Source organism: Misgurnus anguillicaudatus, chromosome 24 (assembly GCF_027580225.2).
Source record: "Misgurnus anguillicaudatus chromosome 24, ASM2758022v2, whole genome shotgun sequence".
In the NCBI taxonomy this organism is placed as follows: Eukaryota; Metazoa; Chordata; class Actinopteri; order Cypriniformes; family Cobitidae; genus Misgurnus; species Misgurnus anguillicaudatus.
The window spans coordinates 918,119-1,022,426 of NC_073360.2; the positions used below are offsets into that span (position 1 = coordinate 918,119).

Consider the following 104,308-nt stretch of genomic DNA (forward strand, 5'->3'; position numbering starts at 1 on the left):
GAAATTATACAAAGTAGTGCTGTTGGGCAGTAGCCTTTTTTTCTAAGATGTAATTACACAGAATTATGATAAAATAATGTATTTTAAAATGTCATAAAACTTGGGTCCCCAGTTTGAGAACCATGGGTTAAGAAGATTTATTATGACATAGGGGTGGTTTCCCGGATAGGGATTCCCTTATGAAAATTAACCATGGTTTTACTACAGTTAAAACCAAAAAAACATGGTTACTCTAGTAAAACCATGGTAACCACAAAATAACCATAGTTTTGGCAATCATGGTTTTCCAAAAGCATAGTTTGCCCAGTAAAACCATGGTTTTGCTGATAGTAATCAATACACCAAAAAACCATGGTTAACTATAGGAGTTATTCGATCTACGTCATCAATGTTCGCGGCGGCCAATGGCCATATTGTCTGTCAATTGACAAGCGAGGCAGCGTAGGTATTATCGATGTAATTTTTTTAAACAGCGCGATGGTGTGTGGTGTAATACGCGGCTGTTCTAACAACAGCAAAAAGAACCCCGGAATTAGTTTTTATGCGATACCTACTGTCAGAAAACATGAAAGGAAGGAGACAGAGGAGTTGAGCCAGCGAAAGAGAGACTCCCCACAGCAAAGTCTGTCCCCATCATTTTACCCCAGGTAACGTTAGGGATATATGCCTCACAGCATCTGTCCCCATAATTTGATCACATATAAGGGCTTTTCACACTGCGCTTAACCCTGGGTTATCTTCATTCTAAACCCCACTTTTAACCCTGGGTTAAGGAGCGTTTCACACCTGTAATTTGAAAGCGGTGTTAGCACCGCTTTTTACCCAGGGTGAAAACGAAGCATGCAGTGTGAAACGAAGCAGGGTTAGAATGTTATGACCCTAATTAAACACAGCTGAAGTAGCTAATCAAGGCTTGATAATTACAGACAGGTGTGTTGAAACTGGGTTGGAGACTCCTGACCCAGGGTTAAGGAATGCACAGTGTGAAACGTCAAATTATGAATACCCAGGGTTATCTCTTAACCCCTGGTTAAGTTTGAACAGTGTGAAACATGAAAAAAATAACCCAGGATTCCGTTAACCCTGGTTTTAGAATAACCCAGGGTTAACAATTTCAGGTGTGAAAAGCCCTATAGTTAACGTTAGCTGTAAGCAGTGGCTGAAACTGCTCTTTCAAATAAGCTGCTATAAATTGAGACCGTTATTAAATTAGTATTAATAACTATATGTAGTGATGGCAAAATGAGGCTTCCTGAACCACTGACGCTTCACAGCCCCAAAGGTTCATTACCCGAAGCTTCATTCAACATTGCTCCCTAGTGACATCTACCAACTGTTAAAAGACAAAGCAGATGAATAAAAAACATTTTATGCACTGACCAAGCAGAAATGCGTTTATGGTATGGTTATAAAATTAAAAAAAAAATAAAAAAAATTCTGTGTCAATTTTTTTAGATGCCATACCACATTTAAGTATTAATTTAATTGTTTGAAGAATGACAGTATGACCTATTCAAGTACGACTTTGTTTAGTACAGTAGACTGGGGTGGGAAAAATTTAAAAATAAAATGTGTGTGTGTGTGTGTGTGTGTGTGTGTGTGTGTGTGTGTGTGTGTGTGTGTGTAAAGTGGAACCATGAGTAGTTTCAGTGCTGTGTGGTGCTTATGGGACTGAGGGTACCATGAACAAAATTGCAACACATCATTTTGGGATTTATTATTGCTTTTTATTGAGAAACAAACAATTTTGAAGTGTGTTTGGATTAAGACGATTCCTCTTTTTGGATAAAACCTCTCCAGCTTTGGAAAATGTCCTTTCACATGGAACGGAGGATGCAGGGCAACATAAAAATGCCAGTGTCAGCTGTGGAGACTGATGCTTATGTTGAGCCTAATATAGTACTGGGTCCTCGACTCACTTCAGATAAATGTAAGAAATAAGATTATATATTACTTTGACTAGTCTGTGGATTGTAAGTAGTATGTGCATGCTTATGCAGTGCTCAATAATGCCTGAGCATGGAAGAGGTATTATGCCTGTATGTCAACTTCTTATGGCATTTCACATTGAAACATGAAATAATGGACATGAAAGACTATACTGCCATAAAGTGTGTCTTATAATAATATTAACACACTAAAATATAACAATTACGCATACTTTATTGTGAGCAACAATTTAAAAATACTCCCAGACAGGGGAGGATTTCCTCTTTCTTGCTGGCTCCATTACAAAGACCAAATAACAAGTCACAAAATGCAAACAAATCCAATAGGGCATTCTAAATCAACAACCAGTCCAGTCCAAATCCAGAAATCTAAAGCAATCCCACTAATCTTATCTAACTAATACAAAATAATAATAATATATAATCCACTAATAATAATTAACTCTTCTACACTCTGCTTCTACCACTCCTGACACCTTTCCAACACTGAAACGCCACAACAGCCATAAGGAGGCGCGAGTTTTGAATCCGGAATCGATACTCAGACCAAACCAATGACGTGTCCACACAAACCGAGGCCTCGTTTGTCATTGGTCAAGTGATTTCTATGTTAACAACACAAGCCTCGAAGCAAGGCTTCATTTGGCACGCCCATTTATTCTCGATACGCGCTCCGAAGCCTCGCTTCAAATAACCCATCACTAACTATATGAACATAATAGGTCGGGCATTGATACTAGGTTGGGAATTAAATGCCGTTCACATTATAACGATAACTATAAAAAAAACTTAAAATGATAGTGAAGCTCATTGCTGAGGTCTATAATAGCATAAAATTACCTGCAGTTGCTGTGAAAAGTGACTACGTAATGCTTTTTATTCTATTAACTAACTCCAAAAGGTAAGAGATTACATATTAGATTCACTGTTTAGAGTTACGCGAAACGCAGCGTGTTGAGGACATCTGCAAAAGTTTTTATTATAAGCTAAGGCAAGTGATTTGCGCGAGTGCCGTGAGCGAATTAGCATAAACGTATCGTTTATCGGTGATGTGGACGCTAATATAGTTAACTTTATAGTTATATTGTTATAATGTGAACGGCTCTTTAGTGCTAAATTGTATGATGTTTGCGGTACTGTGTGAACGATATAGTTATAAATATCCGGATAAGTTACGCCTGGCAATAAGGACGGATCTTTACTTAAGGTTATTGGGTCTATTTGATTTGGGTCCACACCAAGCAAGCTTATCTTCTCTTGATACCGACGAGATGAAGCCATTAGGCTACTGCTTCCCTCAACTCAAATCTACGTGCTGCTATGGGCAGGACCATAGACAGTCAAATAAATGGACACAGCGACCCCATTGGATTCAACGGAGACAAGTGAAGTCGATTAGAAGCACGCACTTCCTGGGTGTCGAGCGTACTGCGCAGACTCAAACTGAGCTTAATGACGTAGATGTCATGTGAGCAACCTGTCTGACAATTGTAAGTCTTCTAATAGCCGTGCCACGGGAAATCTGAATCACCCACCGAATCTTGCAGAGAAGGCGAGCGTGAACAGGAGCAAATTTTGGTTAGTATTTTGATTAATAATCTCCCTTGACCTTATCCCTTCACGTCCACCCGATTGCCTCATAGTCAGTAAAAGATTGCCTGTGAACTTCGCTCCCAGTCCATACGGTAATTTCTCTACTGTGCGACAGAAAGTCGCAGGTTATGACGCAATCGTTAGCCTATTTTTACAAAAACTGCTTCTACTGGGCCATAACGTAAGATACTTAAGCAATATCGCTCGAGTATTAGTGTGATATAGCTCTATATCATCACGGCTGTGATTAGGCCAGAGGCACGAGGCCTACGGCCTCATGCCGGAGGCAATCACAGCCGTGATGATATAGAGCTATATCACACGACTCCGAGAGCGATATTGCTTTTATACAACAGTTCGACGGCACACGTTTGAAAAACGAAAACTAGAAAACAACAACGGAGTTATTTTAAAAGCCTCTTTGTTTGAGAACTACTTCTTCCGCCACGGCCTACGGCCTCGTGCCTCTGGCCTAATCACAGCCGTGATGATATAGAGCTATATCACACGACTCCGTGAGCGATATTGCTTTTATACAACAGTTCGACGGCACACGTTTGAAAAACGAAAACTAGAAAACAACAACGGAGTAATTTTAAAAGCCTCTTTGTTTGAGAACTACTTCTTCCGCCACGGATTTGAGGGCGGCCAGAATGACAGGTAACACTTTCGGCTGCTTTGAATCTCATAACAACTCAATGGACGGAAAAGCCGTTTCTTTATATTACCGTTTCTTGGTCACAAAGTGTAGTTTTAAGATTAGTTCAGTCGAGAATGTATATGCATTATATTTAAATCTGCAGTCGATTAGTAAAGATAGCGCCTGTTTGAACGTTTGCTTAGTGAGATTCGGTACGAATGAGAACCAAAGCATGAGCGGACATCAGTGTTCACTCGCCCGGCTGACCACCGCCCTCTCTGGGCTACATCTCTGACAGGGATTCCCTGGCTCTCATGTTGGCCTTGTTTGTTTATGATCGTCAAAATGAGATCAAATCAGCAGTATTTGGTGTCATGATCAAACTATTACTTGTTTTTTATTCATATTTAGTGTCTTTTGTGTTGTTACTTGTATAACGTTACTATTGCTTTCTCATTTATTCTTAACGCGATACGAGCACTGGATTATTATTATTAAACTTTGTTCTTGTCAGTACTATATAAAACGTTTTTTTAAAAGTGTCAGAGAGATGTTTTTGCATGCTGCTTATAAATATACCAGTGGCGATATCTCATAACATGTTTTAATAGTCACGTCACGATAAAGTAAATGATCAATGTCCACATTTAAAAGCTGCGGTGCTTACCTGCAGTTCCACGGTGTTTTCGCGTTCTGATAAGAGATAATAGGTCCTGAAAAAAACGAGTGTTTATATTCCTCTTTCCAAGGGTTAATCGTCCACACGATGTGACAAGACATTTCTCCCATTAACTTTAACGTAACATCCAAGAGCGCTGATCTTTGACGGAATAATAACTTCCGATTGGGGATTCACAGACTGATTTATGAGCTAGTAAAATAATGAGACACATGGAGAGTGATTCAAAACAGGGCGTCTGCTTCTTCTTCTTCTTTTCGTTTAATGGCTGCTCACTCCTTGGGAGTATTACTGCCACCTACTGTATACCTTGCGCATATGTGTAATGGATCAGGGCGTCTGTTTTTTTCCATTCAGAGATGAGCCTGCTTAGGACCTCCATTTACTAGGTGGCGGAATGATACGAAAGGTGAAGCGGTTACAGTGCCGTTATCAGCACAATATCGCATAGCTCTTAGCCAATCAGATTCGAGAACCAGAAAGAACTGTTGTATAAATGGTAATGTATGTGTTTCTTTAGAAATAATTAATGGACAAATGGAGTCTTTAAACGCCTCAGATGTAAAGTTATTCACTGTCAAAGTGACGCCAAAATGAATGGGAGTCAATGGGATGCTAACAGCAGATGGGTGTTCGCTAAGCAATGGCGGCGTCCAGGGAAGCTTCAATAGATATGTGCACTAGATGTCGCCTTGGCTACGGCAGTTCATTGGACCGAATGCGTAAACAAAGCCGCCATCTTGAAACAGGAGAATCCCGCATCAGCGTCATTGTAGGCAATGGTGGAACAGAAATAAAATCACCATAAATCGTCGTGAACGCGATTTTCTTCGTTTTCTTTTGGTTCGTTTCAACAGTCAGACATGTATTTAGCATTTAGTCCAGGAAAAAATAAAAGTTTTGATTTTATGAAAATTAACTTTTTCTAACTGTAATGCATAGTGTTAGTAGCCCTAACATCCATAGGCAGCACAAAAGTCCGGCATCGTCCATGAATTCGAAGTACAGGCGGAGATAGCAGCTTTACCTAGATACTTCCTATGACAAGACCCCTGTTCTAGGATGGCGGCGGTTTTGACGCATGCTCAGAGCCCCAAGGCGACATCTAGTGTATATATCTATGGGAAGCTTCAATAAAATATGAAACCCTGCCCCCCTGGGCAGGACAGATGTCATGTCAACAATATGGCCGCGGTTAGCTACTTCCGGTGTTTGCGAATAAGCCCTATACTTTTATCACAATAAAACCATGGTTAATTTTCATAAGGCTAGGCGGTAGTTTAATCAGGAAATATAACTTGTTTTAACAAACATGCCTTACTATAAACATTACTTTTGTGCATTCTGAGGCAAAACAAAGGGCACTGATGTATGTCAGTGCAAGTTGTTTTCAGTTTGGACAGCTCTTATATTTATTTTAGTCTAGAACTAGTCTAATCCCTGTCTGGGAAACCACCCAAAACATTCTTTGGGGGTCCTCAAAGAAATGCAGTTTAAAAGCATGCTGTAATAGTTTTTTTAACTGCAGTCTACCATGGGCTGACGACTTGAACAATGAGTTGAAAATTCCTGCTGAAGAACAAACAGAAAACTGTTTATGTGTCAAAGTGGTTGTGCTAAACCAGCATAGACCAGCATGGGAATTATAATAAAATATTAGTTTGGAGTTATATCTGGCTAATTATGTAAGCATACATGCACACAATGACTACAAATCAATTCCTTTTAATTTTGGCAGAACAGACTCCTTTACCTGCCTAAATTACATAATGCAATAATCCATTGACATTTAATGACAGGAATCAGGGTTTCTTACATTTATATTTGCCTTATTTTAAATGCTATAGGGTAATGCATAAAGCAAAGCCTGAAAACACGAACAACCCTTAATGACTAGATCTAAATGGGGAAGTTCTAAAAAGAAGTTAAAGCACTAAGCATTTTCTGTTTTTTACAAAGCAGTATTTAAAGAGCCCCTATTGTCAGATTCATGGTTTTAAATTTCCTTTGGCTTGTACATGTTAGCGATATGCAAAAGGTACAAACCCCAAAGTAAATGATGGCGCAAGTTATTGTCTTAAACGTAAACCTCTTTTCTTGGACTACAACAAACACACAGATTGTAGTCAAGAGTTTACTTCCTAGGATAGGTGATGTAGACAAGACCGACATTATCATAATATCGGACTCACAGCCTGTAAGTTAACTCCTGTTAGCAACCAAATCTTTCAAACATGGTAAGGAGCGTCACATTTCCTGCTGACATCAGAGTTATTCCAATCACAACGTACAGATTAGCTGGCCAATCAGGGACAAAGAGCTTTTCAAATCCGTGTGTTTAAGAAGGGAAGAGAATGAAATCTGGAGCTGCATACGTTATATAAGTGTTTTTTAACCATAAACCATGCAAACACATTGTATTATACCAAATACACAAAATAACATTGTTTTTAGCAATGAAATAGGTGCTCTTTAAGTTATAAATCAATTGTATGGGGTAAGCACTCTTAAAAAACTACACAAGACGCATGATGCAGTAACAAACATTTCTTTTACTGAACTGGTCAGGTGGTTTCTTAACCAACTATATAGTGCATTCAACCACAAGGGGGCAGCCCTAAACATACAATTCCTCCCCTCTTAGATTAAACATACTACACTCTTTAAAACAAATGTTTAAACTCATTAAAACAAGTGTATTAAAAGTAACACATCTTGTGTCTAATTAAGGACAACACATCTACAGTAATGTGCTGTCCTTAACTTAACACATCTTTGTGTTATTTTTGAAACAACACACTTTGTGTTGTTTTAACACATCTTGTGTTGTCCCTTTTATTTATTTGAACATAAAATCAACACCTTCTTGGAGTGTAAGAACATGTAACGCACAAGTATCCCTGCTGAAAAAACAGCATAATTCCCATGCTGGTTTAGCTGGTGGTCATCAGAATCTGCATCCACTGTTATTAGAAACCTGGAGTCTTGAATGGCCTGGCAAAATCAATGTGTACTCTTTGCCATGGTGTTGAAGGTCATTCCCATGGATGAAGTGGAGCTAGCGCTGGCGAGTTTTAAACCTTTTGACATCCAGGGCAAGCCTTTGTCAAATCCTCAATCTGTTTGTCAATCGCAGGCCACCACATATAACTCCGTGCCAGATTTTTCCTTTTAACAGTGCCCAAATGTCCCACATGCAGAGTGTCCATCATCTTGCAGCACAGTTTGAATCACAACTCGTAACCCACACATCAAATGTCCTTGGCACACAGACTGTTGGTATCTCCTCGATTAAAAAAGTCTGGATAAAGTGAGTTTCCATGTGTTGTCCATCCTCTGACAGTGGTTTCATAGATCCTGGACAGTGTTGGGTCATTGTAGGTCTCTTTCTGAATCTGTGCATTTGCTAAAGGTAACTGGCTTGGGAAGAAATACATCAGCTGGATCCACAGTGTCTGATCCCTGTGTCATTTTTAGTGGTAGGCGTGATGAGCCATCAGCATTACTGTGTAGTTTGGTGCTTTTGTACTCAATGTCATATTGGTGAGCACCTAAGAAAAGTGACCATCGCTATAGCTGTGCTGATGTCATCACTGAAACACCCATCCTAGAGTTGAAGATTGACTCCAGGGGTTGATTGTCTGGGACCAGTGTAAATATTTGACCATAAAGGTCAAGTGTTTCTCTGTCTATTTGTGCATAATTACATTCTGCTACTGTTAATGATTTGGATGCGAAGGCTGTAGGTTTTTCTGTCCCATCTGGTAACTTATGTGTCAGCACAGCACCATTTCCATAATTATGGTGATGCATCACATGCAAGTTTGATAGATGCATCGATGGGTTGAAGTGTGCAAGCACTACATCAGAGGTTTTGAGTCTTTTAAAGCTTCAGCGCAACTTTCTTAGACACATTCTGCGGCCGTGGTGCTTTTAACACAGATTCAATTTTATCCTGTGATTTGTGGAGACCATCTTTGTCAATCACATAGCCGGAGTAAGAGATCTATTACTATTAAAAGCAAAGAGCCAATAAAATGTTATGTTTGGATATGTTTATTTTTTACACTTTAAAATGACACATTTGTCATTGGCATTTCTACCACAATCTCACAAACTGCCGGCAGTTTAATCACAAACCCTTAACAGTTCCAGCTGGCTGGGAAACCCTGGGCTACAGTGTCAGGCAGTACATCCAGTGTTATACAAGCAGAATAAGAGCGCTCCATCCACAGGGAGCAGATGTTGGGTGATATAGGTTGGTGAGTTTTACATGCAGAACATTGATGTTGTTGTTTTTTACAACAAACAATTGAGACTTTATGTAAATTTTTTTTTTAAACAAAACCAACATTTTCCCCAAAGTTTCTCCCAATGTTATGTTTGGCATATAGTAAAGACCAGTCAACCCAAGATCTGCATTAGGAAGAAACACAATTTTTGTATAAATTCCATTATATTATACAGTTCCTAAGCATTTAGCTGACATCATAAAACATTTCGCATTTGTGCAATTATGGAAAAAAATCATCAAAGGCATTATTTGAAGCCTTCAAAAGGAACAACAAAGTAAGGCTGAATGAAAATTACCTTTAATTGTATTTCTATGAAATGGGCAAGACAGAGCAAAGCCTGTATTAAAAGTTTGTAAAAACAAAAGATCAGCAGTGTAACATACAGCAGCATGGGCACACGCATTTAATGGGTCTACAGTTGTACATTTACATTTTGTTTATTGCACTATTATCAAAACATCCCCTCAATAACATAAAGACATTCAGATATATCTATATTTAGGATAAAATCTCACTTATATTATAGACGCATATCTTTCTCTTATATTCACTCAAGGACAATAAATGTCAATAATTCTCTCAATGTTGGTATTAAAATATTTTCTTTCCTTTCAATAATCTCATTGTGTCACAGTACAAACATTCGCTCCCAGCACAAGCAGCACTGAAGACAAATCATATTATCAGCAGATTTTATTACCGTCTTGTGTTTTAAAAAAAGCATAAATCCGTGACCCATCAGTACACTGAAGTTTTTTAACCTCCCTTTATGTCTTCTCTGTATTTTGTATACTGAAATTGTTAGTTTTGATATGCAGTAAAAAAAATAACCCATCTAAATGTCAAATGCAATCTCAAAAATGTGAACACCTGAATCAGGTACCTAAAATCTATGCTGACATTTATCTGGGGGCTACACAGAGACAAAAAAAGAGGAGGTACAGGGGAAGACATTTTACCCAAACAGTGTTTTAGTTAAAAATACCTCCAGTGAAAAATGTGTGCTTGCCTCAACAATCTATTACAGCAATTTCCACTACACCAGAGGTGGGCTTTGCTGGTTCCGGAGGGCACCTATCCTGCAAAGTTTAGCTCCAACCCAAATCAAACACATATTTCCAAGTCATCCTGCAGCCTTTGATGTGTTTAATAAGGGTTGGAGCCAAACTTTGCAGGACCCTCCAGGACCAGGAATGTCCACCCCTGCACTATACTATAAATAGCACAATAGTGCTGAGGAACAGTGCTTAAAAGGCTTAAAACCCATAAGTCGGTATAATCTATTACATTATTCCAGTGTTTTGAAAACTTTTAGCATGATAAAGTAGTCTGGCACATACAGTTTTTCAAAAAAACAAAAACAATTACAGACAAAACATTTCTTGTGCAGTGAGGCACACGTTTAGTATTGGATTGGTAGGATAAGATGCACTTCTTCTACGTTTGTGCTCTGATTGGTCCGTTTCCAAACGCCTGTGAGTCCCGGTGCATTAAAACGTCTGTATGTGTTAAGTCTGAAGGCAAAACCTGTGTTGTCCAATCACTGCCACAAACTGGATCACATGGTTCAGAAACTCCCGTTTCTTACAATAAGGAGTTATTGATTTTGTCTTTTGTTCCCTTCTTTAAGACTATTACATCCGATATCAAGTCAGGGTTGATATCCAACAGGACAATAAGCTGTAGAAAGTGGTTTAGTACTACAGATCTCTACACCACAGAATGTTTCAGATCATTATGTTCCACGTGGCCATATATTAAGACTATAAATAAACTGTATTTGTTTTGAACAGTTTTACATTTCCTGTTAACCCTGACTTCAGTTTGGAGTCTGATGTGTGTTAACTGGGTTACGAAGGGTGAGCCACGTTGTGAGCCATCCAGTTGACTTTGGTGGTCCAACTTTCTCTCAGAGCTTCATCAAACTTCTGACGAAACTGTTTAAGGGCTTCCTCGTCTGTTTTACCCAACGCCAGAGAGTCCTATAAAACACACATTCCATTACATTCCTAACTTTAAATGCAGGGGTAATTGAGTTTAGAAGGTGGGGTATTTTCAGGTTATCAGCACTCTTGGATCACCCCTCACATCACAAAAACACTGCAGTACATCAAGTGCCCGTTATAAGTAGTCAAATTGGTACATACATTTTTTGAAAGCGTTTGCCTAAGTGAATTCTGGAATTTGTACGTGTCAGATTACCTTTAAATACTGGATATCTTTGACAGATGTGAGCTCTGGCAGGCCTGCTGTGAGCATTAACGCAAAGAGTGTGATGAACAAATTTCCATTTCTCCTCAAAATCAGATACGCCTCTTCACAGTACTGCCTAAAACTACACAAGTGTTTTGTTAGATTAGTGATCATACTGATGTTAAGGGAGCAAGAAAATAAACAATACTTTTAAGAATTCTGTTTGTCACGAACTTTCCAAATTTCTCTGTGTTGCCAGTTTTTCCCTGCTGAATCACATGGATGAAGTCATGTGTGAGGATGAAAGGAACGCGCTCACGCTTGATTCCAAACTTAGATTTAAAGTTCCCCAGGATGTGTCCAAAGTCTATGTGAAAGAGCTGAAGTGCATACAGAAAAACACAACAGGTTACAATAAAATATTTAAAGGCAGACTTCAAATATTACGAATTGGTATAGTATAGGAAATAGGGCTGTCACGATTGTGAAATTTGGCTGACAATTATTTGTCTAATAAATTGTGACGATTAATTGCCTGTTTAGGGCTTTTTTACGATTATGAAGATATCATAAAAGCTTTGACATTTAATTCTCTTTTTTGTTCATGAAATAATTTTTACACATTGTTGTGATTATTTAAATTAAATCTTTTGCAAGGCAGTAAATATTAATACATAACACATGTTTAAAAAGTAATTATTTAATAAATATATCTTTCAAAACTGAAAATTCTTTTTTAAGAAATAAACTAAATAAATTGTCTGAAAAATAAATGACAATAAAAATGCAATCAAACTGACTTAAATAGTAGCCAATCCTACGAAGGTCATATTAGTATTGGACCACATGTCTGTAGTGGCTGCAAACAAATCAACTCCTTACAGATCCTTAAGAATATCCTTCTTTTCCCAAAATTTGGAATTGCTGTTTTGGAAATGTATGTTTTCCTGGCAGTTCATACTGCTTGTCAAAGTTTTGCAGCATTGGCTTTTCAATTTATCACTTTACACTGTCAGCTAAGGAGCGCCATATGATACTCTCTCGGTTATACAGGCTGCAGCTCCCCCTTGTGTTTTTAGAGAGATGTGCAATCATTGCGGTGATCTGATATCATCGCGATAAGGTCAATCAATCACGATGAGACGATTATTTAATCATTATGACAGACCTAATAGGAAAACTGTTCCAGTACCTGCCCTGTACTGCGAACCATGATGTTGTCGCTATGGCGATCTCCAATGCCCAAGACGTAGGTGGCAACGCAATAACCAGCACAGGACAGAGTGAACTCTTCAATGGCTTTCTCCAAAGCATCACTATTTGAACAATTAGGAAAGGTCAAAGGTCTTTTACAAAAAAACAATACTTTTTTACAATAATATTGTATAATCTAATTTACTAAACGGGTACAATTCATATAAACAAATGATTTAATATTGTACAGAACATAAAAACATTTAAGATACAATATTTACTTATATTTAATCTATCTATCTATCTATCTATCTATCTATCTATCTATCTATCTATCTATCTATCTATCTATCTATCTATCTATCTATCTATCTATCTATCTATCTATCTATCTATCTATCTATCTATCTATCTATCGTAAAGGTTGTAAGGACATTTTGGATCTTGGATCCCTAAATAAAGAATAATTCAGCCAAAAATTCAAACTCTTTAGGTGAAAAGATTCCAAAATGTTGATGCCCCAAAAGCACATGAGCTATAATAAAAGTAACCCATACAACTAAAGTAGATTTATATATGTCTTTAAAAGTGAAACAATAAGTGTAAGATAAAGATTTATATTTTAAACTTAGCAAAATGTTAACTTCAAGCACAAATTGACCACTCAAATCAGACATAAAATCAAATCAAATTCAAAAAAGAAAGTGTCTCGTGCTTGGAAATGACATGCACAGGACTATGAGAATTGCACATCACATTTCATAGACCTACAGAGAAGACCTATTAAATAAAAAAACTTTAGCTGTAGAAAGAAATCGATTTATGCATTACACAGTTGCATGAAAGACAACTGGCCCGACATCACATATTAATGTAAAGTCACGGCTTTGAAATGATAATATCTGTAGAATCAAAGCCCATTATATAGAAACATTCAGGCCTACCATAACTCACCCAGAGTTCTTGTCTTTCAGCCAATTCAGTAGAGCATCTTTATTGAAGGCAGCTGCCGCAGCCATGTTGCTGCTTGTTTTTTGGATGTTGGCGATAGTATCCGCTGAAGACACAACTTCAATTAGACCAGAGTGATCACCTGTTGCCAAGCAACCATAAGGCACAATTCTACAAAAGATAACAGGAGACATAAATCATCATCATCTGAAAAGTGATTACTGACACATCAAACACTAGAGGGAGCCATTTGTTACGTTTTCAGTGCTTCTTTATTCCTTATAGGATATATGCCTAATTCTCAAAGTCTCTACTTGGCAGTTTTTGGAGTTTGGATTGTAACATTCAGTTAATTAAACGTATTTAGAAAACTTTTTGGCACTCTAATGTTGATTGGGAGGCACTACGATCATAGACAGCTATCATATACACATTATAGTGTAGTATTTCGATTTGAATATTCATTTAAAAAGTTGCGAGTTGTGGAAAATTCAGGAGAGGAAAACAAAGTTACATAAATTCTCAAAATAATCATCCAAATAACAGAGCGCATGGGGAGCTGGGTTACTTCAAAACAACAATATCATTAATATAACTTTTTCATAAATATAATAATTTATTGGTTGTTATTTCAATTGTTTCTCTTTATAGAATGCAAGCATTTTGTATATTCCCATTCATCTAGAAGTTATGATAAGAGCACATTTAAACTAAATGGTATGTGCTTTTACTAGATACATTTTTTTAATGAGAATTTGGCCCAACATTGTTTTTTTCTTGAAATTTGGTGATTTTGGTTTTCCTACAAATACCATGGTTAAACTACGGTTTCTATATATATTTTTAAGGATCCACACATACAGCGTTTAAAAAGAAAGGTAAAGTACTGCAAACATGGGAAACAGAAAGCTTTACTCTGTCTAGTACAAGCAAACTTTCTTTCATGACATGGGAAATGTCCAACTGTTGTGTTGACAATCTCTCAAACGAACAAACTTTGGATTATTTGTACTAGTGACTGCTGCTCAGGGAAGATAAAATATAGGCCTTTTCAGATCTGATTTGAGGACAATGATTGGCTAAATTTTTATTTCATGTCATGATTATGAAGCCAATAAACAGTTAATATAATTTGTTTACATCAGTGTTGTGGCTGGTCAACAGAGGGCGATGGCATGTCTGCTGTGATCGTTTATCATAATTACTGGAAATTAGCACTTTTAAATGTGGTTAAGGGTGGAACTGTTATAAAATGTCAGATACTCATGTTCACCCTTCACACTGAGCACAGTTTCTGTATAATGTGTGAGAAGCCTGGTTGATTATTTGAATACACTGCTGAACACAAGCCTGTCAAAGCCAATAACTAGTAAATATCACTTGTTCACATCAGTGTAGTGGCTGGTCAACAGAGGGCGATAGGTTGACGCCCTTATTGAGTTTCTGCACGAGAGCGCCTCCTGGCTTATGGATTTAGCGTCATTTCACCGTAATTAATTGAGAAGCATAGCAAGCATCATCAGCCAATTTATAGGTGCACCCCTAATTTTGGTCAGTGTCTCTGCCTACCAGCCACACTTTTTTTTGGCCATGGTTTATGCATCTGATGGAGAACAAACTATGCCATTTCTCGAATTAGGTTGCTCTGTATTTTGCCCCTGGTTACTTTTGGCATATTTCTTGTGTTTATGTTTTAAAAAAAATGTTTTACTTTAAATGCAAAATACACTTATGTTTTTCCCAAACTGTTGTGTTGATTTGTTTTATAAACAAATGATTTACATAAAGTTTTTCCGGACCTATGAAAATGATGAGATTTGGACCTTTGAATGTAAACTTTGAGAACCCTTGCCATAAACTAACAAAAGGGGCATTGCTACTTTTTTGTTAAATTCACAGAAAGAACCTACAAAGTACAAATGGATTTCTTATACAAATGATTACTCTACCAGGCTCTAAGGGTTGCACTGTTTCACATCATTTACAGGACATTTAAAAGATGAAAAAGCAGTGGTCATCTGATAAATAAACTGTGCTGCTGCTTTTCTCACTTGAACTATGATGACTATTGCCACCCACAGTCCGCTTGATTCAGCGCTGGGTTATTTGCGTTTGGACAATTATATCATTATTTAGATTTCATATCATAATTTAATGTTATTCCCGTTGCTTTGATGCCGTGCCTATAATGCCCATTGGATAATCAGACCATGGCAGTAGAGACCCACTGTAATATGTGGCTTAACGTCATTCAGCACACAACTGTCACAACAACTCCTATTTATTCCCACCTCTGGATGTGTCTGTGGGTTTTATTTTACTGTAGTAATGATAAGAGAAATGTAAGTTAAAGATCAGATAAAACAGAGCAACTGCACTCCTATCCAACAACTGTTCACGAACAGCTTCACAAAACCAAAAAAAAACCCCAAAGCAGCAACCATATACCACCCTGAGACAAATGGAAGAGAAAATACAAGTCAGCATATCACACAAACTCTCTACCTTAAATCCAAGTTGGCCTCTTTCCACAGTAGATCCATTAATCTCAATATTTGAAGAGTCAACATGTCCTGTCTCAGGTCTGAGAAAGTGAGGTTATTAAAAAGTTAATATTTCAATGTTATCCGGTGACATTTATGTGTCATCCAAATAGTGTTTCTCTTACCATCTCCATTTTTAAAGATGATGCCCAGCGTGTCTCCAGTCAACAGCTTGTTATTGTACACAATCCACAGTGGTTTCATCTTTGAATCCATGTACCTGCACTTCTCCACACTGTTAAAAAAACGACAACTATTAAACAAAGCTTTTGTTTGCAAATAAGTTCAGCATACATTTATTATGATAATGGTAACAATTTACAATAAGGTTGTATTAGTAGTAAATGCATTCAATAACCTGAACAAACAATGAACAATATCGTTTTTCAGAATTAGTATTAATTTTTGTTAATGTGTTAGTGTTAGTTATTATGGATTTATTCTTTATTACTGCAAACAATTCACCAGGTGTTGCTCCCATTCCTTTTGGCTGACATCGAGTTTTTCTTTCTACTTTACCCCAAATGAATACCCAAAACCATCCTGTACCGTATGTTTTCATGTTCAACAGTGATAATCAGGTTTTAGAGCCAGAATATCAAGCACTGCGCGAAACAACTGAAATGCACACACACAAATCTCTTACTTGACTCCAGCGAGTAGTATGCTGGGATTGAGTGGAGACTGCAGGTCAGAAAGTGTCTCGATGAAGCCTGTCTGTCTAAGGCACGTCATCATTGCCTCTTTAAGATGGGCATCTTTCGTTTTGTTCTTGGTTTTTATGGTGCCCAGCTTAATCAGCTCATTAACTGCTTTCAGCTTATTAAGAGCTTCAACCTAAAAAAAAAAACAATTATTGAAAAACATCATTCACTGTTTTAAGAATTAGGGATCAAATATTAGGCCAAGTCACTTTGAATAAAAAATGTGGTAAATGCCTAAATGTAACAATGCAAATGTGCTATAGACCATTTCAGCAGCAACAGCTAAACCGTTTTTGTGGTCCAAACATAACCACCGGTAGGGGTGGGCAATATAGCCTCAAAATTATATCATGATATTTTAAGAATTTTGCGGTAATGATATTTATGACGGTATAAAAAATTATGGAAATGAAGGGCATTTTCCATCCCATGAGCTGTCATTAATGACAGACTACCTAATTCAAAGTGTAAATCCATTGTCAGAAATAGCATTAAAGTGCAAAAGTCACACAATCACACAGAATGAGTCAAATTTAAACATGGTACAAACTAGAGATTAAATGGTATGAAAATTTTACATCACTATGACACTACCATAGATTTTCAGTAATCTTCACAGATCCCAGTAAATTAAGTCATTAGCTAACTATTTAAAATTTTGATTTCAAAATAATTTTACATGTAAGTGCACTTTTGTCCGAATAGACATAAAATAAATAACATTAACATTAATCATGGCACCTTTGGGATTGTGAGATAAATGCTCATGTAATTCAGATAAAAATCAAGTGAATAAATCAGATTTCATATGAGAAATCAGCAAGGCATCTGTCTATTGTGAGAAATTTTGTGTACTTTAGGACCCAGGAGAGTAAAACGGAGCTTTAAACTTACTCATCAGATCGCATAATTTAATGGAAAATGAATAGAAAAGATGGATCTGTCTAATTAAATATTAAGTAAACGTGCGTCAGTACAACTAGTGTGTAAACATTTGTGAACATTTTTTGGATTTAAATTCAGTCATTAAAATAAGTTCCTGTCATCACAGTGGTACGAGTTGGCAGTGTTTTCCCTATATAACGCAACTCCTTAACACTTTAGTTTAACAGCGACTAAAGTAATTTGCACAGCGATGCTCGGTTGAGTCATTAGTTTCTTTTTTGGCCGCACATCACCCGCTGCTGCCTACTAGTATCTCCTCCTCGTGTACCCTTTACAGCTTGGTTGTACTCGCGTTGCTGACATGCTGCTCTTGCTCTCAGGTGTTGTTGCTGTGCGCGTTAGGGGACGTAAATGCACCATACGTCATCACATCGCTATATTATGGATATCATGATATGACCTTTTTATATCATGTAAAAAATTATACCGGTATTATCGTGAACGGTATGATATGGCACACCCCTAACCACCGGTAGACGATAAACATCTATAAATCATCTATTTTAAAAGGCACCTATATCTCCTAAACACAATGTCCTAAAGAATTAGTCCACCCAAAAATGCAGATGAACAGAAGATTTTAATAAAATATTTTGACACAATGTCTTTATGTGGGACCCCCCACAATAAAAAATCAAGTACATCTATCACCCATCTGTCGCACCTGTTTTTTGAGGACTTCTATGTGTGGGATACTGCCTCTGCAATACGCTTCCAAAATCAGAGCAAAATGAACGGATACAGCTGAAATGTGCATCTCAGACCTGGAGCAGAAACATCAGTAAATTACATGCATTTAGCTGGTTCAGTGGGCTAACGTATTAAAATACTTTGTTTCACATGCACACACTTGCCTGAGATGCCAGAAGAGGAAATGGCCGATTTTACGGCTGGTCTGAGCGCGGTCCAGAAGGAAACGGCTGAGGGCACAGTCATAGTACGGCTCATAACGCAATACCTGCACCAATTGCAGCAAATACTGCAACAGCTCATCATCACTAACAAAGAAAAACAAAAACGTCAGCATTATAATGGAGATGGATTTGTGGATCCAAACCACTAACTTGCTTTTAAGTTTTGAGTAATTTATATAAAAAAAATGTTTACATATACTTTCTCATTTGTAACTCACTTTGGATAAAAGCATCTGCTTAATGAATAAATGTGAATGTCAACTTATTAATGCAGTGAACTGCTTTAAAAGTGTTTGTTTTCCATTTAGCACTGTCAATACAAAACAATTAATGACTAGCAATGATGATAGTAAGGATATCAAATTAATATTTCATTCATATAATGACAATAAAATGACTCTCTTTAACCCCATATTTCCATTTAAAAATATTTTGGTTGTTCCTGAGATAAATGATACTTGTCTAAGTGGGTTGTGAAATGAAAGTTTGGGATCCCCTTATCCAATGTGCATGGTCGAGTGTAGTGTGCACAGCACTTCTCACCTCATATCTTTAAGGCAGTTGACAGCAAATTCTCGGACATACTGGTCAGGGTAGTTAAAGTCCAGGAGCTCTAGAGCATCTCGAGGGCTTAGCTTGGGCCAAATCTGCAACAGTGCTTGCAGCTGTAGCACGAGAGAGAAAGAGAGAAAGGGGTTGCATTTGTCTCCACATGTATGCTGGTGCATAAGTGTGGAAACCGTGTAAGCTTACCTGAGCCATATCTTCGTGTTTGCTCCATTTGACAGACAGCAGCAGTTTAGGGAGAGACTGAGGGAAGTTTTCTCTGCAGTCATAACGCAGTGTCCATATCAGATCCTTCTCATTCTCACACAACTGAGAGAGCGGATCTCTCTCCATGATCTCCTTTAGCTCGATATAAAACTTCTTACCTCCACGACCCTACACACACGCAAACACACACACACGCGCGCGCAAACACACACGCCTCTTTGTAAGCATGTCAGATGTTAAGATTCACATGTGTATCTCATTGTACTTTATAAATGTGTATGTGTGTTAAGCCTGGATGTTTTCTTTACTAATATAGTTTTACTTGTTTTTAAATGCTGACACAAAAATTCATATTTACTCATACTGCCTGTTCATGTACAAATGGCAAATAAAACTTTCATTATTTATTTTTTTACTTTTTAATAATAGTACAATTAATATTTTTTAATGGATCTGCACAGGACAAGTTGCTTAAACTTGATGATTATGTATATTTATAGATACTACATTATACCATTGTCATGGATTCACTGGCTCCAACAATGTCGGCAGCTTTTTCCAGTATCTATAAATCAAGAACAAAAATCATGCGTCATGTGTACACGTGTATAAATGCAAGTCATGTGTACATGCGTATGCATACCTTGTCAAATGGAGGAAATACAACAGGTTGTGTTGAGTATACAGGAAAGCTTATGTGTAGTTCGGTGGCATTCTCAGTGTATGGATTGGTCTGAATCGTCCCAATGGGGTTCAACATTTCTTCCAGTTCATCTGCATGCAACCAATTTTTTGAAAAAATAAAATTAGTAGCACCTCAGAGCATATTTCCTTCGTTTAGAGGACATCAGTGCACACAAAAAAGCCATTAGAAACTAAGGATGTAAATCGGACCGTTCATTACATTTATAAAAATTAATATATAAAAATAAAGCTGCTAAACTTAAGCATTTGATCTGTCACACAACTTCAGATCAAACAGTCAAACAAATGCTGCAGTGGTCTCTTTTGAGAAAGTTTTCTTAAAAAAAAAATCAACAGATCAACATGTTTAGGAGAGAGGACTGCATTTTGTATGGACAACATCACCTGCGGTGTTAAACACGCGCTCGTCTTCTGTCTCTTTCGCTGTGTTTTCACTGCTACAACCGCTTTTTTGCTGCATTGCATTCATTTACTGACTAGCAGACAAAAATAAACGAAAATGCACTCTTTGGCGAAAATGCGTAGATGGACGTTACATCAAGGAATGAGCGTGCGGAGAGTGTCAAAATAAAGATACCTCATATCAATATTTTATGTGTGGCATTAATGCATCATATCATTCGAAATATAATTGAAAAGCAGATGAACTGATAACTCACAGTGCTGACCTAAATCCAGACACACCCTATGACACATCTATCCAATAGTTTACACAACCGTATAGTCAAACTCACACCCCAGGAATATGAGAATGAGCGTGTGTGTGTGTGTGTGTGTGTGTGTTCATTCTCTCACCAGGAAATGAGGACCAGCAATGCAGGATCATGTCTCCAGTCTTTAGCTGTCCTCTGTAGTCAAACACCATTGTGTTCACCCATGCAATTGGGTAGTGCTAAACAAAGAAACAGAAATAAAATGTTTCACTTTCAATACAGATTCACTGAGAGCATTTGTAGTATAATGATTATTACTAATCGATTGTATGTGACTACAGCACCACAGTTACAGTAACACATACAGTAAACAAGGCAGGCCACTTGAGGGTGTACATTTTTGCATTTAAATTTGCACCTTTAAATGCAAATGAGGTGTTGTACTCCCTTACCGACAGACAGCGAGTACTTTCGGTTAAAAATAGATCTGATTCCTGGGAATACAGTCAATGACAATATTATCTTTAGCCAAATTAGTGCTACAGTGTGCAAACAAACACATTTAGGAAAGCTTTTGGATGAAATTAACCAGCCAGTCAGTGGTCGTGGATGGGATTTTATCAGTTTAACAGCACATTAAACTGGTTGCTTAATGAACTTCTGTTTTTCACAGTGTTTTGTTACAATGTTTGATTCTCCGAAAAGGATTAGTTTTACATAGAGAGGTTGGTTAAGCAATTTTTATCAGAGCTTTTAAATGCTCCATGTCAGTAATCATTACGGACAACGTCAGTGAAGATTACAGCAACTATTACCTTCTGTATAAAGGCCTTAAGAAATTACCTCATGTAATACTAATCCTGTGCGAATAGACCAGATGTAAATATACATATTTTATAATTTCCTGTAATTTTGCACGTTTTTTTTTTTAAATATGGAAGTGCTTGAAGAAGCATTTACTTGCATTCTGGGTGGTGAGTGGCAAGTCAGTTCCTGCATATGACAACAAAGACTTCACTTCTCAGAGGCAAGGAACTGTTTCTGAAACTGACGTTCTCCCCAAACTGGAATTAAACACTGTGTTTCTTCCCTAGTCCAATTTTGAGTTTTCTCGTCTGCGTCATGCGGCGTAATCCAGATACCCCTTCCACTTCTGAATGTTTTACGGAGATTTGTAATACCATGCAAATTGGTCATTTATATTACAGACGTCCTTTTGGTAAAGTTACATTACTCCACCTATCCACGTAAAATTAATCCTGTCCGAATAGGGCTACGGTACTGAAGTAAACTTGTGTTCAACTTACCACTTTCCCTGCTTTGCGGATGGTTTGGTATTTGTTTAGGTGTGTGTTCTTGGTGGATTTCTGTTTCTTCACTTTGTCCATGACCGCGTAAATAGCAAAACAGAGGCGCGCCATCCGCGGCAGGTCACAAACAGCAATTTCAAACTCCAGTGTTGTGTTCCACTCGTGCTCAGATCGACTGCTGCTTTCACTGCTGACTGCTGTCTTACACAAGAGCTCTGTACCGTGAAACAGCCCTGCCCGAACCTGGATCTGCTCATACACAAATTACAACAACAAAACATAAATGCAACATAAAAATATTCAGTATTGGTAGGGATGTTTTTGGAAATGTAAGAGAGCAACACATTAAGTGTACGTTGCACTTTTCAAAACTTCACGTTTATGTCAATTATCACAAACATTTTGTTCAGTAGGAATAACTCAAATTTTTTTTGTAAATCCTGATTTTAATTTTTTGTCATCATTTAAACATCTTTATTTTACTTTACAAATTAAAGCAGTAATCGGTAATGTAAAAACAGTCCCATTCCCTGACAAGTCATTTTTCAATTCACATTTATTGTGTCAAATCACTTGTATTTGGTGAAAGGTTGTTAAAGATTAGTGTAAAGGGGGTCGCACACCGGATGCGCAGCTCAACACCGCGCTAACGTATATTTTGCATATTGAAGTAGACGCTATCTGACTAAGCATGCGCTATTTAATGTGCACTTTCGGTTTACAATACCTCAGAGTTGTCATAGAAGCGTCTCGACGTGGCGCTAAGCTGCGCGTCCGGTGTGCGACCCCCTTAAGAAAAATTAATGTGGATTCAGGGGTGCTGATTATATTTACCTTAGCACTATCTTCAGCGTTGACTTTAATCCCCTTCACAAGATTAATTCGAAACAAAGATTGAACCTTCCAAACACACGTATGCAACAGCTGGATAGGGGGAGAGCAAAGAGAAAAAGAAAGAGAGAGAGAATAGAACAGTTTATTATAACAAAATTACAGTACTTTTAATTACTTTATGTCGACAATTAAGCTATACAAACATAATTCCTGTCATTAGATGAGTTATCAAATAAACTCATTTTTTTAAAACGCCAACACAAGCAAACCTTTTGGAAAGAAAAAAAATCAACGTTTATTAGGCTCATTTAGACATAGTCATGTTGACAAACATGGAAAATGTTTGTAGTTAACAGATTAACCAAAAATGAGGTTCATCACATTATGACCTTTGGCAGTTTTCTCATATAAACAGGAAAATGCGCCTCTTAGCAACTGGATGATGTAGTCAATTCCCTGCAGTTCTTTTTTTTATATTTGCATGGTTAGAGACATACGAAACAGCATTTGCCATACACTGAGACCATTTTATCTAATTAATGGATTATTTAAAAATTACATAAATGGATCCATTGAGAAACCATTGTAAAATAAAACATATTAGAAAACTGAAAAAAATTGCTTGCATTGCAGTAACAATGCAAAACAGTACACACATTTGTGAAAATTACAAATTTGTTAATGTTTCATAAATCTGGCAATTATAAGGTAAAGCAGAACATGCAGAACAAATCTATATTAATGTGGCTCTAAGATACGTTCACACTGTCAGTTCAAATCCGCATATCTGATTTGAATAAGGCTGGCATGAGCGGTTTTATTCAATGCAGCCATCTTCACTCGCTCATCTACAATAACAAAACAACCTTACTTTTCACGCAACGTCTGACGTGATGTTTTACATGGTGTGAGAATGTGAAATAAGTAAAAAGCTATGCCAAATGCGATCAGAAATTAAAACGGATATCCAGAAATGTGGTTTGAATATAGGATTTGAAACCACAAATAAATCGAAGTAGAAATGGATTTGTAAAAATCAGATTTCATGGTTTTTTTTTGCCATTTCACAAAATATGATCAGATTTCAATGTAGAAAAATTGGATTTGGCCTGACAATTTGAACAAGGTCCAATTTGCTTGGCAACAGTGAAATGTCCATATTTAATTTAACAAGCTGTATTACTTGGCAGAAAAATGGCTTGTTTTCATAATTATTAATAATAAATATTACTGTTAATTGAAAGTTAATGACATATTTTACTGTCAACGATGATACATCATAGAAAAATAATTAAATCGGTCATATCACTTAAAATTCTAAACAACATGACATAAACAAAAACCATATAGACCAACTTGCTATAGACTTGCTAAACTACTATATAAATGTTTTTTACTAAACCACTTTAATTACTTTTGTGCAAAAAAATAATGACATTGACTGAAGACGGTTTCAGTACCGAACATGTCCTCAGATGCAGTGCCAGCCAGTGACTTCTCTTCAGAGAGGTGCGAATCCAAAATGTGTTCAGAGTGTCATGTGTGTTGCCCGTCATGTCAAAATACGTGTTTGTTGAGTCATGTGAACGATTTGCATCATGCGTCTTGTCAAAATACGTGCCTGTTGCATATGCATCGAAAGGGATTATGATAGAAGAAATGCTCATGTTCACAAAAACCTAGCAAAACACTAACTTAACATTAAACTCTGATTACACATGAGATTAAGTGATATCTGGCAAACGTGAGCGTAAATCCCTTCGAAAGTGTCTGCAGCAGGCATGTATTTTGACATGACATTTGATGCACATATTTTGAAATGACGAGCCACACACATGACAGCACAGCAAACAGAGGATTTTTGCCTGTATTGTCCCAATACTTATGGACTTAAGGCACTGTTGTAGTTTTCTCATGTTGTGATTCTCATGTCACCCGTGTGTGTTGTAAAAAGCACATACCTACAGTAGCCTACAGCAGTGGTTTTTAAACTAGGGGCCGGGGCCTCCAGGGGGGCCGCGAGATGGTGCCAGGGGGGCCCCAGTTTTATGACATTTTATAAAATACATTAATTTATCATGAATTCTGTGTAATTAAACCTTAAAAATAATAAGCCAACTAACCAACAGCACTACTAGGTATAATTTTATATATTTGTTTAATTAAAATATTACATTTTAAAACTGTTTTTGTCATAAATTTTCTTTCGACGAGACTGCAATTTTAAAATACAATACATTTTTCGTAACAGAATTAAAATGAATGTATCCAAGTAAATGTAGTGCATTCCTACCCACCTCTGTTCAGTGGACATGGGCTGGGCTTTATCAATGTGACATCACATTGCAACACTCTTAGAACAGAAGTGTTCAAAACAACATAATCTCTGCTAGTTTAGGGACAATACATAATGAGTTTCGATTGTGTAGTTTGTTTAGTGTGTTGCGATTCGATAGCAGCTTAGCTTGCCGTTAGCTTAGCTGACAACTGACGCATTCCTGTGGGCGGAGTTTAGTCAAAAAACTGTTCTAGTGATGTCATTAAAGCAGGAAGTAGAGGACTGTAGTCCAAACCGGCTGTTCACTGTAGGCTTTGAAAGGCGAATTCTGTTAAAGAAAATATATCGCCTGGCAGTGAACTTTCAGCTTTAGCATTGTAACAGTATTATTTATGCTATTATAGCAACATTACACACTAACTAGGGTTTAAAAAATGGGATCAGAAAGAACGTGACCTTTAAGTAGCATAGCACAAAAAATGTGTAAAAAATTAACACATCCTTTCTTTTTTTTGTAAGAAAAAAAACTGAAAAGTATTTCCATCTTCCTCTTTGTTATTAAAAGTGTGTCATTATTTGATGTTCAATGAGTAGTTCAACTAAAATGTAAAATATGTATTTATTACTGTTAAAGTGGCTTCTCTGTAATGACTTAGTGGGCAGTCGTGGGATAATCGTTAGAGATTTGGATCTGTATCTTTGAATCTGCTTTTTCTCCAGTTGAAAGGACTGCCCCCTAAAATACTTATAAATGAAATGTATATCCATCCACTTTAGACTCAATGCAGTGTGAAGCAGTTATTTATGATTATAATGTTTAAAGAAACTGTTAAAAGAAATCATTGCCTCCTGGTGTTTATTCAAAAAAAGTTTGGTTTATAAAAGGGATAGTTAAGCCAAACATGAATATTACCCTATGATTTACCCACCTCTCTGGGAGACAAGCTCTGGTTCGGACTAAAACCTTGACTTTGGTGATACCCACCATTAAATTTAAATAATACGCTGAAAACACACTTGTGAACGTGCATTAGCCAGTTATTTTAGTTTGTAAAGTTTTAAATATTGATTTTTTTTACAAAATGCCTGGCATTAATTTACTAAGCTGTGTGGATTACTTCTGTTCAGAATGGATGGACTTTGTTGGGCTTCAAATCAGAGGCCCCATTTACTACCATTATAAAGCTTGGAACAGCCAGGACATTCTGATATAAACATCACCAGATACATATGGTGCACTTACAGTTGGAGCTCTCTTCTTCGGGGGCAGCGGAAGAGGAGGGTTTGACATCTTGCGCGCCAGCACTGATCCGATAGTACTGACTTCCTTCTCAAACAAGTCCTTTATGAAACTGCAGTGAACCATCGTCAGATGAGGACTCTCATTAGCCAACAAACAAGTCCTGATGTACTACACACACAAACATGTTTAGATGTTATCAACACTCCATATACTGCCCTTTACAAACAGTATTGCAGTACCAAGATAGTATCACGAATAAATGCCACTGAATTTAAATATATTAGTAGTTCAGTACAATAGTATTTACATGGAAAGCTACTCTCCAAGCTACAAAGAGACATCACATCATCACCATGATTAGAAAAGAAGTATTGTATGTATAAACTAAATGGCATGGTTTCAAGGGCTTCTCTTAAGCTTAGATGTTTAAGGATCGTTTACAAACATTGCTGGTGTGTATCTTAAAATATTTTAAGATCTGTCAGTGCTATTTTTAGTTGAGACAGCTCAAACTAGGGGTATGACCACAAATCCATTTCACAGAATGAGTCATTTCATTTTACATTAATGATATATTTCATGGTATATATGTTTTTAAGCTTTATGTTTGTATTATTTTTGGAATACACAAACTTGCAGAAATTTGCCACTCACTAATTAGCTATTAACAAAATACCCACCAAGGTTTTAAAAATATAATAAGTTAAAGTTTGTGTTCAAGTGACAATGCACTAAAGATAGCAAATAGATTAACTCTCGATAGACAGAATGTTGTTTTTAAATCAGTTATTTATTTTGTAGGCTATTGAATATATAAGATGAATTGTATTTTGGATTTATGCATGCAGTAGCCTACATTTAAAATAGGTAATATATAAAACAAACAAGTATGAATATATGCACAAACCTACAGACAGGAAAAATACTTATATGAGATCTTTAGATATGGGGATTATAAATATGACTATGAGGTGATGATCATGGAGTCTGATCTGAGGTGGTCTTGTCGTTCTTTCCTTTCTTCCACCTTAACCAGTGCATGTCTCTCATTTAATCCAAGATGTTTGTACCAGCCTATGAGAAAACGCCGTGACAAACTACTGCACAGCACAAGCGTCACAGATTATATAAACGTGAGTTTCGTCTTAGCTTCCTTAAAGTTCAGAAAACTTTACATCTATTAACATTACATTTATTAGCATTACATATTATTATTATGTGCGGGAAGTGCATCCTTTATTTGGTGGCGCAGCTCGAGATAAGAGACCTCTGCACGAGCTGAGAGAGAGAGAGAGATAGCGAGCGAGTGCGAGACCTGCAGTGGATTTACTGGCGCTTATGAAATTACAGAAATGACTCGTTCATTTATTATGAGTGTATTATTTCCTATTTGTCTGTCACACCACCCAGTCCTAGCTCAAACATGTGTTCTAGTCTAGGACTAGCCTTAAGCCTCGTCTGTCAAACCAGGGAATGTGTTTCAAGTGGTTATGCATCTGCTTGGCTCAAGATTTATTTATTGTCTTCCTGGAACAACACGACTATTGAAATCCTTACAAGCCACACACGTGTTTACTGGACTGAAGCTGTTCTCACCTGACAGGTTTTTTGCGGAAGAAACAATTGTGTTTACTAAAAACGCACAAAACATGAAACAAATGCACATACTTCTTTCTTTAATCTTTAAACATGACTTACCCTTCAGAACTATGACTGGTATTGTTTTTTTTTTTTAGGGGGGGGGGGGTGACGTCTCATTCCTTTTCAACACATTTAAAGGGCTCCTATTATGGCCTTTTTACAAGATGTAATATAAGTCTCAGATGTGTCTAGATCGTTTCGGCTTAAAATACCCCACATATCACTTATTATAGCATGTCCAAAATGACCCTATTTGGGTGGGAGCAAAAACGTGCTGTTTTAATGCCTGTACCTTTAAATGCAAATGAGATACAGCTCCTCACTTCCTTACAAACAGACAGTGGCTATGTTTACATGCACAAATTTTGTCAATCCGACTGAATTTATTAAGATTGAAAGTTACGACAGTACAGTTTACATGCACCCTAAACATTGCAATCTGATTTAAATGTTAGTTTACATGTACATTATATAGAATTCGAACCGAACGTCTGTGCAAGCGCACAGCCAGGGTTGCCAGATTTGTGTATCAAAACCATCCGAATGGACGTTCAAAACTAGCCCAAAAGCATTCCAATGAATATTCACAGCCCAAATACCAATAACTAATGAACAAAATAATTTAATCTTTAACCCACAGAAAAAAACAACTGATGGAAACTGTTTAAACAGTATCCTAAATCTAAACTCGAAAAAAGGACTTGGCAACGCTACGTTGCGGACAGCATCTCTCGTCGAGTTCATGCTTTATCTCTGGATAAAAATCAAAACTGAGTCGGAGAAAGTTGTTCTTAAGAAGTTTTCAGATATAGGTGATAAAAACACACTTTTCAAAAGGTACAACGCTATTTTATTACTTTAAGTAGCCTAATGTTTTAAAACTTAAATAAACACTGCACAATTTAGTACATTGTGTGCACAGTGCGTGACCCCAGTAACCTTACCTTATTAATGCTTGATGCTATTGCCTTGCTAGTGCGTGTTTCTGTGATGAGAATCATGTGATATAAGAGGTTAATATAAAACGTGAACTTTGTGCACATGCGCTGTACATTTGTGCTCTATGCATTTTTGCATCTGATTGACAAAATACTACGATTCACACGTTTACATGCGTACTTTTCTCTTGCCTCTTCGGACCACAGATCGGAGTAAACCACCCCCTTCAATACGATCCAAATTTGCATCGGATCGTCCTCAATCGTATTGATTAAGGTGTTTACATGAAGACTTTTCAATACGACTGAGCCATCAATACGATTGCAAACGAATTATTTTGTTGCATGTAGATGTACCTAGTGAGTGCTTTCAGTTCAAATAGATCTGATTAATACACAATAGTATCTAGTGGACAGAATACAACTCGCTGAGGGTGGAAACTATGGTAATGCAATGGGGATTAAAAAACATGAAAAACGGGTTTCACACACTGCCAACACACATTATGTCCAAACATCTTGTAAAAGTGGATTTTGCATAATAGGTGCTCTTTAAAATGTACTACACTGGAACTCATTGTGGTAAACTGACAAGACAATCTGATATATATTGAATGTATAACGTAGAAATACATGGACATTAAGAGTAATAATAAAAACACATCTGGTCAAGGGTGTGGATTTGGTTTGAACATTGGGGGGCTGAAGTGTCAACTGTATATACGTTTTCTTTAATTAATAACTAACATAACAACAAATAATATAAATATTAGGTGGGGAAGTTTTTGCTACTATTATTTATTAAGTATTATTGATTAGCTGTACTTCCATTCCTTTACCACGCTTTCACTATAGTATTTTTTCTTACAGCCACAGCAATGTTTGACATTGTTTCTATTTTTGCAATATTAGCAATAAAAAACCTCAGAAAATACAGTTTGAACTTTGCAACACCTTTCTGGCATTGTGTCTTACTTTGTATTGACTGAGAGGGTGATCTTCAAATAGGAACTCCAGTTTGTCGCTGACACGTAACACATACTCTCTTCGGGTGGTCTGCAATTTCTTAAGAGCCTGATCCATAAGTTCAGTTACTGTACAGTTCAAGGACACATTCAAACTGGTTGTGTCCTACAGAGACAGAGACAAAAAGAGGGTAAAACTGGTGGCCTTATTTTGAATATTTCTGTTACAGTAACTTTTCCTAAGTAACTCAATATTAGACAGGTTACAGAACTGTTATTCAAGCAATATTACATTTGCAAATGCTTAAAAAAATGGTCCACTCATCCATTCTTGTTGATATATTAGGAAAAGCAAGATTGCAAAATAAACCAGGCATAAGGGACAATTGAGATGTTCATTTAACATTTAGGTCAGAAAACACAGCACTTATTAAATTGACATTTAAATAAATAGACAAATTGTATATAGGTCACCATTTACCCGTGTTTGTATTTACACACCTGTGACTGGTCATGATGCATGGTGATTTTGATCCCGCCTTCATGCTTGTCAATCAAATTCTCCACAGACCCCGTCTCCAGCTGTGGCGAATAACAGCTCCGGAGCCAGTCCTCCCAGGACATCAGGTGCATGTGCTGCATCCTCTCCTCGCTAATTCGTTTCATTTTGGAACGGAAGTCCTTCACTTCCTGGTCTTGCAGGGCATCTAGTTCGTGAAGACCTGTGTCATGTGCCATAGTGGTCTTTTACTGTGCAATCTTAAAACATCAACAATATCCAGCATTCACAAATGACCCGACATGACATAATGTGCAAACGTGTTATATCTAGAACCACGATTACATTTTCAACACATACATAAACAGCATTCCAAAAACATTTTGCGTAAGAAGCTTCAAATCTTTTATCCCAGTAAACACACACTTATTCAAAAAAAAAAAAAAAAAATGCATACCTCTAATGCATGACACATCGCTTTGGATAAAAGCATCTACCACCTTTTCTGTAGTAATTAATCAACTTTAAATGAATTATGGACACGAAAACCAATGTGCGATAAGTTAATGCGTCTCTGTTTTTGTTGGATGATGACGCAGACATGTTTTGATGTGAGACAGGTCTGCGCTCTAAAGGGAAAGGTTCAAATGCCTTTCCTGATAACACACATGATGACATTTCAAATGCATTAAATATTCATCTGATCCTCTCCACTGAAAGAGAAGTGCTGGTATCTCATTTGTCTGAAGCAGTGAATAACTTTTGAGAAGTGTGCAAGCACAAAATGTGCAATTAAGATGTAAGATTTATATCCAACTCACAGCAAAGATTTTACTGATATGGAATATTATTCATTTTGCTGTTGGTCTTATGTTGGTCAGAGGGCTGTTTCAAGTCTAAGTTTGGCGGCTGTTGATTACACCCCATTATAAGAGTGTGCATGTGAAGATAAGCTTTACCTTTGCCGATCAGCACTCCGATTTTCGAGTCTAAAAGGCGCTCTGCACGTCCACAGTTGCGTGTAATAAGTTTTAGGACGGGCAGGAAGGGGCGCACGTCGCACAGTCGCCTGCTTTCATCCTCCAGTTCCTCGTGCACTGCTGCTTGATTCACACACTCAAACATGTGACCCTCCATCTCCCCCAGCAGGGAGAAGAGAGGGTACGTCTGTGCCTCCTTCCATAACAGCTGCGGACAAACAGAACATTGGGAAAGTGTTGGTAATAGAAGAGGGTTCCTTTAATTACTGAAAAAAGAAATTGTGTCCTCATCTACTCTTTGCAAGTGCGTATGACTTTCTTTTTTGTAACGAAATCTAAAGGAGATGTTTTGGAGAATGTCCTGTTTGTTCTATTCTGTGTAATGTAATATAATTGAGACACTGTTGCAATCAAAGTCCAAAAAAGACAATAAAAAAAAAAATGAGGAAAACATTAGTAAAACTAGTCAATGTGCCATATGCTTTTTGTATAATCATTCTTTAAAAAACTTCACGCATTATTAAAAATTACATCTGTCTGCCTCCTTCAAATATACCATCTTTATACCACGTCCGACATTAAATGTAAATGCTTGTTTGTGACAGTCATTAACGTCAAACCTGATGCAATCTAAAGGCGCTGTATTTTAAAGTGCCTGTAAAGTCAGACAATAAATGTGTTTTTGACACCATAACAAATGTGTTATTAACCACCCAGCCAAATTTGAATAATAAAAACGCTGCTCTTAAACACTGGGGGCGTGTCCACTGTCGACGCTGAAACCACAGCCACTCGCAGGAAAGCTGCCATCTATCTCAACCTTTAAATACCACTACATCCTGAATGGATGCTTTGGATTGTGATAGGGGCGGGGGTCATGCTCGGAGGCTCAAGTGCGTCATCGAGCCACCGTTTTAGGCCCTGAAATACTGAAATGGTCTTTGTGGCATGTTTGTGGCTGAACAGCAATACATTTCCAACATTTAGAATGTGTTTGGAAATTATTGTCATGATTGACTTTACAGGGAAAAAAATGTGCTCTTAAATAGTTTAAAGCTGCAGTTTTTTAGTTGTTAATAACTTTGATGTCACAAAGAAATGTAATCCTTTTCATCACACAAAGCAACCGAAACTTTAGTAGCACCTGTCCACTTCCACTTTCATTATAAAACAATAGTCATGACATGCTTCATTTCTTCTTCCATGGAGTCCTATTGCTGTATTTGTGAATATGATCTTTCCCAGTGTCTCTTTAATTCGGGTTGCAATGGTAAAAGCAACCCTCAAAATTGGGCTTTGTAACATTATTTAGGATGTGACCACTGACCAGAATAAAAAACCGAATAAAGGAATCTGAAAGGAGTCCGTTTGTACACACACTCAGCAGTTTGATGTGTTGGATGGTGCTCTCCCGAGGAACCTCCATCTGAATGTAGACTCCTGTGGGCAACAGGAAGTCCACTATTACCTGGTCATCTTCATCCAGCCCCGACTCCGCCCACTGATCCAGCTGATCTGTCTTGGCGGGAGGCATGGCAGATAGCACACCGGAGCCAAACCATGGGAACCTCAAGATAATAAAAACACAAATTAACACAAAACAAACAAATGGTACAAAACAATACACGCATAGAAATGCTAGGATATTTTCAACCCACTCTTGGGTCAAAAAGGGAAGAACACAGTCCCATTGGGTTATAATTTAACCTTTGCTGGGTTAAATATTTTCTGGGTTAATTTAACCCAATGACCAGGTTTGTCCCATTTTGACACAAAGTTTCAGTGGAGCAGTTTTCCAGACAGGGTTTAGATTAATCCAGGACTAGACCTCAATTACATTCGTACAGTTTTCACAAACATAGCTTACAAAAAACAATACTGGTGTGCATACTTTGATTTAAAACAATGGCATTGATATATATGTCAGTCCAAGGTGTTTTTAAATTAATTATGCATTTTTGTCTGAGACAAGGAAGGAATAAGCCCTGTCCGGGAAACTGCCAAGCATGTTTTAAACTGCAAGTAAAAAAAGACTTTTTGATTTTCTGAAGAGGGCCTATTTTGGGAAATACATTCTGGAAAACTTGACTGTCTTAAGTCCACACAAGTCACCTCCTGATGCATCCTCAATAAAGGGGTGGATCAAGAACACATCCAGGGATTGTATGTTTACTTTGCTAGATGCTATCTTTGAATTGGAACAGTATTTAGGGTGCTACCGATGATGTTTCACAAGTCCACAAGAATGCATATTGAGAAACGGCTCAAGTGGATGAGTTAAATAAGGTGTTTTAAATAAGGAGACATCTAAAATATTCTGGAAGGGGGTACTTGAGAACCAGGATTGGGAACCCAATGGTTGAGTTTTCCCTATCTGATCCAACGCTGGGTTGAACATACCCCAGTATTTTTTTTTTTTTGTGTATATTCAAAGCTGTAGTCTGAGAGGCTGGTTACACCTGGTATTAAGATGCGTCTTGGTCGATTGGATCACAAGTGGACAAGAGAGACAGACACCCATTCACACCTGGGCTCTTCTGTCCACTTTTGATCGCTTCTGTAGTGATTACTTCGAAGGGATGGTCTATGGGCGAGTCATTAAAACAGGAGTGGGAGAAATGATGGGTTTAAGTTGAGGTGCATTAAATATTATGTCAGTTTACCGCTGCTTCTGTTGTTAGTAAACAAGCTGCACAAAGTTTTGTACATTTAAGGGCTTTCTTGGATATTTCAGAGCAATTTATGAAATAAGTTTGCAACTTTCAGACGCACGCAAAATGAAAAATGAAGGCACACATTCATTTGATCCATAATTGCCTCAGGTTTGGGTTAGATGTCAGGATAGAAAGAAAAACATTGTGCTTGATACATTACACATTAGATCAACAGGCTGAGAGTAGGCTGCTTGAACGCATTCGAGCACATGAATATCTACACCACAAAAGCAATCCGATCAAATGCGTTTTCGAATATGGTTGAAAGTGGACAAGCTGAAAACACCCCATTTTACACCCCTTTCACAACTGTATTTTAGCATTGTACACTAGTGATCCGATCGACCAAAGTGCATCTAAATACCAGGTGTAAACTGGGCTTGATGGGTAAAACTCTGGCTAATAAATTTAATAGCCTGTCTTTAACAAACATGCAGACAACTTATGGATGTGTTAAATAAATTGTTTACTCAAAATTTACCACTTAAAATTGTTCAATTAAAAAAGTGCTGGTGTCTGTTTGATACAGAAGTTGCTGAACCCTGAACCACTTAAAGGTTTTCGAGAAACATAGACAATGCTGTGCAACAGATAAAATAAAATCTCCAACAGGGGGCATTAATTTTGTCACTATGTAGGCTAATGTTCAAATTCCTTTGCTCGCCTTTCAAACCTTCCTCTTACCAACTGAACACAGGCGCTGCTATACATTTGACTTCCCCCAAAACGCAGAACAATGAGTCATTAAACCTACTGACACTTACTGTATCTCTGAGCTCACAAACAAACTCAAATCCACATATGCATTACATCATCAAAGAGTGACCAAACAGGTGCGGAGACTCAGTCACACAATGTCATTGTTTTAAACAGGAGGAGGGTGTGCGAAGACAGCTCGCTTCCACACTCGCACAAACAAACAGGACAGAAACGGCAAGTCAGACAAAGAAATATACCCACACATTAGGGACAGAGGATGTGGTTATGCATTTTGTAACCTAGATTGTCACACACAAACACGCTATTGTTTAGAGAGATGCACAAACCCACATGGACAGGAAAGAGTTATTCAATGTCGTTGTAAGTGCACTTTTCCTGCTTTTAGTGGGGCCACAGCGTGGCACATCCATTACAGCTCATATCCAGAGCTAATGACCCTCCTCTGTGAAGTACTTCAGGAAATCCAACCTCCACATCCACCACAGCTCACTATCACTGACGTGGTCAAACCTCTGACCTCTCTCTGCTGATGGAAATCTTTGTTAAGAGCTACTGTATGTAGGCTTTAGCTTTGCAAGTACTACACTTATAAGAACGTTCTGTGTAAGCCATCCATGTGAAATCTACAGTACCACAGGACAGTGTATCCCAAATACAGTCCTCACGTACCCCCACAGCAAATTTCTTCTTACATAAAACACCCGATTCAACTCATCAACCTCCTTCAAGAATGTTTGAAATCCGTGTATTTGACTTCATGTGGTGCCACGCAGACTAATAGGTGGATGACATTGAAGTAAAGCGAGAGCGATTCGAATGCAGACTCCTGTATGATTTCTCAAATCACGCTCACGAAAAATGATGTCATCCAGCCGCAAGAACTGACAGGCGATTACCCCTGATACTTGGAGTTCATTTCTTTTGATCCGGACCAAAAAATAAAAAAGCCCTGGTTTGTTTAGCGCTCACTGGCATTTTATCAGCAAACCTAAAGATAACAAACATTTATGTGTAAGTATAAAGTCACCACCCGATTGGTTGGCTTTGATGACAAATTTTATGCAACAGAACTTTCACAACAACGCTACATGCTGAAGTAAACATGTTCATTTTATGCGCATTTATACGGTAGTATTATTACCAGTTCAGATCTCATGAAGATTAATTTACTATCACTAAACATTTTAAAAACGTTTGTGCATATGTTACCAAATGTTATTGAGGACCTTTACCTCTTCGTTGCTCCACATTTTCCCTATGCTCTTTTTGCTTTTGCATACACCACCAAGGCCGTTTTAAGCCATTTGACGCCCTAGGCGAAACGCCTATTGGCACCCCCCCAAACAAGATCATACAATTTGACATGCAATATTACAAAAACAAATCATTTGATCATGTAACACTCAAAACTTAAATGCATAAAATTCAATGATATTGCTCACTTTTTCACATATGTGCGCCGACAGTCAAATCCATTCCAGTAGAGGAATACCCTAATAAATTAAACTTGACTTACACACTGATGCTTTCTCAGATCCATTCACCTTAAATCATTTAGAGTCCATTTAAATTAAACATTTCGTGTTTTCACTACTTTTGCCAACTGTACTCCCGCAACACAACAAGGTAAACAAAGCTTTTGGTTATAAAAGCAATGTTTTAATTCAAAGGCACCAGAAGACAAGAAAATGGCGCCCACTCCAATAAATGCTTTGGACCCACCCACATTTTTTTTGCTTCCGACACCCACGTGTTGAGTGCTGAATATTCAAACCTCCATGCAAAGGGACCCTCTGTGTATGTAGATAAGAACGACTCGGGTAATAAAAACATAACAGTCAATTATGTAAGGTCTTTATACATAACTATATTATCAGTGGTGTATATCATATTGCATTTATGTCAAGAGATTATTCAAAAAGTTACACATTGCACCTTTAACTGGCAGAATCATGGATAAAAAGTACCCAGCCGGATATAAAATTATGCAAATAAATTTATCTGCATGTATTTTTGTTTGAGGTTTTACTAATATTAACGTCCGATTGGCCTTGACGACAAACTAACAGTTCCCGCTGTTTTTTCTCTGGTAATGCAGCATCTAGTCCATCGGACCAGTGTTAGGCAAATATTTTTGACTCAAGAGCCACATTAGATTTTGAAATGCATTTAAGGAGGCAAGCAGAAGTTATCCAAAATAATGCTTAAAGTGCACCACTCCCACTTGCCACTAATTTAAATAAGCACACACGCATAAGCGGCATTAATGGCGTTTCACTTCCACAATCTAGTACAACTGCATTCATATTAGCAGCAAACTGTACTGGAGTCCACAGTCAGGTGCGGTTTGTGGGTGAACATCTGAATGCCAAAAACAGTGTTCATCGAAACAAACTGAACTTTGGCGTCAGTCAAACCAAAGGGCTGACCGATAAGTGCTAGTCTGAAACCCCCTTAAAAATGTAAGAAGGAAATGGCTTATTTAAACGGCTCTTCAAATGCCTTTCAAAACCTGATTTGGCGGTCAAAAAATATTTGCCCAGTACCCCTGGTCAAACGCGGGTTGCACAACCTGAGCACAGGCAGCTTAAATTGCTACCCCCAAAATTCCCCTAGCACACATTAGGCTGCAGTAATATGTGAACGACAACTTCAGCTTTATTTATTCAAAATCAACACTCAATTATTACTGTACTTTAGTTATACATGGACATTTATGTTTACCCTGCTTTTAAGAACACAATATCATATTTTGGAAAAAAGTAAATCATGTTTACAGTTCTAAAGTAGACATAACAATCAAAGAAATATATTTAGCATTTCATATCCATTGTGAGCAACATTTCATGAGAGATCACGATGAGGAAAACTAACCATGGCTTTACTTCTTCAGTAACCATGATTTAGCAGATTAATCACCATAGTTGTACTATCATAGTTTTAGTACAAATAAAATATCATTGTTATTATTGTAAGAATCATGCTTTATTTTCTTAAGGGCAAATCATCACAAGTGCATTGCTTGATAATTATAACATATTAATTATCATGAAAAAATAAGTTTTAAATACGAAGACAAGCAGGTTGTGGTCCTGAAAAACTGCAATACTTGTTGGGCAAATTACACATACCACCTACTGTCTGTCTGATGCTGGTGAAATATTTCACTGTCCATTCTGTGTTAAACACGCAATATTCAGAGTTTATCTTTATTTCTTGCAATGCCTACTCATGTTTTCACTCAATCAAGACTGTGAAGCAGCAGTCAAAATGTCTGCGACCAACAGGCGACCATCTAGTTTGCATATTACTATAAACAGCCCTTTACACCGCTCATCCCGCTGCAAAACATGTTTATATCAGGATTGTGTCTTGGGATATCACATGCTGATTTTGGTTCTTGCGATGTCTCTGATCCAAGTGGGTTCACCTAAGTCGAATATCAGTTTTTAAGTGGTTCGGGTGGCAGCATTCACATTTATTCAAATGAACCGCACCAACTGAGCAACCAAATATGACACATGTGAACACGCTCTTAATGTCTCCATTTTTAAACAATTTGAAAAATTGAGTTCTAGACATCTAAAAAGGTACATGATCACATAAATGCCAAAAGGACATATCCCTACATGATGGGTGTCAAAAAATGCCAGATCCCCAGGCCAAATTAAAAGGTGCTCTAAGCGAATTCACGCGTTTTAGACCATAAAACATTTTTTGTTACATACAGCAAACATCTCCTCACTATCTGCTTGCTGCCTGTCCGCTGATCAAACTGTAAAAAAAACCCAGCTGTAAACAGCCTAGGCTCCACAAACTGCAATAACAACAAAGTGGCCAAACCTACCATCAGAAACGATAACAAAGTGTTCCAGCCAATAAACGACAGGAAGGATTTGGGGGTTAGGCGTGTTTATGAAAGCACGGAAGGGAGGGGGAATAGTTAGCTATGGTCCGTTTGTTTGAAAACAGTTCAAACATCAACAAAAAGTAACGTCACACAGATTCGCTTAAAGCGCCTTTAAATCAAAAATGTCTTATTAGAAAGATGACTGAATTGACAATTACAGATGTACACATCTCTCTATGGTGATCTAGTGCCAAGAAATAGCATCCTTGCCTGCTTGCTTGTTTAGTTATCCAAAATTATTTGCTTAAAAAGCCACACAATGTCAGGTATCATTCATGACAGTAACATAAACTGTGCAAATTGAGTTACACACTAAAGTTCATGTATAAACAAATTCACAAACAGCATCATCAGCTACAAGCAATATAGTAATGACTTTTTCAAACATAACTAATAACAAAGGGAAACAGGATTCAAACAAACCAAAGGACAAGCTTTCTGTCTGTCTGATTGATTGATTGATCTATCCATTGATCAGATTTCATTGTATAATACACGTGTCTGAGTAACAGAGTTACAGAGCGCGCGAGAAAGAAATGAGATCACATGGAAACTCTGGCATGAAGGTTTAGCCACTGATAAATCAGGTAATCTCTCCTAAAGCATACACAACACATGACTATGTGCTTCTGTCTCAAAACTAACATGAGTAATGAATGACCTCATGACTTGACCATATTCAAACTTTAAAAACTGACTGGTGCGGTAAGCTAAAACACTTGATCAAAATCTACCCCCACACCTAACATCACACCCCCATATCCTAAAATACTGATGAATGTGCAAAAACGTGGGTCAGAGTTATAAACACAACCTAAACAATGGGACCAAATGTCCTGCAAACATTCTCAAATAGCCCTGACTCAACATTCCCGGGAAAAGATGAGGGCAGTGCTGAACCCAGGCATTTATTTCCAGATAGTAAAGCTGCCTCTTATGTATCAGTTCCGCCAATTAATCTGGTTTGGACAGATAAAAAAATGCCTGTAATATCCTCTATGCTCTCAATGTTTCTCCGAGAAGCACCCTTTAGACTAATTTAAAAACATTAAAAAAAAAATACTTTTCACCTTTCACCTACTTCTATTTCTATTCAGCTTTTTCCCATCGAATGGCTTTGTGAAACAATTTTTGTAGACGCTACATGTAAAACAGCTTGAAGTCTCTCATGCAATTGAATAATATAGTAATGTGTCTGTAATAATCAATTATGAATGGCCGAACATCGCACGTGGCGATTTGTTAGGTATTTGGGTATACTATACACCAGCAATATCGCTCGTGTAGAAGTGTGATATAGCTCGATCATCACGGCTGTAAGCGATATTGCTTTTATACAACAGTTTGTCCGCACAAGTTTAAAAAAGAAAACTAGAAACAACAACAGAGTGATTTTAAAAGCCTCTTTGGTGAGGAACTACTTTCATTCTGGCCTTCAAATCCTTGGAAGACATGTAACCCTTTTGGACGTTTGTTTTGAATGTCATAACGCAATAGATGTAATAGCTGTATCTCAAAATTACCGTTTCTTGGTTTTAAGATTAGTTCAGGCGAGAATATATAATATTCAAATCTGCAGTCGATTAGTAAAGATTTGAACTTTTGCTTAGAAAGATTCAGACGTGAGATCCAAACGCAGCCAGCGCCGTGAGTTCGTTTACCCCACTGACCGCAGCCTGATCTTCACACTTATAATCTCCCACTGGCTCTGATGTTTGTTGGTCAAAAATTGGTCAAAGTACACCAGTTTTCTTACAACATACGCAGACAGGTGACTTGCTGGTTCGTCCTGAGAATCTGATTTACGCACCTGTGTTTATCTGAACTAGATGAACGTTCATCTCACGACCCCAAATGTGCCATTACTGTTAATGTAATTTATTTGATGTTTTTGCTAACAAAAGGTACACTTGCATGTAAAATCAATTTTAAATTTGGTTTGCTTCAGCACTATAAACATGATATCAAATTTTATATTTACTGTTTATTTTCTATAATCTAGCTTTAAGCATTGTGACGTATACGTTTATCGTAGACCTACAAATAGCTTGTGATGCTTTCTTGTTTTTAAGTTGTTTTGGATGAAAGCCTCTGATAAATGAAAAAATGTTAAAGGACCGCATAATAGTAAAACGTGTTGTGATGGCATTGCTCAGACCTCGCACGCAAACAATGCCATCTGTCTCTTTACTACATGTTTACAAACTGACATTCTCTTTATTAAATGTCTGCAATAAAAAAAATGTCCTGAAAGTAAGCAGTAAGGAGAAAGTAAGCAACAAGCAAGTTTCAATGTTGCTCTGTTGTAATTGCTATTTCACCATGTCAAGAGCTGGAAATCCAACAGAACATCAGTTATGTGTCATTTCCTCTTTAGATTTCAGAGACAGTGTGATGGGGAACATAAAAAACTGCTATATTGTGAAACTAAAAATGAATTGCTTATTATAGAGAAAGAAAGGGTTGGATAGGGAGAGAGAGGGAGATAGAGAGAGAGAGGTTTCCATTATGAGACAAAAGACCTTTGTACCAAAATAGCTTGGTGGTCACACACACACACACACACACAAAAGTGATGGGTTCAACAGAGGTCATAGACAGATTTTCTGTGGCACACTCATATTAACAACTGAAAATACATGAACTAAACACACACTCTCTCTCTTTAGGCAAACAGGGGAAAACCACATGCAAATTTCCCTGTCTGATTCTACGAAGCATGACTGGTTAAAAATAATATTCCAATGCCGTCCTTCCTAACCTAAGCCTTACTTGATGCCAATTTGTGCATTGCCTTGCCGTGCACACCCCTCTAAAATTCAAACAGAGTGGGAAACAGTCAGAGTCGCATTACTCCAAAGACATGTGTCAGAGAGTACAAGCAAAGCAAATCTACAACAAACACGCAAATATCAGCATGTACCGCTACCAAGGAGATCAGAATAGATTTAACAAATGGGATCTGTCAATGTAGAAACAATTACCATAAGACTTCTTGCATTTAATATATTATTTATAAATGAATTGAAACCATATACATAACACAAAGTAAATGTATTGCGCTCGTACACGTAAAAACATTTTTATTTCTGAACAATAAGCATTAAGCATCTGCGTCTATATGATGGAAAGTAACACATGTAGTAGTGTTCAGGATACCCATTTGGGACACTTCACCTTTAGGTTACATATAAACTAAACGATATATGGGAGGAGGGATATGACCCTTCGAGCTTATCAGTGTATCATCATTCTGGGAAACATCAGCGCTGTGTTCCACTGAACTGTTGCTCAGCATTGAGGAAATCTGAGTGAAAGTGCAGCGCCAGAACAGATTCTGTGAAAGTAAATAGGAGAAAGCAGCCATAAATGCTGGATATGTAGCTGTGAGGTAGCACTCTTAAAAAATGCATATTTTCACATGAGATGAAGATGACCCAGCAGAAAATTTGTTAGTTAAGGTGGCTGGGTTGGAGGGGGGGGGGGGGCCACGGCATGGCAATCAAAGTGGCGGGGCGTACGCGTCATGATGAAAATGAAAATATTTTTATTAAAAACACTCAAATAAAACTTAATTTTGAAGAAACTATGACAGAAAATGAACACATACTAGATTATTGTTGAATTAAACGTTTTTAACAGATACCTCTAATGGGAATAGCTGTGTGATGAACTGAAACTAACGTTAAAGGGTTAATAAACACAAACGGAAGCAGATGTTGTAGAACGTCTGGTCAACTATGATAGATAGCGCAAAGATTGTAAAAACTGATTATTTCTCACTATTAATTATATAATCTTAAAGCAGTGTAACTACTGTAGCATGTAAATAATGCCATAAATAAAGTGAGCAAGAGCGCTCAACAATTCAATCGAATCAACAGGCACGTGCATCCTAGCTAGCAGGTTGCACAAACAACAAAATAACCAGCTAACTTACTTTAAATTTGCAAGAACTATAGACTAATACAGTAACAGGCTTAAATAAACCCAAAACATAAATCTACAGTTTCTCACGGACACGCGTTTTATTAACTGGCTATCCTCCAGACATGGCGGACCACGTCTTTCTCTCATTTCGGCCGTGTGGCGCGCGTGCCCGCTCGCTTTGTGAAGCACGTCCGCGCTATTCTCCGAGATGCACATGACGACCTTTTTTGGAAGACCTAGATAAGGTGGTAGGGTTTCCTAGCTTAGGCGGGCCGCCCGAACTGCAAAGTGCTGCGGGAAACCCTGATGACAGTACCAAAATTCCAGAAGGTAATTCAGAATTTTGGGGGTCACACAGGGGCAAAAGGTGGGTTACAAAGTCATTTGGCTCTTGCAATGAAATTGAATAAAAACAAGTGATTAATGAGTGATGATGAGTTTTGTTTGCGTGACAGAGAGAGCAGAGCCGCGCGGGTGCGCTTTCTGTCTTTAAACTGTCTCCGTGCTTTTATTACTCAAAACAAAACTGACTCGATGGCGAAAGGTCGGAAGACCAAATCATATCCACAGAGGAAATGTTTTTCGTGTTGTTACAGTAACACTTTGTTTACAGTTTTGCGCTGCTCAGCCTGGATTAGAACAGTGTCCGATTTGCGAACTGACTCCTTTGAACGGATTCGTTTGAATGAATGGTTGAAACAACAGATCTGTCCCAACACTAAACTCACAAGACGTCACTGTCAGCACAATCAGTCACTTATAGCGTCTCAGAAATGAGAATGTAAATGTGTTTAGAAAGATTTGCCCCAAATAACAGTCTCAACTAAAAAAACAGACATTTACTATGTTAGCTTTATGGTGAATAAATAATTTATCAGGTCTACCAAATAAGGATTTTATCCTACAAAGCAATAAAAGCCATGGTAAAAAACTGATCAAAGATGATGACAGCAGAGTGTCAGGTAATATCTGTGTCTGATAAATGCATGGTGCAGAGGAGGTTGTAAAACTCTTCAGAAAGACCAGTCATAATTTTTTTAAATACTTTAACTTAAATAGTGACATTTTACATTTAAAATATCTGCTAATGATGAGAACATTTAGATTATTATGTACATATAGAAAATCGGCCAAACATATGGGCCATCGGCTGCCCTGATTTCTAAATATCGGCATCGGCCAGAGAAAAAGCCATATCGGTCGACCTCTAAAACAAATCACAATTTTTTCAAAAAGTACTAAGATCGAGCGATTGAGTTATATGAGGAACAGATGTATAATAAGCGATCACCATTTACTGTAAATCTCAGATACAATGTACGCTTAAAAAATGACTGCTAGCAGAAGCGATTCACCATCGTTGGTTGTGAAATAGCATTTGCATGTGTCTCATGACCTGTGGCATCATTAGGTCAGCTTTAAATGTGAAATGGTATTGGCTCTTATGACCGACTGCATCATGCTAATAAAGATCTCATATAAACTTTTTGTATGGCTTCAGTTGGAACTTTCTGAATTAGTGACAAACACAACCAAAACTAACACTGCAGAAGCTTAAAAATGGTTTTCTTTTTTAAATATCAGCACAGAAACCAGCCCTCAGATGAGTCTGACTGGACTACATTTAAACACACATCTTAGTAATCTTAGTACTAGAGCAATATGCAGAGAGATAATTTTTACCCCCAAAAATGTAAGCAATCAGGCACAAAAAAGACAGGGATCATTAGGGTTAAAACTGCTTTAAAATCTACTGAAAGACTGCATTACACAAGCAAAATAAACCCACTAGATATTTTCAGATAACAAAAAATGCTGGAACATACTGTAATGCAGTAGCGAACCGTCAGAGGCCTCTAGGCCAGTCAGGGCCGGCCCGAGGCATAAGCAAACTAAGCAGCTGCCCCAATCGTTTTTTTTTTACAATTAAATAACTTAAACAAGTAATATAAATGAATGAACGAATCCGAATGAATAAATGAATAATTCAAGACATTGACAATTCACGCCGGCGTGCAAGTGCACGTTACTGTAATAAATTAATTATAAGACATGTCACAAAAAAGTAGGCTATGTATCACTCTGGTGCCGAAAAGAGAAAAAGGACAGAGGAGGAGAAAAAAAGAGAAAGATAAACGTATGTTTGCATGATTATTTACAGTATGTTTAAGTTGTGCACCAGCAGCTAGTGGTTACAGATCGCAGTTGATCCGTGATCAACCCACAGTTCGGCTCGCATGCGATTTGCAGATAAATACGCAAATTTAAATAGTGAAAGTTTATCATTGCACATGTTTCAAACTTGCAAATGTTAACATTTCGAGTGATTTTAAACCATTTAACCCGTAAACGTTATGCCCTTCAGAGATCAGAACACTTAATTTTGAGGAATAGAGCATTGAAAATCAACGTAACGTTTTTATGCTGCACCGTTTGTAATTCGTCCTCCGTCTGTGTGTGCACGCGTGCGTTTAAGTGCCCTTAATAGTGCACACACGAGAGAGACGCATTTCAGAAAGCAAGCAAACATAAAATCTTTCTGTTCTTGACAGGGCACATACAAACAAAATGATCTCCACAGAATTCTTTTTCCAATAAAAACTTTGTTTATTTTGGGGAAAAAAAACAGGTCCGTGCTTCTAAAAAAAGAGACAGTAACCTCATTTAACCCATTTAAGTCTGTGTCATTAAAGGTGCAATTTGTAAGATATTTGCAGTAAAATGTCCAAAAACCACTAGGCCAGTGTTATATATTTTGTCCAGCTGATTACTATCAATATCTGTAATGTTTTCAACTACTTGTAAATCGTGAGAAAATTTCCATTCAAAACATTGTTACGGGGCAGTGCAGTCTCCTGTCAATGACGTTAATATCCATGTGACCCTTTTGTCACCGCCTTTACTGACGTAAACCACATGACAACAGTGGTTGAGATCGAAAAAATAAAATGGCGGCCAAGGAAGCGACCGGAGCACAAATTTAGTGTAAATAAACGTATATTTTCACTTTTTACACATTTTAATTGCATTTCTAGCGAGAAATTTGTATTGTAGTTTTCAAATATGTGATTAGTTATCACAAAGGTGCTCTCTGTTTATATTTAAAACACGCTGCCTTTGAATGCGTCCAAAAGCCTTTCTCTGAGCTGCCTTCAGGCATCCGAGTCCGAAGTCATTTTCTCATGAGGCAGCGAGGCAACAAGTCCTCACTGCCTTGAGTTTTCGGACGCAGCCAGTGTCGAGGACAAATGCGGAACTATGCGTTAGCGCCTGTCGGGCTACGCGGCGTGCTTGCTTATGAACTTATGGATAACTCTTTACCGTCTGCCGCTTGTTGTGTCAGCTCCTGTAAGCGTAAGGGCCAGCCAAACGACCCAAGAAGAGTTTGGAACAAAACGAGAGAGGATCAATTTGTTGTTGCATTATCTGGATGGAGAGAGCTTCACGACAACATTTAACTAGACCGAGATTCTGATCCTGCTTGTGTTTTACGCAATGGGTGAGTTGTTTTGATTCGTAACCCTTCAAAAAACATATGCTATTATATTGATCACAACATTAGTGTGTAGATTGTAATCAGCGCGTCTTCCCGCAAACGATATGCACATCAAAAGGTATTGTACAGCAATATAAATGGTCATTTTAAGACACTTCACAATAAGATTTGTACTGTCAATACATTATGTGAAAAATCATTGTAGATTGTAAGTTGAAAACTTAATTCTGTGCTGTGTTTACCATCGAATTTGGACTAATACTGTAATATATATGACTAAGTATTTCGTTTTGAACATCACATATAAACTTACATAATGAAATAAACGATGTCATGAAACGCAACATTTATAGACTTGATTACCTTATCCATCAACGAGATTTCTCGTTCTCGTCTGATTGATGGCCATCAGCGGTTGAGTTAAAGACTACAAATCCCATAATTCCACGCTGCTTCAGAGCGTCATTAAACAACGCCATTGTTATTGTTTGATCTGGCGCCATCTAGCGGCCGGATAAATACAAACATCTTTAATGTTAAAGGCGGAGTCCACGATGTTTGAAAAACGCTCTGGAAAAGAAGACGGGCCGACTACCAAAACACACTTATAGCCAATCAGCAGTAAGGAGCGTGTCTACTAACCGACATCCTTGCCGGGTTGCGTATGTGTGGGGCGGGTCTATCAACAGAAGGTCCAGATTCTATTGGGGTAGGGGCGTGTTTGTTTAGGTGATTTCAAATATCAACATTGGCTTTCAAACATCGTGGACTCCGCCTTTAATCAAACAATCCAAGATAAAGAGAAAATCACTTCTGTAGCTCTAAAAAATGAGTATATTTAATTCATACAATAAAGTCAGTGTTATGATTCATTTGATTTGATTTCTGCACCTAATGCTAATTTTAGCCCTTACCTAATGTGCAACTTTGTTCTTTTTATAAATGTTTGTAATTTCTTTATTTTTTAATTAAAAATTTGATGAGAGGGGGGCCCCCCAAACAAATTCTGCTTAGGGCCCCTAAGAGGCTCGGGCCGGCACTGAGGCCAGTGGTTCTCAAACTTTTTCGGCGTAGTCTGGGATAGACGGCATAGGTTCAAGAGCCTTGCTACGGCTGGAGCAGTTTGCAACTGGTGTAAATGTACCATAATGATTTTGATTTGTCTGGACTCAATAGTGATGTGACAGGAAAATAATAAACAAAGTGTAAATCCAGTTAGAAAAGCACAGCCAAACATCTGGTTAACAAACATCTTAAGAGACTACGGTTTATTTTATACCAGAGGTTACTATGCATATACTTTACTGCAGATTCAAAGGTCAAATCCATTTTACATCACACAATTGAAAAATATTTAGGCACTTTCCATAAACAAGTCCTAAACAAAACTTTGTTTTTAACAAAGTGTCATTGAATGAATTTCTTTGACCTTCAGGAGGTGTTAAGTGTTTCAGGAACACATATGGTTGACCCTATACTGAGAGACTAATAATATTCATTACATTCAATTTATTTATGTCACTACAACCACACATATTTTTACCTGTTTTTGTTTGTTGAAATTAAATAAATCCATTATTTTAGTTAAACATGGGGTTGTGATATGGAACTGTAATGCAGTTGACAGATCTGGAACTACTTCATTGGTTTCGTGCTTCTAACCAATCAGAACGAAGCTCTTAATAGACTGGTGGTATAAGCTAAATTAAATTGTCCCTCAGTAGAGGGGTTATTTAAGGAAATGTAAGACAACCATGACATTATCATACGGTTTTGTTTGTAAAAATCAACAATAAAGCCAGTTACGGCACAGGCCAAAAATCTTTTATTTCCCTACTATGACATTTATTTATTTAAAAATAATTATGCAAGCATATCATATTCATTCTAAATACATTATCACAATCATTTTTATCTAGACGTTTCATTCAAACAAATAATTTTTAGCATTTTGGATCAGAAAGTACTTGCTGCAGATATGTCATGTGAAAGGTCTGCGAACACTCACCTGTTTTCCTAAAAGTCTATTATTTTGCAGTCGCCTCCATGATGGCTGGAAGAGGATGCTGCATCTGACAGAGAAAAACAGATAAGAATATGTGTAATGATGAAGACAATCTGAACGGAAGGACAGTGTTGGTCTCCATGTAAGCTGAGATAACATGAAGCTATTGTTTCATAGTATAATATTACTTCTGGCAAATCTAGTTCATCTAAACATTAACATTTGCTACACACAGCTCATTAAACACACACAGTTGACAGACTTCATTTTCTCAGAGATCCGAATTTGTTCGTAACAGTGAGGTCAAGCGATCCACACAGTGTAGTAATATGAACAAGTGGGAAGCTCAGATGCAAAAGCCGCTAAACGCCACCTCCGTCAAGGGTGAGATAAGGGTATTAAAGGTGTTAAAAAATGCATTGAAATAATGTTAAATTGTTCTCTGATATATACATAAAAGGTTTGTAATTTTTTTAAGTGCGAAAATGATCCAGAGTCAGTTTTACATGTCCATTTACAACCCTAGGATTTGACTTTATAATGAAATGGTCTATTATTACCTAATTTGGAAGGGTCATGAATAATAATGTTGAGCTCTGCTCTGATTGGCTGTTTCTCAGAGCAGCTCCTTCAGTAGCTCTGTGTGTGTAAACAGATCTTATGTTTAAGTCTGTAGCAGATGAACATGCAGATTTTGAGGAATAGTCAATTGTTTGCAGATTGTAAATGGACATTTCTTAGTGGTAAGTTTCAGGATGGACCTGCAAATCGTAACTGTAACGTCAATAATGAAACTTTAGCTTAAACGTTAGCATATAGCATTGACTAGCATATAACGCTAACTTAGCAGTAACTTCTTTGTTTTTAGCATTGTAACAACACTGTAACTAGGGCTGCCACTAACGACTATTGAAGTTACATGATATAAACTGGTACATTGTTATACTACTTAAATCACGCAGATAAGTTGGTTATGTCAGCAGCCAAAACAATACCACTTTCACAGGCTTGTTAACTGACCTGAAAGTGATGCACGTGATTCATTTTGGACTTTTCTTTTTCATTTGACAGAATGCGGTGTCGTCCAGAGAATAGCGGTCCATCAATTGTGACGTGTTATTGTGCAAACGGATGGCTTACGACACGCATCACCTATCCTGGTCCTGAAGGGCCGGTCTCTCTGCAGAGTTTAGCTCCAACCCTAATCAAACACACCTGAAGCACCTTAATTAGCTGCTTGAAGTGTGTTTGATTGGAGCTAAACTCTGCAGAGATGTCGGCCCTCCAGGACCAGGATTGTGGACCCCTGGCTTACGATATCAAAGCCTTGCAAGAGAGCAGCAGATGCCTATACATTATAAAACACAGGCACAGATCAGTCCTCGTGACCATTTTTTTTTAAAGAACAGCAGATTTTAATAGTCCTGCCCAAACAAATAAATTTTTGTTAATTCACAAAAAATTACAGTAGCTTTGCATTTTTCCTGCATCGAGCTGGTATTGCTGTGATATGCCAACCAAACCTTACAGAGTTTACAGAGTCCAGCCTTTTATTACCAGGTAATCTGAAGAACTCCCATTTTTTTGACCCATTCGGCCTTTGATAACTTTTCCTAACTAACTTATTTGACATTGCACTCGACGCCGCTTTATTCTTTGGAAACTGTTGCTACTGAGCCCATTCAGCCCACTGGTGGAGACAGCGATAGACATAAGGTTCACGCCTCCTAGTGGTATGGAGGAAACGGTTGTTATTTTAGCGTGAGAAGAACAAAATTTAAATGGTAAAATAATAGAATCGACTATGAATATTAATGTCGGCTAATTATCAGCGTTGACGCAGTTGATTGTGTTGACCAATCGCGAAAGCTTTAACTGTAACGTCACAGTTGGTGTTATGTTAAGATTGGTCTGTTTTCCAGCTGTCTTTTGCATGAGGTTTACATAAGAAGGAGGAAACAATCGGGTTTGAGGCTCACACTATGTCATTACCATGCACAGAACTCTTATTATTCATCTATGGCTGCTTAAATACAGTTTTAGATTCTACAGCACTTTTAACCAATGCTCTTGGCATGTAGGCCTACTACACATTCATCAAATACTTTAGCTTCAAATTCATGTATTACCGGCCTCAGGCAAAAAAAAAACTGTTTGTTGGCAGAATCTATCAAGTCAGTACAGTATGTGTTGATACAGTACAGTATGTTTCTGACATTTAAAACTTACTGTAATGACTCTGTAGATGTATTCAGTAATATCAGAACTAAACTAAAGTTTTAACACATTATTGACAACACATTACCATGTTCTCTTAACAAGTTAGGGCTGGGCCGGTTTGGATTTTTTCTTACCGCGGTCGGTAATTAACAAATTCCCGCGGTTTTGCGGTTTATTGGCAAGACAACGAGTTAAATGACATGCATGACTTATTTATGTTCAATAAACAACGTGTGCAAATTACTTAAGGAACATGTAAAGTGAATATTATTTCCTTCCACATTTCTTCAATTTCAACATTCAACAACTTGAACAATTAATATTATCAGTTAAAAAAAATGTTAATGCATTGTACGTGTCCACACGTACGTGCCTACAGACATTTCTCCACTTTTCTATCCTTAATTTATGAATGGCCTGTAAATGACGCAAATTATTGCTGTCCTGATGGTCTGGTAAAATAACCATTTGTATGAGAAATCACTTGTAGCCTACTGCATATGTGTCCGTGCTTGAGTATAGATTGGAAGCTGCACGGAGACGCGTGTGTGTGCGCAAATGACACGGTCTGTCTCGCACGCGCCCGGGCTGTCCGCGTCTGTCTCGCGTTCGCGGGACCGCTTCTGTTCTAGACACTTACCATAAACATCTGTCTTTTTCCACAAACGGAGAAAGAAGAAGCAAAAGCAAAACTTTTTGAAATGTGTACTGCTGTAGAAATGGCCACTGTTGTAGGCTAGATGAAAAAGAGACAATCTAACCTCTTTGGATATTAATCCTCGGACTGATCGCGTGCTCTTTATGTTGCGTGACAATTTAATAATGTATGAAACCTGATTCTGTTGTTGATCTGTTGCAGCTGTTTGCACGTTCAAATTAAATAAAATGTTTGTATTGCTTTTACCGAGTCACAGACAACGTATTTCTACTCAATGACAATTTAATATTAAAATCATATCAGTTAACATTTAATGTTCATAACAAGCTGCAGTTGTTTAAAAGCTGCGTGTATAACATCCCCACATATACACACAAGTGCAGGCCAATGTTTCAAGGTTTTTTTTTTATGACGGTGAGGAGCTCAGACCCGCGGCATGGGTCACGTGACCGCGGTATGGCGGTAATCCGGTTACCGCCCCAGGCCTACAAGAAGTACCAAGGTGTTACATGGTAAAACCATGCTTTGTACCATCATAATACCACATCAGCCTTTGAAGCACTTTGGAGTACCGTGGAAAAGCATTTGACTATGAAAATAATTCATACCACAACTTACCAAAATACACTGTTATCTTCATCTAACCCATCAAGATAAGCAAATATCATTTTTTATTTCCAAATAAATGAGGAGTATCATCTAATACTGACAACACAAATTGTTTTATTGTTTTTGATGTATATGAATATTTTATATATAGGCTATACTACCAGTGTTCGATTTGTGGAAAAAAATTGAAATGTTTTTCAAATAGGGGTGCACCGATAAATCGATCGATGATGCTTGAATTACGGTATAATGCTGCTACATCCAAAAGCCAGAGGGCGTTCTCATGCAGAAAGTCAATATGGGCTGCAGAAGAAGAACCATTACACACGCAGCTCCAGGAAATGGCTTAAACTAGCATATATTTATATTGCTGTTCTTCAAACCTTTTCATGCATTTCCATGATAATAAATAATATTTATAATGAATATGTTTGACGAGTGTTGCCTTTTCAAATGCATGTTATAAACGACTCAAACGAACAGTGATTTCAGATGGATAAGGACTTACTGATCAAAAGCAGTAGTACATGAAATAGCTGTGCATAATATCGGCTGTGAGATTCAGAATATTATATCTGCATTTATCATAGCATCCCTATTTTCAAATATTTTTATTTATGAAATAAATTATGACCCACGGGCTTATATGATTATTCAGGGTATTAAGCTATTTTTCGTAACTGTTGAAATAAAACATGGATAGCGGATAGCCACATTCGACACGTACGCAATACAAATGATTTCTTATTCAGTAGCATATCCACCATTGCAAACAAAGTTTAGAACAAATAACAAGAACAGGAATAAAACATTATGGTGAGGAAAATGCTCCACAGCTTTCTGTTCATGGAAAAAGTTAAAATAAAAGAAGAAAAGATGATGGTGTGTTTGTGTGTGTGAACGCTGTCTATTGCCTTTTGTGTTTTGTTTATAGTTGAGTGTCCTGTCTCAATATTTTCACGCACGTGCGCTGTCGTACGCGGACAACTGCGGACCCTCCTGATGATGAAAATTACGTCATGCAGACGGCTCGCTTACGCGGACGGCCCTAGTACACCTTCGGCTTTAGTCCGGCATGAGAGTCAGATTCTCTTTCACTGCTCTCCATTACAGAAACTTAATTTTTAATTTTAATTGTTTAATTTTAAACTTAACAAAACCTGAACTGTACATGCAAGAATCCATTCCTTCTTTATGGTTCGCTCCAGACATGCAAAAACACTCGTTTATAATCATAATATTTAATGCAAGGCACAAAGTACTCTCAATAAAACAATAAATAGGCTATATGCCTACTAGGCAAGACACCAGACTTAGAAAATAGTCTGTTTGTTGACAGACTTTTGACCTCTTTTTTGGTTTCCTGTGTCATCCTGGGACTTCCCCTCCATTCTAATGACGGTAGGTTCTGCGGTCTCATTCTCAATGGTCAGTTTTTCTTGAAGTTGTTTTGTGACAGTCCTAAAATACAATAACATGCTGCTTGAAATCGTTTTCATTTATTATTTACCTGTTTTCAAGCTGAAATAGACTCTTGGTGGTGTGCGGCATTTTGAAAATCTGGGCATTGATTAAAAAAAGATCATAACATAACCTAGATGCGCTGTCACCTATTGTCACCGGAGCGGAAGTGCTGACAATAACTCTCAATTCCTTATTTTACTGTTGTTTGCACTATTGCGTATCAGCTTTTTTACTTATATTAAAGGTCACCAATTATCCGATATATGATTTTACATTTATTACATGTATTATCACATGTAAACGATATGCAAAAGGTACAAATCCCAAAGTAAAAAATGACGCGAATTATCATCTCCAACGTAAATCTCTTTTCTTGGACTACTACAAACACACGGATTGTAGGCAACAGTTTACTTCCTGGGCCTGTTGACATGGACATGACGGTCATTATCATAAATCCTCCTGCTTCTGACTCAAAGCCTGTAAGTAGTAAAGTTCTTATATTTAAAGAGTTTACTACAGACTAAACCATGATTCAAACACAAGTTTTGTGCAGTGCAGAGTAGCGCTTGTTGTTGGTCGTTTCTACAATCACAAATGCAGACATGGTTTTAGTACCCTTATCTTACCAATCTGTTACGTTCTGCTCAAGCCGCACTGGCAAAGTTGACCGATCAGCTTGGTCATCTGCATTTTCTGGATCAGATTTGGCTCGTAGACTATATTAACTCCTGTCAGTGTTGCATTGGGAGCTAATCTTCAAAACAAGGTAAAGAGCGTCAGATTTCTGGCTGATGTCAGAGGTATTCAGGCCAATCACAACGTACAGATTAGCTGACCAATCAGGGACACGGCGCTTTTCAGGTCGGTGTGCTTTGTAACAAATCAAAGCGTTTGAGGAAGGCAGGGATATCTGGATCAAAAAAAATGTACGGTATGTGGAAAATAATGTGTTTAATAATGTGTGGGATAATCCCCGCCATCCCCCCAGCAAATCACACCTTGAATACTAAGATGTCTTATTAATTATTTTTTCGAGTAATAATACGAAAAGTGAAGCTATGTAGACTAGTGTTTGTTTGGGTTGTTCACAGTTGCTAACATGTTCATGTTCTCACTCTCATTGGCTCCAAGAAAACAATGCTAGCAAGCAAGACGCAATACACAATGCCCCAGAACTGACGTATATACACTTTACAGACAAACAAACTCACACAAATGAGAGCACAACCATTATTCATACACCACATACATGCAAAACACACACCAAGCACTGCATCCTCATCACACAGCAAACAAAACAAAACAAAAAAACGCAAAAGGAAATGCAACCATTACAACCCTCCCTATCAGAGAAATTTTGTTCTTTTCCTCATCAGCTCAGGTCCGCCTCCTGCTCTCACACTGGAATGTCAGGAATCTAGAATCTGCAGGGAAGCATAATATCAAACACTCACTGACTCACACAACACATGCACACTAACTAAACACTGATTTAATCATAGTTTATCAAACCTCCCATACGACAATTTTCTTGAACTTTATGAACCCTACAATTATTGTAATTGTAACTGCTAAGGCTTCAACATACGCACCTTCTGTTATGATTGATTGCATTACTATTTTATTTAGTTTTTAACTGCCGCTTCATTCAAACACTTGCAACAGATTCACCAGATAACATTTAATAAAATGTTTTACTCAATCTGCTAAAATCAGACTGAACTGACCAAGGACTATACAAAAACTTTAGCCACTCCTTTATAGCTGGTTTCCTTCGAATGGCTATTACAGTGGCAGGTGCTACTACGGTGTACACAGGCAAGCTTATAATAAAAACAAATTTGATAAGTTAAATATGAGTATATTCAAGTGTTTAGGTACCCTATCCTATTCCTTCATTCAATTACTGTTAGAAAAACATTACTGCCACTGGGGCAGAAGCCTTAAAAAGGTCCTTATATGTACCATTAGGTATGATATGTATGCAATTGGTACCAATATGTACCTTACCTTACATACTAATATTTATCTCGTAGGTGCTAACAAGTGCTCCTTTGATGAGCAACTAAACAAGTTCAGCTTCAATATGGTCACATTGGAAAGAACTTCTTCAGTTTTTTAGGTTCTATTTACATGAAACTTCAAAGTTCTTTTTCATCAAATGTAAGGAAACCTTGACTTTTTGTTAAATGACCTCTTAATAAATGACTAGCATGTTTTTTACAGGACGTAACATTGACGTCATTGTAACAAGGTATTTGAAATACATTTCACTAATGAATGATTACTGAATGACAAAATAACATTGCAGATAAACATGATATGCGTATGATTATTTATGGTTTAAAATTAATAAATGATGATGACGTTGATCACTGGACCAGATTACTTATGAAAAGGCAAATACTAGGAACAATCATGAACGACTTACATTGTTTATTTAACTATTTAACTAAGTTCAGGAGAAGCATGGTCAGGGCTCAACAGAAAAAATGTTTTATACTGGCCCAGTCGGGCACTTCAAAATATCTTTATTCATTTGTCTCGCCATTAAGGTCAGTGGACCAGATGAAGGGTTATCGCCAACCCTTTTAGACACCATGCACCCTATGTTTTGTTTACGTTAGTTGCTTGTTCCAACAAATAAGGCTACCAACTTGTCCGCTTTACCTTGAACCTGAAGGCAAATTGCAAAACATTTACCCCAGTAAATGTGTGCTTCCAAGATGTAAAAAAATTATGTTTCGTTTGGCCTTATAATTTGAGGGCTTAACGTCGTTTTGCTCTACCAGTTGGCGTAACACAACACGCGCAATAGCGTCCACAACAACCAATAAGTTAGGACAAACCTCATGACATTGCAGAGAAGTTAACATTCGCTTAAAATGTGTCTCGATGCTAACATTGTATAAGAATACAGACAAACGGCCACAGGCAGAATATATATTTTAGTTACTGAGGGTGAAGCACTGGCTCTCACACTGGCCCCGTGACACCGGGCAGGCCTTTATGTTGAGCCCTGATGGTCACGTAATCCAACAAATCAGAGCAAAATCAGGTTTGTGTATATACAGCAACGGATGAGGAGGGAGTGCTCTAGGTTCAGGCTAAAATTCCAAGCTATGTTATGTTGGATTTGTGTCATTCAGCTCAAACGTTTGTCATAAAGGGGAACATGCTTGCTCACAATAATGACACATGTTGCATGGGTATAATTTAAAGGAACTAAAGATCATCTCAGAATTAAGCACTTATGAAACGAGATTTGTAGAAGTAAGAAAAAGACCACGATGTGATTAAGTTATGATTATGATGTCAAATGTGCGTTTTGACAAAATATAGCAAACACTGGTGGTGTGGTCAAAATAAAGCTTGTTTATGACATACCCTCCACGTCACCACAACCTTAGAAATAACACAGAACACACAGTTCTGCCAGCCACAGACAATTCATGTGTCCATCATTACAACACACATCTAACCAAATATCCACACATTTCAAATGTCAAGTTGTCATCAAGTGCGTGTTGTTGACTCAAAACTGTTAGAATCCCTAAATTTAGAGACTATTGTGCATTTGCCCTTTCAGTGTGTGGAGCCACGATGGCGCACAAGCGCACACACACACACACACACACACACACACAGACTAAAAGATGTTAATCAGTTACCTACTGAGAGCCGACTGAACAAAGGTCCCGTTTTAGCTGTGGGTGGAGCAAACTAGAGTCTCTCTCCCTTTTCCTGTATGAAAACTGCATGTTTAAACTCTCTCTGATACTTGTCTGTCTACATGAGTGAGTTAAGTAAGCGCTGACAGCTGGGGCGCACAGCCCAAATGAAAGTCATTTCTAATGACTCAAGTGTACAGTAGCATAACGATTAATTGCAACTAATCATTTGCAGAATAAAAGTCTTTGTTTACATCATATGTATGTGTATGTGTACACACAATAAATAAATAAGATTGAAGTAATAAATACAAATATAGCAAAACCAAAGAACTACAGTTTATACAGCACGGCTTAGTTATTTATATTTACATGGTAAATTTCAACTGAACACTAGCTGACAAATGACTAAATACTTTACAGTCAACACTATTATATACACTGCGACTTTGTAAATTACAGTCAGAAAGAGACATAAAAATTTGCATCTAACTACTTTTGGTTTATCATTCACAATGGAAATGGAGCATCATGTTGATGACATTGCATTCTGGATTACAGAAATACACACACAACATGCTATTGAATATAATAATGCATATTTTATGCAGTTATTCTATAGCGTGCACACAGTATATATGTCACCTGGTATGTAAAATCCACGCTTAAGTTTTATAATATACAACTATTATAATCCTGTGAGATTAGAAGCATCAAAATTTATTTCATTCTAGGGATCGACCAATATGGATTTTTTTTGTGCCGATACTGATTTTTGTTTCGTCAGTCTTAGTCGATGACCGATACAGGCTGCCGATTTTCTTGAGCTTTTGGAGCAGATACTGCTTTTGCTCACTCAATTTACATCATAAATATGACAATGATGAATGATGCCAAATGTTACAAGTAACATTTATTGAACTAAAAATATATATATATATATTTAACAAATAGTAAAAACAGGAGAGGGTGCTATGGAACCATGAACTGCGCTCTCCACAATGACGAGGAACTATCAGCAAAGGATATTGATTTCTAGCACTTTACTACTACAAATATATATAGAGATGAGAAATAAAAACCCACTTTGTGCAGCTATGATCAGTTGTTAGGCCGAGCTTTCGATGTTGTCATGGAAAGGTTGGTAATCACATGACCTTCAATCGCTTGCAGCTTCCAGCACTCTGTCTGTAAATAATGCCGGAAAAAACTAACGGGGAACATAGCAACCACATATCGCCTGATGCCGATGCACATAAAACTCGCAAAAATCGGCCTATCACTATTTCATTCACTGATTTCACTTTCATTTGAATCGTTGACATGACCTTAATCAGTCAATATTAAAGACATCAGATTATTTTATTTTCAGAGAATGTTCATTATATTGTGGGTAGGATTGATCTTGCATAAAAAACTGTAAATAACAAAAACAACTTCATCATATAATGCATACTGCAGAACTGGTAAACAAAACCATCAAAACCATTAATTTATATAATTTTCCTCCACCTCCCCACAGTCGTTTCACTCCCGCCATCCATGCACCTTTCGTGCTGAATTCCTTTGCTTGTTTTGACTTGTCCACAGGGAAGTGGGGGAATCCAAGTACGGGCACGTTTATCACTCTGTACGCCGCGGCTATCGCAAGCATGCAGGTGTGTGTACAGGTGTTGATTATGCATATGCATAGCAATCTGGCCTAGTCGAGAACAATGTTTAACCATTATGCAAGTGCATGAAAAGGAAGAGACAACTGGGTAAACAACACATAAGAACACATGAGTTATAAGTGCATACGAAAGCATAATGTGGTAGTGAGGTCTAGTGTGACTCATAAAATAAAATAAATATAAACCAAAAAACCCGGGAACATATGATAAGTGCATACGAAAGCATACTGTGGTGAGCACTAGCGTGACTCATAAATCAGAGATGTCAACCTTACAGCCAACAATTGGAGAGAGAGAGCAAAGGAGGCATAGAAAATCATTGTAGGTGTCCTGAACTCACTGACTGTCCTAAACTAATCAAATGATGTTAACACACGGAGAAAACCAGAACCTTGAATAAACTTAATCCAACTAGACTTTTCTGTAGAAAGCATAAGCGGTGCTTGCCTATGCAGAAGTAACTGGCAGGATACTAGAATGCTAAAGATGATTGCCAGGGTATTGCTGTGCAGTAGTAGTAGTTAACAGATGGTTGCTTACAGGCCCATTCGATCAAAAAAGCAAGGTCTCAAGTCACTATGAGGGAAATCAATGGGATATTTTTGTCTATGTTATTGTACGTTAGGGGAAATCATTTGTCAACAGCATATCTCACCTCCACAAGCTAAAGGATTGCATGTATCCTTCATGTACACAGCAAACACTGTAGGAAAGATTACACCACAAAGTTGAAATAAAAAAAAAAAGTGTTTTATGCCTTACATAGGATAGGACTGTTTTTTTCTCAGTTTCTGTTGATTTTTTTCTGCGCCTTTAACACAAACACACACTCTGTGTTCTCACATGACCGAGAGAATCGGCCCATTTATGGCCCTTGTCACCACAGTGACCTCTTTCTGACTGTGAGTGTGTTTATGAGAGACAGAGACACACAGAGAGAGAGAGAGAGAGAGAGAGAGAGAGAGAGAGAGAGAACGAGAGAGGGGGCACAGTATTTCTGTCCCCTGACTGATGATATCATAGTATGTCACCAAAATCTTTCTAAAGCACTTGTCCAACATGTAGTTGGTTCAAGCCCAGGGAGCTCAAATCAAATAAAGAGATGTACACACAGATGTGCATACAAAATCTGATTCTACACACACACACACACACATACATACATATATTATTTAGATTTATTATTTAGATTATTTAGATTTAGGAAAGAAATGGGCTGGTACCCTGGCACCAAGGTACCTGAATTAAATCACACATCTTGGGTAGGATAGAAAGGTGGGTGTATATGTATCTAATCGACTGACAAAAATATGGACATACATACAGAGGAAACAATCAGATGACCAACTTCCTCTTACTGTTGTCTTTTTAACTTTATGAATGGAGGACAGTGAGCACCCTTGTCAATACCTTATGGCTCATGCGGATAGAGAAACACGGAAACAATTCTAGTCTTTGATAAGAAGAAAATTTTATTTTACTGGTTCTGGTTACTTTAGAGAGCAAAGGGTACAGGGAAATCTGCCTTAGGGTCAATGTTAAGCAAAGTTTCTGTCCAATTACTATTGTTAATACAGGTACTGTTAATGTTAATAATATACTGTAAACCATTGAAAATAATTATGGGATCTCCTCTAAACAATCTGTAAAACTTTTCAGACTAATTTTAGCCTCTTTCAAAGCCATGATCGCCTAATGAAAATACTACAGTGTTGTTTAAACAGTCTAACAGAAACTATGATAAAACTACAGTCTTCTCAATGGTTATTGTCTATAAAAGGTTCGTGGCTTAAGGTTCCAGGCTCAAAATCTGGACAGGTGTGTTAATCGTAATTACTCATGTCTGTATGTGGTTTGAGTCAGACTTCACACATATGTCATTTGATCCATTCGCGATGCATAAACATCCGACACAAAGTTTCTCATGTGCGTCGTACGATCCTTTCACCGACTTTAAAACCATATTAGATCAATCATTTGCACTGGTCAATACGTAATGTCTGAAACTTATAGAGAGAAGGAATCATGCTAGGTGACCATGCCATTCAAATTGTAATAAAGTAATCCGGTTTGGAGCAACAAAACACTAAATTTTCCACTGATAAAAGATTAAAAACATTGTAAAATCTCATTAGCGGTATCTTATGTGGTTTACAAACAACGAGAAATAACATCGGGCAGAGTAACGCATGAGATAAAGGAGCCGCAGGCAGACCATCGCTCGATACAAACTAACAAACAGACGCCAATATAAGCGATGCACACTGTTCTGATCGCGATACTATTATGACATCAGCCGAAATCGAGTTCTTACCTTTAAAGCCGATTAATCCAGCCGTGACCGAGCGTCAAACGCCTGTCCGATAGGCTTCACAGAAACCGTGCTAAAAGTTAGGTACGTGTCGACTTGAGCTTCAAAAACAACAGGCAGGCAGACTGAATCAGGGTACGCGGTCCAAAGCAGAGCCTAAATCCCCTGCGAATGTTCCATTCGGTCCGGTGCAGGTGAGCAGATCTTCTCCGCTTCCTGTTTTTTCTTCAGCAGGGCGCGTGAAACAGGCGATCACTCGTTTTTCGTTTTGGTTTGTGCGCCTCCCTTTTCCACACGTAACCGCTATTTGTCGAACTTAAGAGTCGTGATTTTGACCGGAAACACTGACATTTAACCGCCTACATGGCACGCGATGAAACCGACTCTGATGTTTATATGTCGCGCGAAGATCTGGACGCGCACTAGGCCCGATGTGCTGCGTGGCTGAATGTTGCGCATTCCTCTGGGATGAGGATGTCTGGCCTGAAACACTCAAAATAAACTTAGTCATTACTAATATTTTCAATAGAAGCCCTTTATCTCAGTTGTTTCGCAAAGAGTACTTGGTTATGGCATGTTGGTTGCTACTGTAAGTGCATCGCTGGTTTGTTTATATGTTTATTAAGTGCGTAAAACAATTTAATTAGATTGGTCCACTTTGTAAACATAATGATTGGGAATAATATAAAGTGCCATTCTAAGTTCTAAACTTTTCTTATAAAACACAAATACATATTAAAACTACTCATGTAAACGTTTTCATCTCCCACCTTCCCCTTTTTTAGTTCCTTTTATTAAAGAACCTGTTACACTTAACTGTGTGCGCACGCCTGTAGTTTTGTTGAATTTGCCGACCTCTAGTGGTTTTGCAACTGTTTTGTACATTGTACATCTGCTAAACCAAAATTACATTTAATACTAAGCAGAATTGTGATCTTTCACAAAATGCATTTAGGAGCAAGCTCTTGCATTATGAGACGTTTAAGTAGTGTTATTTTTGTTTGCCGCTCAGCAGTCAATGACTTTCTTTGCATTATTCTTTATTATTTTACTATTAAGATTCTTTAATTAAAGTATAAACTTGTCATTGTAAAACCATTCTGTTAACTTTTTTTTAGCTTTTATAGGTAACGTTATTTATTTTGTAGAGGAAAGTGTTATTTAAAGGAACAGTATGTAAGAAATGTATATCAATTAATCATACAATGGCCCTGATATGTCACTAGACATTAAGAAATCATTTTCATTTGAAATACTTATATCACTGACAACAGTGATCTGGCCAGGATATTGTCATTTAAAAAGTGGAGTTGCAGCCCTCAACTGATGTTTATGTTGTCATGTTGTGTATTGGCCACCAGTTGTGTGATTGCAGTACCAGTTTTGGCCACAATCCTACATACTGTTCCTTTAAAGATCGATTTCACACTCGGAAATGTTCATTAACAAACTAAAGCTATTAAAGACTATTGTAAATCTGAAACTTATTGAAACACATTTAAACAGAGTAATAGTCATGAACCCCACACACACACACACACAATTTGTTTAGTTCAAGTTATGACAAGCAAAATGACTGGTTTCGATATAGGCTACCATAAGGTGTTTTGATATTGCAATTAAACTTATATTTCATTAATAAAGTGACATAGAAATAAAAACTACTCAATTATAAAAAAGAAAAAAATGTTTTCTCATATTTCCATTTTTCCATTGTTGGTATATAGGTCTGTGTTGTTGAATGGGTTGGTTTTGTTGCCGTCCTGTCAACATATTCATCATATGGGCAGACATAAAGTTTTTAATTTGTCTTTTATAGTGGAGAGGCATCACCACATTCCTCCTAATCAGTTATATCAGAGTCCCATCTCAAAGTCACTTTTTTCAAATTTGGATGATATAAATGACATCATACACATTGTAGATAATACAGTCCTGGCTAGTAGCATTCTGACATTAAAAACACACTGATTATTTCCATGATTATTAAACTTGATGCAGATCAATTCCAATCACATTTATACATTTCAAAGGATTCACCCATTCCACAGAATTCACACAATACTGTCTGGCAAGCTTATAGTCCTCTATTTATAATGCTAATATCACCTATACCCCCACCCCACATTCCAGAACATTATCACCTGACCCTCATGCAGCAAATAGATATTTGAGCAAACAAAGCCCAGACAAGAAAACAGGACCAGCAAAGAATATTTTATAAACAATAAGATACAGATCGTAATACCACACAAATACTTTCAAATTCTCTAATAAATATATGATTTCCTATAAACGTATTTAATACTCTTAAAACTTTGATTAAAACTCAAAATAGACATTTAACATCAATATTATTATAATTCATGTAATGTGCAAGGTGCACAGGTAAATTTTGCTACCCTTCAGACCCAACGTTGTAAAATTACAACATTCACATAACAAGCTCAAAATCTAATATAATTAAAACATTCTGCTATATCTTGAAATCTGCATGATCTAGACACATAACTAATCACAGAAGAGAAATATTTTACTTACATGATTGTTGGTTTATTTAGTCCAGTAAAAAAAGGTTATGTTCTTCAAAGCAGGTTTGCAGGTTTTGTAAGTTCATGGCCAGGAAAACAAACATATTTACAAAGTCTACCATTCAAAATCATTGCAGGGTTAAACATCAGGACTTTTTAGTTGTGTAAATGTGGTTTTAAAGAGAAAAAAAAAAACATTTACAGGTATACTTTATATTTATTAGATTTTAAACTGATGTTGTAATATTACAACCGAGGGTTTTACAGGTTTAAGAGGAAAACGACAGGGGCAGTGCATTTTTTTAGCATTTCTAACAAGCATTGTTCAATACTGAAACTGCATTTTGAAATCTCTTCACACATTCAGGGAAACAGAAGTCTATGCAGCCCAAACTGTGAATCATTTTCATTGCTTTAAGACAAAACGCATTAAGTCAAAAGATTTTTCAAAATTCACAAACTCTTTTCTCATTCATACTCCACATCCTGCAAAATGGTTAAAAACACATTCTGACAGAATTATGGCAAATTGCATGCATTTCTGCTGTAATTATTTGAACTATAATGAAAAGAAAATGCAGGAAAATAAAGTGTGATTGAACATCATGGATATCCCAGGCCAAAGAGGAGCTAACATAATATAACAATCTGTGCACTGTCAAATGATGGTTTGCTGTTACACAAATCACTCATTGGCCCCTATGATACAGATAGGCTCATTTATTTTCTCTATGACCTGCAGAGGAGAAAGGGCAATCAGCATCAAATCCTCTTTTTTCATTGTTGTGTGGCATATTCCAGCACACTCAGACTGGTTTTCTGTACATCCCAGGATGCCACTGTTGTTCCTGCTTTCATAGTCCCCTTTTTACAGTAAACCAAAAGCACACTTCCAAATGTTTATTACCACCGTCCATATGACCCAGTTTAAAAAAAATGTAATCTGGATCAAATTGATCCGGATTTGGAAATCCCATCTTTTGCTATCCAGTATCACCTGATCCATCTTAGTTTTATGCCAGTTTTTTAAAGGAACATTGGATTGGATCACTGTGATCCAAATACAAATTTCAGGATTACCAAATCCTGTTTGCATAGATCAACAGTTAGGCAAAATACCTGTGGTCACAAAAAGCCATTGCTTGTTTAAATTTTAAGAAACAGAAACACTTTAATAAACAGAAACGTTTTACATTCCTTATTTTGTTATAATGTTACATAAAAAAAACAAAAATCAATACTATCCAATAGTCACAAATCATTTACACCACAGATACCAGCTCTTTCCACCCTGGTTTGAAGCTGAGGAACGTTTGCGATTTCTTGTAGGAACGTCTTGGACTGTCTTTATTACATCCACTGGGGATCTATATTCCTCCTCAATCACTGGAGTCCAGGACAAACATTTCCTCTGCAGGAGAATTTTCCTCCCAGTCCTAATCTCTGTAATTGTGGCCTTTCCATCTGCTTCTATGCCACGCAGAGCCTCTGATGTTTCTCCTCCTATGATATCAAGAACCATATCAGTGAAATCACCCGTATTAAATGGCTTGTTACCCATTTGGGGGTTCCTGGCTTCAATATGGTCTTTCGTTGCCTTGGCCCTAAGGTTTTTTCATCACAACATAACTTCTTTTATGTTTCTCTTTTGGCCAAACCCCATGACATTGACATGATTGGTTATGTCCTATCAAAAATGGTGTGTTTTCCTTTTTTGGTCACTTCTCTTACCCTTTGCAGAGCTGAAACCTCCTACTATTGAGGCAAAATTGGCCCATACACCCTCCAGCAGTGCACAGGTTTCTGCCACAGTGAAATTAGGCCCCTTTGAGTCCATAGTTCAAACTCTTTGTAGCCAACACTGAACTTAAAACGTGATTGCTTTGGCTTGTGCTTAATTAGGCTTACACTAATCAGCTCATTGCTTGTTAATGGGTGACACAATTTAAACACATCATGTCTTTGCACCCATTTCTTTTAGCCTACATCCACATGGGGGGTATTGTTCATCTTTACTGTAGGAGAAGGTCCTGTCAAAGGGTGCATGCTAAGCGTGCCAAGCCACTCGAACAATACACATCAGAAGAAATGTATTCATGTTTTTGCTTTGGGAGAGATGACATTCAAGGTGCATTTTAGTGGTGAAGTGCTGGTGAATTGCAACCAACGGCTCAGTCCACTGCTTACCCCTCATTTTTTAATCACATAGAGAAGCTACGGTAGCCACCGTCAGAAAAACATGTCATCGGAGACAACTTAGTAAAAAAAGTTTGTCCATTAAGGGCATCTGTAGAAACATGGTGGCACAAAATGGCGACTTCCATTTAAGGGGACGCACTGTATATGTAGATAAAAATGTCTCATTCTAAGGTAATAATGGTTCATTATGAAAGGTCTTTATACACCACTGATAATATAGCTGTGTATATTATTTAGCATTTCTGTTAAGAGAGGCATTACAGGTCTTGTCAGGCCAACACTCCAACACAATATGTTAGTGAGAAAAACAACCGTGAGTAATGTGGTATAGCCTTAGTTTACCACATTACTCACGGTGTCAGTAGCACTGGGCAGTCTGCTCAATTAGTTTGTTTCCTTTCCCAAGGACAGCTTAGACTAAACACAAGTTTTTTTTTCCAAATGGGGAACATGCAGCACTATTGGTGTTATTGATTGTACTCATGTGCATATCCAAGCACCTTGTGAAAGGGATTGGGAGTATGTCAATCGAAAGGGGAGGCACAGAATCAACATCCAACTTGTGTGCAATGCCGATCTCATAATACCCAACTGTGTTGTGAAATGGCCAGGGTCTGTTCATGATGCATGTATTCTAAGAGAGAGTGCCCTATTCAAAGAGCTTTAATGCCACCAACCAAATGGCATAGTATTGGGAGACAGCGCCTATCCACTCCTACCATGGCTAATGACCCCTTTCCATGTTGCAAACACACCTAAGCAGGCACAATCCAACTCCGCACATTGTAAAACAAGATGTGCCGTCCTGAAAAGACGGTTTGCATGTCTTTACTTCTTGAGAGTACAACCCAAGGTGGCATCCAACATAATCCTTGCCTGTATTGTTTTGCATAACATTGCCACCAGGCGTCATGTCACTCTTAATGACAATTTTGCTGTGAGCTGTGAGCAACAGTGACATTTAATTGACAGCTGATAGCTTTGAGATTTTTAGTTTGTTTTGTTTACCATATCTCAGATGTCACATGCTTCATATATGCTTTAAATATGAATAAATGTATATATCACCAGTAAACATTTATGACTGAATTCACCCTTCTTATGGGATCAGGATAATCCTTTTTTTATGCTCAAATAGATCCCAAAGCTTAAAAAAACAAAGGGCAGGTTTGATTCAGATCAAATGTAAAATCGGATTACATGCTCTGATCTTAGTTCAAAACTAGTTCCTCTTTTGCTTTGGAAAAACCCATATGACACACTTTCAATAAAGATAAATGTTTCTACGGGTGAAATGCTCCTTTAACTGGAGGCAATGAATGGCGGTGTGGGGACATTTCTCCTGAAGACTCCCAGGGTTGGATTAAACCAGGGGCTCAAACTCAAACTGGCTTGGGGCCATTTCTGAGATAGACATTTTGTCGGAGGGCCGAAGAGCAAAACACAATATTTCTGTATATGTACTGCATTTAAATTCTATTATTTAACATATAATAATTCTTAAAACATATAAACGGTGCCTTAACATTTTTATCTTTTCATAAACAGGGCACCTGATGGCTTTTTCCTCATCTGTAGTTGCATATGTGTTGCATTACATCTCCTGCTCGCTATTCGAGGTGTCTTGCCAATAAAAGCTGTGACATGAACTACCGAACCCCACCGCAGCTCGTCTCTGGGTAACAGTTGAGTAACCCCGAGTTACAGCTCTGGATGAACACTAGTACTCCAAAATCCCGACCAGATTAACTGATCGGATTGTACCAATGATATGATTGATGTGAGGTGCAGATGATGAGCAATCTGATCCCGCATTCCGTTAATTTGTTCCTCTTTTTTTCCTATTTACTGAATTTTCAGTTGCACTGTAAAAAGTGTTTCTGTGCCTTAGTAGATTTAACTAAATAAAATGAGTAAACTGTGTTACAATTTTTTTTATCAAAATATGAGTTAAAATAACATAATAATTTGAATAATTTGAGAAATTCCAAAAGGAAAAAAATTCAACTTCAATTTATCATGTATAATCCACTTAAATTTTTTAGAAGGAAATTAACTTAATAATTTTGTGTTTGATTTTATTATTAAACATAACTAACTAGGCAGTGGACTCGTAGTTCCAAGCATGCTCCAAGCACTGCATTTGGGGAGTATAATTTGAATTTAAACTCTATTTTATGTGTTTTTAACTAAAAAGAAAGACTTGTTAGTTTTTAATGTTCATTTATCTTCGAGATTTAGAAGAGTTTTTGTTTCATCTTTGAGTTTTGTAAGTTACCATTGTTCAGAAGACTGCTGCTTATGCATAGACTGAAGTATATCGTGCTTTACAGCTGCCCAAAATGAAATTGGGTGGGTGCATTGATTGAATAAACAATTCGTGCCCTCATCTCACAGAAAGATAAAGTCTAAATCAATGTTTATGGAAACAACAATAAACCATAAAAAAGTTACCTGTACCAAGAAGAGTAAATTAAACTGAGTAATTCTAGAACTTTTAGTTAACTAAACTTAATTTTGTTGTATTTGTATTAAGTAATATTACAATGTTTATTATACTTAAAAAAGGTTGCAAGTTGACTCAACCTAAAACTTCCCATGCAATCACTTGCCTCACTTTTTATAAGTTAGATCTAGGTATTACTTTTTACAGTGTATATTTAAAGAAAAAAAGCATAATTTCTGATTCATTCACATATAATTTAGTTATTTTAATAAAGTAAAAATGTGTCATACTGATTAATACAAAATAATAAAATGCTGATTTATGTGAAAAAAATTTAAGTTTGTAATTTGTGTATTGCTGCATTAGTGTTTTTTTTTTAGGTCAGTGTGTTGTGAATTAAATGTATGTTTTCTAAATAACAAAAGTGTTATGTTGTTCTGAGTGAGTTTTGGAGGTGAGATGAACTGTTTTGGTCAACATTCATGTTGGTAGTGCAGACTTTATAAAGAGTTTAGAAAATGTGGTTTCAGTATTGAACAAAGCTTGTTAGCAATTGAAAAAAAACTGTGATTGTAAAGTAATTTATTTTGTAGAGAAAACTTTATTTTCTGACTGATCTTACACATTCTGAAATATTCAGTTACCAACTTTAAGTTAATAAAGATTTTTAACACTAGGCCTATATCATATTATTATCATTTATTTATTTATTTATTTAAGAGTAAAGCCGCCAGGGGGCAGTGGATGCCTACAAACATCTGTTATGTTCGATAAAAGCAACAAAATTGTGTGTTTGGCTAAACTTGTGAAGCCCAATTGTTTGAAAATATTTACACAATTATGATATTCTCAATTGGGTGAAACATGTCAAAATTTGAATTATAAATGTATATGTGACCATAACATCATGTTTGTAAGGGGTTAGTTTTAGGGTGTATGAAAGGGGATAATATTAGATTTCTTTAAAAAACTCTGTGCCCATGCGAGGTCTGCAATAATAAAAATGTGTGTGTGTGTGTGTGTGTGTGTGTGTGTGTGTGTCAGTGTGAGAAGAGTAATACATATAATAAACAATTTAATACATTTATGACATTGTATTATGATGACTTTGTACAAATGATGCACAATAAATATTCTCTTTGTTTCTTTGTTTACTGGTTTTCTTTCCATCCCTCTCATTTGCCATCATCAACATCAGGCTTTTTTCATCTCTTATTTATTCTTTTGTGTTTTCAGGTGTTTTGGACCAGCCAATGTCGGTCATTTATTCTGGTTCTTTGTCGTTTAACTCAGCACACTGATACAGTGACTCTCTTCCATGTTTTAGTTAGATTATCAGATCTGAATGAACCTGATAAGCATTTCCAAACATTCCCCAGTCATTCCCGCAGTGAACTAAGGCAAAAAATAGGACTGCTGAGTGGGATCAAGTTTCAAAGCATCAACTCTTTCAGTTATCCCACTGATGGCTCCAAAAATGCATATATGTATGCTTGTACAAACACATAGGAATATGTTTGTGGTTTACGGCAATTATTGTCTTCTTATTTATCACCATCAAGTAGCATAAGATGTTAGCACCTATAAATGTTTTCAGCTAAAGTGTGCCGCACTGAAAGTATAGGGGTGGACCTGCAGGCAGCATGCTTCCATTATTCACTCATTCCATTCTTATTCCATTAAACTTTCCCTTTAACTGGACCCAAACCAGCCTGACTCATAATCTCATCAACTATAACCAGACACACATGACTCTTGAAAGGAGACCCCATGCCTAGGCGTATAATTATGGGTATCAAAATATAATCATTTGTTTAATTGTGAACTTTAGCCAAGAGGTATGTAATTGCCTGAAGGACATGTTTTTTTTTGCTTCTTAATTTGATTTTAAACCTTTAAGATGTTTGTCTTAGAAACGGTGGTAAAGGTGGAGATTTTTATTTCTTCTTCTTGTCCATAGGAGAGCTGAATTAATGAGTAATGAGAGCTGGAAAAGGGTTTTTTTTTACGATTGTTGGTGGGTCTGGGTTGCCAGCACAATAATTGTTGGTTCATTGTGAATATGATAAATATGTATTTGACTTTCAGCATTTATTTTGAGCACTTGTTTACACATACATTAAAAACATAAAAAACAGAAAATAATTATTTGCCAACAGGTCTTGCTCTGGTAGTCAAACTTTAATAACAGACACAGTGAGGCTGAGAATGCGAAAATATTGTTTTGAAGTATGTTCCCAAATTAATTAAAAGAGACCTACATTATTAAAAATGTTATGCATATTAAATGCTGTGCAATCATACCTGAGGATATTTTTTTTCAGATATAGCCTATATCTCGGTGATGCTCATCTAAAGTTTTTTTTTAATAATCTTGGATTTGTAACGTACTTGATGGTATTTGCCTCTTAAAACCTGTCTAGCACTGTTAAACATGGCAATATCTGAACGCCCTTTGCATACAGAGGTCATTTAGAGGTGCCTGTATGATTTAGCACGAATCTCAGATTCTAAAAGATGAAGACACAGCTTTTATTTTTAGCTGCCTATTTTGGAAAATAAATGTCCTTTGTTTGCTCAAGATATCGCCCTATAGTGTGTGTATTTCCTGTTTATAAACGATCATAATACACCTCAGTAATAATTATTTCAAATAGATGCTTATTTAGTGTCTTTTCTTGTTTATCATAGAAAAAAAATACAAAACATCATTCACCTACAATCCATGTCCAAAAGTAAAAAGAGAAAAATTAGAAAATGAAACCACTAAACTCTAATGACAACTTTTTCTGATTTTTTTAAAAATCATGTGCATTGTAACAATTGCCGGATTTGTTCAAATCAAATCTCTGGCCATTTTCCTGCGTATAGCAAACATTGCTGACCCCTCTCTCTTGTTTAATGCGCTCAGGGTCAGCGAGCAAGCTCGTGGAAACTAGGAATCGCGGGAAATTAATTGTGCACCCGAGCATTGGGAAACTGGCAACGACACCAGAGGCCGGGTCAGCCCGAGATGCTGTGGTCGCTCTTGGTGCATGCGCAAAACGATGGGCAGCAATATAAATCCCATCAACCTACGTACTGCTATACAAAAAAGAGCTCATGTGCCATCGAGGTTCAATTCGTATAAGAATCTTTTGACCTCATTAGTCATGTTGATTTTATTGTTTCGCTTAAATGCACACCAAGGGTGCAATCTTCATAGTTCAAAAAGCAGAGAAAGTGCAACCACTTTGTTTCCGTAATTCAACTTCATACGTAACCTTTTAATAAAACGTTAGTACAAAGAATTAGCAACAAAAAAGTAATTTTGGGGAAGTTTCCCTTTAGCATACACTCTAAAAAAACAAACGGTGCTATATAGAACCAAAACTGTTGCTTTGGATCGTAATCATAGAAGAACCGTTTTTAATGCCATATAGCACCGGTGAAGCACCAGTGAAGCACCTGTGTAGAACCATATAGGGGCCATATAGAACCACTATAGCACCAAATATGGTTCTACATAGCACTATATGGTGCTATATGGCACTAAAAACGGTTCTTCTATGATTACGAGCAAAGAACCACTTTTGGTGCTATATAGCACCGTTTGTTTTTAGAGTGTAGCCTATCTAAGAAGTAGCCTAATTTAAATATTATTATTACTATTATTGTTATTTCAAACAGCACCAATAAAATCCATATGATTATAGAGAGGGGAAATTGACGTTATTTATAAATTGAAATCCAGATTGTGAGTGTAACTACCTTATACCTTATATATGAAGACCTGTACACCTGTGAACTACCCCGTCAAAAATATTTGAGGTGAGATATTTTGGTGACAGCTTTGCCTGTCGCGCTTTCATTGGGTCACACTGAATGCATGAATACTTTAAAGGGGGCCCACCTTCACCTCCCACTGTTCCAGGGTATCCTGCATGCGGGTGTATTATGTGATGCACACCTGGCACCTGAAAATTATTGTAATGCTTCGCGAACGGGGGATGGGACAACACGACAACGAGAAACATCGGTTAAATATGCCAGCCGATTATCATATTAATACAATTATTTTACTGTTTGTAAAAAAAACAAAAATTAGTGAAAAAGAAAAAATATATGAACATACTGAATTAAAATAATAATTTATATTTTAATTCAGTGGAATATATTTTCAACATCACAATGAAACAAATATACAAAACCGAATAAACCTATAATGTAACTTCTCAATAATGTTATTTTAAATTTTAAATAAAAACTGCACTATTGGTTGATTTGGGGTTAGCCTATTTGAGTTTGACTCATAAAGCAGAACAGCGTATGACTGTGCATATGATATTGTTTAAAATGACCGAAATATATCCATATCAATTTTATACCATGTTCCATTTATTTGAGTTTATCCCAAGCAAAAAAGTTGGAGAACAAGTATATTTTTAATTAATTTCAATAGTGGCATACTTACCAGCTCGATAAGTCAAGTCAGTGCAGGCTACTTTTAATCATGAATTTTTTATGATTTCATTGTAGATTAATCATCTAATAATTCGTAAAGTGTTAGGCATATAATATAACAATGTTATTAATGACATTTACATAGTGTTATTTAATGTTGTCTTTTTAGTTTCGAACGTTTTTTTTCTTTCATAATTGTGCAAATGCATTATAATACAGATACAGGTTTAACACACTGCATAATATTTCAGTGTTGATTTTACACAAAATGTAATTTAATTTATCCAGTATACACTTTTCATTTTAAACAATAATTCTGTCGATAGGTCTAAATTTATGCAATAGTACATTTATAATCTTTAGAATTTAAAAACTCTCTTGTAATACATTTTTATTTGAATTATTTTATTTGTACGATCATTTTATTAGTGTTCATTTTCATCTGAAAATGCAGTCGAGGATTTATGTCATATCCCTGTAAAGAATTCCTTGTTTTTTTAACTTTAATTTTTAAGGTTAAGCTACTTGAAGCAAGTCATTTCAACTTTCTTGACTAGTGAGGAGGTATAAAAAAATTAAAAAAAATAATAAGTTATATGAGCTTAAGTTATTTAAACTTTATTTTTTTATAATTTATAGCAACTTCTAACTAGTCAAATAAGTTGTAATTACTTAATTCAAGTTGCTTAAACTTAAACATTTAAGTGCAACAAGGAAGTTTTACAGTGCCTGAAATTGTAACGTGTTTATTCGCGTGTTAATAGGCGACATAATGTCTGTACCACAAGAACTTTATTTAAACAGCTCTGCTTGTCAGTGATTCATGAACAACAACGAGATGTTTGTCTATTTTACTAACTGCAGTTTAACTTTGAAATCATTTTGAATGGATTTTGTGTCAAACATAAATCCATTATATTTTCCCTTGGCAAAGGCACGGTGCCCCCCAAAAAGTCCTTCGATGAGGTTTAAACATTTCGTAGAGCAATCTTAACGAGATATAACACATTTTAAACTTTGTATTATATATATTAAATAATATTAATAATATATAATATTACATACAAAACATAAACATGGTATATACATATATAAAATATGTTTGTGTGTTTGGGGTAGGCGCGTTCATTTTAAATTAAAGTTAATGATCCATTGTCTTAAATCCAAAAACAACTACCCGGAGCTACCAGGATACTGCTGAAACGTTTGTCTTTTATAATGTTGAAAATATACACATACGGACCATACGTTTTAAATAACTTAAATACAGTAATCGGGTCGCATTTTCTTGTCTAGTGCACATGCTTTAATATGCTTCATCATTTCCTATAAGGTTCTTTGTCGAGCTGTATGGTTCCATAAACATACTGTACCTTCATAGAACCTTTTCGTTGCACCAAATGTGCTTTGTTGTGGAAAAGGCAAACAGAAGAAATTGTTCTTTTAAGAACTTTTGATCAAAAAGAGACCAAAAAAAGTTCTCCTATGGCATCGAAGAACTTTTCTTGCCTTTTTATTCCAGGAAATTTAAATGCACGAAATGTATAAATTAGTATTAAGCCAAAAATGTAGGCCTAGTTTGTTAAACACTTGATCTTGTTATAAAATAATTCGGAAAATAATTGGAGCTTAATAATAATAATAATAATAACCATTGTTTTTAATAATATTATGGCAGAATTGAGCCCGGTAAATTATACAATTTACGACCACTGCTATATTGACAAAGTTTACATTTCTTTAATTTTATTAATGGGTAAAAACTAGACCAATAAAAAAGACTGAAAAGTGCTAGTAAAACATGGTCCCTTTGCGTCAAAGACATTAAAACGTATTTCTTATTGTTTATAAAATAGTACATACAAAAATATTCCAAACTAGCAGTCACGTGCACTGACCCTTATAAGACCCTCGGTCCAGGGCCCTGCGCGGAAACAAAAGACCAAAACACAGGTGTGAGCGTGTTTATGTGTATTTTGTGTCTCGCTCACATACCCCTCCTCAAAGCTTCAGTTTAACTACCCGTCATGAGCTCCACTGTATCCTCAAACATTCAAAATCAAGGAGAATTAAAATGTTCATTGAACAAAGGGTTCAGAATCCAATACTTCTATCCAAAGTCACTGACAACATGTCGAAAACGGACTTAGGTAAACATGGTTTGTAATTCCAGATGATGGTGCCTTCAGTTAGCTGGTCATCTTCTTCGCAAATGATTGCACAGTTTATGTACACAAATGTTCATAAAAATCAGTCTCACGTGGAAGAAAACCTTTAGTCCCTATCTGTGAGGTACTTGCGTGCCCAGACTTGATAATCGAGGTTTTACTTCTTGTTATGTGTCATACATCAGGCATGCTTTGACATCATCAATTTGAGTTTGTTGCTTTTCATCTCTGGATTTCTATCACCATATTATTGTCTCTCAGCAAGGACATTCTGGTTCCTTGTTTATTTCTATATATCAATTCGCGCGTGTAGTGCCGAGTGTTTGCTCTCGTGCTCCCAGTACGAACAGTGCATCATAGAGAGGTCGGTGGGCTGGCGCGGGCAAGCGAACTGCAGTCCCGTTCCGTTACCTGTGGACACCGGAGGCGGGGCTGCCGTGGCGGGACTTAGTTGCTGCGCGTGCGGGAGCGCGTGCGTGTGGTGATGATGATGATGATGATGGTGACCCATGCCGTTGTAAGAGTTCACCATGCCCGGGAGAGCCATGCTTTGCACTCGAGAGTATGGATTGTACGAGGACGGCGCGGACAAACCTTTCACGTTAACGGGACTCACGTTCCCACCGCTCATCTGACAGGAGGTGTAGGGCATGGGCGCCGTGGACCAAGAGTTGTTGATGAACCCTGACTGCAGGTATTTGGGCGGGGAGAGGTAGCCGTACCCATCACCACCGAAGAGAGACTTTCCGGGTTGGAAATGCGTCGGTGGAGGCCTGAACGGTCTCTTCATGCGCCGTCTCCGCCGGTAGTTGCCCTTCTCGAACATGTCCTCGCAAGCCGGGTCCAGAGTCCAGTAATTGCCTTTGCGCTCGCCGCCTCCTTCCCGGGGTACTTTGATGAAGCACTCATTGAGTGATAGGTTGTGTCGTATGCTATTCTGCCATCCTTTCTTGTTTTTCTCGTAGAAAGGAAACTTGCTGATGATATACTGATAGATACCGGACAGCGTGAGACGCTTCTCCGAGCTCTCGCGGATCGCCATCGCGATTAACGCCACATAAGAGTACGGCGGTTTCTGGGTCGGGTCGGATTTGTCCGGTCCCTTCTCGGGCGGTGATTCGTCTTTGCTTCGATCTTTATCCGTTATGCTTGAGCTGGTGTCCATGAGGATCATGGCGTTATCCTCAGGGTCTGGGTAAGTGGCCATCATTGCGCACGCGGCGGACCTGCACCAAAACAAACCCGTGTACAAATGCAAACCAAAGTCCTTAAATGCCTATTAAAAATGTTTCCCTTAATAAGGGCTTTTTTTGTTTGTCTGCAGCTTAATGCCAGAGTTAAAGGTACTACTGAGCTCTCGCGCCTCAGACTTTCTCCTCAACTAGATACCCATGGAGAAGTAGGGTAAATTGTGGACTGGTTTCTTCGTAAGCCCGCCTACCCGTTCTCTCCTGAACACACACACACACATATGCACATTTTTGATGCGTTAAGGAAACAAAGCTTCCTGATTCTTGTGCCACGACGCGATACACCTCTTTTGTTTTGCCCCTTTCAAATGCTGAATACCGCTTCTCACCTAAACAAATGAGCTAACAACTGCTCGCTGAATTTAAGAAGACATAATTGATATCTAACAGGTGCAGAAGCAGGGGCGCAGAAATATATCAGTGAACTTATTAATGCCATGCCCATAAGGCTAAACAACTTGTAAACATGTAATTGAACTTCACTTTCAATTAGAAATTTAGTTAGCTTGACATAAACAATGGCAGCTTTTCAAGAAAGACAAACAAGGAGCAATAACCCAATCAGCATCATTATTATTGTTTGCTGTTTATTGAATAGTTTTTCTTAGGACTGGAAATAAATAATTTTTAAACTCCCAACACAATGCTTATTTAATTTCTCAATTTTCGGACTTTCGTAATAGTAAAACATTTCCTATTTCTTCTCCGTTATATCCAAAATATTAATTGCAAAAATTAAAGTCTTGACAAAATTGCCTATTGAAACCAGGCAATGTGCATTTATTTGACACGCGTTTCTTTATTACTATATTTAATTTAACTTCATCATTACGATTTATTTTTTAGGCTGCGTGTTCTTATACAATGAATACACAAATATGTTTTGGGCATGTGCTTCCTACTATTGTAAGATCCGATCTGCTCCAATAATATGGCAGCATGTCAGTCACAACTAGTAGACGCTATTGCACGTCAGATCTCAACCCAGATCACCTAAGCTTATAAGCTTAGATTACATCTTTAACCAAATAATCAAAACTAAGTGATATTTGCAGATCCTTTCAATAATGATCTACGAATGTAATTACCTTAATTTTCACTTTGATTTAAGCGCGTCCACGCGATATCATTGATTCATGTTCAGCGTAGCATTAACATTTACTCACATTTCTAGAACACAATTATTTATTTTAATATTCAGTAATGTTTAAGCATTTTAACGTGTCTACTAGATAACACAAAATTAATTTATTCACCACGTTTGGCCATATATTGTAATAATTCAACCCATAATAACGATCAATCCTCAATTATTTCGTTTTTTAACATGGATATGAATGGATAGAAATTAATGAAAATTTAGTTAAAATCTTTTCTATAGATCTTTATAGCCTACTGTTCTCTCCAGTTCAGACATAGCCAATTGCCTCCATAGACCTTTATAAACGGAACCATATTACATTTTTTAGCTATGTTAAATAAACATTTCGTTTATAGTAAGACTTTTAAAGTACACACTGAAGTTGTTTTTCAGCTGTAAACGCACCTGGCCTAGAAAATTTCGTAAAAGATTGTAATTATACAGTTGACTGTCTATGTACTTTTAAAACTAATTTGTATGCTTTGTCAGAAATATGTATTTTTTTTAAATGTGCAATTTCGGGAACACCGGCAAAAATCTTGGAAAAAAAATCATTTAAAACCAGAACGAACCAACACTAGGCCTATCTTTTAAATATCTTTACAAAAGATAAAAAAGTTTATTTGAAAAGCGGTAAAAATGTAAGAAATAAGCAAGTCTAGTATATGTAAATGTGCACATTTTTCTATAAAGTAGTAAATTGATGAGAAGAAACTATGCATTTGAACCAAGGGAAAGAAAGGCATTTCAAACATTCAGCACATCAGTGAGCCAAAGATTTAAAAAAAGAGCAATAAAAATACCCCTTCAGGTGTACACAAGGTCCATCATTGGTCACAGCAAAGATAGTGACCCAAAGGTCAGTCATACCAGTAGGCCAACTTTTAAATCAGAAGAGTAACTAAAATAATAGTTATTAACATGCAAACACATTAAATGTTTTGCTTGAAAGCAATTCCTTTAATTGTGAATTTGTATCTATAAACATTTTAACTATATCATTTTTGGTTGTTCGTCATAGGCACACATCACAAACAGTAAGCAAGGGAGCTTGCACCAGGAAGAGGAAGTGACAGCTTTGACAGTTGACATGTTTAAATCCTCAAAGTTAATGAAGCAAAAACATGCAGGTTTAATTCAGGTGAACGAGCTAAGGTTCAGTACAAGGCGACTGAGTGATGGGGCGAGTCTCCACCTGACACCCCCATGCCCTGCGGTTGCTAAGGGACCAGAGATCATTCTTGGCACGGCATTGGACCACAGCACAAAAGGCATAAACTACATGTGGGTGGCTATGAATCGTGGAAGATCTTATCGCATCACGTCTCCACGACAACAAGGGACGTTAATGCAGCCATGACACTGCAACTGTGTCAACCAGCTGTTTGACTTCAGCTCTTCACGGCTCTTACACTCATCAAGTAGTCATTTTTTCGCCTTAATAATTGATGCCGTTCTTATGTATGCTAGTTTTGGTTTTTGACATTCAAAAGGCAGATGGGTACCATAAATCGTTAAGGCAAAGTATAGGTGTGAAAATACAGACAAAAGATTTTTAAAAATATTTACAGAATTTAAAACACCCGAGGGGTGGTTTAACAGGGTGATAAAGATATACACAAGTGATCTGTACTTTACCTGTGTTCTAGCTGCAATGCAAGTCTATAAGTCTTTGTATTTATTTGCACGCATGATTGAAACAGTTTGTGTGAGTGATAGAGAGAGAGAGAGAGAGAGAGAGAGAGAGAGAGAGAGAGAGCGGGGGAGAGAGCGGTCTCTCCACACAGTGAGGAGTAGTTTCCTGCAGGAAAGGAAAAGTAAAACAGGACGTCTTCAAATCCATAGGGATTTAAGAACCTGCTTTGGACCTCCACACATAACCATTCTCTGCTCTTATTTTCTACATCCCTCACTTATTTCGTGTCTCAGATCTCTTGAGTTCTCTGATGTGATCAGTTATTTCAGTATTTTCCATAAGTAAATAATACATTTTTAAAACACCAGTTTATGTTTTAATATTCATTAAAATTCTTTGCTTTTTTGTTGAATCAACTCAAATTTGCAAGTCATGTCAACTTACTATTATTTATCTTGACTAGAGATGAGTTGTTATAACTAAAGATGAGTTGTTATAACTTATAAAATATAGTTGAAAAATGTCAACTTCATTTCACCTCTCAAGATAAATAATAGTAAGTTGACATGACTTGTAGATCTGAGTTGATTTATCAAAAGATTTTTTACATTGTATATATTCTTTTTTTTACACAGATTTATTTTTAATTTAATGTCAGTTTGGTTAGAAATGATATACCACTCCAGGTTTTATCATATTTAGTTAACTTCTGTTTTGTACCCAAGATATAAATGTAGTATTTTACACATCATCATCATACTGTAGAGTGATATCTCAGTGTGTATTTAGAAGAAAGATTTAACATTTTTACATTTTAAGCATCTTTATGTTTTTGGTGTGTGTTTTTAACCATGATGAGGCCCAGATGTGGACTGTTTACTGTTGAATTTTGGCAGATGAGGGCATTAACAGGTAATTGTCTAATCCTTGTCAATCTCTTTGAAATAGGTCTAAAGTTTCATCTGGTGTGGATAATCCTGCTTGGCTCTTAAACTCTAGAGCACAGACACTAGGGGATCAGGCTTTGCATCTCTGCAGTAGATGATGACAGTCCACATACCACAAACCTTTAAAGAGAAAGCTTTTGAAATGCTTGGCCACCAAGCATCGAAGAAATCTTACATTTAAACATATGAATTATGTCGCAGCCATAGAGTCTGAAGAACTAGTAGCGTGTAAGCAGATTCAGTTTTAATGTTAATTGTTGCATTACACTTTTTTACACTTTTACTGAAATAGTGTGTGGTGTTTGCTTAAGCAAGCATTATTGTTACTATTGCGTTTACAGTTTTCAAAGATTTAAACAAACCATTGTTTAACCGTACATATTAAATTTTGGCATGTAACTCGTTTGACGTCATACTGACTGTGGACAGAAATAATATTATATTATCTTATATTACTTTGTGGCTTGAGCAAGTTAACTTGGGCCAGTAAATAACCGCCTAGAACTGAATTGAAATTGTAACTTTTTGGATTAACGTGACCTTTCCATTTTGAAAGAACATGATTCAAAATAATTTTTCAAATTTAGGCAGGAGATTTGCTTTGCATAGGACTGAATAATGAGAGCGTACTAAAGCGTAATAAAGTACTCTTTTATGCATTTTTAATCAAGGTGAACTAAAGAAGAGACATTAATGTTTAGTAGTTTGTTGTGTTGCTATTAAAAAGAGTTTGTGTTATGTTGGTGTTTTTAGGAGGTTACCATTGTGTTGAAGAGTAGAGCATTTGCTTAGGTGGTGAACAGACTGACTAAATATATTTTTTTACTGTTGTTTGATCTGAATGCATTATATTGATTAATGCCCTGATCAGCTTTTGCATTGTTTGAAGAATTTAAATAAAAGTTATCTAAGAGTGAATTAAACAAATTGTTTTTATTTGAAAATTGTTTTGGGTTTACATGGTTCAGTTATTTTGTGTCTGCATGGAGTATTTTTTTTTCAAGTTAAGTAAACATGATTCAGTCATCCTCTATCAACATGAAGTAAATGAGTAGAACTTACATGTTAATTTCATGTTGAGAAAATGCGAGTCAATCACGTGAAACCACTGTCCATGATTGAATGAGCCAAAGAGCTATTTTTGAGTGTATTGAATAACACAAATATAAGCCATGTTTTAATCACACTGTGACTAAAAAATTTTCAAAATAAATCAATGTTAGATTTAACCATCTTCACCCTTTGTCAGAATTTGTAAAAAGCACCTTTGACATTTTATCAACAATCTGTATACGCAAACTTAAGGGCTGTTTTTACTTGTTGTGCAACACATGTGTTGATGTCTTTTTAAATAATATTGTAAAAGTTCCCCTCTATTCTTGACTCTTATTGTTTGTTGTTTCATTAATCGGTTAAAGTTATCCATCTCAAAAACATTCTTTAAAATAAAAAATTGCTTTAAGAACAAAATATGTTGGTAGTTATTTCTTATCTGTTAAACTAATTAACCAAGCATCACCAAAAAACAGTTCAGTCAAGTGACCCTAAAATGTTGACACATACATACATTTGCATTCATTTATTTAGCAGAAGCTTTTATCTAAAATGACTTTAAAGGTGAGGGTACAGTATCAGCATTTGTAAGAGCTATATGGACTTGTTTTATAGTCATTTTCGGGTGCTTTCTATGTTTTTCCTGTCAAATGATGTGGTGCAGAATGTTGTTGAATCAATTCACCTATGTAAATTTTACTTTAGGTTCAAGTTTGGGTTTTACATATTAACCATAACTGAACTTGCTTCTCACCCCTAAAAAAGTATTGTGTAAAATAATCTGCATGTATCAGCACGTGCATTGATGTAAATACGTAATAGTCACCTAATAGAAAGTGGGACTGGGAACATTTTTAGTTCTGCGTTATTGTATTTCCTCATACTAAAGGCACACAGAGACATCAGTGTCATGTGCAACAAGGTGTGTCCTCTTTGTCAATTCTACTCTTTCTCTTTCACTTTTGTAAAGAAACACATGCATGCACAATCCCAGCACACAGCCTATGTTTTGTTTGTGCTTTATTGGTGTGTAACTCCTCCAAAAGCGCCTATGAAGGCGTGTGTGTTTGGATGTTCACTTCAAAGCCACACACACGCACAAGCTGTGACCATTTTCCTGAAGGAAGTGCTTTGTGTGTTTGTTTTTGGGACAAAGCTCAGAAGCATTTTAAAAAAAACCTTTTAGTTTTCGGAACCAAGGCTGATTAAAGCAGGCGGGGGTCTGTCAAGCCAACGGCCGTCAATCAGCACCCTTGACCAGCAGGAAAAGCCCTATCAGAGGGTCGGGGTGGATCTGAAACTATGGCACGAAAGGCGATCTCACTAAAAGTAGCCCAATTACAGTAAATCAGTGTTGTTATTCTCATTATCATGTTTAAACTAATGTCATGTTCTCTGATAGATGATGCAGTCTGAATCATCTGTCAGTGCTTCTGATCCAATTTTATCATATTTGTCATTGTCATGTTGATGACAAACATCACTCACTGTGCTACTGTATGTTAATAAGATAAAAAAATAAAACAACATGAAAAAAAGGGTGTACTTCTTTTAATGTGATACTTTGAGTTGATTCAAAATAATAATAATAAAAATTGACATTTATCAATTCAACATGCTATAAAAGTACATAGTTCATAGTGTAAAGCCATCTTGTCTTATATGTCTTATTTCAAATCACAACCGGTAATAAACTCTTGATAGAATGTAGGAGTTAAACATGATTAAAAAATAGTTTGAGAGACTTTGTTAAAATATCACCTAACAATAGAGTCCAAATAAAACCATTTATGCAATCTCATGGCAATTTGTATGTATTTTATGAGGTGGCTAATTTCTATAGTCAAATTCAAATGTCTTTGTACAATCTGATTTCGCCACAGTGAAAGGGATGAAAACCAAAACATTACAGCTTAGATGGTATTATTACCTTATAATGGAGACAGGGCGGTCAAGAAATACACTCATACCTGGAACCAGGGTTGGCATGGCATTTGGCAGCTGATTTAGTTTGATACCCCCACAATATCCCACTGAACAAGAGCACTAGTTAAAATTATTGGTAAGATGGGGTAAGAAACTTTTGTCTGTTGTGCCGAAGCATTTGAAATTAAAAGGGCAGTTTCCTTGATGTTTTTATATCTTATGCAGAATATAATAGTCAACTGGAAATGAAAAAAAAAACAATGAAATAAAAAAAACTGTGCCCACCAGGCTTGACATAGCTTTCTTCTCCCTAGCTATAATATGTTCCTCCAGCATATTCCTGTCATCCACCACATGCATTACTCTCACTTTAGATGCAAGAAACAACGTTCTTTCACCAACATGGGACCCATCTGCACCTTTTCCTTCTCTGTCCCTCTTTGTGGGGCTCTAGAATTGACAGTCAAGTGTGAACAAAGCAGATCTCTGTCAAGCTAGGTGTGTTATGGAGGATGAGGAAGATGAAAGAGATGAGGAGTAATCCAAAATCCTAAACTTTAATAAACAAACGTATCATTAGCGAGAAGGGACAACAATGGGGAGAACAAACAGGTTATAAATGGAGTGAAGTTGATTGCTGGCAGGTGAGGATGATTGTAGACAATAAACAGGTGGGGGAGCATGGCGGATTCTGGGAAATGAAGAACGGGGAAACATGGAGAAACAGGCAGAAGGCAGATCTTACACCTAAACACAAGAAGAGTACAACCTGCCTGGGGGGTTTCATCCTGGAGGCTGTTGGAGGATGGACAGACAGGATGGCACAGGAGAGGAAGCTTCCAATCAAGGCCGGCACAATGATCTCTGGACACAGTTCTGGAGGTGCTGAGCTCTGGGACAACAGCATGCACTTGACTGGGCTCTGAAGAACAAGCATGCAACTTGCAGAGTTTAGGAGAGCAAGCGTGTGCCTTGCGCAGGTAGGGAGGGTGTGGATATACTGGAAAGAGTTCAGGAGAGCGAATGTGAATCTTACTCAGTTCAGGAGGACAAACATGCACAGGACAGAGTTCTTGTAAGCAAGTGTGCACCTCTCACAGTTCAGGAGGGTGCGTGTACACTTTGCAAAGACTTGGAAGGTGAAGGTGTGCCCCCGTGACAGAGTTCTGGCTGGAGAATGGGCTCATGAAAGAATTCAGGCTTGAGTGAGAATCCATAACATAGTCAGAGCAGGAGTGCATGTTTCGGAATAAAATTCAGAAAAGAGTTGGAGCTCTGGGGAATACAGGGGAGTGAGCAAGCATCTCACAGAGTTCAGGAGAGTGAGCAAGCTCCTCAAAGAGGACATGAAAGTGAGTTTGCCAGAGTTCAGGTGAGCGTTTGTGCAACTCACAAAGTTCAGGTGAGTGAGCGGGCACCTCGCAGAAATCAGGGGATAAGGCACTTACCTCGCAGAGATCAAAAGAGCGAGCGTGGGATTAGTGAAGATCAGGGGAGCGAGCATCGGACTTGTGGAGATCAGAAAACGAGTGTGCACCTCGTTGAGATCAGGGGAGTGAGCGTGCACCTCGCAGACTTCAGGCGGAAGAGCGTGCACCTTGTGGATTTTAAGAGGATGAGCATGCACATCATCAAGTCATGGTAAGACAAACTCGGGAACTGGCTCTGGGTAAGTTAGAGAACTGCTTGGATTTTAGGATAGGATGATTAAATAAATCCCTCAGAAGCCCTACAGTCCTAATTTGTAATATCAACCTCTTATTTTAATTGTAGGACATAATTTAGAAAATTGACTAGTGGCAATTTATCATGCTCAGGAAACAAATTATCATCCAGTCCTACCTGAAAACAAGCATTTAGTATAGCACCGCTCCAATTCACCATTATGATAATGTGTTTGGACCCTTCCATTTTCCAGCACAGTGTTTTTTCTGGTACTATGCCTATTGGGAAGTTCCTGGTAGACCGATTGGAATATAAGAAAATATCTTTAAGAAAGTCAAATATATTTTGGCATTTAATGATTTTATCTGTAGGATGCTCAGAGACTCATTTGATGTCAAGCTTCTGGCTTTCACAAAGTTGTGACAGAACTTCCACTCTCGGTGTTCTTAGACTTTTGTATGGAGTGTTTCCTGCATCCTTAAGTAAGCTATTACTATATTAGGGATGTAACGGTATTATAAATTTCGCAATATTCCGGTATACATTTTTTACAGAATCATCGTGGTAACATGATTCGATAAAACGTTAGGTCTTCCGGGCAACAAGTGTAGTTTTTTTGGCCAAGTGTAGCGAGCAGAGGGAGAAGTGGGAACTACAATTCCGATTATCCCATGTGTGCCACTCTGATGCCTCTCTACAAGTAGAGCAACAATGGCAGAGGCTGCTAGTGGCGATAGAAAAGAAACGCAAATTTTAAGTCCCCTCTTAAGGGACGTCCCCAGGAAACAGGTACACAAGAATAACACATAACACCATATAAAAGTCAACAAGGCAAGACAGTGCCAGGGATCTGGACCCTAAAGACAAGAAGCGGGACTCCAGTCTCCGCAAGGAGGTGGGCACAGGATCCCTGCGCCGCTCTAGGCTCACCGGCCAGCCATGCCCCTGCGGGGCTCGCCAACCAGGAACACGGCCGCAGAGCTCGCCGAACAGGCACGCACCTGCGGGGTTCACAGACCGGGAACACTCCCGCGGAGCTCACCGACCGGGAACAGGCACCCGGAACTCTCCCTCCAGAAAGCCGGCACTTGCGGCACGCCGTCCGGGAAGCAGGAACCCCTCCTCTGCTCCCCAACCAGAACCGGCACAAAGACAGCCATCCCAGGACAGGCACCCGCGGCTCACCTTCCCGGAACGCGTGCTCAAGTCTCACCGCCCAGGATCTCGCGGCTCCCAGAACAGGAATGCCCTCTCGCGGTCCTCCCTCTAGGGACCCGCGGCTCACCGACCAGGAACGCGGGCCCACGTCTCGCTGCCCGTGAGCTTAGCCACAGCTCACCATACCGGGACACAGACACCAAACAAGATGACAGGAACAAACGAAGGATGTGAACAAAACTAGGTAAACAAAACAAAAAACAGCTGTCTGCTGGGTTCTAGAATGGTCGGATCATTCTGTCAGGGATACGGAGGACAGAACCCAAGTGCAGACAGCTCTTAACCAAAAATACTTTTATTATATAACAAAAACACCCTTGAGGGGGTAAACAAGGCAAGAATATAAATGATAACATACAACAAGACATGGCAAAACAAAACAGGACCCATGACAGTGTCAAACGTGTCACACACAATGATCCGACACAGGACATCACACACAATGGCTTTAAATAGGGAAGAACTAAACTAGGAAACAAGGACACACAGGTGAAGGGCGTAAACTAATAATGAATAATTAACAAGGCAACGAGGGGTGGGGTCAAGACTTAAGACAGGAGAGCATGAGGCACACAAAACACAAACACAGGCCACGTGACTCTCCACACAAAACAAGACAACAGTGAGGGCTGCCATGACCCTGTCACATGAAACACATAAGACATACAGGGCTGACAGGATCATGACAGTTGATGGATGCTGCAAAAACATGTTGCACTGCGTGTTCTGTTTAACACAGTGCAGTAAGCAGAATGCTATAGTAGTGTTTCATTCTGAACATAGCCAGAATACAGAGACAGGAAATTATTGGAGAAAAGGAGGGGGAACTGGATCACAACATGACACAGCTGTCTGTCATGTTTTGCCCGCACACAGGTCTGAAGCAGAATTTCAGTTGTGTTTTTTAAAATAATAGACATGGATTTGGAAGATAGAGTCAGAAACTGACAGCCTCAAATCACATGCAGGTGCATACACTTCCTGTTCTGCCAAACTTTTTCCTGTTCACCTTCCTATGCCTCAATGCAGGAAGAACCTTTTCTTTCAAAATAACCATATGGTATTCACCCCTGTTTCAACTTTAAAGAAAGGAGAAGGTTAGACTTTTGCATTTTGGTAGTGTAGCAAAGCGTGTGTGTCTGTTTGATAGCAGATTTGTGGTAACACTTTATTTTACAACCCGCAAAGTACCGCGTAATTAAACCGAATTTACAGCGTACCTATTTGTAACAACAGGGTACCTCTACAGTACGTACTTGTAGGTATAAGGGAATAATATTTTAAGTTTGGGGTAATAAGGGGGTAAGAATATGAAGAATTATAAATTATTTATACTCTAAGTATTTTATAACTACAGAGTACCTATTATAATATTACATGGTATGTATGACTTAGTCAAGTCTATGGGGAAATTATGTTTTTTTTAATGATTTGATTGTGAATTTTTCATATTGACTACTGAATGTTGTATACAGTCGATGTCTACGAGCCACATCGGCAAATAAATATAACAGCACATCACTTTTATTTTAGAAGCCTATTACTTGCTTTTAAAAACAAAAGTCCAGCTGATTTAAAGTGGTTATCTTTTCTTTAAGGTAAGTACAATAAAAATAGCAACTTATTCCCTATTTACAAGGAAACTCTTAAATTTGCGGGAGCTTTGCAATTTATTTACTTTTATTTCAAATGACACAATAATGACAAAGCAGCACGCTATTGGTTTATTTTTAATAGGTGTTATCATTGGTAGAATAAAACTTTGCAACATGTGTAAAGACAATTATTTTAGCCAAATATAATCATGCAATGGCAAACCAGAATGAAACAACAGCAGATATCAGCTCCCGCTAAATCAAAAGATGACTACATGCGTAGGCTACTGCGCAGGTGTAGAGCGCGCAGCCGTCTGCGGGAGGTTTGCTGGAACGCGATCCTGAGGTGAAATTTCTTTAAGAGGTTTTAAAAACTTTCTTCACTTTAATTTACAGCCCGCAAATATAAGAGTTACTTGGTAACTCCTGTATACATATACAGATCAAAGAGGTACAAGTTGCTATTATTTGTATTGTGCTGTTATATTTTATTTGCCGACGTGGCTTGTAGACATCAACTGTAGGCTAGGGGAGACCGGGGTTGGTTGTCACAATTTTTACTCATGCATGAATTGCTCATCTTCAAAAAATCTTTCAGCAGTAATTCCTACATGAAATTAAACTTTGGAGTCTTGGCTTTAAATGTGTATACTTTTTATTTTTAGAATGTATTGTAACAGGAAGTAATTAACCATCAAAGACACTCTGACACAATGTGACAACCAACCCCATCACGGAGTTGGTTGTCACAGGGTATGGGGTTGGTTGTCCCTATAGAGGTTCAATAGGATTTCAGTGATAAATTGGGATCTGAAAAGATAATGTGTAACTTTTTTGTTTTTTAAGCTAGAAACTGCAAATAAGTTTTAATATGAATCCACCCCTATGATAGTTGTTATTAATGCCCCTTATGTTTAAACAATGGGATTAAAGTGGGTGATCAGTTACTTGAATAGGTTTTATGCCCAGCTGCACTATGAACTTCAGCCAGCTCCTTGTTTCCCGTCTGCCATTATTGGACAAACTGATTAATCCACGTGTGTCTGATTATTGTTGTGGTGACTACTGAGGTCAGGCACACCTGGATCAATCAGTTCGCCCAACAATGGCAGACAGGAAACAAGACGCCGGCCGAAGTTCAGGAAGTAGTGCAGCTGGGCACAAAGCCTACTGTCTACTGTGTTGAGAAATAAAATGAAATAATTTTCAGTGTTAAAACCTCTTTATTTAATGCTTTATTTATTTTATTTTAACAGCAAACAAAAACAAACAAACAAACAGACAAACAGTCTTAAAAGGTCTACATGTCCAATATTCTTATGTGACAACCAACCCCGCAAGCTATGTGACAATCATCCCCAACTGACTTCTTGACGAACATGCTAAGCTAGCTGCCACACGGCTTTAACTTGATCACTAAAAGATGACTCAAAATAAAGCTACTACTTTTAGCTTTTTAATGAGTGTTTTGTTTTTGAATGACTAATATCATACAATATCTCAACACAAAAACAACACCAACATGAAAATTTACTCTGACCCATAAAAATAAAAAAATGTCTCCTAACCTCAATGTTTTGTGTCTGCTCAGCAAAATTTCAAGTGCAAATGAGTAATCTATTAAAGGCTAACAAATTGATATCAAAATTGTACCACAGTGCCATGTAGTATGTCTGAAATAAGCAGTGTGACAACCAACTCGTGAGACAACCAGCCCCGGTCTCCCCTACACTTCATCAGGTAAGTAGCAAATATGAACAAAAACAAACATATTAAAAATAGACCATATTACCCATAGACGTAAGTCATACATACCACGTAATATTACAATAGGTACCCTGTAGTTATGAAATACTTAGAGAATAATTTTCCATATATTCTTACCCCCTTATTACCCCAAACTTAACATATTGTTCCGTTATACCTACAAGTACTGTATGTACTGTAGAGGTACTCTGTTGTTACAAATAGGTACGCTGTAAAGTCGGTTTAATTACGCGGTACTTTGCGGGTCGTAAAATAAAGTGTTACTGTTACCTAGACTTGTTTCTACCAATGCTTAAAAAGATTATTTGATTAACTGTATCACTGAAATTTGGCCCTCAAAATCAGGATCAGTTTCTAAGTAGGACAGATAGACTTTTTTCCACATATCTACATTTTATTTTTCTACATCCTTGTGGATATTAGTAATTAGGTAATACGTGGTCTTGCACAATGACAGAGAGTGATAAAAGGTCCAGCCATGTACATCCTTGTGAGCACCTCCTTTCTTACCATCACTCAAGTCCAGTTGACAAATCTGGAGAAAAGACCAGCATGCACATTAAAAAAAAACATTTAAATTTGGGAGCCCCAAAAGAAAGAAAGCCATATAGGTTTGGAACCACATAAGAGTAAATAAATTATGACAGATCATTTGTCAAATCACAGGTGAACTAATCCTTTAAAACTTACACTGTAAAAAATGTCTGTAGAAATTACAGAATTACTGGCAGCTGGTTCCCAGTAACTTACTGTAGATTTTACATTTATGTTATTTACTGGCAACAGTTTGTTCAAAGTTAAATGAACATTAAAGGGGACATATTATGAGATTTTTTAAGATGTTAACTAAATATTTGGTGTCCCCAAAGTGCGTAATTGAAGTTCTAGCTCAAAATACTACAAAGATAATTTATTTTAACATGTTAAAATTGGCACTTTGTAGGCCTGAGCAAAAGTGTGCCGTTTTTGGTGTGTCATTTAAAATGCAAATGAGCGAATGAAGTGCAAATACTGATCACAATGATGGTGGTTTGTTGCAATTGAAACTCAATTGTGCTGTCAATTGTTTTCTATCTCTCTTTCTTTCTGCACTAAATGGCTGTGCTGTGGTTGGATAGTGCAGATTAAGGGGCGGTATTATCCTATTCTGACATCACAATAGGAGCCAAATTACAATGACCTATTTTTTCACATGCTTGTAGAGAATGGTTTACCAAAACTGAGTTACTGGGTTGATCTTTTACATATTTTCTAGGTTGATAGAAGCACTGGGGACCCACTTATAGCACTTAAACATGGAAGCAGATTCGAAGTCGTCCTCTGATTTGTTGAATTATATAGGATTTCTGGGAAACTTGTCACGGTACGTATAAACCGGATTGTGGTATAAAAGGAAGAACCCAAACGCAGAGGAATGTATGAAAAATATAACTGTATTTGAATAAACTGAACAAAACAAACCCACGTGGGGGTAAAACAGAATATGAAATAATAGCACTGTGTTGGAACACAAATCAGAAACTGGGAATAACAGGAACAGACACTGGAGTACATAAACACAGGATATACAACAACGCACGCACACCACACAGAGAACACAAGGGCATTATAAAGACACCACATCAATGGGGAACAGGTGAACATAATTAATCACTTAAGACATGATTACATAAGGGAGTAGGGTAAAAGTGACAAGACACTGGGAATACGTGTTACACAGATATGATGTGAATACACACATATTCCCACATAAAACACTGCTGCCCTGGTCCTGCCCTCTGGATAATAACCAAGGTCAGGCAAGACCATGACAGCCACAAAACACTGGGAACACGTGTCACACAGATATGATGTGAACACACGTGTTCCCACGTACACACACTGCTGCCCTGACCTTGCCCACAGAACATAGACCTGATCTACACTAAGGTCTGGCAAGATCACGACAGCAACAAGACACCGGGAACATGTGGAAGCCACACACAGAATGTGATCCCACATGTCCCCACACAGAACATGATACTGCCACGGTCCTGTCAGATGCACTCAGACCTACATCTAGCACGGATGTCTGACAGGACCATGACAGTACCCCCCACTTAAAAGACGGATACAAGACGTCACAAACAAAAACAAACAAAAACATTAAACACGAGGAACTAAAGACTGAACAACAGAAGACAACCACGACAACATTACTACGAACAACAGAGGTAAACAAACATAGGTAACAAAAGGATTGGGATGATTTAACAAAAATAATAAATGATGAAGGGGAGGTGGGGAAAAAACAGGGGAAACAAAATGTCCATGGGGAACACGATTTTTAACGTCCTGTGGCTGAAAAGCCGACTGGTGACGTGTCCCCGGCTGCGCCGGCGTGTGACGTGTCCCCGGCTGCGCCGAAACTGTTTTGGATTTCTGTTTCGCAATCTTTAACGGTCTGACTTGAAACAATACAAAGCCATCTGATCGAATAAGAAAGCTGCCATGTCTGTGCAATATGCTTCCTCAAGATCGAATAAACACTGCATTTTTAAAGTATGTGAGGCTCACGGCATGAAGTCTTTAAAAAAGAGTTTTGCTTGAAGCCATTTGTGAAATCTAATAGAGATATTTTACCATGTTTGCCACTGTTGTTATATACTTTAGAGACATCTGTGAATGATGGTTACACACCGGTCTGTTATTGTGGAGACATCTCCACGCCCTAGACTAGGTGTGGGGTATCATTATTGTTTGTTTATAATAAACCTACTTTTTGTATGTTTTTCTTCGTACAAATTCATATGAATTAGTCAACTCATAAAATATGTACTAATCAGATTGTCCAAAACACTTCCCGTTAACCAACTCCCATAGAGTACAGCACAAGGTGATAAAGGTATACAAGCTATCAACTCTATTGATTTCATCATCATTCAGAAGAAGGTTTACAAAATGAGGGTTTTTGAGGTTTTTTGCATTGATCACCGCCATAAGCCAGCAGCTGTCGCATTGTCACCTCACAGCTGACAGGTGCACAGAATGGCTGCTGACATTTTTCTTCCCTTTCACTCTCTGGTCGCAGTCGATGGTGAAAAGAGATAGTTTAAGTGTGTGTGTTTGTGTGGAGGTGGGTGGTAATGAAAGACTAAGTGAATGGAGGGCCATGTCTGGTTCACAGGTTTTTTATTTCTTACTTATTTAAAGGGGAGGGTTCGAAGCGACTAGGTGTTAATTGACAGACAGCAGGCTGACCTGCTCTGTGGTTGAACAGGGTGGCCAGGAGGGATGGAAGAAGTTTTGTGGTAACACATGTGACTAAAGATATCTACATTCTAATTCACTCCAACAATGAAGCAACAGACAGGCTTCAGTGAGACTTTATCCATCCAGTCCCTCGTCCTAACACGCACACACACAATACATGCCCCAGAGGACCCCCTATTACATGTGTTCACAGAGCCCTTTGATTATTTTTATCTGCAACAGGAAGCACCCTTCTAATAATAAACCCTCAGATCCGAGCGATGACAGATCCCAATTAGCGCTGAATGAACGGCGAGACGATGAAGGGAAGATGAGGGATGTTCTTCGAGCCAAAGATTCTTTCGTTTGCTTGAAACAAGAAATGGTGAATGATTAGAGATTTTTGAGGCAGGAAACACAGCAAAAGAATTAGGAAATGAGGAAAGAGTTGGTTGAGAGGCCGAGTTATGTGTGTATGCTGTACACTGATTAACTGTGTCGCGTGTATATGATGGGAAAGGAAGAGGGTGAATGACGCAGCTCTCTGATTGGACATCCCGCTTGCATGCATGCATGTGACACGCCTTTTCCTTCAAACATTCTCCTTCATTTTCACTGGCATATTACCTCTAAACAAGGGTTTACTTGTCTACTTAAACCGAGACCAAGTCAAGACCAAGAACAGAGTGAATCGATACGAAGACAAGATTAAGAACTTGAGAGGTTTAGACAAAGACAAGACCAGCACTACTTGAATTCATCTAAAATATTGCAATAACTTTAGCCAAAAAGTCACAATTAAATACAAATATTAAGTCATTGCAGTTCTGAACTGTTATGAGGAAACAATTACAAACACATTTAAGATGCAGAAAACCTGTAAAATTCCAAGATATATCAAAGTCTGTAAACTATTTTAACAAAACTATAATAGGATAAGAAAATAGGCATCTTTGCTGCCTTAAATTGTTTTGTTGAATCAACTCTTGAATTTATCTTGACTAGAGATGAGTTGTAGTAAACATTTGTACAAAATCAATATCACATTTACAATTATCATATTTGTGCTCATATTTGTGAAAACCGCTCCCTTGATTTTGAAATTTGTGACACAAGCCCCTGTTTATTTCAGACACAACACAACAGTAATAATGTAATCAAATTAGAAATAGTTTTTAAAGGTATTGATTGCATATAAGCAGGATGTTATACATCAAACATAAAAAAATTAACAAATGCACCGACAATGCACATAAGACAATGCATCAGCAATTTGATGATATTATTGCAGATGTGGTTTTTTTAAATAAAATCCAGAGTACAATTAAAGTTGAGAACGAGACATGAGAAATTTCCTTGAGACCGGTCTGACGACCATTAGTCTCGAATACCACAACACCTCCAATACCATTTATGTATTTGGTTGAAACTTTAATCCTTCAATCGCTTATACTGACATATATATCTTCTAGATCCCTGCACTTTGCCACCAAATGACGGCGTGTGGTGCCATCACAAAAAGGGAAAAAAATCACTATCGCGTACCTTCTCTTGTTCTGTTCCTCATCTGTGGAATTTTCGCGTGTTGCGTCAAGATCTGCTGAGTCTGTAGCCGCCTTTAAAGGAACACTCCACTTTTTTTGAAAATATGCTTATTTTCCAGCTCCTCTAGAGTTAAACATTTGATTTTTACCGTTTTGGAATCCATTCCACCGATTTCAGGGGTTTTAGCATAGCTTAGAACAATCCATTGAATCTGATTAGACCATTAGCATCACGCTAAAAAATAACCAAAGAGTTTCAATATACTCTCATTCTGGGGTAATAATCAAGGACTTTGCTGCCATAACATGGCTGCAGGAGGCACAATGATATTACGCAGTGCCTGAAAATAGTCCCCTGCTATTGAAAATACTAAGGGGACTAATTTCGGTTGCTGCGTAATATCTTTGCACCTCGTGCAGCCATGTTACAGCTGCAAGGTCCTTGATTATTACGCCAGAATAAGAGTATAGTTTCTAGCCATATTTGCCTAAAAAATCACAACTTTTAATTTTCTGTCAGTATTAGTCCACGTTGTAACTACAGAAGAGTCAAGTTTTAAATAGGAAAAAAAATCAAAACTCTTCGGTTATTTTGTAGCGCGATGCTAATGGTCTAATCAGATTCAATGGATTATGCTAAGCTATGCTAAAAGGTGTAACGCCAGAACCAGAGATCAGCTGAATGGATTTAAATAAAGGTAAAAATCAAATGTTTAACTCTAGGGGAGCTGGAAAATGAGCATATTTTCAAAAAAGTGGAGTGTCCCTTTAAGAATTGGCTAAAAACCCATCTCTTCCGCCAACACCTTACTTACTAATGTCTTTTGCTATTTTTCTATCTTACTATCTTTATCGTCTGTCGAAAAAAAACATGGCTATGTATATTGTGTAAGACTTGATGAGATTTGAGAAGTTCTGGTGCACTTATTGTTGTTCTTGTGTTGCTCTAATTGCTTCTTTTGCTTCATTTGTAAGTCACTTTGGACAAAAGCTTCTGCTAAATGACTAAATGTAAATGTAAATATCATATCTGATACATTTTATCAATGTGTGTTCTCTGCATGGGAGTCAAATCTTAAATCTTGATGTTTAAATAGAGTGGATATTAAAAAGTGCCACAGAGCAACAGTGTTTGCTGTCTTTAACACAGTCAAGCTACAAATAGCTTGTGTTGTTTCCACTATGTTGGTCATACAGTATATGACGAACACAGAGCTGAAGTATCCGTATGTGATGTATGTCTCATTGTGGTAGATATAGTTACCAGCACTGTTGGGGAAAGTTACTTTTAAAAGTATTGCATTACAATATTAAGTTATTCCCCAAAAAAGTAACTAATTGTGTTACTTAGTTACTTTTCATGGAAAGTAATGCTCACATTACTTTTTAGTTACTTTTGCATTTTTCTTGGCTGAGGCTTGATCTCTTTCAGGCCTTGCAGGTGTTTTTATGACCGAAAAGTTCTGCATTCAGAAATTGCATATTTCATCACAAAAATGTCGAGCTCTGGCCTGCCATCTCATTTTCTGACTCAAACAGTTCCCACAGAGGGGTGTACACATAGAGTGCATAATTTGACTATGTTTAGTTTAATTCAGTACATTCAAATATTAATGTGTACATTTAAAAACGAATGCGTTACTTTACTCGTTACTTCAGAAAAGTAATATTATTACGTAATGTGCGTTACTTGTAATGCGTTACCCCCAACACTGATTACCAGTCAACAGTGCCAACAGTCACTTTCTCTGAAACAACAAAGAGGAAAGAAAGTAATTGAGAAAGGCACACATTACAAGAACAATAAACAACTTTATCAATGCTTATTTACATACTTAGATTTTATGTTTACATACTTCCTGTTTATTTATATACTTTTGCTTTAGTGTGTCAATAGGGACATAGAGTTTTAAACATTCTTAGCCATAACATCACTTTTTGGTTATCTAAAGATTATAAGAACCTTTACCCAGGATTGAATCTTTCTGTTTGCTACAGGTGTCTAATTGAGCTCTATTGGTATGGAAGGAATTTTTCCACTCGGCCCATGTAAACCCTGCATATATGCGCTGAACACCCTTAGACACACTCAAAAAACACTGTCCACACCCAAAACACAACAACACTGACAGACATCCCCTAAATAGCAAACACCTGGACTTGGGAAGCTCGGGGCTCAGCAGAAACATCAAACATCAGAAACTAGAGAGAAATTAGAGAAAAGAACCCAGCTGGAATACACAACTCAACAGTACAGCCAGCCAAGAGAGGGGGGATTTTAATTTACTTACAGCTGTCAATCACAAGACTCTAGGCCAAAGCTTTTATCAATCATCAAACAGCATCAAATCTTACTATTTCTCAAGCACTCAAGGGATATGTGATCAGAAAAAAACATGAAACAAAATAAAACATTGTTAACAAGAGGAGCTTTCTTTTGCAGAGTGTTGTGGACTGTTACCAATGCGATTGCTATCAATTCTAAAATGTTCTTATCTCTGATATGGCACGTTTTTTAGTAACAGCAATGCTTGTCTTAATAAGCACCAATAAAAACAACATAACACAAAAGACGCCCCCATCTACAGTGCTTATTCAGATGTGTGCATGACTGCATGCTCTCCTCGGGCTGTGTGTATGTAAGACAGTGTGGCAGTGGGATATCACAGCTGGCAGAGATCTGAGGAAAGCTTTTGGTGTGGGTGTGGCTAACTCTAATCCAAAAAAGAAGAGAGAGAGAGAGAGAGAGAGAGAGAGAGAGAGAGAGAGAGAGAGAGAGAGAGAGAGAGAGAGAGAGAGAATTTACATTAGCAACATTAACATTTAACAGAAATAATCAAAAACTAGTATTAACCTAACACAGGCCCTTGGGGGACACCTCTGATTAATAATGCAGTTATTTGCAGCTATTACTATGCAGGTAAAGAAAGAGGAAAGAATGTGAGAAGGATAAAATATTTGAATTAGTAAAAAGAAACAAACCAGAGGAAAAGTGATAAGTTAGTGGGTGAAATTGTGAAAGGGATATTTTTCAAATCATCTGGCATACAAGGAAAAAATATTTTTATTTTAATCCAATTGCAAAATATTGAGCACTGTTTTACAGAATAAAAGAGAGAGCAATGTCGTTATATGCCAGGTGTGAGCGCTGACAGAATGGAATGTCTGCCAGTTTTGGTGAAGAGTGAAAACTGCCATTTGGCATGTATGTGTGTGTGTGTGCAGTGTTTGTGAATATGATCTCACAGTGCTGCGTCGTTTTAAAAGGCCATGTTAAGGTGTCATAATACAAATAGCCTCCACAGCAAGAACCATTAGGCGCTGACTGAAATCCATTTTTCATTATGAGTAAAGACCATGTGATACCCAATCTGATGTGACCTGATCTTTAATTAGTGTTAAAATGATCTTCGACCATGCAACCATATACAGTATTTAGGACACAATTACTACATTTATATTATTTACATTAGCATTAGTCAATGTTTGTGCAACACTTTTACCTGTAAGCCAAGTAAATCCGCTTATCTTTTAAAGAATAGACAACACCAGCGCACACTCATAGCTTGATAGAACTGAAACTTCAGCCATGTTCCAAAGAATACATCCAGCGAGTAGATAAATCAAAAAATAATAGCAATGAAGATATAAAAAAGGCCAGCAAAGATGTAAAAAGACAGATAAATGCTTAATGGAGCTTTTATTAAGTCATGAATAAATGCTAAAAACTTTTGGGACCGTTATTAATCGATTGTATTGCAATACAAATATTTTTTGGCCAATCAAAATGAAGAATTTTAGAGTGCCCTGTAATAATAATAATTAATTACACATAATATTAAAATATTGTCAGTATAATTAAATGTGTTATTGTATGTTTATTTTAAGGTAAAATTTTACAAATAAAGTTTTTGCGCATGTATTTTTCTTCATGCCAGAATCTACTGTAAAAAGTTACACATTACAACTTGTCAATATACTGTTGTGACAAAATACAGTACAAACTGCACAAAGCAGTGGCTGAATTAGAAGTAGATAGTGAGCTATTATACCTCCATACATTTTATCAGGGCCGGCCCGAGGCATAAGCGAACTAAGCGGCTGCTTAGGGCCCCGTGGCCACCAAGGGGCCCCCAATCGTTTTTTTTTACAATTAAATAACTTATACAAGTAATATAAATGAATGAATGTATGTGTATGTGAATGAATGTGTATGTGAATGAATGAATTTTTTGTTTTTTTTTCTCCTAGGGGGTTTTTTACCCCGGGGAGGTAGCCTGCTTGGGCTTAATTTAGCTTCTTCTCCTAGACGTTACATTAGTAATACGCTCGTTCATAATGTCGAGTCATAGCCTCAGCAAATTTGACAGCTTATGCTATTGTGTATTATGTTGTGCTATCTGTCATTTTTCTGTGCTTTTACTGCTTCTATTAATGTAAAGCTGCTTTGAAACAATTGAGTATTGTGAAAAGCGCTATATAAATAAAATTGAATTGAATTGAATTGAATTGTCATACTGTAGTCTATTAACATACATTTGAGGAATAGAGGACTAAAAAACAACGTAACGTTTTTATGCTGTGCCGTTTGTAAATCGTCCTCCGTCTGTGTGCGCACGCGCTTAAGTGCACTCAGTAGTGCACACATGTGGAGACGCGTTTCAGCAAAGCAAAAAAAAGCAAGCGAGCATAAAATCTTTCTGTTCTTGACAGGGCACATACAAACAAAATGATCTCCATAGTACTCTTTTTCCAATAAAACATTTGTTTATGTCTTAGGTTTATGTATAGATTAGGCAGAAACCAGGTCTGTGCTTCTCTTAAAGAGACAGTAACCTCAATTAACCTACTTAAGTCTTTGTCATTAATGTTAATGAAACAATCCCAGACAACAAGAAAATCACTTTTGTAGCTCTAAAAAAATAATAATTGTATTTAATTCATACAATAAAGACAGTGTTATGATTCATTTTTATATTTCAGATTTGATTTCTAAACCTAATGCTAATTTTAGCCCTTACTTAATGTGCAACTTTGTTATTTTTTATAAATGTTTGTAATTTCTTTATTTTTTTATAAAAAAATGTGGTGGGAGGTGGGCCCCCAAACAAATTCTGCTTAGGGCCCTTAAGAGGCTCGGGCCGGCACTGCATTTTATACAGTATGTAATTGCGGTTGATGTTACCCAATAGTTTTATTTAATAATTGTAAACATAAGAATATAGAGGTGAATTCATGTAATTCAATTCAATTCAATTTTATTTATATAGCGCTTTTCACAAAACTTAATTGTTTCAAAGCAGCTTTACATTAATAAAAGCAGTAAAAGCACAGAAAAACGACAGATAGCATAACATAATACACGATAGCATAAGCAGTCAAATTTGCTACGGCTATGACTCGACATTATAAGCGAGCGTGTTACTAATGTAACGTCTAGAAGAGGAAGCTAAGTTAAGCCCAAGAAGGCTGCCTCCCCGGGGTAAAAAAAACCCCTAGGAGAAAAAAAACCCCCGGGCTGTTTAGCCGAGGAAATAAAAAAAAGTCCTAGGAGGGAAAAACCCTTGGGAGATATATATGTATATAAACACATATAAACGGATAAGGAGATTAAGCGGGGATTAAGCGGAGATTAAGCGGGTTCTGCCGGTGGTCGTTGGTCAGGCATCAGCTGGGCATCACAGTGATGGACGACCAGTAGATCAGAGGTGAGTCGACTTTCACATCTACCGGAACTGGGTCTGTTTGTCCCATTGTCCTCAGGGTCGAGGACAGGACAGGGAGAGAAAAACAAAATCATATTAGCGTAGGGGCCGTTCACATGTAATGCAAGTGTCACACAGTGATGTGGTTTAATCAGCTTAGTTTCAGACAGACTAACTATTGCGGCATAATTATATTATCCACAGTTGAGGATTTTGCAAATTGGGGGCCCACTGCGACGGTATATATGGTAACTAAGGGTCACCTTCCGGTCTTTAAGAGAAAATGAAACCTGTCGACCCGTTTGACTAAGGCCTGTAACCCCACTGTCGTCGTTAATGCAGGTTCAGTGGCAAATGGGTCTATATTGCATACTATTAACAAGACACAAGAAAACCCCAACATCGCAACCTGACCATACGTGTCAACCCGTTTGACTAAGGCTGGAGGTCCCACTGTCGTCGTTAATGCAGGTTCAGTGGCAAACGGGTCTGTATGGCATACTATTCACAAGACACACGAAAGCGCCAAACTCTTTTCCTGACTGTGTATTTCCTAAGAAACAAATCATTTCTAAGATTGATGACATGAGCAGCTCAAAATCATAACTAGGTGTGAAGCTGCATTAATGGGACTATTTGTTTGTACACTGTGATCAAAACTCATATAAGTCCCATAGAAATGCAATGTGGGGTGTCTTTGAAACATGGATATCAGTTATGGATAACAGTTTACTATACAAATGTAGCTTACAATAGTTTGCATTTTCTGTATTGGTTATCCCGGAAGTTTTATTTATATCTGATAGAATTATCAAAATTGTACAAAACATGTATAAAATGCAAGGGATATAATAGGCAGTTGTGTTACAGTTTTTTTTATTCGCTTTGGTACTATTTTCACAAGTATGTGGTAAAACCTCACAACTGTTAGTACAAAACTCACAGCAGATCATCAAAAAGTCAGTTTTTTCAAACATGTAATCACATTTTCAATTGACTTAGTAAAACACAGAAAATGATACATTCACTTTTTCACCACACTTAATCATTGTGTCATCAAAGAAATACATTTCATTTGAAGTAATTGTCTTTCACAATGCAATGCTCACAATACTTTTCATATGCTTCTCATCTCATTTGCATAAATACATTTGACCAGCACTAAATCCAACTGATCTTAATGGTTAATCACTGAACCATTTGGTAAACCTATATATTTTCATTTCAGCAATATACAGTATATGGATTTTGAGAACTACAGAAATAAAATGTGTGTTTGTACAAACATATAAATTATGTGTAACCACACATGATAAAATACTCTTTATTGCTAATTGATTTTACATAGTGGTAACCACAGTTGGTCATTACAGTAGATATACTGTAAAAGTGGGGGTGTAAACACTGGCAATTTCTTTCAACATGGAGCAGGACAGACAGCAAGAAGATCTTGTGGACAAGGGATCCTTCAGGGAGGTGGGCATGGGCACCCACAGAGACCTCAAAGAGATGGACAAAAATCTACGGCCAAATGCTCAAGACAGGCTTGATCCAAATTACAGTAATGTTATGTGTGCACTAAATGTTATGTTCTCATTCAGTTACATTACAGAAAGTATAGCTATGTTACAATTATATCTGAAAAATAAAAACTACTGTAATTTGCTCAAATGATTGTAGAGGATGTCTCCATTGATCTTTCACTTGATTACACATAGGATGGATATTTTGGAAATGATAGATTATGTAAGTAACGTAAGTGTAGTGCCTAATGTGAAACTGTGTAATATGTATTTTATAGTACTGTAGCATATTAATTTCAGTTCTTTTAAGGCTGATTTGAAACATGTATCTTGCATTGTTTGCTGTTCGATGAAGTGATTGTTAAAATTACTAAACTGAAAGAAGATCATACTGTTGTGTTTCAGTGATTAAACCAAATGTTCTCATTACATATTACAATAATCTTGTATTTGAAACAATGATAATGTAGACTGAAAACATGTGCAACTCACTGAAAGCATTAAATCAGGTTTTGAAAGAATGACTAGCTGTGTTACAAGTGTAATCAGTTTGGATTTTTGTACTAAGAGTTTTGAAAATGTACACCTTACTTGTGAAAATAGTACCAAAGCGAATAAAAAAAGCTGTAAAATCTGTGGCCTGCTAAGCTGTATTTACTGTAACGTAAGCAACATCATGTAACATGTGGCTGTAAATGTGTACATTTACTTTCCAATATTAATGAGTAAACAGTGAAATAGCAAAAAAAGTGTACTTGTTGTATGATATGTTTATGTGTCCATTCGGGAATGTTCAGTATGTTTAAACACGTGGGTGTGGGTTAGAGAGATTGTGTGTGTGTGTGTGTGTGTGTGTGTGTGTGTGTGTGTGTGTGTGTGTGTGTGTGTGTGTGTGTGTGTGTATGACAGGACAGTACGCTGATTCAGCTGTAGGTTATTGTCGCACTGTGATTCTCTCTTACTGAGAAAATATTGTGGTACATCTGTTCACACTTAGCCTTGCCACACACGCACAGGGAGAGATTAGAGATCAGATGAGAATCCTTGTGATACTTTACTGTACATTTAGTACATTTAAAATTACGATCCTAATAATCAAACATCACGGAAAGTCATTACGACCAATTAAACATACACTAAAAAGGGAAAGTGTGCTGTTGTTACAAGCAACTGGCCCTTAAAGCACTTTTTTATTGATGTAATAAAGTCAAGTTAGTTCTGTCATTACTTGACATCATTAACACACACACAGAGATACAGAAACCAAGACGCTCTTGCATTACTTTTTTGTGACTGTGACATTTACATTCATCAAAACCATTCTTGCATTTAGAGTGTTAAACGATAAAGCAAAATCAATCTTACACACCTGCATCTTTAGTTATTCGTTCATTAATCAAACACCTACTGGAATTTAAGCTTATTATTGATAAATCAATAAGTATTTCAATGAAGCTTGTTTTTAACAAGCTCTAAAGTATTTTTAACAATCAGTGCAAACACAAACACACACACACACACACACACACACACACACACACACACACACACACACACACACGAACTTCATAAGTTGCGGGTGCACAAGGGTGTCATGCCAGAATGACCCTCCTTATTTCAGATCTGGTAACTGTATCTGCAGTGACCCTTTCAACCCTTCCAAATCTCACCCCCTGCCATCTTTCTCTCTCTCTCACACACACACCGCCGGGCAGCCCAGCCCCTTATTTGTTCAGTATGCAGGACTAATTTTTCGCGTGTAGCGAGTGGACAAGTTGTGCGGCTGACCGAGCTCAACCCTCGGCTTACCTTATGGAGTTAGTTACTGTCACACACAGTTCAACTCTGACACGACCAATCCAATCATGTGCTCTGAGAAAGAAAGAGAGAGGGATCGCTTGAAGGGTTCCAGTGTCTTTTCAGCCAGTGTCTCACCCCCGTTTAAAGCTCTGATCCTTATCGTAATTAATTCAATAAACCTGCAATGTGCCGCCAACCTCTTAGCCCCTCTGTCAGACATGGACTCGGATAGACTTTCACCATTCCTGTGTGTGTATGTGTGGCTTGCCTTATACTAATATAACAGCTCTCTCTCCTGTGTGTCGAGCTAGTGTCTCAGCGATTGTATCCGAGTGTTTAACTGGAATTGTGTATTAATGTCAGGGATAATCGGGAACAGACTAGGCCTAAACTTGTCCTGCAATGGGACAAAGTATAAAGGCTTTATCACATTTGTTTTAGTATTTTAAATGACTTAAAGGGGTTTGTGTTAATAACCTATAAAGGAACTCTAAGTCAAGGTCAGGCCTGCTGCAACCACGTTCAACACAAATAGAAACAATCCTGGTTTTAACTTCCAAAGTGTTTTTGGCTAAATGCTTTTACACTGGAAACACTTTTCTTTTTCACAACGGTTCTTTGTGGGGAAAAGGGTTCTTCAGATAATGAAAAGGTAAGAAAAAAATGGTTCTTAGAGGAAGCAACAATGGTTCTTTTATGACATCTCTTTGAAGAGCCTTTTAAGCACCTTTATTTAAAGAGGCATATTTATATTTATTAAGGGTGTACTGAGTGGCCTAAGAGCAGTGGCGATCGGTGACTTCTTTTTTCGAGGGCGCTCGATGCGAAGTTCATCACAACATGTATGTAGCCCGTCATGTGTGTGGTTTGTAATTTCAAAATATGTGTTCTGCATGTGAGTGATCCTATGTGCATTATGTGTCTTGTCAAAATAAGTCTAAATGGTTTATGATAAAAGAGACACTTGCGTTTGTCAGATACTCGCATAATCTCATGCGTAATCAGAGTTTACTGTTAAGGGGGTGTCTTGTGTGTACTTTGTGAACGTGAGTGTCTCTTTTAACATAAACTTATTTTGACAAAACACGTGATGCATGGTTCACATGACGCAACAAACAAATATTTTGAAAATGCCAGCAACACACATGACACTCGAACACATTATTTTAAATTTGCACCCCTCGTATGAGCAGTCACGAGCCACCACTGCCTAAGAGTGAACTGAGTGAGGGTTTGAAATAAATGACAACACAATAGGAACCTGATATTGATTTGAAGTACTTTTAAGTGTTGTCGCCACTGCTTTTTCGGTCATTATTTCAATGTCTCCTAACCCTTCAAAGACAAATTTCAATTCAGCTGCATATACAATTTGTATTCGGTCTATTGTAGATTTTTTTTAAATAATGCCAGATTTTTTGGGTTGCTAGGATAAATTTCAGAACTAGTATTTGATGTAATCTAAATATACACATAAATTAAAAAAACAGAGATTTATCTTCATGTATCTTTGTTTTACTTATACACAGCATTAGGGCTGGGCAAAAATGATTAATTGATTTTGATTAATTGTTTTTTATGTGGTCAATTCAAAATAGATTCTCAAAGGCCACGAATCGATTTTTTTCATATTCATTTCTGCAAACATTGAACGTAAGATTAACGTTAACCTAATTAATAGTCTTCTCCACTAGATGTTACTGATGTACAGAGGCG

At 37.3% G+C, this 104,308-nt stretch overlaps 2 protein-coding genes and 1 long non-coding RNA gene across 4 annotated transcripts; 1 reads left to right on the forward strand and 2 right to left on the reverse strand.

The window, feature by feature from the left end:
• Nucleotides 1–8,901: 8,901 nt before the first annotated feature.
• On the reverse strand, nt 8,902–61,267 carry pik3cb (phosphatidylinositol-4,5-bisphosphate 3-kinase, catalytic subunit beta). 2 transcript variants are annotated; one of them, XM_073863102.1, is made up of 24 exons: nt 60,808–61,267; nt 48,199–48,262; nt 32,802–32,988; nt 31,400–31,625; nt 30,443–30,663; nt 29,952–30,107; nt 26,398–26,565; nt 22,877–22,966; nt 22,040–22,291; nt 20,875–20,971; nt 20,018–20,148; nt 19,889–19,939; nt 19,354–19,542; nt 19,144–19,265; nt 18,541–18,684; nt 18,351–18,450; nt 16,684–16,874; nt 16,163–16,272; nt 16,000–16,078; nt 13,498–13,665; nt 12,542–12,665; nt 11,584–11,729; nt 11,359–11,491; nt 8,902–11,138 (listed from the first exon to the last, which is right to left on the reverse strand). In XM_073863102.1, the coding sequence occupies exons 3-24, from the start codon at nt 32,952–32,954 to the stop codon at nt 11,007–11,009; spliced, it is 3,183 nt and encodes a 1,060-aa protein (XP_073719203.1). In that variant the 5' UTR covers nt 32,955–32,988; nt 48,199–48,262; nt 60,808–61,267; the 3' UTR covers nt 8,902–11,006. The 2 variants fall into 2 exon arrangements, with proteins under 2 accessions (XP_073719203.1, XP_073719204.1); XM_073863103.1 differs by lacking the exon at nt 48,199–48,262.
• LOC129437455 (uncharacterized) lies at nt 60,857–67,457 on the forward strand. Its single transcript, XR_008642267.2, has 2 exons — nt 60,857–60,998; nt 67,083–67,457. It is a non-coding gene; the product is annotated as an uncharacterized lncRNA (long non-coding RNA).
• Nucleotides 67,458–74,143: 6,686 nt separating this feature from the next.
• foxl2a (forkhead box L2a) lies at nt 74,144–76,480 on the reverse strand. Its single transcript, XM_055195582.2, has one exon. The coding sequence runs from the start codon at nt 75,799–75,801 to the stop codon at nt 74,881–74,883; it is 921 nt and encodes a 306-aa protein (XP_055051557.2). The 5' UTR covers nt 75,802–76,480; the 3' UTR covers nt 74,144–74,880.
• Between the last annotated feature and the right edge of the window lie 27,828 nt (nt 76,481–104,308).

Coding starts and splice junctions, on each gene's coding strand:
- pik3cb (XM_073863103.1), bottom strand. CDS start 32,954: ATGCCTCCCGCCAAGACAGATCAGCTGGATCAGTGGGCGGAGTCGGGG. Junction 30,664..31,399: donor CGGAGTGCTGATCGGCAAAG/GTAAAGCTTATC, acceptor CACATGACACAG/GTCTTCACGAACTAGATGCC. Junction 12,666..13,497: donor CTGAAAGACAAGAACTCTGG/GTGAGTTATGGT, acceptor TTGTTCAAATAG/TGATGCTTTGGAGAAAGCCA.
- foxl2a (XM_055195582.2), bottom strand. CDS start 75,801: ATGATGGCCACTTACCCAGACCCTGAGGATAACGCCATGATCCTCATG.